Source organism: Aotus nancymaae, unplaced genomic scaffold (assembly GCF_030222135.1).
Source record: "Aotus nancymaae isolate 86718 unplaced genomic scaffold, 86718_ANA_hifiasm-v0.15.2.pri h1tg000155l, whole genome shotgun sequence".
In the NCBI taxonomy this organism is placed as follows: Eukaryota; Metazoa; Chordata; class Mammalia; order Primates; family Aotidae; genus Aotus; species Aotus nancymaae.
In genome coordinates this window covers 1,260,495-1,404,673 of record NW_026988570.1, presented here as the reverse complement: position 1 = coordinate 1,404,673, position 144,179 = coordinate 1,260,495, and the positions used below count along the sequence as shown (strand labels likewise).

General features: G+C 44.6%; 1 long non-coding RNA gene across 1 annotated transcript; it reads right to left on the bottom strand.

Annotated features, from left to right (window-relative positions):
* Positions 1 to 71,749: 71,749 nt before the first annotated feature.
* Positions 71,750 to 138,492, bottom strand: LOC105727637 (uncharacterized). Its single transcript, XR_001109837.2, has 2 exons — positions 138,173 to 138,492; positions 71,750 to 72,057 (listed from the first exon to the last, which is right to left on the bottom strand). It is a non-coding gene; the product is annotated as an uncharacterized LOC105727637 (long non-coding RNA).
* Between the last annotated feature and the right edge of the window lie 5,687 nt (positions 138,493 to 144,179).

Here is a 144,179-nt window from a genome sequence, read left to right as displayed (position 1 = left end):
CCAGACTGTGGCTGCCGGGAGCACAAGTGCATGGTGGCTGCGTGCTCTGTCACAGCACCACCACACTTGAATTTCCAGCCTCAGAGCCTGTCTTTTGAATCAGCGAGTGGTTGTGGGTGAGAGTCTTGTGCCAAGCTCCTGGTGGGCTCTGCTTGGCTCTCTGCTTCTTGGCTTTTACAGCAGAACCCCAGAGTGGAGAAAAGACTCATTCTGGTTTCATAGAGCATGTTCCCTGCTGTTACTGTGAAAGAGGTGACATCTTGCTTCTCAGGGGCCTGGCCGACTGCCCACAGACATTACCAGTGAGTTCCCTCGTCCCTGCGTGCAGGCACTGGAGCCTGCCCTGGTCGCTCAGGAAGGGCTTTCATCTTTCCTCTTGGCCCTCCCTCTGGACCCTAACATGAGGCAGGAGGTCAGGCCATTCTAGCAGAGGGCTGGCCCTGTCCTCCCTGCGGGGGCTGGGTTGTGACACAGGCAGCGGTGGTTATTCTTGCAAATGGCTAATCAAGCTTTTTTAGAAAAGTGAGCTATTAATAGCAAAGTGCTGAGTGAGAGGCTTGGAGCTACTCTCATGCATGAACCTGTGTGAGTGTGTGTGCATGAGTGTGTGTAAGTCTGGGGGAGCATGTGCACAGGTGTGCACATGAACACATGGACACCAGGCAGACAGAAGCATCCCCTTGCAGCGGCCCACATGCACTCCTAGTCTCCTGGTCTGCCTGGAATCCCATTCTGGAAGTGGCCACCCCCTCTGACTTTTTGGACAAGAAAAGTCCAGGAGAAAGTGGCTGCCTGCCGTGCAAGACCAGGCATCTGGGTGCCCAGCATGGCAAGCAGCGCTGCTTTCTGGGTCAGAGATGCTGCCCGGCAAGATGTGTGTGGATTCATCGGTAGACATGGAGACAGAGGTGCTTCCTGAGCCTGTGATGCTGTGGACCCTGAGAGGCCCAGCCTGAACATTGGTTTTTGTGCTTTCTTCCCTGGCTTGGGAGGAAAGGACCCTGTTGGCTAATGCATGGCAGGAGGTACAGCTTCTAGATTTTCTAGTTATGCCCAAGATGAGAGAGGACTTTCTGAAAAGAAGAAGGCAAAAGATGGAGAGAGAGAAAGAGAGAGGTTAAGGGTTGGGGGAACTGGAAAGAGCCCTGAGTAATATATGGAAAGTAAAAGCACAGAACACTTAGCTCAAGCAATTGTTTTTCTCCTGGAGGCTAAAATTAATGGCAGGTAGCCAACAGCCACATTAGAGTAAGAAATGTAATCTGTTTAAAGTTTGCAAAATACCGCTGTTGGTGCAGTGAATGTGCAGGACACCCTAACCTGCTGTGACACTGGCCTTGGCCTGCTGTCCGTGGCAAGTGCACCAGAGCTAGTGGTCACTGTTGGTAAAGCCTAAGTCTCCTGCTTGCCTCCTTTCTCAACCATCTATTTCCCTATGGGGCAGATAAGCACATTCCCAAAAAACGACAGCTGGAGTCTCCAAGAGCCAATGGAAGCCATGTCTCCCTCCCTGCTAGAGCCACCATCGCTACTGTTGCAGAGACTTAAAATGACCTCTCCACGTTGGAAGGCACTCCAGAGGTCACTCAGACCCACTGATGCAGGAAGCTGGGTGTCTGCAAATATCCTCCTGCAAGGCCCTGGGCTCTGCTAGATCACTCCCACTTCTGGGCAAGATGCCAGCCTGGGCAGCTCCGTGCTGCCTGGCCCTAAAACACATTGTGTCTTTCCACTGTCTGCACTTTCTGTGTCTGTAGTGTCTGCCACTTTTCAGAACAATAGTGAATAAAAACAACAGCCAGCATTTATTAGGCATTTACTGTGAGCCTGGTATTGTCTAAGTACTTTATTTGCATGGTACCTACCCAGCAACCCTCTAGGGAGATACCATTATTATCCCGTTTTACAGATGTGAAAATGGAAGCTTAGAGGGTTTCGACAATTTGTCCAAATGTTTTCCATTTATGGGATTTGTGGTGGAGTGTGGATTTGAACACAGGATTCTTTAATTCCAGAACCCATGCTCTTCCCGTCATGCCCTGCCATGCTCTCCTCCCACGTGGTGGTCCACAGAGGGCTTCTCTCCCAGCTACACATCCCAGAACTGGCACAGGCATATCACCACGTCCATTTCTCTTCTGTAAACTAGAGAACAGCTTTATTCTAGAACCTCCCTCTGATGTCTGCAAATTCTGTCCATCTGTTCAGAATTGAACAGATGCTAAAACATGTGGCTAAAAGCAAGAGCATCAGAATCAAATGGATCTGGTTCAGAATTCTGCTTTAGCCTCTTGCCAACCTTGGGCAAATTACTCAACCTCACTCAGTCTCCAGGTTTCCATCTGTAAAAACAGAGAGTGCACTGTGCTACCTACCAACCCCACAGGATTGTTATAAGAATTAAATTAGATAAAACACAAACAGCTCCCAGGCTGTGTTTGCAGATGAAAGGCAGCTGTGCTAAGTGCATGGTGACAAATGTGCTAAGATTCAAAGGACATGTGAGTGGAAGTCACACCATCAAGATTTTACTTCTTCCTCAACTTCAGGGGTAAGAATCCTCCAACATTGGAGAGGACTTTCTTAAAGACACACAAACCAGAAATCCTCAAGAGGCCATAGTATGGATGTGGCTTTCTAACACTATGCTACCATTTCCCATGGGGAAGCACCTGCAGGGGTAGACAGGTGATTGGGGAAGTGCAGGGCCATGAAAGGACTGAAGCCCCCCTTTAAGAAGCGAAGGAGGTCTTTCCACCAATAGCTGGATGTTGAATATAGACCTCTAATCTCAACCTTGCACTGAGGACTCATCATGCAACTCTAGGGCCAACTGCTCCCTCTCTGGGCCTTGGGTCTTCACTACCATCAATGGATAACTTGGAAGTTGCCTCTAAAGTATGCTGAATTATCAGGAATGAGGATGATTTAAAGACATAAACTTTTTTCCTTGTACCTTCTTCCAACTTTACCTTCTCCAAGAACCCTCCTCTGACCTCCTCCTAAAAGGTCTCTGTATTAGTACATTATCACATTGCTGTAAAGAAATGCCTGAGACTGTATAAAGAAAAGAGGTTTAATTGGCTCTCAGTTCTACAGGCTGTACAAGAAACATGTCTTGGGAGGCCTCAGGAAACTTACTCATCACAGAAGACAAAGTCAGAACAGGTATCTTCACATGGCCAGAGCAGGAGGAAGAGAGATAGGGAGAAGGTGCTACACACTTATGAACAACCAGATCTTGTGATAACTTACTCTTACTATGGCAATACCAAAGGGGATGATGTTAAACCATAAGAAACCATCCCCATGATCCAGTTACCTCCCACTAGGCCCCACCTCCAACACTGGGGATTACAGTTCAACATGAGATTTGGGTGGGGACACATATCCAAACCATATCATTCTGCCACTAGCTTTTCCCAAATCTCATGTTCTTCTCACGTGGCATAATATAATCATGCCTTCCCAATGGTCCCTCAAAGTCTTTTAACTCATTTCACCATTAACTCAAAAGTTTAAAGTCAAAAGTCTCATCTGACACAAAGCAAGTCCTTTCCACCTATGAGCCTGTAAAATCAAAAAGAAGTTAGTTACTTCTAAGATATAATGGAGGTATAAGCATTGGGTAAATATACCCTTTTCAAAAGGGAGAAATCAGCCAAAAGAAAGGGGCTACAGGCCCCAGGCAAGTCCAAAATCCTGCAGGGTATTCATTAAACCTTAAAGCTCCAAAATATTATCCTTTGGTTCTATGTCCCACAGCCAGGATATGCTGGTGCAAGGAGTGGGCTCCCAAAGCCTTGGGCAGTTTGGCCACTGTGACTTTGCAAGGTTCAACCCCCACAGCTGCTCTCATGGGCTGGCATTGAGTGCCTATGGCTCTTCCAGGCACAGGGTGCAAGCTGCTTGTGGCTCTACCATTCTGGGATCTGGAGAATGGTGGCCCTATTCTCACAGCACTATTAGGTAGTGCCCTAAAGAGGACTCTGGGTCGGGGGATCCAACCCTACATTTCCCTTCTGCACTGCTCTAGTAGAAGTTCTCCATGAGGGCTCCAACCTTGTATCAGGCTTATGCCTGGACATACAGGCTTTTGCATACAGTCTCTGAAATCTAGGTGGAGGTTCCCAAGCCTCAACTTTTATGCTCTGTGCACCCACATGCTTAACACCACATGGAAGTCATCAAGGCCTATAGTTTGTACCCATTGAAGCTGTACCTTGGCCCCTCTTAACCACAGCTAGAGCGAGAGCAGCTGGGATACAGGGAACAGTGTCACAAGGCTGCACAGTCGAGTTGAGGCCCTGGTCCTGGTCCCTGAAACTATTCTTCCCTCTTGGGCTTCTAGGCCTGTGATGGGACAGGCTGACATGAAGCTCTCTGAAATGCCTTCAGGGCCTTTTCCGCATTGTCTTGGCTATTAGTCCTTGCCTTCTTTTTAGTTATGCAAATTTATGCAGCCTGCTTGAATTCCTCCCCCTGAAAATGAGTTTTTCTTTTCTACCGCATGACCAGGCTTCAAGTTTTCTAAACTTTTGTGCTCTGCTTCCCTTTTAAATATAAGTTCCAATTTCAGATCATTTCTTCATTCATGCAAATAAGCATAGGTTGTTAGAAACAGCCAGACCACATCTCAAATGCTTTGCTGCTTAGAAATTTCTTCTTCTAAATCATCACTCTCAACTTCAAAGTTCCACAGATCCATAAAGCAGGGGCCACAATGCAGCCAACCTCTTTGCTAATGCATAACAAAAGTGACCTTGCTCCAGTTTTCAGTAAGTTCCTCATTTCCAGCTGAGACCTTGTCAGCCTGGACTTTACTGTTCATATCACTACTAGCATTTTGGTCATAACAATTTAACAAGTCTCTAGAAAGTTCCAAATTTTCCTTCATCTTCCTGTCTTCTTCTGAGTCCTCCATATTCCTCCAACCTCTGCCCATTACCCAGTTCTAAAGCTGCTTTCACATTTTCTATATCTTTATGGCAATACCCCACTCTTGGTACCAATTTTCTGTATTAGTTCATTCTCACATTGCTATAAGGAAATACCTGAGACTGGGTAATTTTTAAGGAAAAGAAGTTTAATTAGCTCACAGTTCTGCAGGCTGTACAGGTAGCATGGCTGGGGAGTGCTCAGAAAACTTTTACTCATGGCAGAAGGTAAAGCCACAGGCATCTTCACATGGCCAGAGCAGGAGGGAAAGACACAGGAGGACATGCTACACACTTTTAAACAAACTGATCTTGTGATAACTTACTCTCACCATGACAACACCAAGGGGGATGTTGTTAAACCATAAGAAACTGCCCCTATGATCCAATCAGGGGATCCTACCAGGCCCTACCTCCAGCATTGGAGATTACCATTCAACATGAGATTTGAGTGGGGACACAGATCCAAACCATATAAGTCTCTCCCCTAACCACCTCCCCTAAGTTTAGAGCTAAAATGACACCCTGTCTACCCCTGGACCAACTGTAATGCCCTACCCACTTACCTGGCTTCTTTTCCTTCATAACACGTATTTGCTAACTGATGTTTTTGTCTTTTCCCTCACTAGCATGTCAACGGCACCAGGCAGAATTACATGTGTTCTTTTCCATACTGAGCCTTGAATGATTCCTGGTACAGAGAATAGGCCCACTAATAATGGCTGAGTGAACAAATGAATGGATGAAGAAATGACTTTTTATATCACTTACGAAATTTACAAACTCAGCATGTCAGAGCCGGAAGTGACATTTTCAAACATTATTACCACAGAACCCTGCGATCAGATGAAAGTTGATTCACACCATTTGTTAAATGCTCCAAATTAAAATGGCTCTCCTTGACTTTATTCATACTAGTTAAAACCTGGAAACAGCTCGGACATCCATCAGTAAAGAATGGATCAACAAGCTGTGGTATATGCATGCAATGAAATACTACTCAGCAACAGAAAGGAATGAATTATAAAGCTGGGTAAATATGAAAAACATTATGCTGAAACAAAGAAGCCCAGCAGAAAAGAGTGCATGATGTCCCTTCTATTCATACTGCATTCTAGAACAGATGAAACTAATCTAGGAGGTGTAAAAAACAAAACAAAACAATGCTTGTCCATGCGAGGTGGCTGGGGAAGGGATTTGACTGGGAAAGAGGACAAGAGAACTGTGGGGTGATGAATGACTTCTGTATCTTGAATCTTTACAGAGGGGTGAGTTGTACTCATCAAGTGGTGCATGTAAGAATTGTATATTTCAATATATGCATAACTTTCTTTTTTTTGAAATTTGTTTTCTTTCATTTTACTTTTAGTTCTGGGGTACATGTGTAGGATTTACAGGTTTGTTACACTGGTAAATGTGTGTCATGGCAGTTTGCTGCACCTATCAACCAATCACCTACACATTAAGTCTGACTTGTATTAGCTATTTTTCTGATGCTCTCCCTTCCCTGAAGCCCTCACCTGCAGTGGCAAGCCCCAGTGTGTGGTGTTCCTCTCCCTGGGTGCATGTGTTCTCATTGTTCAGCTCCCACTTATGAGTGAGAACATGTGGTGTTTGGTTTCTGTTCCTGTGTTAGTTTGCTGAGGATAATGGCTTCCAGCTCCCTTCATGCCCCTACCATGGGCACAATTTCGTTCCTTTCTATGGCTGCATAGGATTCCATGGTATATATGTACTACATTTTCTTTATCCAGTCTATCACTGATGGCCATTTTGGTTGACTCTACGTCTTTGAACATTTGATTTTTTAAAACGCCTTATCACATCCATTACAATTATAAGGTTGCTCTCTACTGTGAATATTCTGATGTTTTCATTTTGATGCTCAGGTAAAAGCCTTAGCAGGCACATTACATTTGTGGTTCTTCTCAAAGATGTATATTCTGATGTCTAGTGAGTTCTGATGCCTGAGGAAAGCCTCTGACAGCAATGTATGTATAGTTTTCATCTCACAAAAGAAAAATATAAACAAATATTGAGTTGTAGTTAATGATATGCATGCTGAAATGTTTACGGTCATATGTCTGCAACTTCTTTTGAAACGTATCCAAAGAAAGAAATGAGGAGCTTCTCTTTCAGAAAGCTGCAGTGGACATACTTGTCCCACTGCTTCCACCAAGCACCGCTAAAAAGTCTGGATGTTATATAAAAAACATACACAAGAAGACTCTGAAAAGTGGAGAGAAGACAGGCTGACTAGAGATCTTGAGACTGGAGGAACAACATGGTGGTGAATGCCCTGGTTTCTTTCTGTCTTGTATATTCCAGATGTAGAACTGAAGAAGCTGAACTCAGAAATTCCAAATGAGACCAAGAAGGCCCCAAGAAAAGCCTGCTCTCTTCAGTCCAAGGAGCTGGAGAGTGGCAGCCCCGCAAGACAGGAAAGTTTTAGGCAATAACCGCTCCACTCCATCCAAACACCACAAAAAATACCGCAGCCCCACCCCAATCACACAGACCAAGTGAAAAGCCTTGACTTCCACCCTCATCCGCCTGTGTCAAGGCACCCCAACCACCCTGCCCACCCCAACCCCACCAGGGTGGTGTCTGAGAAGGCTGAGGAGGAAGCTGAGACTTTCATCCCTGCCTGCTGGTAACAAGATCCCCCACAGTTGAAGTGGAAAACATCAAGGGAGCCTGAACTTCCCTCCCCACCCAGCAGAAACGAGGCATTCCTCCCCTTCTGCCATGGCGGTATCAGGGAAGGCCTAGTGGAGAGCCAGAACTTCTACCCCACCCAGCAGTAAGAGAGAGAAGCCTTCTTTGGGGGTCAACAGAGGCCAAGAGGGGGACCTGGGCTTCCACCTCCGGCAAACACTTGGCAATAATGGGACAGTGCCCTCTCTCCCCTTGTCACTCCCACTTCACTCCCCCCACCACCCCACCATCTTCTCCTACTGAGGCACTGTCAGAGAAAGCCACTTAAAACAGAAGATTAAAGTAAGATCCAGTCTCTTAATATAAAATCCCAAATGTCAAGGCTTCAGTGGAAAATTGCTCATCATACCAAAAGCCAGGAAGACCACAAACAGAATGGAAAAAAGACAATACATTCTAACACTGAGGTGACAGACATGTTGTAATTATCTGCCAAATGCTTTAAAGTAACAATCACAAAAATGCTTCAAAGAGCAATGACAGCATTCTTGAAATAAATGAAAAAATCAGAAATCGCAGAAAAGAAAGATAAAATATAGGCGGGGCATGCTGGCTCATACCTGTAATGCCAGCATCTTGGGAGGCCGAGACAGGTGGATCACAAGGTCAGGAGATCGAGACCATCCTGGCCAACATGGTGAAACCCCACCTCTACTAAAAATACAAAAATTAGCCAGGCTTGGTGGTGTGTGCCTGTAATCCCAGCTATTCAGGAGGTGGAGACAGGAGAATTGCTTTAACCAGGGAGGCAGAGGTTGCCGTGAGCTGAGCTCACGACACTGCACTCCAGTCTGGGTGACAGAGAGAGACTCCATCTCAAAAAAAGAGATAAAATATAAAGAAGCAGCAGCAAATGGAAATTTCAAAACTGAAAAATAAAGTAACCAAAAAATGTTTAAAGCCAGAGAAGGTGCTCAACATCAAAATAATGAGAACACAGGGGAGAAGCAGTGAACAGGAAGACAGGACAATAGAAAACACCTAATCTGAACAGCAGAGAGAAGGCAGGCAGAAGATCAAAATGAACAGAGTCTCAGGGGCCAGTAGGGCTACAACAGAAGACCTAGCTTCGGCAGCACTGGAATCTGGAAGGGGAGGAAAAGAGGACAGAACTAAAAAAAAAAAAATTACTCAAAGGAATAATGGCTCAAAATTTCCCAAATTTGGCAAAAAACATTAACCTAGAGATTTAAGAAGCTGAGCAAATCTCAAACATAACAAACCTCAAGAAATTCACACGAAGTCACATCACAGTCAAACTCTTGAAAGCCAAAGACAAACAGATGGTGTATTATTCAGGGTTCTGTAGAGGGACAAAACTACTAGGATAGAAGTATGTATGAAGGAGAGTTTATTAAGGATTATTGACTCACATGATCACAAGGTGAAGTCCTATAACAGGCCAGCTGCAAGCTGAAGAGCAAGGAAGCCAGTCTGAGTCCCAAAACTTCAAAAGCAGGGACGTCAAGAGTGCAGCCATCAGTCTGTGGCTGAAGGCTCATGAGACCCTGGCAGACCAGTGGTGTAAGTCCAAGAGTCCAAAAGTTGAAGAACTTGGGAGTCAAGGGCAGGAAGCATCCAGCATGGGAGAAGGATAAAGGCTGAAGACTCAGCAAGTCAAATTTTTCCACATTCTTCTGCCTGCTTTTATTCTAGCAGCACTAATAGCTGATTAGATGGTGCCCACCCAGATTGAGAGTGGGTCTGCTTCTCCCAGTTCACTGACTCAAATGCTAATCTCCTTTGGCAACACCTTCAGACACACCCAGGAACAATACTTTTCATCCTTCAATCCAATCAAGTTGACACTCAATATTAACCATCCATCATAGATAGATAGATAGATAGATAGACAGATAGATAGATAGATAGACATATGTCTATATGACATAATTCAATATAGATGTATATATTGAAAGAAGAGAGAAATAACACCTATAGGGAAAAAAATCAGCAAATTTTTATTAGAAACCATGAAGACTAGAGTACTTTCAGGTGCTGATAGAACTGCCAATCCAGAATTCTATATCCAGCTGAAAGATTCTTTCCAGTGAAAAAGTCCTTCAGGAATAAAATGGAAATCAAGGCATTCTCAGGAGAGGGAAAAGCAAAAGTATCTTTTACCAGCAGACATACTATAAATGAATAGCTAAAAGAAGTTTTCTAAACAAAAAGCAAACAATAAAGAAAGGAATATTGGAACATCAGTAAAGAAGAAAGAACATATTAACATATTAGCATAATAGTAAGCAAAAATATTGGCAAGTACAATAGACTTTCCTTCTTCTCTGGAGTTTTCTAAATTATGTTGACAGTTGAAGTGAAAATTATAACTATCTAATGTGATTCTAAATGTAGGCAGAGAAAATATTTAAGCAATTATAAACAGAGAGGGCAATGGGACGTAAAGAGAGGTAAGTACCCTACACTTCACTTGAGCTTGTAAAATGATGGCACTGGTAGACGGTACGTCTCAACAGATATAGAAAAAATTTTGATAAAACCCAATAAACATTCCTGATTAAAAGTCTAGCAAACTAAGAATAGATGGAAACTTCTTCAACCTGCTAAGGGAATATCTATGAAAAGCTTATAGACAACATCATTCTTAATGGTGAAAGACTGAGTATTTTCATCTTAAGATCAGAAATTCTCACAAATTCTATTCAACATTGTACTGAAGGTGCTATCCAATGCAACAGCAAGAAATAGAAATAAAAGAGATTGAGATTAGAAATAAAGAAGAAAAGCCATCCTTATTTGTAGAGGACATGAGAGTGTATGCAGAAAATCCTATGGAATAAAAAGACTACTAGAACAAAAATGTGACTTTCATAAAATGTGACTTTCAAAATATAGAATATAAGGCTAATGTACAAAATCTATTATGTTTCTATATACTTGCAATGAACAACTGGAAATTGAAATTTTAAAAATACCATTTAAAATGCGTTAAAACATAAAACAGGGCAAATGTGACAAGAGATAGAAATATCTGTACATGGAAAATTATAATGTAATTGCTGAAAGAAATTAAAGAAAACCTAAGTAGACAGAGATATATTTTGTTCATAGGTCAGAAAACTCAATATTTTTAAGGTGTAAATTTTCACCAAATTGATCTTCAAATAATTTGAATTGTAAGTTTTCATGAAATTGATCTATAAATACAATGCAATCTTGATCAAAATCTCATAAGGATTTTTTTCTTTGGTAGAAATTGATAAACTGATTCTAAAATTTGTATGCAAATAGAAGGCACCTAGCATAGTCAAAACAACTTCGCAAAAGAAGAACAAAGTTTGTAACAAATTGAGACTTGTTATAAAGCTACATTAATTAGGACAGTGGAACCTTCTATTACTGGCACTGCTTATACAGAAGCAACCAACAATTCCTTCTCTCTCCATAATGATGCTTCTATAATCGAGAGGTAGAGTCTCATACTCTTCTCTCTGAATCTGGTCTGGCCTTCAACTTGCTTTCCTTACAGAATATGCAAAAGAAACTTTATAGGATGTGTAAGCTAGGTCATAAGAAGCTTTGCAGCTTCTGCCTGGGTCTCTTGAAACATTCGCTTTTGCAAAAGTCATTCGAAGGTAAGCCACTACTAAGAAGTCTGACTTTTCTGAGAATGCCATACTGTGAAGAAGTGAAAACTAGACACGTAGAGAGGCTGCAGGGAGAGTTAGAAGCTCAATCATCCCCCAGCTGTTCTAGCCAACTCCACTGAGGTGCTAGATATGGAAATGAAGGAGTCATATGGGGTCTTCAGCCTCCTTAAACCTCCAGATTCCTGCTCCAGCCATCATCCAGCTGCAAATGTATGAGAGACCCCAAGTAAGAATTGCCCAGCTGAGCCTGGCCAACCACCAATGTCAGGAGAGATGATAATAAATGGTTGTTTCAAGGCCAAAAAATAAATCAAGACAAATATCAATGGAACTTTAGAATCAAGAATCCATAAATAGACTGATTTTTGACAAAGATGTAAAGCAATGCAGTGGAGAAATGTCTTTTCAACAAATGTTGAGGGAACAATTGGCTACACACATGCAAAAAAGCAAACTTTCCTCCATACCTCACACCATATTTAAAAATAGGTTCAAAATGGATCATTATGGATTGAAATGTCTACTGCTTCCAGAAGAAAATAGGAGAAAATTGTTGTGACCTTAGGCTAGACAGAGATCTCTTACATCAAAAGCATAATCTGTAAAAGAATATATTGACAAATTGGATTTCTTTGAAATTAAAAACAAAAGACATTGTTAAGAAAATGAAAAACAAGCTACAGGCTTGAAGAAAATATTTGCAAATCACATACTTAATAAGGAACTTGTATCCAGAATACATAAAGAACTCCCAAATCCAATAATAAGTAATCAATCCAAATAACAAATGGGCAAAATATCTAAACAGATGTTTCACCAGAGAAGAGTTATGAATGACAAACAAATGTATGAAAAGTTTCCCATCATTGTTAGTCACTAGGGAGATGCCCATTAAAATCACAATGAGATACCACTATGCACCCATTAAAATGAGTACCATAGAAAAGACTGACCTTAGGAAGCACTGTCCAGATGCAGCGCAAAGGAACCTCTCACATACTGATAGTGGGTTTTAGAAATGACAAGACTGTCATTAGCCAAATCTTTTCCAATCCCAGGGAATTACTGTCTCAATTTCTTCCCAGCTCAGTCTTCCTCTTCATAGGGCCATGGTAAAACCAGCTTTCCAGTGTCTCACAAGGGCACCCCCAGCAGTAGTGAGTTTTGCACTTTAAGCAATCCGGGGTAACTCTAGCTTAGGAACAATTTTTCTGGTGTTTTCTTTGAGGCACCAGGCAACGAAGGCCATGAGACACAGCCTATTATGTGTTCAGTGGTCTGTCCAGCGCTCTTGGATTTGCTTGTTGGTTCTTTTGAGGTGTCTTGAAAGGCAGCACGGTGCCCAATTAAGTGAAAGCCAGGAAGGCATAATGCACCACGACTGTCAGCAATCAACTCTAGACAGTTTGTTGAGGATTGAACAAGACTCTGTGTGTTTCAGCAAGTGCTTTTCTGTCTGCATCTCTGCCTACAGTTAGAAGAAGGGGCCAGGTTGAGGCCAGGAAAGATTCTGCTTTAGCTGATAAAAGGAAAGCTCTGTGCCAGGAACCCTGTGGTTTTCTGTCTTTGGAAATTCTCCCCTCCAGGGCTCGGGAGGAGAGATAGATACCTTCCCCGCTAAAGAATCACATCGCCTATTGCCCAGGGGAAGCAATTCTCACACATCCGGTCTGGGAGACCCTGATCCCCCCGGGCTGTGTACTTGATTTCAGGCCAACAAGACACCAAGTTTTATCTTTTAAATGTTTTAACTGTCGAGTTCCATGCCCCGCCTCCTCGGGCTTCTTGCCCTGCAGGGATAGGCGGAGGGAGGCAGTTTCTAGGCTGGGGTGGGAAAAGGACCCGCGGTGCGCGGGGTGCGCGGTGCGCGGGGTGCGCGGTGCGCGGGGTGCGCGGTGCGCGGGGTGCGCGGTGCGCGGGGTGCGCGGTGCGCGCGGGTACTGGAGCGCAGCGCAGCCCAGGCAGCGCGCGGCCTCGCTGTGAACTTGATCGCAGACGGGGCTGGGCGTGTAGCGCGCTGGAGCTCCAGATCCTGACAAAGCCAGGCTGCCGGCTCAGCTTTGTGTTGTAACAAAAAACATTGCCTTTTACCTTTCCTAAAAACAATTCCGGGGATCTGTTGGGGAGTTTCAGTCACTCCGAAATGACCAGAGAAATCTCTTAGAGCCAAAATCAGTCAACGCGGAAAAGACAAGCCAATTTTAAAAACCAATAGGTAGTTGATAAATGGAGCTGTCGGTCTAGAAGCCCCCCGGGGGCCCAGCGTGCTTCTACAGAGCCGGGTATTTTAGAGTCAGCGCTCTCTGAGATTCCAGGTGGTCGACCCGGCGGGGCTCCTGTTGGCCTCACAGCGCACGTGGCTTTGCGGGATATGATGCAACCTCAGCCTGGGCTTAACTGATGCTAGGCACCAGGCTGTAGATCCAGAAACCCCGGGACAAACAGAGGGCCAGCTCTCATCCCTCATCCAATTTCACTTTTTTTTTTTTTAAACCCTCGAAAGATCCAGATGCCGCTTTGGGGAGAAAGGATGTATTGAAGATTTATAAATGGAGCAATCTCCTAATCAAAATAAACATCATCCAATCATGCTCACAGGGTGGCAAATTAGTGGCAGGATATTTTGTTTTCTTTAGCAGTGATCCATGATTGATTTATGGATTAAAATGTGTCCTATGAAGTACATACATTTCTGTGAACTGTCTCCCTAAGCATTTCCTGTTTGCCTCTGTGCCACATGCCTGGCTGAAGGAGAGAATTGTTTCTCCCCCAGGCAGGCGCTCTCATGGTTCCTTGGGCTGGGATGGTGTCTGCTTAGGGCTGCCTTGAGCTCTGTCTTCTGCTCGGTCCCCTGAGCCCAGAAAAGGCCCATAACAAGGAAGGCAGACTCTCCTACACATCCACTGGGGCTCCCGGCTCTTCATCTGTGAAGTGGGACAATAATGCTTGTCTTACCAGTCTGATAGTGTCCTTTTGAGGATACAGTTAATTAAGGATGGGAAAGACGCTGGTGACTGCAGCTTTTGTCGATCCATTTTGCTTGTCTGTGAGATAAAGGAGAGGATACAACTTTATCAGTAATGCTTCAGTTATTTTATTTTTTAAAAAAAGTTGCAGTAAGCATTATAAAATATTACAGTTGTTACTTTGGAAAGTGGCTACACGGGTGTTTATGTTATTCTCTATGTTTTTCTGTATCTTTCAAAGTCTTCTGATCCAATAAAAAGAAAAGAAGAGGCAAGAAGAAAGAGGAGTTATATGAAATCTGGTACCCTTCACTTAGACTTTCTCTGGTTCTATGGACAGGAAAATGCTCACAAAACCTGAGTCCTGTAGGAATGAGAGGTATGACAGTTATTCATGATATTTCTGTTCCTTCCATTGCTCTGGGAATTCACTAAGATTCTGCAGTAGGCTTCAGCCTCATTTGGCTAAGGCAGCAGTATGCTCACCAGGCTGGTTTGCTGGTGGGATAAGAATTTTCTAGCTGAAGAACGGTAAGCCCAGGATGATGTCATTTATAATGTTTTGCTTCAATCTCATCCTCCCTGCCCAACAATCCCGATCTGTACCAAATAGGAACATACAACTGTAGGAAGAGAAACTACCATCTCTAGTCATTAAAAATGTGCTTTGTATGATGCAATCCCAAATGCTCTTGGGCTTAACAAAAGCACATTACAAGAGACTCACATTGACATTGACATTTCCACTCCTCTAACTTAAAAACAGCCAAACTAAATTAAGTAACAACAACAACAAAAGTTGTTTCCCACACAGTTTGACCAGATCTTACCACCAGTCTTCAGCCTAAAACAATTTTCATGCTTGAGTTATTAACTTATGAAAATAGGCACAAAAGGGGGAAAATGTGCACAGATCCTCACTACATTATTAGTCATTGCTACAGCTGAATGCGTTCTGGTACAAAGGCGTGTTATTCTGCCTGCCAGTATCTCAGCTTTGAACAAAATGCAGCTCACTAATGGGTTCTGCCTCATATACCTTTCTGTAATCATTACGTTGCCATTCTCTGTAATTTATCCTGTTTTTCATGAGGAGTGTGTCCATTAGTCAGGTGTGCACACACACATGCACACACACATACACACACATCTTTCAAGTCCCCTTTCATTTGTGGCTGAAAAGAAAGGTCAGAGAGCTGCCAGTCATTCGGGGGAAGCACCACTGTGCTGATCGTGCTAATATTTGGAAAACAGAGTGGCGGATGGATATAAATAGTTTCTGAAAATTCAGTGAATTGAGAGCAGCAACATGAGTATATGAAGGGGATCTAGAAGCAGGTTGACAAAGGTGGAGACAGAATGGGAGGATCTGATCTGTCCCGTGTTGATCTCTTTATCTGGGAGGGGCAGTGAGGGGCTGACATCTTCCTGGACCGGACAGAGGCATCTTACTCACTTGCTAAGTGGTCTCAAGTTTGGGGGATGAGCTCCAAGATTCCAGGAAGGAACCCCCTTTTGGCAGGTTCTGGCTTGGGCTCAGAGGTGCTGCCCCAAGCCAATTTGAGCCAAGTGAATAAAGGAATGGAGTTTTGAGCCTATTGATTTTCGCTTCTGTAAACTCCAGAATTAGTTACAGAAATCAAGGCCTTTGAGTGTTTACTTTTGAAAAAAAAAATAGCAGGCAGGAAAATAATTGGGAAAAAATACAGATGAGATATTTTTAAAAAGCTTGATCAAGATCAAGGTTTTCACAAACAAGTATGAATCACTAGAACCGGCTCCTCACAGTTGAGAGGTCTACATGGGGCTGGGGATCCAGTAAGGAGGCCCTCCATGGGCAGGGAGCTCCCCAATAATTCTCAGCCAGCAAGAGAAGCCTTTGGCATAGTCCTCTTGAATTAGGATAACAGGATTCTCCATCACACACTTGCATGGTCAGGGAGGCAGTAATTGTGATCCGAACACGTTCTTTTATCCTCTTTAAAGTGTTAACGAATGCTTTGATTTTGCTCTTTTCTCCTCATTAAGACAAATATGGCTCCTTTTTGCCCCAGGAAGCTAATCTCACCTCCCAAGCCAACCAGGCATCCTCCTGCTCAACTGAGTCCAATCCTAAAGAGGTCCTCTCCTGTCAGATGGCAGAAATGACTGCCTTGCCAAAGACCCCTCTAGCAGGGTTCTGACCCAGGCCCAGGTGCAGGGAATCTCAGTGCCTCACATTGTTCTGGGAGCCCAGGGTGCATCACCATGGGGCCCCAGCTCACGTGACAACACAAAGGTGTTTGCTGTGTAATTCTCAACCCTGGATGTCCTGTTCACTACAAAACACAGGCATGTTAAGTTTCCCTGATACTGTCCTGCAGAGGCTAGCAGGCTGGACAGAATTTAGGAAGACAGAGTCCCCAAAGATCTGGAATCTTTAGCAATTACAAGGCCCAGTCCTGCCCACAGCCTTCTTTTACCAGAGACAAAGCAAAGTGGTTTGCCCAGAGCCTCACTGTCAGGGAGTGGCAGAACTGAGATGGGAAATGGCCGCTGACATTGAACCCCTGAGGCTCATCTGCCATCAAACCCCCACCTGAAGCCCTCACTGCCCTCCCCATCCCCCGCTGCCCCAATGCCAGGGCAAAGTCAGTGAAATGGAAATCTGCAGACTGGCGTGTGTGGTTTACTCAGAGGCTACTGGAGATGGAAGAGGGCCCTTTCACTCTGTGCTCCAGCCAGAAGGGAAACATAGGCCAGTGGGACAGAGTTCTGTGCCCCAGAGTCACAGACACAGGGCATGGCCCATGGTGCCCAGTGAGAACATTCCTGCAGATGGCTGCACGCTGGGAGAGACCTGGGAGGCCAGGTGAACTCTGTCAGGTGGGAAATGGGAAGGTGGACAGAGGAGTGTTCTTGAGAAAGAAATTCAAAGCTGAGAAAACCTAACCCCTCCTACCTCTTTCCTCTTAGGCATAACTTCCACGGGCAGCAGCCTCAGTGTCTGGCTAAATGTGCACCTCTGTTTTGAATCCCTCACCCATCGATGAGGTTGGTGTCACAATTAGACCCTCTCCCCTATTTTCTTCTTTTAAACAATCTTAATCATTTTAAGTGTATAGTTCAGTAGTGTTATGTACATTCACATTGTTATGTGACCAATCTCCAAAACTCATTTCATCCCCCAAGACTGAAATTCTGTACTCATTAAACAACTCTCCACTCCCCAACCCCTGGCAGCCACCATTGTTTTTTGAAACAGCGTCTCCATTACCCAGGCTGGAGTGTAGTGGTGTGATCTCAGCTCACTACAACTTCTGCCTCCTGGGTTCAAGCGATTCTCATACCTCAGTCTCCTGAATAGCTGGGATTACAGGTGTGCACCACCACAGCTGGCTAATTTTTATATTTTTAGTAGAGATGGGGTTTCACCATGTTGGCCAGGCTGGTCTCGAACTTCTGACCCCAAGTGATCTGCCTGCCTTGGACTCCCAAAGTGCTGGGATTATAGGTGTGAGCCACCGTGCCCAGCCCACCATTCTGCTTTCCATCTCTATGCACTGGACTACTCTAAGTACCTCATATAAGTGGAACTATACTGTATTTGTCCTTTTTTGTCTGGCTTCATTCACTTAGCATAACTCCTTCCAGGTTCTTCCATGCTGTAGCATATAGCAGTGTTACCTTCCGTTTTAAGGCTGAATAATATTCCACTGTATGTAAGACCACATTTTGTTTATTCATTCATCTGTAAACCTTGGGTCGTTTCTATCTTTTGGATATTGTAAACAATGCTGCAATATTTGAATAAGTGTGTGCAAATATTTATTCGAGATCTTGCTTTCACTCTTTTTGATATACACCTAGAAGTGGAACTTCTAGATCATATGGTAGTTCTATTTTTAATTTTTTGAGGAACTGCCATCCTGATTTCCACAGTGGCTGTAGCATTTCATATTCCTACCAACAGTGTACAAGGGTTCCAGTTTCTCCATGACCTTGCTAGCACTTGATATTTTCCATCTTATTGCTATTAGCCATTCTAATGGTGTGGGGTGGTGTCTCATTTTAGCTTTTATTTGCTTTTCTCTAATCATTAGTGATGCCAGTCATCTTTTCACAAGCTTGTTGGCCATTTATTAATATATATTGTCTTGGTAGAAACATCTGTTTAAGTCCTTTGCCCATTTTCTTTTTTTTTTTTTTGAGACGGAGTCTCGCTCTTGTTACCCAGGCTGGAGTGCAATGGCGCGATCTCGGCTCACCGCAACCTCCGCCTCCTGGGTTCAGGCAATTCTCCTGCCTCAGCCTCCTGAGTAGCTGGGATTACAGGCACGCGCCACCGTGCCCAGCTAATTTTTTTTTTTTGTATCAGTAGAGATGGGGTTTCACAATGTTGACCAGGATGGTCTCGATCTCTCGACCTCGTGATCCACCCGCCTCGGCCTCCCAAAGTGCTGGGATTACAGGCTTGAGCCACCGCGCCCGGCCCCTTTGCCCATTTTCTAATCAGGTTGTTGTTGGTGAGTTGTAGGAGTTCTTTATCTTCCCAATCCCTGGACCTTTTTTTTTTTTATTTTTTGGCAACTGAAAAAACTAAAGCCTCAAAGAAGCGAACGGCTTGCTGAAGCCTTTGCCCAGGGGCTGCTTGGCAGCAGCAGTGGGGAAACACTGACTCTGGTTGACCCTGGCTTAGGTGGCAGCTACAGAGCTCTCAGCCCATTCTCCCAGCCACACAGTCTCAGAGCAAATACTGTCCGTCAAATGCATACTCTGTGTTCATAGCCTCATGTGCCAGATTGCTATTTGAAAACCAATGCCAAACACTGGTTGCAGAGAACCCAGAAGCATGTAATATCCACTTTAATGGCGGTTCCACTTTCATATTTTTTCTCCCCTCTAAGGAAAGGGAGAGAGAAAAAGCTGTTCATGGAAAAAATATATTTAAATGGATCAATGCCAAGGAACCATTTGCACATCTGTTCTTAACAGGTTTCAGCTGAAACTACTGAAAATATACATAGATCTGTTTATGTGGAACCAGTTAAATATGATAAGATTACAACTTGGAGGGTAACTATGGATTTGGTGGTGGGAAAAAAAAGCCTCTCTACACTTGATCTCTGTACTGGTAACATCTTACCACAGATGTGTTGAGGGAATCAGATTTGCTGCAAATGGAAAAGACCTGAATGATTTGAGATTAGCTACAAACAAACTCAAGATGTCCCCACAGCCTTTCTGCAGCACATTATTCCCACCTCGTCTCTAATCTAGGCCCAGTCCTCTTGTTATCAGAGGGGAGACTGTGGCCAGGAAATTACCCGTTTCTGAGTGAGTCTGTCTTCACTCCCCCAGCTAGCCATTTAGGAGGAAGATAGTGTGCACACTGCTCGCACAGAGAATGCACAGTTGTCTTCCCTGCAGTTTCCAGCCAGCCCAAAGGACACCATGGTCTCCTGAGTTTGTGCAGGCAGCAAGGAGGGAGTGCTGGCTGAGGGGCTCCCAATGGAGGCCTTGTGCTCCTTCCAGAATCTTTTCTATGTAGTATTCGCAACCACCCTACGAGGTTGCATTGTCACCCCCTTACAGAGATGAGCAAATTGAGGCTCCAGGCTTTAGGATAATTTGTCCAGGGCCATGCTGATAATTAGATGCTCTAAAGGAAGAAAGATGTTTCCTCCCATCTAAATATGCCTTAATGGGAGCATCGCTTGAGCCCAGGAGTTCAAGGCTACAGTGAACTGTGATTGTGCCACTGCACTCCAGCCTGGGCAACAGAGCAAGACCCTGCCTCTATTAAAAATAAATAAACAGGCCGGGTGCAGTGACTCGTGCCTGTAATCCCAGCACTTTGGAAGGCCGAGGCGGGTGGATCACGAGGTCAAGAGGTCGGTACCATCCTGGCCAACATGATGAAACCCCGTCTCTACTAAAAAGTACAAAAAATTAGCCAGGCGTGGTGCTGCATGCCTGTAGTCCCAGCTACTCGGGAGGCTGAGGCAGGAGAATTGCTTGAAACCAGAAAACGGAAGTTGCAGTGAGTGGGGATCGCGCCACTGCACTCCAGCCTGGCAATAAGGAAGACTCTGTCTCAAAAAGATAAAATAAGTAAATAAACAAATAATAAGTGACTAAGCATTGAGGCAAGGTCATGCCTCACATATCCACGGGGTCCAGCAGGAGCAGGAGTGAGGGGGGCCCTAGACAGCTAATATGGGACTGTAGCAGACTGATACTGAGGAAAATGCAGACATTGTGGCCCAGATCCTCTGGCTTTTGTATGGAGAATGAAAAATCACTATATTTTTACATGATGGCTCAGATATTGAAAACAACCCAAAACACAGCCCCTGCTGTAGTTTGCAATCCCCACTGTGGGTCTTTTGGTGTCCCCAGAGGTGGGAGGAAGGGGCTGCACGGGCTTTGAACCCCTCTGGTTGGGGACTGGGCATCTGCCTATCAGGATTCTTGCCTCCTGGTTCAGGAGGTCTCTGTCATAGGCCACAGGCACCGCAGCTCCACAGCCTCATCCCTACCTACCTTCTAAACTTCACTAGACTCTGCAACTCTGGCACATTGTGAAATGTATATTCACATATAAACATTTCTCCAATAATTTATCTCAAAAAAGTGACATCGTCTATAAAATGCACCACAGGACACAGAAATAGTAGTCCCATGGCCTCAGAAACCAGCAGCCCAAATTGACATCTGACAACACCTCCTCCCACACCCCCAGGGGCCAGGCTGTGATTGTAAGGTTTTCATTCCTGCTGGACCCCACGCTGTGAGAATGCACCTATATTTATTCATTAAAATCATTTTTTAAAAAATAAGCAGCCCAGCAGAAAACAATTGTGAATGGCAGCTTCTTTACATCTGGAGTTTTAGAACAAAGAGAATATTGCTCACACTGTATGACCTGTTCAATGATACTGAAGTTTAATTAAAAAAAATGTTAACGTGTAAAACTGATGGCAAGGAAGGGGCAACACTAGGGCTTTAAAAAAAAAAAAAAATCAGGAAAGCAAAATATGCTTGACAGATTGTCTCAATTATCAATTCAATGTGACCTAACATTTGTTTTTGGTTTTTATTTGAAACTTTCAGTTTTGGACTAGTAGGGCAATAATCCAAGCTGCATGGAACCAAAGTGGGGAGGTTGGTGGGACTCGGAGGGGAGTGAATAGAGGGACTCCTATTTGCCCTTTAGGGGCCTCAAATATTGTCCTGGGCAAAAGACCAGTTGTTGTCTTAAAGGTCCCACTAGAATTGGCTACTGTTCCAGGCTTCCCTAGGAAAGCCCTTGAAAGGGTATTTTTCTGGGCAAGAAACATGGTGATGCTTCCACCATGTGACAGGTTTAAGACAGTCATCCTAGTAGACCTCATAAGTGAGAGCAAATTATTTTGAAGCAATAGATTAAGTGGTGTGTGGGCAGCCACTGAATGTTTAACCCAGCCTGAGATTCATTAATTATGAAAGACTTTTCTTCTGAGATGATGTGTAATAGAATAGGACAATTTAAGTGCTGAAAGCATGTCAATGCGTCAATTTTAAGAAAGGTCACCTAAGGCAGGAAAAAGTGATCCACATCCTCTCTGGGTGGTCTCTAGGACATGTTGTGCCAGTCCATGTCCTAAAGCTCCATACAAGAGAGCCATTTCCCCAACCACAGAACCCTGAGATCTGGCCAGAGGGCCCATGGTGGAAAGCTCACTCCCACCGGAGCCTGTGAAAGAGAAAAGCCCCCAGCCCTCACCTTGGGGACCCGTGATGACCCACCTCCCACTTGGAGGAGCAAGGGGAAATGCAGAGTGTTGGGCGAGGCCTGCCATGCTTCCTACAGGCTTCGGGTCTTGGACGTAATGGTGCCAGCCTCACAGTGTAGGGGTTGCAGCATCTGCTTCCACTCTGAGAAAATAGGTGTGGGAGCAGGCCACAAGCTAGGACAGTGCCTTGACCTCCCTGAGGAAAAGACCAGAATGTATTCAGAGTCCAGGGTCCAAACCAGGGGTCTGAAGTGGCAAATTTAAGGCCTTGAGGCTGGACTGGGCCAGTGCAGAGTCAGGGAGCCACAGCTGTGACCTCGAGGAGGTGCTTGTCATTGCACAGGGAGGAGGCTGCATTCTGTTCTGAGAGTGACAGAAAGCCACTGTTGAATTCCGATGGGGAGAAGGACATGGCTTGGTGTGCCTTTCCCAAAGATCATGCCGGCTCTGTCTGGAGTAGGAGTCTGGACAGGTAAGAATCTGGGCCGTGGGTTGAGTGGGAGACACGAGACGGGAGACAACAGGATGGCCTCTTGAAACATTTCACAGATAGAGCCAGCAAGGCACAGGGAGGTGCTGGCTGAGGAAGGTGAGGGCAGGGTCCAGGGATAAGGCACGTAAAAGTCCTGGTTTCCCATCTGGAGAAAGAATCCAATAATTCCTACCCATCTGAGCTGTTGTGAGGACTGGGAATGGTGCATGCCACGAGTGTCTCACAACAGGCCCCCAGGGCTGAGGGTCTGACTGTGCTCCCGTTACCTCCTTGTGTCATCACGAGCACAGATGATGGACATCTGTCTCTAGCCATGTTTCTTCTGACCCCCTAGTCCCAGCAAAGCAGGATGTGGGACCTGGGCCGAGAGGGGTGACAAGGCTGGTTTGAATTGATCTTTCTGAGAAATCATGTGCAACTTCACAAGCAAAACAGTTACGCAATAAACTTCCAGGTTCTTAAAACCACGCTGAGGGTTACAAAAAGAAAGTTAACGGGATGCTGATGAGGACTGTGCAAACCGTTACTATACTGAAACCCCTCTGTGCCCATGATGATGTATGTACAGGTGAGCCGGACGCGTGACTGACCCCTCAGGCCAGGATCACTGTGTCCACTCTCTGCTGTGCCTGTCCCCAGCATCACTCCTGGAGAAGCAGGGATGGTAGCAGAGTTCCCACTGGAGGACCAACGTGCACCCAGCCCTGGAAAACAGTGCCACACTGGGTGCACTGGGCCCTCCCAGCCCTGGGCAGTGGGGAGTGCAAGAGAAACTGGCTAACAGGGGAAACTGGGCCCTATCTGTGGGGTCTTCCCACTGGCTGGGAAGGCTTCCTGGAAGAGGAGTGTCAGGGCTCTGTGAGGATGGGTAGGAGGGCCTATGGGGCAAGGTTCATCGCTTCTCAGCCTTTTGGCTAAGATCAAGTGCAAGGTTCACAGCACCCTGCTTGGAGAAGGGCACATGCCCTATTTCCTCACAGCCAATACATTTTCCATTCTAAATATAGCCCAAGATGACCCAAGACATCTTGAGTTCCTTGCAGGGAGACCACGGTTCTGTAATTTTCAGCATTTCTATGATTCTGATGAAATGACAGTAAAGCCCGAAGGCCTTCACTTGCATTTCTTGAACCCAGGGACTCTAGGTCCGGCAGGCAACACTCGACCCTTTGAAAGGAGAGCGCAGGCAAGCTGGCCCTGGTGAGGAGCTCCCTTTGGCAGCCAACCTTTAGGAGATTCCAGAATATTTTGTTGGCCTACTCTCTCCCTCCGGCACAGTGAAGTGAGGCTTCTGTTCACCCAGGGTGATCACTGTCACCCCAAGCCCACAATGAGTAGCTCTTTCCACGACCCTTGGGTTGGTTCACTTCCAACATCTCCTGAGAGAGGCCCAGCCCTGAAAAGCTTTCAGTTGGACAATAAATTTCGGTCTCCCCTGGAATCCTTGCTGCATCACCAGCTTTTGCAGCATTTCTAGAAAGTTTAAGATACAAGACTTTTGAAGAGGGAGCGGCCGCCACAGGCCTGGGGCACAGTGGTGACTTCTGGCTCCCGAGGCCCTTCCCTGCTTGTTCATAAGCCAGGGGATATTTTTACTATCCGAGCGGGGCCCTGCTAATTGCTTCACAAGCACTTCTGGGGAAGTTCACTTTCCAGGGGCCAGCCGTTAACTCCAACAGCACCAGCGCTTCCCAGCCGGGACACTCGGGGCCTGTGTGAAGAAGCGCGTTGGTTCCCTAAAGGGTTAATGAATGGAGATGTGAGGACGGTCGTGTTGAGTTATATATAGCAAACAGTGAGCAAAGCAGGCAAGCACAAAAAAAAAGGAAGACAGGAAAGAAACCGCATGGATGCACTCCCCTCCCCCACCTTCCCTGGTCTACCCCCACCCTCCCGCAACACTATATATACAGACCACAGTTAAATTTGGCACACAGAGACTATAGCCAAGAAGGAAAACAGATCAAGTTACACAGAGTCCTATTCAGATTTGGGCCTGGGCCTCACGGGGACAATGCTCTGCTGAGGAGAACAAGGCCATGGTGTGTTGTCGAAAAACGCACACCCGTGAGCTTTGCTTTCCTTCCAAGCATTAGCTGGCCTGGCCCTGGGCAGCAGGTTAATTCCCTGCTCCGCAGGTGGAGACAGATAAACCAAACTGAAACGGTGTAATGGGCTACAGGAAACCTTTCTTTCAGAACTTGATTCATCTCCAGAAAGGAAACACACGAGGGCTTTGCTCTGGATGGTAATCTGTTTTCTTAGGGCAGCTGAGAGAGGACTGGCAGCCAGGGTAAATACAGCAACTGGTAGAGGGGCTTTTGGCAGACGGAGCTGCAAGGGAAGTTTGAAAAGATCACTTCCTACACTCTGTTCCTTACCAAGAGTGAGTTGTCAATCTTGCAGGATAGAGGTGCTCTGGAAAACAGCAGTGGGGAGAGAGCGGGCCGCCAGGGAGAAACCTGAGCCACAGGTGCGTGCCTGGGATCTCCCCCTCTCCTCCTGTGGGCCGGCTCACCTGGCCAGAACCCAGCAGAAAGGCTGCCCCAAGCTCACTGCTCAAAGCTAACCAAGTGAAGAAAGCAGGCCAGGACTTCTGGAATGTAACTCGGGAGTGTGTCAGCCTCTGCTTTGAGCAGCCGGGCAGGCCCGCAGGGGGCAGGCTGCCATCAAGGGTCGCCTGAGCCTCTACTGCATGTAAAGCTGGGCACCAGGAAGGCCAGATACATTTTAGTCATTGGAATCATCCCCACCAACAGGCATGCAGGACACCTTGAGGAGATAAGACAGCCAGCTAGCACATAACAGTCAGGGCTACATAGAGCATGGATAGTCATAGGACAATCCAGCATGCCACCATCGTGTGTGTCTTTTAAAAGGCATCCTATTTTGTTATCCCATTTGATCTTCATCTGACCCTAAGTAGGCCGGGCAGGGCAGGGCATCACCCTCATTTTACAGTGGAGGAAGCAGGGGCCCAGTAAAGCTACCTTTTGCCTGAGTGGGGACAGCTGGTTCAAAGATAGCCCTTTGTCCAGCCTTCTGGACAGACACACCTCCAGGCCAGTCTCTAGTGAATGCATTGGTTTGCACATTTGAGTGTGCATCCAAATCGTGGGGGCCATTCTCGACCTGGTGTAGCCTGCTCCCCTCAGGTTGGGCCTGGGACTCCTGCACGGATCATGGTCCCCAGCAGCAAGGTGGACGTCCAGTGATCTCAGTTCCCACAGGGCTTTTCCATGGACACAAGTGTAGTCTGCCTTGGCAAAGTGGGGACAATAGCTCAGTGTGTGTCTAGGGCTGCCTCAGTGATGGACCCAGGGCATTTCATCTCCTTTCCCTGCGTGATTTGATGGGCTAACTCGGACTCCCTGTATAGAAAGAATGTGGTTATGGGCTGAGTCGTGTCCCTTCCCCCAAATTCATATGTTTAAGTCTGAACCCTCAGTGCCTCGGAATGTGACTTTACCTGGAAATAGGACCATGGCAGGTGTAATTAGTGAAGAGGATATTATGCTAGAGTAGGGTGGGCCCCTAATGCAACATGTCTGGTATCCTTATAACAGGGCCAAATTCGAGCCAGGCTCGGTGGCTCATGCCTGTAATCCCAGCACTTTGGGAGGCCAAGGCAGGCGGATCACCTAAGATCGGGAGTTTGAGACCAGCCTGATCAACATGGAGAAACCCTGTCTCTAATTAAGATATAAAATTAGCTGGGTGTGGTGGCACATGCCTGAATTCCCAGCTACTTGGGAGGCTGAGGCAGAAGAATTGCTTGAACCTGAGACGCAGAGGTTGCGGTGAGCCAAGATCCACCATTGCACTCCAGCCTGGGCAACAAGAGTGAAACTCCGTCTCAATAAATAGATAAATGCCAAAATTCGGACATAGACACACACAGACAGGGAGAATGCCCTGTGAAGATGCCAGCCAAAGAACATCAGCAGCTGCCAGCAAACACCAGAATCATGAACGATTCTCCTTCATGGTGCTCAGAAAAAACCAAAGCTGCCCAAGCTGACCCTGGACTTTCAGCCTCCAGAACTTCCAGGCAATCAGTTTCAGTTAAGACCCCCAGATTGTGGAGCTTTGTTATGACCTTCCTGGAAGATGAACCCAGATACTAAAAAGGCTGAGGGGTGGAAAACTGATGTCTATGGTTAGTTTACATTGAAAACCAACCATGAAGCCCCTTCCAGCTCTGTTCCATAGACATCGATTCTGTTTTATTGTTTGAACCAAGAGTAGTACTCCACAATTGTAAACACAGTCCACAAGCTCTCTACTCCAGACCGGCTCCTTATCAGAGAGAAGAAAATATCTGTCTTCCTTCTCCAAATCCTAACCCTACTTTGTTCTCAATAGAAATTATATTGTGTCTAAGTTTCCTAAAATGTCTCAAAAGCATTTTCCTCTTTTGGAAATTGATGGAATCCTCCGCAAATTACATGTGGAGACATCACTCTTTCCCAACCAACATAGAGACTCAAACTCTTGTCAACTTTCCCGGTATCCCAACTTGCTTTCGAGAGAAGACCTAAAAACTCATTCACATGACTAAAGTACAATTGACGGTCAAGAGGTTAAAGTGTTAGCTCTCCTATGTAGGGAAAAATGTCGCAAAGAAATTTGGTAAAGAGGCACACACCGGGGGTGGGTGCCCACTTTGCCTTATATGCCCTGACCAAGTATGTAGTCCTCAATGTAAAACTCTCCCACTGGGTGGGAATTCCTCCGGGAATTCCTCCATCAATGCCAGTCTCCCCGTGGCTTTGCATCAGGCTCCACCTCCTCATAGCAGTGTGGAACTCCATTCCTGTCTCTCCAGTGTCCTCACAGCCCAGTGACTCCAACATCCTCTCGGACCAGGGAAGTCCGCACAGAACCTGCTGCCATCCCTGGCACCCTGACAGTCCCTTCTTAAAGTGGAGCTTAAAGGAGAAGTTTTGGACCTGGTGGTACCTATGGCTAAATTCTGCGGTACTTGGGTGGACCGTAAAATAAGGCCATATTATCAGACCTGATGCATGAATGCCACTCTCCTTTGCTTTGGTTGTCCTGTATCTGAAATCTACCTGCTCTGAAATTGCCTCCCAGATAACCTCTCTCTTAGCCTTACTCTTCCCCCAGAGTTTCCTATTGTTTATACAAGTCCTGGGTTTTTGTTCCTCCACTGAGCATTACTTAATACATCAATTAGGATAGAGGCTTTTCAGAGAGAGAATCATACTTTTATCCATTTCCCCTTCCCAGACTTTAGTGACTTACAGGTAATAAATGTAAATACCTGTTGAAGGTCAATTCAACCTGAATTTCTTGTGTTCATCTACTCTTGTTACCTGTTTGGTCCCCAAATCCTTCCCACTTGGGACATTGGTCAGCCCACCAACAGAGGTTGTCACCTAGCGTACACCAAATCTGGAGTGTTAAACAGAGCTGATTTCCTATTAATTCAGTGACTAAAGATGTCACAGACCTTCAGAGTTGGAAGATTCTTTAGAAAGTATTCCATCCATTTCTTTAGTAAGAGGCCATGTTATCCATCCAAGGCCACACAGTCCCCCAGCAGCAGGGCCTCGCAGGAAGCTGTTCTGGTGGAAGTGAGCCCGTTCATCATTCCATGAAGATGTCGTCTGGGTGGCCAGCGTAGGGCGAGGGGCCAACTCAGACACTCGTTGGAAGGTTCCCTCCATTGGCCCCTGGGTATTTCTATTTAACCCAAACATGCCTCTGCGTAAGTCCAGGTACCTTCATCTGATCTTCTCTGCAGGTTATCCTCATAGGCAGCTGGACAAGGGGCTTGCCCCCAGTACAACCAGGCTGCACAGACCCTGCTTCCACTGCTGGGTGGCAGAGACACAGCCTCCTGCCCTATCTCACAAATCCACAGATATGACCCATGGGAGTGACTTCCATTTAAGTTTTGTGCAAATCTCAGAGATTGCTGTTTTCAACCACTGGGGAAGCTTAAAGCCAAACAGTCCTACTGGCATAGAAGTAAGCCTCATTGTTTTCTATCTGAACACGTTTTACATCAAGAGAAGGGCTGTGGTTGGGGTAGGGAGAGCTGAAGGGAGATTCAAAGGTTCTTCAGCTCTCACAGATCTCAACCTCTTCAAAGTTTCAGCCCTCAGAGCACTTAAGATGTTTCATCCCACTCAGCAGAAGTGCCTCTGCCCACACTCTCAGGTGCCACAGTGCACGCGTGGGAACTCAGCTGTGATCCCGAGCTAGTAAGGGATACAAGACAGTCACCTCACTGTACTTTCCCTAGAGGATGTAATTTCTCCTTTGGGATTTGATAAGCTTCTTAAGGCACATTCACGTGCACAGGGCAGGTGAGACCTGCTTATTGGTGAGGCCACATCAAGCCACACATGGTGATGGATATGAATGAGCTCATACTTGAAAGAATGGGTAGCTCCTACTGGGACCTTGAGCAGGTGCGTGTGAGTCAGAGCCCAAAGTCAGGGTGGATAGGCAATGGGAAAGAGAGAAAGGGTTTGCTTTTAGTGGTAACCACTTTGTAGCCTCAGCGTTCTTGACTGCAGACTGGAGATAATAATAATGTTCTTCTGTGATATTTGGGAGGTTGACCGAATGAGATTTCCTGTAAAAGTGCTGGGCACAGGGCAGATGAACAGCAATTCTGTGCCCAGGGAGGGATTCCGGTGCCACTGCCAGCTCCTGGTTGCCTTCCTTTGAGATGATGTATTTTCTTCAAGGGAAAGAAGCAACAAGAGGGTACTTGCAGCCTGGAGGACAGTACAAGTCAAATTCTGGCATAAAAGTGTGGCACTTACACTGCATGCCGAGTCATTCGTGATCAGATGGAAACTGGAAGGTGGTGTGACAAGGTGATGGGTGGGCCCAGGAGAATTCACTATGAGTCCTGGAGATGCTGCTAGCACCTATGCTACCTCCTAGGCAGCCCATTCCACCTCTCTGGCCCATCTGTGAATTCTAGAATACCACACCCAGCACTGCATTGTGGCCAGGGCTCCTGCAGAATAATGCAAGGGAAGAGAGCCGGAAACGACGGCGTACTGGTCACGTGTGTGACGCTATTTGATGTGGTCTGTCTCTGTGTCCCCCCTCAAAGCTCTCATGTTGAATTACAATTCCCAGCGTTGGAGGAGGGGCCTGGTGGGAGGTGAGCGGACCTCGGGGGTGGACTTCCCCCTTGCTGTTCTTGTGATAGAGTTGTCATGAGATCTGGCTGTTGGAAAGTGTGTAGCACTTCCCCCTTATCTCTCTCTCTCTCTGGCTCTGCCACGTGAAGATGTGTTAGCTTCCCCTTCGCCTTCTGCCATGACTGCAAGTTTCCTGAGGCCTCCCAGCCATGTGTCCTGTGCACCCTGTGCAACTGCGAGTCAAACCTCTTTTCTTCATAAATTATGCAGTCACAGGTAGTTCTTTATCACAGTGTGAGAATGCACTAATACATTATCATTATTGTTAAAGGAAAAGAGGAGGGGGCAGGAGGAAGTGGAGGGAGGAAAAGAGGGGAGAAATGAAGGAAAGTGGGAAAGGAGAAAGAGGGAGGGGAGAGAAGAGGGATTGCCTTTTTTTAAAATAAACTTTTTATTTTATAATAGTTTCAAATTTCCAGAAAAGTTGAGAATAGTTCAGAACATTTTCCTAGATAGTCCAGAGAGTTTCCCTGGATATCACACCCAGTTTCTCTCGTTGTTACTATCTCACATTAATATGATAAATTTGTTACAATTAATGGCCAATGTTGATACATTATTATTAACTAAAGTCTGTCTTTCATTCAGATTTCCTTAGTTGACCCAGGGTCCTTCTACCATAGAACACCACGGTACACTGAGTTGCTGTGTCTCCTTAGGCTGCTCTTGGCTGTGACAATTTCTTAGACTTGCCTTGTTTTTGATGACCTTGACAGTTTTGAGGACTACTAGTCAGGTATTTTGTAGAATATCCCAACATTAGGATTTGCCTGGTGTTTTCTTTTATGTTTCTGGGAGAAGGCCACAGAGATAAAGGGCCACTTTCATCACATTCTGTCAGGAACACATACTGTCTACATGACATCACTCTTGATGTTGACCATGATTATCTGGCTGAGGCAGTGTTTGTTGGACGTCTTCATTGTGAAGTTTCTCCCCTTGCCCCCTTTCCACACACTGTACGCTTTGAAAGGAAGTCACTGTGTGCAGCCCATACTTAAGGAGTGGGGAGTTATGCTCCACCTCCTTGGGGGTGGAGTATTACGTAAATTACCTGAACTTCCACCGCACTCTGGAGATTTGCCTATTCTATTCTCTGCCATTTACTTATTCATATGTATATGGTTAAATAAATATATAAATACAAATCAGTATGGAGTCATGCATATTTATTTTATACTTGGGTTATTTATAAGCCAATACTATTTTATTGCTCAAATTTTTCCCGCTTTGGCCATTGAAAGCTTTTTCACATGGTCACTGTGCCCCTTGACCTATGTGTTATTGTTTGTTCTTCTGAGCACGTTCTTGCTTCCTGGCACTGTAAAATGCTCCTCAGTCTCATCTTGTACATTCCCTGCCTGTCCTAGAATCAGCCATTTCTCCAGGAAGGCTTAGTTCCTTTTATTAAATCGTATTAAGAATGGCATTAAAAACTAGGACCTAAACACTAAGTGTGCTCGTTGCTACTGGGATGACACTTCTTCAGGCCCTCTCAGCTGAGAGAACAGGGAAACGTATACCAACCCATATCTGTAAGTATTTTGTACATCTCCATCTGCACCTATTTTGAGCTGAACTCGATTCCACGTTGGTGTCCCCACACTAACCACTGCCATATGAATCACTGCAACCTTCCCTCCCTGCTTGTTTGTAGCCTTCACTCCAACAAGGAGAACCCTAGCTCCCACCATCCTCCATGCAGTGACTTCACATTTCAGAGTGCGTGACTAGTGGCTTGGGGATTTATATCCTTTTGGGAAAAAACTTTATCCACTAGAATACAGTGTTGTGAAGAGTTCCTTATGTTTTTAGTCTTACAATCTCCACTCACTCCCAGTGCCACTTGGTCAGCACATTTTACTCCCACCCCTTCGTGGAATTATTCCATACAATTGGAATACAGATAGTCTTCTGTCATATTCAGCATCCCATCTTGGAATCCCCCAACATCTTTAATAATTTTTTAAAATTTGTTAAGGTTCACTGTTTGTGATGTAAAATTCCATGGGTTTTGAAAAATGCAGTGTCATGTATTCACCACCACAGTATTATACACAACAGTTTTACCATTCTGAAAAAAAATCTCCTGTGCTTTCCCCACTCTACTCTTCCATCTCTCCAGGGCCCTGGAAGCCACTAATCTGTTTACCATGTCTTTAGTTCTAACTTTTCTAAAACATGATATAAATGGAAAAGCTTTTTTTAGTAAACAATATGGATTTAAGTGTTTTCTATGTTTTTACATAGGCTGATAGTTCACTTATTTGTATCTATGAATGGTATTCCTTTGTATGCATGTACTACAGTTTGTTAATCTATCCACCTACTGAAAGACCTCCTGGTTTTCCAGATTTTGGCAATTACGAATAAAGTTGCTACACACATTTGCATGCAGGTTTTTTGTGGATGTAGTTTTCAATCAGTTGGGTAAACATCTAGGAGTATGTTTGCTGGTTCATACAGTAAAATAATGTTTAACTTCTTAAGCAACTTCCAAACATCTTTGGAACATAAAAGCTGTACTATTTTGCCTTTCCACCAGAAATGAATGTGGGTTCTTATCGTTCTAAAGCCTCATAGCAATTGGTATTTTGTATACTAGCCATTCTGATAGGTGTGCGGTGAAAGCTCATTGTTGTATTCATTTGCATTTCTTTAATGACAGATGATGTTTCATATGCTTATTTACCATTCGTAAGATATGTATATACACACACACACATATATGTACAGATGTATATGTCTTATGTACACACACACACACACACACACACACAAATACCACTTCGGTGAGGTGTCTGTTCAGATTTATCCATTTTTTTTTCAGTTGGATTACTTATTCTCTTTTTGTTGACTTTTAAGATTTCTTAAAATATTTTGGATAGAAGTTTCTTATCAGGTTTATGTTTTGCAAATATTTCTTCTCAGTCTGCAGCTTGTGTTTTCATTATGTTAACAGATTCTTTCATAGAGCAGAAGTTTAATTTTAATAAAGTCCAACTTCTCTATTTTTTTTTTCTTTCATGGATCATGCTTTTGGTGGTGTATCTAAAACTTCCTCACCAAACCCAATGTCACACAGATTTTTTTCTTATGTTTTCTTCTAGAAGCTTTATAAATTTGCATTTTAAATTTAGGTCTATGATCCATTTGGAATTAATTTTTATGTAAGTTGCAAGTTCTGTCTTCAGATTCATTTAGCCTATGAACATCCTATTGTTCCAGCACCACTTGGTGAAAAGACTTCACTTGCTCTGTTGAGTTGCCTTTGCACCTCTGCCAAAAGTCAGTTTATTATATTGTGTACCTGGGTCTATTTCTGCCCTCTCCATTTGTTGATTTATGTGTCCATTCTTTTGCTACTATCACGCTGTCTTGATTACTATAACTTTATAATAATTCTTGAAATGGAGGACTCTGAGTCCTCCAACTTTGATCTTCTTCAGTATTGTGTTAGCTGTTCTAGGTCTTTTGCCTTTTTATATTAATTTTAGAATCAGTTTATCAATATCTAAAAAATAATCTGCTGGGATTTTGAATTGAATTGCTCTGAACAAGTTAGAAATACTTCGTGTCTTAACAATACCAAGTCTTCCAATAGATAAACAATTATCCCTCCATTTATTTAGATTATTTTATTTCACCAGTATTTTCTAGCTTTTTGCATACAGTCCATACAGATTGTGTCAAATTTATAACTAAGTACTGATTTGGGGGGATGCTATTGTAAATGGTAAGGTAATTTTCATTTTAAATTCTGATTGTTCATTGTATAAGGAAAGCAATTACCTTTGGTATATTTACTTTGCATGCTGCGTCCTTGTTATACTCACCTTTTCCCATGAGGTTTTCACGTTTTTTTGTGTGTGTGTAAATTAATTGTCACTTTCTACATAGACAATGTATCTACTAATAAAGATCATTTTTATTTCTTTTTTCCAGTCTGTACATCTGTCTTTGAATTCTTTTTCTTATTGCTGTATGATGTTCAGTAGGAGTGGTGACAGAGGACATCCTTGCTTATTCCTGATTTTTGGAGGAAAGCGCCCAGCCTCTCACCAATAAGTATGATGTTAGTGCAGGCTTTTTGTACATGTTCTTCATCAAGCTGAAGCAGTCCACTCTGTTTCTAGTTTGCTGAAATATTTTTATGTGCATAGGTATTGAATTTTTTCAAAACTTTCTCTGCATCAGTTGATATAGTCATGTGATTTATCTTCTCTAGCATATTGATATGGTAAATTACATTGATTTTTGAATGTCGAACCAGCTTTGTATACATGAAATAAATCCCACTTGGTTATGGTATATAATTCATCTTATACATTACTGAATATGATTCACTAATATTTTTTCAACATTTTTTGCCTCTGTGATTATAAGAGATATTGGTCTATAGTTTTTCCTTTCTTAAAATGGCTTTATCAGGTTTTAGTGTTAGGGTAATATACTGTGCTATGGTCTGAATGTTTCTGTTCCCCTAAATTCATGTGTTGGAATTCTAACTTCCAAGGTGATTGTATTAAGAGGTGGGGCCTTTGGGAATTAATTGCATCATGAGGGTGGAGCCTTCGTGAATGGGTGATCCCTTATAGAAGAGACCTAAGTGCCCTTATAGAAGAGGCCTAAGACAGACCCCTCATTCCCTCCACCATGTCAGGACACAGCTAGAAGGCATCATTTATCAAGCAGAGAGTAGGCCCTCAGTGGACACCAAATCTGCCAGTGCCTTGCTCATGGACTTCCCAGCCTTCAGAATTGTGAAAAATAAATTCCTATTGTTTATGAGCCACACAGTTTGTGTGGTGTTTCGTTACAGCAGCCTGAATGGACTAAGATAACTGGCCTCCTAGAATGAGTTTGGAAGCATTGCCTCTGCCTCTGTTTTTTGAAAGATACTGTGGAGAATTGTTATTATTTCCTCTTTGAGTGTTCTGTTGGATGTACCAGTGAAACTTCCTGGGCCTAGGGCTCTCTTTTCCAGGAGGTTTTAAATTATTCAGTCTCTTCGAATATAAGACTACTCTCCTCTGGGGGGTTTTGATAGTTTGTGTCTTTCAAGGAATTGTTTCATTTCACCTTAGTTATATTTACGAGGATGAAGTTGTTTGTAGTATTACTTAGTTATCCTTTTAATGTCTATGGGATCAGTTGTGATGCCCTCTCTTTTGTTTCTAATGTTAATACTTTGTGTCTTTTCTTTCTTGATTGGCCTGACTAGATTTTTATCAATTTTATTGATCTTTTCCATGAACCAGCTTTTGTTTCATTGATTTTCTCTACTGTTTTCCTGTTTATAATTTCATTCATTTCTGTTCTAATTTTTATTGTTTCTCTTATTTTTCTTGCTTTGGACTTAAAGTAAATTAGGCTTCTTTCTTTAGTTTCCTAAGATAGAAACTTGAACAATTGACTGTAGATCTTTTTTTTCCTAATAAATATGTGTGTTTAACACTATAAATTCCCATTGTTCTGCTTTTTGTCACTATAGGTTAGTTTGCATTTTTTTAAAAATTTGTGTAAATGAAATCATGCTGCTTGTATGTTTTTTTCCTCTGCTTTCTTTCACTTAGCAAAATTGTTTTCGGATTCATTCAAATTCTTGCATGTATCAATAGTCTTTCTTTTCTTTCTTTCTTTTTTAGATAGGGTCTCACTCTGTCACTTAAGCTGGAGTACAGTGATGTAATCACAGCTCACTGCAGCCTCGACCTCCTGCGCTCAAGCAAGCAATCCTCCCACCCCAGCCTCCTGAGTAGCTGGGACTACAGGTGTGCATCACCACCCCTGTTAATTTTTTTTTTTCCTTGAGACAGAGTCTTGCTCTGTTGCCCAGACCGGAGTGCACTGGTGCTATCTCAGCTCACTGCAACCTTTGCCTACAGGGTTCAAGCAATTCTCCTGCCTCAGCCTTCCCAGTATCTGGGATTACAGGCTTGCACCACTACACTCAGCTCATTTTTTTCCATTTTTTGTAGAGATGGGGTTTCACCATGTTGCCCATACTCTTTGTCAAATTTATGCTAAGTATTTTATATTTCTGATATTATTATAAGTGGCACTCTCTATTTCACTTTCTGATTATTCATTGTTAAACCATATAAATGCAACTGCCTTTTTAAATATTGATATTATAGCTTGTACCCTTTCTAAATTCACTTATTCCATTATATTTTTGTCAGTTCACATATTTTTGTTATTTTTTGTTTTTTTCATGAAAGAGGATATATTTGGTCTCTCTTACTCCTTTTAGCCTTAATTGGAAATTGGGAGGATCTGCTTTTTTAAAGTATATCTTTCTAAGGTCAGTTAGCTCATGGGTGGAGTGGTTATTTGAAATCAAGACATGGTGGCAGCAAGAGCCAGCAGGCATGGGAACAATGAGTTTACTCTGCTCTGGCGGTGGCCCATGAGAGGATAATTGTTAGAACACTCTGCCCTAGTAAATGAGAGCAAGATATGTGAGGACTGGCTTGGAAGTCCCTTCTGTGGATAGGAGTATTAAACCCATGATGATTTAGTGTTCATCCTTAAGGGATGCTTGCCAAAATATGAGACAACCACATGATGGCATACTCTGCAGTCACTAAACCAGATGTCAGAAAGGTCACTGGCATGGAAAACGCTTGTAGGTTATGACTATATTAATTTTCTAATGTTGCATTAATGTAATGATGAATATGATTACTCTTCATAAGCATAGCTTCTGAGACTTAGGCACAGAATGTTGGGGGCAATATTTAAAATTCTGCCTTTAGACAATTGCCAAATAAAAATAGACATGATTCAAAACACTATGTGCAATAGAATAACATTTTTATAAGAAAAAAAGTGTATACAGTAAAAAATTACAGGCAATGTTTGTTCTTTACCCTTCAATAATTTTTTTTTTTACAATAAACATGTATCACTAGGATACTGTGAACAGCTTACATGAAATCTAAACTTATACACATCCATTTGTAAGATGGAACTCAAGGTGCATTTTCCCACAGACACAATGTTTTTGGGGTGATTGGAGGCCTATGAGTTTCCACAGATTTTAATAATAAAACTCTGTGCCCCAGGCCTTATTCCTAGTGGGCAGTAATTTCAAGTTTAATTCAGGATGCTAGGAATAGGTGGCTGTGTCCTCCTCATTCACCAACCCATGAAGGGGCATCAGTGGGCAAGTGGGCTGGTGACCATGAGCTGTTCACATTACATCTACATAAGAAAATGTCACTCCCTATGTTCACAGGAACATATGTTCCACTCTAGGAGAGGACGGGCAGAGCCCCATCACAGCTGCTGCACACTGAGGCTGGCCTCTTCACAGGCGTGTGTGTGTGTGTGTGTGTGTGTGTATGCATGTGCAAAAACATGTATGCATGAGTGCATAAATGGGCCATGTCAATATGCACATGTGTATGTGGCAGGTGATCTGAGTCTGTTCATATTGTCTTTTTTCTCAGAAGAAGAAAGGACTTCTCCAAGAAAGTTTTTGTTTGAGAGTATAGGTTTCATTGCAGAAATCTCGAGGCATCTTTGAGAGGGTGATCGTAGACCTTTAACCTTCGCCCTTTGTAGTTCTCTCCATTCCCCACCTCTTCCCTCTCTCACCTGCCGTTCTCTCCAGCCTCACTCTGTACAGTCGGTGACTGATTAAATAAACTGTGGAGCAGCCACTCCACAGGGTCCTACTCAGCAAGAAAATGGAGTATTGGATAATGATATGCCCAACAGTGTGGATAAATCTCCAGAGAATTGTGCTGAGCAAAAAAAGGCATACACACCATGAGTCTATGATTCTGAAATGACATTATACAAATGAAGAACAGATGATTGGTTGCCAGGGGTTAAGGAGAAGAGGATGGAAGGAGGTATGGCTATAAAAAGGCAATAAGAGGAACCCCATGGTGATAGATACACAGACATACACATGGGATAAGATGGCATGAAACTAAACATACACGCATGCGTGCACACACACACACAATGAGGACAAGTAAAAGCCTGGAAGGCTCTGCTCCTGATCTGAGTGTGCCAGCTGCTCATCATCCTGTCCCAGCTCCAGGATCACCCCAGCAGGCAGCCTTCCCTGAACATTGTTGAAATCAGAGCCCCTCCCTCCCCCTCCCTCAGCAGCCCTCTTAATTTCTCCATTTGCCCCATGGCATTCACCACAATCTAAAACCACCTCATTCATTTACATGTTTACTTGAGTTTTCTCTGTTTCCTCCTTCAGGAGCATCAGCTCCATGGGACAAGGGACTATGACTGAGAAATCCCTGGTGCCCTGATCTGGGCCCAGCACTCAATGTAGGTAAGTGCCAATACCTATTTGTAAATGAATGATTGTTCCCTCCCTCCCTGGCATGGGGACTCACACCCTGCAACAGAAACTCTGGTCCCTGACCCCCGTGGAGAGCTATTTGTGGATCCTAAGCCATTCCCAGACCATACAGCTGGCAGCTGGCACAGGGGAAGCAGGCCAGGGTCCAGTGACCCCAGACAGTCACTTAGGATGTGATATGGTTTATCTGTGTCCCCATCCAAATCTCAACTTGAATTGTATCTCCCAGAATTCCCATGTGTTGTGGGAGGGACTCAGGTGAGGTAATTGAATCATGGGGGCTGGTCTTTCCTGTGTTATTCTCGTGATAGTGAATAAGTCTCATGAGATATGATTGGTTTATCAGGGATTTCTGCTTTTGCTTTTCCTTCATTTTTCTCTTGCCACCACCATGTAAGAAGTGCCTTTCATCTCCTGCCATGATTCTGAGACCTCCCCAGCCATGTGGAACTGTAAGTCCAATTAAAGCTTTTTTTGTTTCCAGTTTCAGATATATTTCTTTATCAGAAGCATGAAAATAAACTAATATAGTATGTTAGGTCCAAGGATAACATTTTTGCAAGCTCAGCTGGCAGAACTGGGCAGATTATTTTTTCTCCTCCTCCTCCTCCTTGTTCTTCTTCTTCTTCTCCTCCCCCTCCTCCCCCTCCTCCCCACCTCCTCCTCTTCCTCCTCCTCCTTCTCCTTCTCCTTCTCCTTCTCCTTCTCCTTCTCCTTCTCCTTCTATAAAGACAGGTCTCATTATGTTGCCAGGGCTGGTCTCCAGCTTCTGGGCTCAAGTGATCTTCCACTTGGCCTCCAATTACAGGCATGAGCCACTGTGCCTGGCCATTAGGGTTCTGAATAAGGAGTAACAGAGCATGTCTCTACACATGTGCAGCCATGTAGCCTGATTGTTTGCGATTAGGGAGCAGTACTAATTAAGCAGATACCAAGACAAAGAAACTGCACCTAGGGAAGATTTACTTCTCATCCTCTGTATCCCACATCACCCCAACCCCCTCTTAGCTGAGCTGCACCCCACACCCCCAGCAGCCCTCACACTGAGGAATAAGCAGCTCAGCTGCCTGCTCTGCATCTTGACAAGGAGCTGCAGCCAAGACCAGAGGGACTTTCCCTGCCCCCACCACACATGCATGTCTATCCACAGAGGAGCATCTATCAGGGGGCTCCTGGAAAGAAATGACTATTCCATAAAGATTTCATTTTTGTTGGAGTCTATCCATAGCTCTATGTAGTCATAAAAATTCAATAGGAAACTTCCATAAAAAAAGAGGCATAATTAAAAAGAAATAGGAACAGCTCCAACAGAGGTTGAAGATTAAAGACCAAGAGGCCCAGCACAGATAGGGGGATTTTATGAGCTACCAAAGAAAGAAAAACACACCACACAGAAAATGCATGCAGCAGAGACAGTTCTGCCACTTTGAGTGAGGTGAGCCGACCAGACCGGGGAGCCAGTCTCTGAAGATGGGGGCAGGCACTCAGGCCCTGTGCCACACAGTAGCCCTCAAGAAATGCTGCAGCGCCAAGTACTGGGAGCCAGCGGGATGTCAAATCTCCACTGCCAAACAGCCCTGCCCATGTTGGATTCACAGAGGTCTGGGGCTCAGGACAAAGATAACCCTCTGAAATTTCATGACCAGAGGGGGTTGGGTTGTTACCCCAGCAGTCATAGGGCTGGAGAAAGAGATTTTAACTAACCTCCGGGAGACTGGATCCTTAGCCAATATTCAACCAAAACACTCAACGTGAAGGTCCCAATTTGCTTTTCATTAGACTATTTTTCTGATTACAAATGCAATAGATGTTCATTGTAGAAATTTTGGAAATACAGAAAAGCAAAATAGAGATTAAAACTGACCGTCATCTTTCTACCTATCTATATTCATCTATCATCTTGACATGTTTTTCTTCCCAATCTTTGGAAAAATACAGGTAATAAAGAAGAAAATAAGAGAACGGGCTTGGATACTGGAAATCTGGGCAGGATGAGGGGAAAACTGCCATCCAAAGCAAATCAGAGACACCAAATGGCTGAGTTGTGGACAGATCTTAGAGGTTACAGAGCAATCCTGCCCATCAGAATCCCAGGCAACTCAAAGGAGAAACTGAGGCTTAAACAATGGGGGTGGAATGGGAAGATATGCAGGGGGATCCTCGGGGTTTTACAACCAAAAAGAAGCAGTAAGATTTGATCACCTCTCTGCAAAGCCCATGAGTGTGTGAACATTTCTGTCCCCATTTCAACAAAGTTGGTATTGATGTCTGCTTCTGGAGTCAGCACGCTTTGCCCCATCTAAGCTATGACTGTGCTGGTGGGACCCATGTTTCTGGAGTTGGGGTCACTGCTTTACCTGCAGTACTGGGGACTGGGAGCCATGGGCCCCCATGGGTCGTTCCTCAAGAGAACAGTGAGTCCCAGATATCCACAAATGTAAATTCACAATTGGGAGGAGGCAGCTCTTGTTACTGCTACTATTTTGTTATATCATCATCATCATCACTATGACGCTGAAGACTGCATATCAGAGTCAATGAGCCGTGCCTTAGACCAGGGCTGAACCACCTCTTTGGGCATAACAGAGATTTAGTAAACAATAAAACCTGCTTTTCAGTGACTTTTTTTCCAGTAAAACTGAATATAACTATGTTGAGTCCTAAGGGGGAAGATTTGACTCATCTTATGACTTAAGAGTTCCTAGTTTTTGGATACAGGATCATCTATGACGAATCTGACATGGCTTTTATAATGTGACCCTCGGCTCAAGCCTGAGAAGTAGCCCCAGGTGGCCTTCTGGTCCCTCCTGCAAGCAGGCACAGCTCACCACTGAGTAGGTCACCCACAGGGTTCCTGAGGCACTTGCCACTGGGGGTAAGGGAAACAAGACCAGGTGCAAAGCAGGTGAGGGACAGGCCAGAGGTGCCTTTCCCAAGGCTGCTATGTGTTCCACTCCTGCGGGACGTGAGCTCCATGGGGCAGGGTGGATTCTTGCTTACCTATGTCCCCACTTCCACCATGGCCATGGCTCACCAGTGCAAATAGATATTTTTAAAAACATGTTTAGCTAGATGGACTCTGAGTAAAAGAAAGAACCCTGGAGAAGAGCCAGGTGAGCCCGGTCTTTCCCTGCTTTTCAAATGAAAAGACCAAAGACCAGGTGGATGGGGAAGCCCAAGGACACGTGGCGGCCACCTGCAGAGGCCACAGACGACCCAGCTCATGCTGCCTCATGGCTCACATCAAAGGAGCCTGTCCAGGATGAAGAGGACTCTGTGCATTTTCTTACTCCATAAAAAGCTAAGAACTTGCTAGGAAGAAGCGGGGAAAAAGCCTTCCTAGGTTTGTAGAAAGGAAATTTTAGGGAAAGTAGCTCTGACATGCTCCTGAATTAGTCCTCATGGAGTTTTTCAGATTCCAAGCATGTGGACTCTGGAACCAACTACCCTTTGGAACAGATAGAAGTCCCCTATTTGTTAGTTAAGCCTTAGAAGGACACTTCTGTTCTGAGGGCCTCCACCTGTGCATCTCCCTCCCAGGTTGCAGCAGTAGCCACCTCGGTAGCTCATCACAATGATCACGAGATCCCTCAGGTAAAGCTCCTGGTGGGGTGCCTGGCCAACAATTCCTGCTCAATAAAGGTTGACCACCATTGTCATTATGTCAATGCCATCCACCCTTCAAAAAACAATCTTCTCCTGGAACTGTTTGGGATTGCCAAGACAATCTAGGAGGAATCAAAGCTAACCCAGTCACTTGACACTCATTGGCTTCAAGCTTTATGTCAAAATTGGCCAGCAGTGGTGTCGGCCCTGAAGGGAGGGAGACTGGCCATCAGACGAGGGATGGCGGGTGGGGGGGATTGCACTTGAAATTGTTTACAATATGCATATATTCATTTTCAAAATAGCAGTTATAACAAGGGAATGTTATTGCTAGTAATGAAAAATAATTATACAGATACTTTATAAGTTAAAAGACAACACAGGGGCCCAAACCACTGTCCAGTAAATACATCTGCCCTGAATCCCAACACCCTTTCCCAGGCACAGGGACAAGAATTGTGTGTCCTTGGCTCTAGCAAGCAAAGCAAAGGTTTGGGGATGTGAGGGGCAAGGCTGGGAAGAGGGGGGAGGTTGATTCAGGCTTTTCTCTCATCTTAATAATAAAGACATTGGAATCTCTTTTAGAAATTTGAATGTGTAATGAACAAAAAGAAAAAAAGCAAAATACTCATTACAAAAGCAAAGATGGCTGTCACACAGTACTTTCTACACGCCAGGGACTATTTAAGAATTATATAATGGCTAATATAATTCCAAGAGCGGCACTCTGAGATGGGTACTATCACTGTCTTTTTTTAACTTTTATTTTAAGTTCAGGGGTACATGTGCAGGTTTGTTACACAGGTAAACTTCCATCATGGGGGGGTTGTTGTACAGATTATTTTATCACCCAGGAAGTAAGCCTAGTACCCATTAGATCTTTCCTGATCGTCTCCTGCCTTCCACCCCACCACCCACCCAACAGACCCCAGTGTGTGCTGTTCCCCCTCATGTGTCCATATGTTCTCATCATTTTGCTCCGACTTATAAGTGAGAACATGTGATATTTGGTTTTCTGTTCCTGCATTAGTTTGCGAAGGACAATGGCCTCCAGTTCCATCCATGTCCCTGCAAAGGAAATGATCTCATTCTTTTTTATAGTTGCATAGTATTCCATGGTGTTTATGTACCACATTTTCTTTATCCAGTCTATCATTGATGGGCATTTAAGTTGATTCCATATCTTTGCTATTATATCACTGTCTTTCTTAACAGATGAGAAAACTGAGACCCAGAGAATTTAAGTAACTTGTCCAAGTCACACTTCTAATATGTGTTGGAGTTAGGACTAAACCAGAAAGTTTGGCTTCAGAATCCATGCATGTTTCTGTATACCTCTAGAATACATGACCAGTGCATTCAGATTCTCAAATCTTTTGATTTGAAGAGCTCAAAGAAAAGTAGAGAAAATACAGCCCATATCCACAGAGCCAAATGGACAGGTCTGAAGTCTAAGGGGCTCCATGGTGCTGTCCTCACCACACATAGAATTTCTTCATTTGTCACAAATGGCAATGAGGACAAAGCAGAGGCCAAAATCAAGCATCTTGCAGTTCAAGCTTCAGAAGAAGGGAGAAGGGGTAAGACAGAGTGGTGAGATCTCAAGCCCTGTGAGGCCTGAATGCATCCCCTCAAAATTTACATGTTGAGACATATAAATAGTATTAAGAGACGGGCCTTTAGGAGGTGATTAAGTCATAAGGGTGGCGGCCTCCTAGATGGGATTAGTGCCCTTATAAAATAGCTGCAGCAGAGCTTGCTTGCCCATTCCACCTTGTGAGGTCACAGCAAGGGGCACCATCTATGAAGCACAGAGCGGGCCCTCACCAGACACCAAATCTCCCTGCACCTTGATCTTGGACTTCCAGCCTCCAAAACTGAGAAATAAATGTCTATTACCTCCAAATTACCCAGTCTCAGGTGTTTTGTTATAGCATCTCTAATAAACGAAGGTAAATCCCCAGCTGGAAATATCCATCTCTGCTAAAAGTGCCACAGGACCTGGAATGAGGAACAGACTCTTTTCACATCTTATTTGCAAGAAGCTGGGCTCTGTGTTTATTTCAGCCTGGCCCTGCTCTCAAGGTCAGCATTGCACAACTGGAGGAGTGTTTGGTGACATCTGCTGCCCACCTTGATCTCCCAATAGAAGAGAAGAACACCTGCTGAGGCTGCCCTAGGCCTTTGATCAAAGCTGGCTGAACCCCACCCCTACCCCACCCTGTCCTCTGGGAAGCCCCTCCTGACTCCTCCCTCTGCAGCCAGGCTGTTTCCACTCACTTAGTGCAGTCACAGCACCATTCCCAGTATCTTTCTCGGATATTAATCCTGCCTGCATTGCCAGGATATGAGGACCTTGGGTTTTCCCTCTGCTACAGTGCTGGCCTGGCTGGATGAAAAAACAGGTAGTCAAGGGTTTGCCCCTGAGAATAAGAGGGATAAAAGCCTGTGGCCATCCTGGGGATTATAAGCCTCTCCACTCCTCTCTTTTTATGTAGCATATAACAGAGTACTTGAAAGTGGGTATTTATGTTTTCTGTTATGGAGACGGAGAAGTCCAAGGTGGAGGGGCCACATCTGGTGAGGCCACCTTGCTGGTGGGGACTCTCTCTAGAGTCCTGAGGCAGCACAGGGCATCAAATGACCAGGGGGATAAGCATGAACACGTGCTAGCTCAGGCCTCTCTTCCTCTTTTACAAAGCCACCAGTCCCACTCCCATGATAACCCTATGATTCATAAGGAAAGAGCCTTCATGACCCGATTACCTGTTAAAGGCCCCACCTTTCAATACTGCCACATTGAAGATTAAATGTCAACACACGTTTTGGAGGGGACAAATATTCAAACTCTAGCAACTTCCCAGAAATGGACTCACTTCTGTTTCCTATGCAGCAGCTTCTTTACCTTTCAAAGGATCTGGTCCTCATAACTCCAGGCTTCTGAGATGGGTCTGAGCAGATCTAAACTGTGTCCTGGGTTCTTGGAGACAAGCATCATGCAAACCCCAGGCATGAGTGTCTCAGACTCGCCAGTCCCTGCTTAGCTGGCTGGTTGTCTGAGAGCACAATTAGAAAAGAAATGGCTCTGAAGAGACAAAAGAGATGCGTGGCTTACTCTCACACACAATCTCACATACAACCAACCTCACACACACACACATCTCAGACACTCACACACACTCAATCTCAGACACACACACACACACACACACACATTCTGTCTCACACACACAGCATACTGCACCAAGCATCTCCAGGTGGAGGTAATTAGAACTTGATTTATGTCCTTCTGAGGCACTAAGACTGTGATGAATTTCTCCATGTTTCTATGATTGCTTCTTCAAATGGGGACGCTGACTTTTCTGGGAAAAAATATGGTGAAATAAATCTAAATTTTGCTACAGAAAATATATATTAAAGAATATGTAACATTGGCCTGGACATTACAGGAGTTATAAAGGAAATGCAGTCTACGTGCTTGCCCTATACCATACATTTCCTGCATGATTATAGAGCGTGGGGAAGCATTTGCATTTGTAAGTGTAGCGGATGGAGTTGATGTGAAGCCACATGCATCAGGATTGTAGACAAATAAAGGAAAACCTGGCAAGATATGATGAATATGTGCTCCATCAAAATTTGTTCACCTGAATTCCAATTGGTTCATTCTTGCCTGAGTAATAATGGAACAGGAATCACAGGCATTTCAAAAAGCCATGTCCATCCAATCATCAACATTCTCTCTGGATGCCTCTCTAAAATGCTCTTTTTAAAGCTTACCCTTTTACATTTTGTCTCTGGAACATGGTAGGTATCAGACTTGGTCCTTCACAGTTATAAATGCTGCTATGTTCAGAACGAAGTCTGATCTTAGTTTCTGATCTCTGAACCCACAAGGGGTGTTAGACTGTGTCACTCCAGGCAAGTGCTTTCATCTCCTGGGGCCTCAGCAAATAACAACACTAATGATTAAATATAAATTTGTCAACCAGAAACACTCATCACAACTCAAAGTGCCCAGGGCCACCAAGCATTCTAATAAGCTTTCTTTCTGAGGTTCCCAAGTCCTAAAAGCCACATGCCACTTATCAATAACAATACATCTCACCATTCTGGGTTGACCAAAATTGTATGTAACTGTAAAACTGCTTCTGATGAGCAAGAGGAAACCAATGTCTCCAGTAAAACTATGATGTAATTCCAACCAAAAGTAATGGCATTTAAGATTTGTGTTAGGAATAACTGTATATTTTTTATTTGGAAATACATAGTGCTTATAACTTATAGAAGGTGCCCTTCGACCCTGTGCTACCCTCATGAACCCTTCTGGGATTCAGGAGCCTTGAGCTGGGAAGTACTGGGTCTGGTATTTGCTAAGGTTCTGGCATTCTATGCAATTTGGTCTAAGAAATTCTGGCTGTCAAGAGGAAAAGATATCAGAGCCTCTCATTTATTGCCAGTGAGAATGTCTAATCTTTGTGGAGGTCAGTTTTGCAATACATTTTAAGAACTGTAAAGTGGGTATAGAAGAAGTTCTAGTTTTAATGATGATGGAGTATCTCCTACTGGCCCAATCCTCCTGCAGGTAAGATTTATAAACTCTGAACAAACTATTTTTTTTTTTTTTAAATTGAAAGCACTGGAGAGCAACCAGAAGCAGAGAGAAACTGGAGTTTGACCTTTGAAAGAAGGAACTGCACCAGTGATACCTATGCTTACACTGTTTTTCTCTAAGGGCTCTCTCCAGTCGGCCAGGCAGAAAGCTGTGATCTTATTGCTTGAGGTGTCAGAGGACAGAGTTCAGGCTGCCAGAGTGGCTAGAAACAGGGGGGTAAATCCTGGAAAGAGTTAAAGTTTCTAAAGCTGAATAATGATTTCAACCAATTGCCCATTGCTCAATGATTGGGAGACAGATTTTATAGTTTAAATCCTACAAATTTTTCCAAAAGAGCTGTTTGGACACATCTTGGGCATTTCACTAAAATCCTAGGAAGGGTTCATACCTAAGAGTAATGACTATGCCCCCAGGATTAAAGATCCTCCCTAAGACTAAGGAAAAAAATCTAAAAAAGCCTACCCTGAAATGTATAAAACCAAGCTTCTACAATTTTATGGTGATATTCCATAATTGATTGATTGATGTTGTCAAAGGAAAGCAATAGAATCCAGAATCTCTAAATCTATTATCCACAAAACACAGTATGTAATAAAAACTTATAGACATGCAAAGAAACAGAAAAAGGTGACTCATACTCGAAGGAAAAAAAGTTAATCAGTAGCAACAAACTCCAAGGTACTCTAGGTGTTGGAATTAGTAGACAAGAATTTTCAAGTAGTTATTATAAATATGTTCAAGGACATAAAGGAAAACATTTCCATAATGGGGGAACAGATTGAAAATCAGAGAAGAACAATAGAAACAATTTTGGGAAAAAAAGCAAATAGAACTTCTAGAACTGATAAGACTCAGAAATGAATTTCAGTGGATAGGCCTAACATCAGATGGGAGGCAATAAAAGAAAAGGTCAGTGAACTGGCAGACAGGTCAATATACACTATCCAATCTTAAGAACATATAGAAAATATTTTTTAATGAAAAGAGTATCAGTGATATCTGGTATAATATCAAACAGTTTAATACATGTGTAATTGTAATTTCAGAAGAGGCAGAGAGAGAGAATATAATTGAAAATGTCTTATATTTGATGAAAAGCACTAACTTATAAACCCAAGGATCTCAAAACACACCAAGGAAGATGAACACACACATACATACACACACACACAGGCACAACACAGTCAAACTGTTGAAAAATTAAGAGAAAGAGAAAAATCTTGACCAGCCAGAGGCATGTTTCATACATGAGGACAATGATATAAATCACATCTGTTTTTTCACTAGAAGCAATGAGATCAGAGAGGACAAAATTTTATGACAATGAAATAATAAAGGCTGAAATTCTATGTCTAGTAAAATATATCATTCAAAAAAAATGAAGGTAATGTCAACATTTCAGTTAAGTGAAGCTGAGAGCATTCATCACCAGGAAATATAAAAGAAAGTTCTTTAGGTTGAAGAGAAGTGACATCAGATGGAAACTTGGGTATTGAGAATGGAAAGAAGATACGAAGACGTTGACAACCATGGAGGCAAAATACGTGCATAAACATACAAGACTACTCTCTATGTCTTTCTATAATTTCTTTAAAAGATAATTGCCTATTATTTAAAAGATAATTGCTTTTCTCTGTTGTGTATGTCATATTATACAAAGAGTATTCTCTAACCAACTGAGTATTAGAAATCAACAACCATAAAATATCTTAAAAATCTTCATGCAAAAATTAAGTAGCACACTTTTAGGCTTATCAATATAGACTTAAAAATAAAAGCCTAAAACTATAAAATGTGGAAGAAAGCATAAAAGATCTTTACTATCTTGGGTTAGGCAAAGATTTCTTAGGATACAAAAAGCACTTCCAATTTATTTTAGTGATAAATTGATTTTCATCAGTTCTTCTCTTTGAAAGAAAGAAACTGAAAAAGAGATACGCCAAAGACTAGGAGAAAATATTCACAATATATTTATTTGGCAAAGGACTTGTATCTAGTACACATAAAGAATTTCTATAAATCCATAATAAAAAATACATGGCCAAATATAAAAATAGGCCTAGAACAGGCCTAGAAAAAGGTCTTTAAAAAGGTCTAGAACAGACACTTTACAAATGGCCAATAAGCACTTGCCAAGGTAGTCAGCATAATGAGTAAATTGGAGAACTGCAAATTAAAACCAGAACTAAACACCATTTCCCATATACTAAAATAGCTCAAATTATAAAGACTAAAGACACAAAATGTTGGTGAGGACATGAAGCAATTCTCATATATTGTTAGTGAGAACATACACCACTTTGGAAAACTTTTTTAGTAGTTACTTATTCATTAAACACCCACTTATATATGATCTAGCAATACTTCTCCCACTTTCCCAAGAGAAATAAAAACACTTGCCCATGAAATGACCTCTGCTTGTTCTTACCAGCTTTATTCATAATACAGTAGTCCCCATTTTTCCACAGTTTCATTTTCCATGGTTTTCACTACCTGTGGTTAATCATGGTCCAAAAATATTAAATGGAAAATTCCAGAAATAAGCAATTCATAAGTTTTAAATTGTGCCTTCTTCTAAGTATCATGATGAAATCTCATGCTGTCCTATTTTATTCCACCAGGGACAGGAATCCTCCCTCTATCCGGCGTCTCCATGCCATGTACACTTCCCACCCACTAGTCATTTAGTAGCCCTCTCTGTTGTCAAATCCACGGATAGCGTCAGTACTATCCACCGTCAGTGTATATAGAGGTCACAACTATCTACACGTTTAGGTATCCAGGAGTCTTGGAACCTATCCTGTGGATAAGGGGACTACTGTACTACAAAATCGGAAATAGCCCAAATGGCCATCAGCAGGTGAATGACTAAACAAACTATATAACCTTACAATTAATTACTTCTCGGCCAATCTGGGGACGCACATAAGTCTCAGCGGACCTTAGTGTTGTACCTGTGGTGAGAACAGGCCATGAGGAACCCCAGGCATAGACACCTAGGCAGGGACCCGATGAGTGTGGCACCTGAAGACCAGGAGGGAGGAGCTCTGCTTCCTTGTGAGGCCAGCCCCTTCTCCCCAAATGCCACAGGGCACACATTCCCACTTCTCTTGGCACCTGGACTGCATTTTGGGAAAGGAGGGAAGTGGGGAATCCCTGAGCGGCATCAGAAACTTGGAACCTTAATGATTCTAAGTTTTAATACAGTAGACATTAAAAGTCTTCAGTTAATAAAATGAAATACTTTGTTGCCACCAATAGAAGGGGCTGACATGGTTTAGTTCTTGTCCCCACCCAAATCTCACTGAATTGTAACAATCCCCACATGTCGTAGGAGGGACCAGGTGGAGGTAATTGAATCTTAGGGGTAGGTTTTCCCCATGCCGTTCTCATGGTAGTGAATAAGTCTCATGACATCTGATGGTTTTATGAAGGGGAGTTCCCTTGCACATGCCCTCTTGCCTGCCTCCATGTAAGAAGCTCCTTTGCTCTTCCTTTGTCTTCTGCCATGATCGTGAGGCCTCCCTAGCCATGTGGAACTGTGAGTCCATTAAACCTCTTTCCTTTATGAATCACCCCGTCTCAAGTATGTCTTTGTTAGCAGCGTGAAAACAGACTAATACAGGGGCCTTGAATGTAAGTTGAGTTTAGACATATACATAAAAAATGAAAGTTAAATATTTTTGCACTTCTGACATGCAGCTGAGCTACATGCAAGTTTCTAGAAGATCTAAATATCAGCGATGGTCTCTGAGAGGAGGTGAAGAGAAGGAGAGACCCAAGTGGCTGGAGACTGCAAGCACTCCACTTCTAGATTTTCAGGTTCCTTTGCACCAGGTGTATCCTGGTAATAAAAAATGCTACAGCAGGCCTCATTGAGCTGTCTTAGCTTAAGGTAAGCAGTGTTCCCTTTGTAATTCAAGTTACTCAGTGCAATTTTGCCTCTAGAGAAAATCTGTTTTCCACACTGACTCAGTATGGGCTCTGAGAAACAATATGTTTACATTTTCTCAAATATTAAAATTTATTATTAAAATAAAATCTTGTTATTCTCAGAAAATCCTGAAGGTCTTTAAGTGTTCTCCTTCCATGTCAGAGTCTAAAGTCCTAGAAGGGCCCTTGTCTCTTCTCCAAGAAGGAATGGCAGGGGAATCCTCTCCTTCAACCTCCCCTAAACCTCCCCACCTCACCCTCCTACCACCAAGAATAATCAGTGGATGAGAGGGGCATGCCAATGACCTTAGATTCAAGATAAAAGCACGTGACATTCTTTCAAAGCCAGAAAATTCTATAGACAAGTTGGAACTTGGGTGAGCAACCATCCCAGCTTCCCTAGGGCTATTTGGGTTTTAGCACCAAAAGTCCCACATCTCCGGAAATGTCTCAGTCCCACACAAGCAAACCAGGAATGGTCCTCCTGCCAGTAGGTCAGGACTTGTGGGTCAGAGGTCCTCCCTGCCCCCAGGGCAGTTGCCTCCTCTCCTGACCGTTGGAAAGGGCTCTGATGCACTGATCTGCACCCTGGTTCTCTGGCTGTGTGTTATCTCTGATGACAGCCCCTGTGCCGCCAGCCTACCCACCCCCACACTGTGTTAAATTTCAACCACAATCTGCTGCCTTGGCTCTTCTTGGTATCTCTAGCCCAACGACAGCAGGCTACTTCCCAAGAAGACTGAGAGTTTAGAAAGTTTTTTTGTTTTTTTGTTTTGTTTTGTTTTAACATCTTTATCTGTAAATTTACTAACCTATCAATTCTGCGGATGGAGTCTCTTTTCTTTGTTGTTGCTGTTGTCTGAATTAGAGCTATCTAATTCCAAAATGCTTGAACATGATATGTCACCAACATTCACTTCACTACTCCAAGCTCTTACCCTCAAATAAAAAGTGAATTCGGAAACATGAGTTTTTTGTTTCGTTTCTGGGTCTCCGGTCAGTGGGCATTCTTGTGGGGTAAAACATAGTAACGAGAAAAGAAAGAACATGTAGATGATCATTGCTCTTCAGCTGCATTGCAGAGGCTTCTCTCTGAAGGGTGACTACAGTTCTATATGGCCATGTCAGCCCACCAGCATTCATTCACTCATTCATTCAACACATATGCATTGCTTGGCAAGATGCTTCTGAGATGCAACCAAAACAAAAACCCTGCCAGGTTCATCATGGCTGTGGTCTACCACTGTTCAACCTCTCATCCATTTTTGTGTCTGATATGTCCTGCACACAGCTGTGTAAATGGCAGTTTTATGAGGAAATAGAAGGATCTGGCAATAATGCTCCCATCTGAAGGAATAGAAGAACCTGTTATTGCACAATAGAGAGCCAGGGGCAGAAATCGGTGAAACCAGCTCCAACATTGCCCCTCCCCCAATGCACCCCAGGCACACTATTGCTTGACAGATGACCAGCCCTTGATGCCAGGACTGGGTTTCCAAGACACCACCCCATTTGTAAGGTGGCATTACAAGGATTCCTCGAGTCCTGGATAATTCCACATAGCAGACAATCCTGTGTCACAGATTTGGAGTGCAAGCAACAGAATCTGCATCTGTGAACTCCAGCAGAAGGCCTAGGTGCTAAGAGTGCCGGCAGTTCTCTGAACCATGAGGAAGACTGGGTCATCGAGTTTAGGAATAGGATTGCCTAGATGGCTGAGAATAGGAATGGCAAAATGTGGTCGAGAGTCATCGCTGAGATGAATAAGTAAGCTCCCAAGTCTCAGAGAGCAGCATCCCAGACACAGAGCATACTGGCATGTACCACAAAAGGCGAGGAAGCACCAGCCCTCTGCCTCACATGTAGGCTGGCATGTGGATCCACCCCTCCCCAAGGTATCACACAAGTGTAGGAGCCAGAGTAAACTGGGGGCTGTAGAGGTAAAGGTCAATATGGGGTGGCTCCCAACACACTCAGCTCTCCTGGCTGAGGTTTTGAGGTTTTTTGGTTTTTTGGCTTTTTTTGTTGCTAGGCTGCTTCAAGTACCACTCAGGGATGCAGGAGGCTGTCTCATAGGTCTTCAGTGTAACTATTTGAGTCTGAATAATAGCCCCCAAAGACATTCACAAATCCTTGGGGGAATGTTACCTTACATGGCAAAAGGAATTTTGCAGCTGTGATTAAGTTGAAGATCTTGAGTTGTGGAGACGGTCCTGGCTTATCTGAGTGGGCCCTTAATGTAACCACTGAGGTCCTTATATGAAGGAGGTAAGAAGGTTAAAGAAGGGATAGCCATGTGACAACAGGGCAGACACTGGAGTGATGGACTTTAAGTGGAGGAAGGGTCCACAAGCCAAGGAATGTTGGCCACCTACAAACGCTGGAACAGAGAAGAAAACTGATCTTCCCAAAACCCTGCCGACACCTTGACTTTAGCCCTTGAAACTGATTTCAGGCTTCTGGCCTCCGGAACTGTGAGAGAATACATTTGTGTTGTTTTTTAAGCTACCAAGTATGTTAGAGCAGCCATGAGTAAGGGGTACTGTTTGCATGAGGAAAGCAGGAAGACAGAGAGAGAAACGGTGTCAGCCTCGTGGTCTGTGGGGAGTCACATCCTGGGAACTCCAACCTCTGCCTCCTGCTGGGAAACATTCTCCTGGTCTCCCAGTCTGGAACACCTTCCTCATATCCCAAAAAGACAATGGTGGGAATCCTCCGAGGTCCAGCAGAGCCCTGGGATCAGCTGCGATCCTTCACTAGCCCCAAGTGGGTGGGTTCACCCACCCTCAGCTCCAACAGGTAGAGTGTTCTATGGACCTTCTGAATCTCAGGCTGGCTGAGTAGGTTTCAGACGCAGGTCGTCCCCTGCGCCCTGCACCCGCCCACACTAGCAGCCGGAGTGTGTGCTGGAGATCTGGGCTCGGGCTTGCCCAGGCAAAGAGTGGAGATTTTACAAGAAAGCTGTAAAAGAAAGCAGGGTTGACCTGGGCACTCCCCCAGTTCCCATGAGTCTGAGGCCCATGACTGGTTCATCAATTGCTTGAACAAGCACACATCAGAGACACCCAGATCAGAGTGGGAGCCGCTCAAAGCTCAGATGGTCCCAGAGCCCTGGAGGTTCTTATCACAGAGAATGGAAAACGCCATACTGGGCTGTGGGTTGCAGAAATCCTCCAAAAGATGCAGAAACAAGTCCAGGTGAAAATGGAACGCTTCCTGATGGCTCATTTCGTTCCAGCCTCAACCCAAAGGTATCTCTCACTGTATTTCTTGTACAATGGGGTGTGCAGTGGGGGAGGGGAATGCTTTAGAGGCGCACTGTGGGGTGAGGTACATTTCGTAACAGCTCCTGTTTACTGAAATGGCTTTCTACTGACAAAGAAAAAAGTCCCGAAAAAAAGGGGGCCTGTTAATTGTTTGCTTCCTTTTGCCTTTTTGGTTACAACAGTAAAAACTGTCCTTCAAATTTAGTCCCAAAAGACATCAGAGTTTGACAGTGACAAATGGGGAACAGATGTTCCTGGGCTATCAGCTTCGCAGCTTCCTCCTCTACATGTGGGCTCAGGAACACAGAGCTGGTCCCTGCCCAGCCTGGGAGGCCAGACAGACAACTTCAGGGTGTGTGAGGCTGAGAGGACAGGCTTCCCCTGACCGAGTTGGGCAACTTGGGGCTTTTAACTGCCTTGGGAATGAGGGTGGGTGCCTTAAATGAGGAACTAAGACAGGCCCTCATTTCCCAGCAGGGATGCCGCTCAGCCTGCAGAGTTCCCTGTTCCCAAGGCCTGTCAAGCAGGGGACAGAAGAGGGGCCTTTCTCAGGACCTGGAAGCACTGTTGTGGGGTGGGGTGCCCACTCGCTCTCCTGTGTCCACAAACTCCTCTCCTCCTCTACTTCCCTCTCTTTGGGAAGCCCCTTGGGGCAAGTACAGAGAGATGGAAAGAAGCGTGGGGGATGGATCTGGGCTAATGACAAGGGTGGCCTCCTCCTCCCTCTGGCCTGCTCCAGCCTCTTCAGTCTCTAGTCTCTGCTGGGACCTGGCTTCTTAATGGGTAACCCCTACGGCTCTCCTAGACCAGTATCTGTGCACCGTGCCCAGGGGCTACTGATGCCACTGCCCTCTTAATATGCAGTCAGAGACTCTGGGAAGCTAGAGGTCCAGGTGGGTGTGGAGACCATACATCTCCTCCCAGGGCAGACAGGACATCTCACGGGGAGGCAAACAGGGCCCTGTCCCGGAATTCCTCCATGCTCAGGCCACTTCCTCACCTGCCTGCCAAGCAGCAGCGTGCGAGGTTGGTAGAAGTTGGCATCTCTTCCATCCATGTGAGGAACCACCAAGACCTATTATCTAGGTCTACGATCCATGTTCTAGATACCAGGGGTTAGGAGGGAAGGCCCAGGAGTGCCACTCCCCCGGTTCAAATCCCAGCTCCAAGACTCACCCTCCATGTGCCCTGGCATAGCTCAGGGTGCCCTCAACTTCCCCATACTTAAATGGCAAGAAGTTTCGTTCTTGCCTTTAGAGCTACTTGTGAGGATTAAATGATACCTGGTTGCCAAGGACTTTGCACCAACCCCAGCATGCGGTAGTGCCAGCTATGGAGGAGGGAACACAAGCTCAGGGCGGTGGAACACCTGAGGAGTGGAATTTGAGTCCATGAGGTCAGGCTGTCTGTCCGAGAACTGACACCCACCAGCCTTCAGTGGGCTCGAGGACACTGGGGCCTGCCATCTAGGCTGCTGGCATGCATCAGGTGGTGTCAGGTGGGAGCGGCCTGGGGCGTCGTCCTCACACAGTGAATCCTGAGCAGAGGGCAGGGGGACGAGGGGGCGGCTGGAGCCCAGTTTGCTTTTGCGAAGCACTTCCTGAACTGCACATTTGGTTACCACAAAATGAGTCAAGGTCCCTTTTAAGTGGCTTGCTGAGCTTCCCTCTGATCTGGCACTGTCTCCCCAGGATGGCCGGCAGCAAGCTTCCCTGACGAGCTGTCAGGCCTGGCACCCTAGCCCCTTCCCTGGGCACCAGCCCTGCATGGGCACCACCACTTCAATTCTCCCATGACAATTCCATCAGGCAGGGGCTTGCCTTGTTTCCATTTTAAATGGAGAAACTGAGGCTCAGAGAGGTTGGGTGAGTTGCCCTGGGTCACACAGCTAGTCAGGGTCAGAGCTGCGACCTGAACTCTGTCCCGTTTGGCTCTTACCTGTTTCTCTTACTCTTCCGCCTGGCTCACAGTGGTGGGGCAGGGGGCACGCTCACCTTCACTGCCTGGGACCTCTCTCTGGGCCCATTTGCAAACCAGGGCTGGGGAAGTGAGGTTGTGTAGATGAAGCATTAGAAGCAACTTCTCATGTCCCAGAAGGAAACAAAGGGCTGTGCTCTCTAGGCTGAAAATACAAAGGCGCCCTAATGGACTAGTGTCCTCTCTATGGACTGAGTCCCTCTAAGAAATGGGTTGTCCTCCCCACAAACAGGCCCAGCCTAGAAACCTTGTGTTTCCCAGGCAAGGGAGACACCCACAAAAGGCCTTCATTAAAAACCGGCTTCAGGCCCAGGCCCCTGGCCTGGATAGAGAGGAAGCCTCAGCTGGGAAGGGTCACTCCTCCTGGGGCTTGAGGGGTGGGGCTCACACTCTCCTGGAAATGGGCACCCCAAGACCCATACGAGTCTCACCCCAGTGTCTCCTTCAGGGTCCTAGAGCAAGAAGGAGGGATTCCCAGTAATACCTGGTGAGTAGAGAAAAGGAAGCAGGGACATCCAGAAACACCAGCACAGACTGTGAACACCATCAGCCAAGAGGGCCTGGATGCCGGTGCTGATTGGGTCTTTTCATTTGCTTTTGTTTTTGTCGTTGTTTTGAGTCAGTTTAGGAGTTTTCTTGGCAATGACTACTGGAAAACTCAGAGGAAAATACACACACACACACACACACACACACACACACACACACAGAACAACAATGCGGGGTGATGACCATGGCTCAACTAAGTGACGTTTTCATCACCCTCACACATCTTGTTGAAACAGGAACAGATCTGGGCCTAAAGGGCTCACATCATTTTTCCTGATTCTCTTTGTCGGTTTTAAAAAGTAATTTTCAATTAGAGAAATAATGCATAGCCTCCTTGTAAAATATTACAACGTGATAAATAAGGCTCAAGGACTCCTTGGCCGCTGCCTGGACGGAGGCGCCTCCCCAGGCCAGCCACTGCACTCTATTTGCTGTAGGTCTTTGCAGTCTTGGTAGAAATTTTTCAGTGTTTCATTGCTACTACTTACCTTTTGAGAGTGAGTTCAGTGCTGGTGACAGAAGCATATGCTAAGAGAATGGTGTCCCTGAAGTCAAATCTCAAACTTTGCCTCAATGCCTCTCTCCTCAGAAGGGTCCAGAAAGGTCTGAATTGCCCTGAGAGTTTTGATCCAGACAATAGCTCAGCCTTCTGTGCCCAGTCAAGTTTGCAAAACGTTCTCCCACACCCCTCAGCTGGCCGTTCACACTCTGAGCCTAGGCTGCTGGAATAGACATTTCTATTTTGCAGATAATAAACAGAAGTCTTCGCAGAGTTAAGAGTCTTATACAAAACTACCTCCCCTGGCAGGTTTTTCCACTATAGCAGGGACTCCTTTCCTCCAAGTCCCACCTCCTCATCGAGGTCTCAGGTGGTGAGGGCCTTCCACCCGTGAATGTTCCACATCCATGCTCCCATCAGTGTCCTCACACTCCCTGACCAGGCTGCTCCTGCCTCAGTTCCAGGAAGCTCTGGGCCTGAGTTCTCCAAGGAGGGGGGCTTCCATCTAGCCTCTCAAACCAGTAGACTGGGGGTATTTGTGAGGTTCTGGGAGATTCTAGGAGACCATAAATACCAGACCTGTAAGCAATCATGGTCAGCAGCTGGTGATAAAAATGAAGGAAAGAGACACACCAACCTGCACTCCAACCCACCCTCTCCATACCCTCCCAACTGAGTACATGGGGTTGCAGGGAGGTAGGGCCATCAAAGTCCCCAGTGGACCACAGTGTGGCTCTGAGGATGAAGCTGGATATTGTATGGATGACAGCAACTCAGGCCAGTACCCTCAAGTGGGAACAGTTGGGAAAAAAAGGTAGAAGAAAAAGATAGCATGAAAATCTTTAGAACGGGAGCCAGAGCAGTCTTCCCGAAGAATATTGTACAGATATGTTCTGCACACAAACCTTCCCTTCCTAGAGATCCAGAATATCTAGGAAGATTCTTTTTTTTTTTTCTATGTCTACTGGGAAATGATGAAAATACCAAGGAAAATCAAGCTGATATTTCTGGGATTTTGTGTACGTGGTGTGTTTGTGTGTGTGTGTCACGTGCATAGAAAACTAGAGATATTTGCTTAACTTGATTGCGTTATAAATGCCTTCCTAGAAACAAAAATCTGACATTGAATTTAACTAACATTCTTCCCTTCTTTTAAAAAACATTTTCATGAGGAAAGTGTAAACTTTTTCTTTCTTTGGCAATAGAAATCTATTCCAGAGCTTCCTATTATAAAATACTTGAAATAGAAAGTAGCAATAAACAGGTTTTCTTTTTTTCTAAAGAGAGAGAAACAAATGTCAGGCTTCAGTTTTTTTTTTTTTTTTTTTCGAAAGAAAGAAAGAGAAAGAGAAAGGGAGAGAGAGAACAGGAGTCTTGCTCTATTGCCCAGGCTGGAATGCAATCTAAATATAGGTATTAAAAACCTCTTTTATGCCGATAATTGTGCTTAACAGTGGAGACAGGAAGGAATAAGGGAAGAAAGTAACAAACAAACAGCCAACCAATATTTCATTTTAGTCTGTGAAATGCTATGCAAATGCTGAAGAGTGATTTACTTCCAATTATGTGGTTACTTTCAAAATAGGTGTGATGTGATACTGAGAAAAATGTATGTTCTATGGACCTGGGGTGAAGAATTCTATAAATATTCACTGAGTTTACTTGTTCCAGGTCTGAGTTCTAATCATAGATGTCCCGGTTAATTTTCTATCTCGTTGATCCGTAGAATATTAACAATGTGGTGTCAAAGTCTCCTGCTATTATTGTGCGGGAGTCCAGGTCTCTTTATAAGTCATTAAGAACTTGTCTTATGTATCTGGGTGTTCCTATATTGGGTGCATATATATTTATGATCATTGCATCCTGTTGTTGCATTGATCCTTTTACCATTATGTAATGTCCTTCTTTGTCTCTTTTAGTCTTTGTTACTATTAAAGTCTATTTTGTCAGAGACGAAAGTTACAACTCCTGTTTTTTTTTTCTCTCCATTTGACTGGTAAGTCTTCCACCAACCCTTTGTTTTGAGTCTTTGTGTGTCCTTGTGTGTTCTGCACACAAACCTTCCCTTCCTAAAGATCCAGAATATCTAGGAAGATTCATATTCATCAGCATATCGAAAGCCCTGAGAAGTCCTGTAATTATAGAATAATTAAATTACTAATTTGGGTCATCTCCTGAATGTGACCTTCAGCTAGCCGTTGGTCACCTTACGTGCAAGCAGGGCATGAGTGGCGTTCCATGTATAAACCACATGACCGCTCGGAAAGCAGACGGTCCGGTAAGTATAACCCACAGACTGAAAATGACCCATGGCAAATAGCAATGCATGCATGACTTTTATGCTGGAATTCATGATGGAACATTCTGGATTCCTCCCGGCAAACCTGAGCTAGCCTGCTCTGTTAGCCAGTGAGGGCTGCCCAGAGAGACGCTGGTGTTTATCTGCTACATCCTTTAGTTTTTATTGCATTCAGCCGCCTTGTATATTTAATGGGGAAATTTGCTGAAATGGTTACTAAGCCACAGGGAGAAAAAAAAAGGAAGGGGGTGGGGAGCCGCTCTCCGACCCTGAAGTTGGCAAAGTTGCCTCATTAATCAGACCTGTGCTGGGATACGACGTTATTCATGTTTAGGGCTTTAAAATTTGAAGCTAAAATTGTAGCAGGAGGTAATTTGAGTACAGGCAGCCTGTCTCTCTGAGATAGATTTATGATGTTTATTCAACAATAGATGGGAACTTTCAGGGAACAACTGACACCGCCCCCCCCTGCCTTTTCAAAACACATTGTCAGGCCACAGTGATCAAGTTCCCGATTTTTGTGTGAGTATGCAGAGCCTTTTTCAAAGTCTTCAGGGTGATAAGAGCAGACTGTATTTGATCTTCCCCATTCTGAGCTCAGCGGAAGTAGGAAAATGTGCAAGGCGGATGGAATGAGCTGTCTACGAGGCGAATGGTGGTTGCCACGGTCTCTGACTACACTGCTCTTCCTGACGTGATCGGTGCCACCCCCACCAGCCTTGATGTTGTATCTGGAACATCTGGTCACTGTGCCACCTCATCAGGACCTTAGAGAATTCCCGGCAAAAGCCTCTACGTTCCCGGCTAAGGGTCTTGTTTTCCCGTGCTTCATGGTTACAGTTCTTGGAACTGATTACTGGGAATTTTAGGAAAGTGAGGTTTCCATTTTCCAAGTTTTCCCACCTCCTTTCTGTCATGACACACAGATAGACAGGGGCCACACCCGTCTCTGTCAGTCCAGGCAGACATTGCCTTCAGGTCTCACATAGTGAAGGAAGAGTCATCATCCTGGCCTTGGGTCTTGCCATTCAGATGGGAAACCCTTTCTGTAAGAGGATCTCTCTAAGATGTGGCACAAAGAACATTTATACTGCATGTGGACAGGGAGGCCCCCCAGTGCATGAAAGCACTTCAGAGTGTTCATCTTCTCTCCCTGGCACAGGTGTAGCAGGAGTCAGGCAGGGATGAGACCCAGTTCTGGTCACTCTGGCTGTTAGCTTTGCTTCAGCTTTGCCCTGGGCCTGGTGTGTTGGTGATGATTTGCAGATAATACCGCTAACCACATAGGGCTGTTTCGCAAACTAAGTTGACATTTTAAGCAGTTTGGTTAAACAAACCGACTTTGAATATGGGCTCTGCCACCTCCTAAGGGGGTCATTTTGGGTAAGTTACTGGCTCCCTCTGATCTTCATTTCATCTTGGTGAGATGGGATGAAGCTATTCTCTGCCTCACTGGGCCATTGCTGAGAATGTGGAAGTGCTTTTTTTTTTAAGACAAAATATGCTCATAGATTTTTAATAAATGTTAGCTTCTATTCTCAATATTATGGAAAGATGCACTTCTTCTTGAATTTGGGGGAGAAACAAAGGAGACTCTATTTTATGTCAAAGTCATAAGCGCTGACATATCAAACCACAAATATCTCTATTCTGCAGGCTCTGGGTGCATCGACATGCCACCCCATCATGTGACACTCAGATAAAGGATATGAGATTCCCGCCTACAGTGGACACCATAATTTTCTAAGCTTTTCTTTAAGAGGGTCTCTGACTTTCCAGTCTCGTGTGTTTGTTTTATCATTTAAGTCAGTGTGCTGCAACAGATTTAAAGTAGACACTACTTCCCTCTGAGAATTTTTCAGTTTCAACTAAATACAAGAAATATTAAGTTAGACTTAAAGAAATAGCCCCCCAAGTTGCAACAAGGAGGGCAGTCAATAAAGGGAGCCCTGTTCTACAGGGTCTGAATGGGAGAGGAGAAAGGAGTCTTTGAAGGTGAAAGCAATTGTAATGATTTATCATCAGGGAAGACTTATTTACCCATAGACGGACTACTTTAAAATCTACCTTTCTGATAATGAGGCATGTTCACATGCACAGCACAACTTACGTACAAGTATTTGTGTAGTTTTGTAAGGAGCTTGCAAGGTTAGAAACACACATCCGTGCACACACGCATATGCACTATGTTCAGTAACACTGCCCATGCAATCTTTGAAAAACTCCTACAGATCATCTGGCTAGGAAACTGTGAATCTCCTCTGTACCCACATGACCCCAAAGAGGAGGGAGCCTCGTAGAAACAAGAGCCAACCAACAAAAAGCAGTGACGACAAGCACTATCACAACAAAATGAGTTTTAAAGTGCATCTTGAAATAGTGCACAATTTTCCAATTTAAATAGCTTGGAATGAATCAAAGGGAAAAAAAGCATTAATTAGATACAACTGAATTTCTCAAAAGTTTATTAACACAGTGTACAAATAAATCCTCAAATGTACCACTGTCAACAAATCTTGTATTAACTGATATTCTCTGTCAACTAGAGAGGATGCAGGTAGGAAAATGAATGAAATTTCCATTCTTCAGTGTTTACCTAATGTCTCAGGTTGTTTTATTTGAGGGAGTGGCTGTTTGTGAGGCTATGGGAATGCGTGAAACACTTCGCTAGTAAAGCCAGCTGAGGCCTTTGGGACCAAATTGCCAAAGGAATGACAGCAGACCCCCCAGTAGCTATGTTTGTTGCAGAGCGGACTCCTGTGAGTATTCATAACATTTAAAGAAGTAACATGCCAGAAGAACGGGAAGGGGTGCTAATGATTTACAAGTGCAGATAAGATATTATTAGGAGTATGAGGTCAATCAGATAAAGATACCACACACACAAGTTGGATTGGGGCCCATTCTTTAATTTATTCTAAAAGGAAGAGGAGGGGGAAAGGATAGGGCCTGAGAGTGTTTGCAATTGACTTCCCACGAGCTGCCTGTTTTAACACTCTTTGTGATTTATTTCCATTTCATCTTTTAGAAAGGTACGGCAATGTTTTCCATCTTTCCTGCTTCCTTCTCCTCTCACTCCTTCTTCTAAGATGGAAGGGAGAAACTTTCTTAGAGGTCCCATCAAAACTGCCATATAGCGTAGAAGACTGGATACATTTATTCTCAATGTCCTCAGTCTCCTTTCCAACCGGAGCATTACTTGAAAGACGGACTGCCAGCATTCAACTGAACAGACACAAATGCAGGTATAAAAAGTGAGGGGAGAGTGTGCTTCGAAGGCTGGGGTTGCTGTCAGGTCTGATGAAGCCTCCAGCACTTGCCATCATCTGCTACAATGCTGATGAGACTCCATCACAACTTTGGATCAAGAGGGTTTCTTTATTCCTCCAAACCTTACAAAGCACTTTATGGAGCTTGTGTTTGGACAACACCTCCATGGAGCTTGGAAGCCAAGAAGTCACATCTTCATTTAACAGCTTAGGAAACTAGAGGGCAGAGGTGAAATGACACCTTTGAGAGAAAAGCTGGCAGTGGAGCCCAGGTCTTCCTTTTGCTGGGATAGTTCCTGCTGTTATTCTCCTTTCTCACGAAAGGATCCTGCACAGTCATATTATGGCATTTGTGAATAAAGGCGGCTGTGTCAGCCTCCTGCTTGGAGAAAAGAAGGCAGCACCTTGAATGATGAGTGTATCTCAAGCTTACTCTTTACTTGCATTACAGTATACCAGAAGTTATAACAGATGAAAATGGAGCAAGGTAGTCAAGGTAGGACTGTGATTAGCAGGGAAATGGTGTGTGAGGAGTTTGGCCTGGTGCAGTGGCTCTCGCCTGTAATCCCAGCACTTTGGGAGGCTGAGGCAGATGGATCACGAGGTCAGGAGATCGAGACCAGCCTGGCCAACATGGTGAAACCCCATCTCTACTAAAAATGCAAAAATTAGCTGGGTATGATGGCGGGTGACTGTAGTTTTAGCTATTCAGGAGGCTGAAGCAGGAGAATTGCTTGAACCCAGGAGGTAGAGGTTGCAGTGAGCTGAGATTGTGCCGCTGCACTCCAGCCTGGCAATAGAGCAAGACTCCATCTCAAGAAAGAAAAGAAAACACAAAGGAGAATTTGGATTGGTTGTTTTTCTTGTCTCGGAAGCCTTCTTCAGGATGACTTTCCCACCCCCGCTTTTGTCTTTGAAAGTTTGGCTGTATTTGAATTGGCATACTCACATATTGTAATGATTTTTCATTCATCAATTAAAAACAAAGCTATTTTTTGGTCAAGTGTCTCCTGAAGCAAAGTTAAGAAACAGAATAATAAGGTTTAGTCATGCACAAGGCTGACAATTAGCTAATAAAAACTACTTTTCCCCCTATTTCCTCAGTCGGTTCTCAGAAAAACAATTCTGGATGCACCCTGCTTACCAGCAAGGTTAAAAGTTCAAGAAAAGAAAGACATCACAATATTTACATTCAGGCAATCACTACAGGTTCGTCTGCCCTGCAGATTCGGGAGTGGGCCGCTATCCTGCCTGTCACAAGCAGAGGAAGTAGTGTCTGACAGCTGGCCCTACATTTGCTCCTGTTGCTCACTCTCCGCCACTAGTTTTGTTTTGTTGTTTTGGGTTTTTTTTGTTTTTTTCTAAGACGGCCGGCATCCCTTCTTTCTAGATCGTCTTGTCTTTCTTTTGATATTTTATTTTCATAGCTAAGATCATTAGGACCCTATCAGAGTATTTTTCTGATGCCATGATGCTACTATTCCTGATATATTTATTTCATTCTTAATACTTGAAGCTATGAATTAAAATAATAGTGATAATAGTCACCATTTATTGGCTTTGTGGTTTGTGCCAGGCATCGCACTGAGTGCATTCGCACATTATTGCAAAGATCCCCCTGCACTGCTGGGGTAGGTGTCATTCTCCCTAGTTTATAAGTTTGGAAACCAAGGCTCAGAGAGCTCCAACAACTAGCAGGAGGCCAGGCAGACCAGACCTGGGCACTCCACTTCCTCAGCCCTCCAAGAGGGGCCCCAGCACTGATGTTTAGTCTTCAGACATACTTTCCTGGGTCGTTCTTGCCTCAGGGAGAGACAGATCAAGGTCCTTAGCTAACAAGAGCAACGTTCTTCCAGAGGGGCAACAGGTGAGGGCCAGGGCTGGGGGCCAGGCAGGCAGTGGGCAGGGTGCTCCTGCTCCTGGAGGCCAGGTGGGCCACCCTCCACCCATCAGCATCTTGCAGCCAGAGAGATCCCTGCGGAGGCCCGACAGTGACAGTGAAATGTCCCAGCATCCTGGAATTGGCCTCATTGAGAGTGTCCCCAAGGGAAAGCATATTGAGGATGCCAGCAGCCCAGAAGGCTGGAGGAAGGAGCTCATCACTTCTCCATCACAGCCACTAGACCCAAAAGTTGGAGCCAGAAGCATCCACAAGTGCCCCTAACTGAGCAGGGCAAGAGGAAGGAATTCCCTTCAGTGATTCCTCCCGGGAACATCCCTCCCGAGGCCTGACAGTGCAGCAGGAGCTAGCTGGGCTAGGGAGATGCAGCCAGGGCCTATTCTCAACAGTCAGGGTGCTGGGTGGATCAGGTCTATGCTCACTGCCTGTAGGCCTGAGGCCCTGTCCCACACAGCAACACCATTGCACCCAGTGGCTTCCCAGAGAGTGGATGCCTATGGACAGGCAAGGGTGAGATCCTCCCCTCAACCAGCTCCCAGGGCACAGAGGCTTCTCCTATAGTGGTGCCACATGGAGCCATGCTTGAGTCTGCAGTGGGTCAGGGGACAACCCCACACAAGCTCAGGAAGCACACATGGTACTGTGTGTCACCTACAGCCACTCCACACACATACACACATGCACACAGGTACCAGAATATACCCACCACACACACCCACACACATCCCAAACACCTCACCCCATATGCAACACAGACATCCACACCCAGCCACACAAAATGCACATGTACCACAAACATACATACTGCATACACACAAGCTACAGAAACCTATACTCACTGCCCATGTGTCATACCCACATCCAGCCACATCATGTACCACATCCATGCACACATCCACCGAGACACCCATGCACTCCCTCACACCATACCACACCACACATGCAAAACACACAGGCATGTATGCACAAACATATGCACATACATATGTGCCACAGATGTGCACTCACACACAACACAGAAAACCACCCCTGTACACATGGGCACCCATGCACCAGACACTTAACCCGTGTCCTCTTCTTCACCCACACCTGTGTCACACGTGCAGGTACACAGAACCCACGTGACCATGTTACACACCCATACCCACACGCCAGAACACACACATGCTTGATTGCACACTTACATTCTCACCCCCTATGGCTGACTCTGCTTCTACTAAGACAGCCTTACTGCCAAACACCCTTCCTCTTAGAGATGACCCTGTGTTGAGGAGTCAGTGTTCGTAAAGCAACTTCCTGGGGAAATATAAGAGCAGATATAAGGTAATCTAAAGCGAGGGTATCCAAGCCAGATAGGCATTGTCAAGTGAGGTCACACTCAAGAGTGAAAGGCAGAGCTGAAAGGAATTATGAACTCATTTCTAATAGGCATGGAAGGACTACCCTGATCAAATTCATATACATGGTCACCTCACCTGCAGGGACCAGGGACAATGCTTACCTATCAGTGTGTCTGCTGCCTATCAGGCCACTCAGATAAAAAAATAATGGGGTAGAAACTGGTGGCAAGGGCCGGAGGTGGAAGAGTAGTAGTTTTTGATGGTATATTTTCCTGATTTGTGCATTCCCTCCCCAGATTCCCTTCTGGCAGGTGGAACTCATTTCTCACTACTTTCCTTGCTGCATGTTGGTGATTCTCAAACGTGCACACCTCTGCCTCCATCCCCATCAGCTGAGTGGGGGAGGTCTGCCGGGGGCCTCAGGAGTCCCTGTCTGGTGTCTCCACCCTCTGACCAGTGCCTCTGAAGAATAAAGACCGAATGCACTCCTCCAACAGGTACTCAGCACCTAGCTGAGGTGAGTGTAAAGAGCAGAGCTAGCAACTGTGACAGCCCCCTGAGATCTTGCTGAAATGCAGACTCCAGTGCCAGGGGACCAGGGTGGGGTCTCTCTCTGTTTGACCCGGCAACATCACTTTTGGGTAGTGGGCAGTTTTCAGAGAACAGCATCCACCCTCACCTCAGCCCTTGTGAATCCTCACACAGCCCTGGAAGGAGACAGGGCCAATGGGGGCCACCAGTGTCCCCTGCTGAAGAGACTCCAGTGGGGTCTGCAGCAGGAAGGGGTGCCGAGCACTCAGCACCTATCAGTCAACTTCCAGTTGCCCTGTTTTCAGCCACTGTCTGGTGTCACCCTTGCCAACTGTTGCTTATTCTACACAGTCCTTTTTAAGGAAGAATGGCTTTTGCTTTTACACATCTACAAAATACAAAATGGCAGCATGACGGAGGGATGGGGAAAAGCTCACTGCTCTGGACTTAAATCCAGGATGCAGCATCATATGACCAGTTTTGTGATATGGGAAAAATTGATTATCCTCACTAAAATTCTATTTTCTTAACTAAAACAAAGGGGTGATCACCTTGCCTCTGGGGCCTGCTGTGAAGACTGGAAAATAACATTGTAAACCACTAAAAATGTCTCCAGAGCAAGCTAGAGCCTTAGGTGGTAGCTGGGATGATTATAAATGTGCACATTTATTAAAACATCTATGCAGACAATCATCACTGAACACACAAAATACCCTAGACCTGCGTAGAGTGAGGCTAAGGTTCACATGTTACTGAAGGAAAGGTAACTGGAATCTACCCCATTAAAGCATGGGCACTCAGGACAGCTTTCAAGGTTCTGCTAAGTCATGTAAAGCATGAAACAGACCATGATTCCCACAATAATACATGGGTAGGTGGATCTCCAAAAGGCAATTCAGGTCTCGCATTGGAGACAGCAGTCCTCACTAAACACCTGTGAGGCAAGGCCAACTATTCCTTCCCATGAACTCTCTTCTGCTGCATAAAAGCAAATATGACTCAAAAGTACTTTAGTATTAGCAAAACAGACATGTAAATCTGGAAATTTCAAGTAGAACCATTTGTCAGAAAACCTCAGCAAAAATAAGCATGATGCAGCTTGTCTAGATCTGAAACCCTCGCTGCTTTGATAACTGAGTTAAAGAACTCAACATGGGGGTTGGCTTAGGTGAAGCCAGGCTGGGCTGTCTCAGCCGCGGTGTGTTTCTGAGCCAAGTGCTCACACACGGAGCAGGGGAGGAAAGCAGAGTGTTCCCACTTAGTTTCATCTCCACCGGGTTAGTTTTCTCTTCCTGGCATTTTTGATAAAGTGGGAACGTGTGGATCCAACAGATTCTTATGGGAAGGAGCTGCCTAATACCCATGCCAGGGGGCCCACATGTGGCCCTGTCACCCTGGGCATGGGCACAGAGCACGTGGCTCAATCCCATTCTTGCTGTAGTTAAGAGTATGTGCAGATCTCACTTCAGACAAACTGGCAAACATTTTAGAGATAAGGAGAAAAAAGGGAGAGCATCTGGAAGGCTGGGAATTAGCAAATACCACCACCATTTTCCAGAGGAATATATTCTAAAAACTACAGAAGATCAGACTTCCTCCAAGTAGTTCCAAGAAAACCCAGAAGAGGCATGAAACAAAGCTCACTAGCTTTTGGGAAGAAAGTGGTGGTCTCTAGGAGGCAACATAAGTTCTCTAAGAGAAAGTCATTCCATGCTAACCTCATTTCCTGTTTTGACGAGCTTCACCAGAACAGTCGATTAGGGGATTGCCCCAGAAAGTGTGTCTTGATTTCAGTGAAACATTTGAAAACTTCTCACCCTATCCTATCTCAGATATAACAGATGGGCCAGATGATGGTGTGACCAGGAGGACTTATAATTGGCAGGACATCCATCTCCAAAGAAGGCCACCTCCAGGCTCATGGAAGTCCCGCCTGCCTTTGCTCCCTTTGCAGCTGCTGCAGACAGCCAGGCTGTCCCTGAGTCCCCAGTTGGACAGACAATTCTGTGCTTTCTGCCCACAAGCAAGTGTGGTTTGACATAACTCTCTGCAGCTCTACCCATAAGAAGGTTGGGGACCCAAAAGTGAGGGTGTCAGCCTGGCGTGGGTGGTTCTGCACCAGGGATGTCCTTTGGAGTGACACAGGACCTTCTTTATGGAGAGCCATGGGGCTGTGTCCTGTGTTCTGTCCCACTCACCATGTAGAAAACACCTTGGAAGGAGTCACGGCAAATGAAGGCATATTTACCAAATTTGCAGATCACACAAAGCTCTGAGGAAGAAATGGCTCCCCAACATTTAGGCACAAGAGTTAGGAACCTGGGATGAAATAAAAGAGAGCAAATGCAAAGCCTTAGTGTCCATTAAAAACACAATCCACTGTAGGATTAAAAATCTATGTCCATTTGCCTCAGGTAATGCCACTAAGTACTTGAGTGTAGCCAGGGTTGAGAAAACAAAACCTATACTTTTACATTCTTTCAGCAATATTGAGCTCTGCCTTAGGGTGTTAGATAGGCTCTCAAAAGCCGTCCCCTGCTTATCTTATGGCCTTGCTGGGAGGACAAAGTAAGTCAGAGATGGTAAAGTGCTTTGAAAAAGGGAAAGCTCTGAAATTCAAAATAGTATTATTATTTGTTGTAAGGTGATTTCCCTCCATCAAAAAAAGAAAATCTGGCAGTCTATGAGTGATAAGCAGAAAGTGATTCAGCTTTCGTTCAAATTCTTCATCTCTCACCCCAATGAGCTGAGTTTGCTGGGCTACCTGACTGAGCCTGTGACCTCCGAAATGTGGTATTTCTAGTTCTCTGCTTTTCCAAAAGTCTCCTAAATTTTTGGATTACACTAATTAAAGAATAATTTAGAAAGCTCCTTTCCAGAGCTGGGTCTTCAAAGATGCAAACTGAGGAAACCAACAGAACGAACACCAAAGGACTTAGGTGTGGGCCTTAGGTTTTACAGATACAGTCATGCATTGCTAATGAGAGGGCTACATTCTGAGAAATGCATTGTTAGGCAATTTCATTGTGGCGGGAACATCACAGAGTATATTTACACAGTCCTAGATGGCGTAGCCTACTACATGCCTAGGCTATATGGTATGGCCTAGTGCTCCTGGGCTACAAATCTGTACAGCATTTCAGTGTACTGAATACTGCAGGCAATTGTAACACATTGGCAGGAATATGTGCATCTAAGCATGTCTACACATGGAAAAGATAATGCATTGTGCTACATTATGACCGTTGCAACATCACTAGATGAGAGGAATTTTTCAGCTCCATTATATCTTATGGGATCACTATTGTCTATGCAGTCCATTGTTGACTGACACATCATTATGAGTGCATAACTGTATTTTCAATGCTTTTCAGTCCTACAGTGCAGTGCTTTGAAAGTGTGTCACCCTTGCAGCTGCACAAGCCCTGGCTTGAAACATAGGTGAAAAATATGCAGCAAGCCCAAGACAAGAGGGCTTGTTATAAAGTTAACAGAACTACCTCCAAGTCCCTTCAGGTTCAGCAGGATTTTACTTGGCAGTTACAGGCCTCCAGGTTCCCCTGGATCACACTAGCCAGTAGAACTTCCTGTGATCATAGACATGTTCTGTATCTGCACAGTCCAACATGGCAGCCACAAGTCACATGTGGATATTTAAATTTAAATTTACAAATTCAGTGCCTTGGTTGCACACGTCACATTTTAAATGTTCCACATATACCTGTGGCTAACAGCTACCATATTGGATGGTACATTGAGAGACCAGTGTTTCTCAGTCCTGGCTATGCATTGAAATTACCTGCAGAGTTGTAAAAAATACCGATGTATACATCCCCGACTCCCCAGATTCTGATGTGATTGGTCCCAGTGGGTCCTGGGTGTCTGGACTTTTCATAACCCCTGGGTAATTCTAATGTCTGGCCAGGGCCAGAACTATTGCCTTAACCATCTAGAATTGTGCAGTCACATCTCCTTTGCTCTTTCTGTTATTATGCTTGTAAACTAACTATCCTGCAGGCACCATATGGGTTATGTCGGGTTCTCCCTGCTCCTGTAACTTCCATCTTTTTGAGGTCATGAATAACCCTGTGGGTAAGACTGGGAAATGGGTAGAGAATGAAGTTTCATCCTGCTCAAGAGCACAAAGGAAGAATGATCACTTGGGTGGAGATGTTCTTCCGAATGGAGCCCATTGCACCTGGGCAAGGGTGTGTCCAGAGGGGGTGGAGTTAGGTGTGTGTGAGCGACCCCTGGGGCAGATCTGCCAACCCACAGCTGGGCCTGGCTCCTCACATCCTCAGGAGGCCTGTCCCTGATGCCCATGTTGCCGTTGGACACTGCCCTTGCACACATTACCCTTGTATACTTCCTTCTCTTCTGCCAGAACCTAGCCAGACAGAACCAGCAGAATCTCAGGGCAGGGTGGAATCTTTGTATTCATCTCATCTGGTGTTCTTAGTGTTCTTCTGGGGAAAATAGCATCCAGAGACACCCAGCTGAGGCTATTTCCCTCCACAGCACAGTGGTCTTTACCTTCCAGGACGGGGGCAAATAACATAAACTTTAGGAAGTTTATCAGCAAGGCAAAGCTTGGTTTCTGATGAGAACCTGACTATCCAGACAGTAGAGAGTTCATGATCACCCTTTTCTGCTGGATGATGTCCCAGAGGAAAGCCTGGGTCCTCACCCTAGTGAGGCCTTTCACCAGACTCAAAAACAGATCAGTTTCCTTATCCACCAAACAGGGTCAGAGCACTGGGTTGCTCAGCATTGCAGTGTGCCTGAGAAATAATAAGAGGATGATCCCAGTTAGCTCATAGTTGTTGATGAGGCTCAGATCTCAGACGCCAGTGACAGACTGGGAAATAAGATAGACCTTATTCTGCTTTTAGAGCAGAATTTTGGGAGTGGAGTGAGAAACAGACAGATAATAATTGAACATTCAGGATAAGTGCTGACAATGGTAAGTCTATGAATAAAATGAAATCAAATCACACGCTAGAAATGGTGGGGAGGAAGGAGGGTTCTCTCAGGACATGGTGCTCAGGGAGTTCTCCCTGCGTAGGGGATATTTGGGCTGAGACCTGGATATGCATTGCAATCAACACTGTGCCATGCACATAGGGGGTTTGTGATCATCCTCATGGCCTATTGGTAAACTAATTCCAACAAGTACAAAGCAGTAAACGTGGTCACTTAAAATTATTCTTGGATGTTGCTAAGCTTGAAAGTGAAGACTGCCAGAAAGTTCTAGAAGGCTCCTCCTAATGGTCTCTCTGGCCATGTCCTCAGGAGGGGGTCAAATTGTCCTGCTTGAGGTTGGGGAAGACAGTGGGATTCCACAGAAGGAATTCTTTGACATTTAGCCATTGTATAGCCCATACAGGTGCCAGTCCCAGAGAGTCAGAGTTCAAGAGTGCATTTAGAAAATTGGGGCATCTAAGTGAAATGGGACGGAGCCTCCTACCACAATGAACTGTGCAGTGCTCCCATGGGGACCGGGGCTGAGTTGGTCCCACCCACTGTTTTGTCACCAGAACCCAGCACACAGCAGACCCCCAAGAAATCTTTATGGAATGAATAAGTCAAGCAGTAACAGATGTGTGAGGGGAAGGAGGCAGCAGAGCTGGCGGATGTCTCCTGTGGAAAGCCCAAGGTTAATGGAGATCTTGGAGTCACGGTTTACAGGCCACGATAAGGGTGGGTGTGGAAAGAGGCTTCCAGATGAAGCCCGACGTTTCTCTCAAATGTCAATCTGCCCACACTGACTCTACAGCAATCTGGAGAGGTATAAGAAGCAGCAAGGCAAGCATGGCTGAGTTATGAGAGAGTCAAGCCCAACACACATTTAAAGACGTCAGATGATCCGTGTGGTAATGCCAGGGTTCCCTCAAACACTATTCGCTATCCTTTCAATCAGTGTTTAAAGATAGCTAATAAGCAAACAAGTCTGTTTTCTTTAGTTTTGCTTTTAATGAAGGACAAAGGATTAAGACACATAGAGACTGTCCAGACAAATGGGAAATGGACCAGACTAGACCGAATATCACAGGCAGACCACCCGCAAATGCAGAGGCCTCAGAGTCCACAGCGGGTGGTCGGAACCAGGCCCCAGGGAAAACCTTTCAGCTGCATTCCGGCTGTGATCGGCGGGCAACAGGTAGAGGTGTTGGAGGGGGCTGAGTCCTGATTTTCGGTGTCTGTGTCATTTTCGATCAAGTGTGTCATAGAGCTTCCTGTTTCATCTCCCAGTTATTCTGAAACAAAAACATGCATGAAAAACACAGGTCACTGCCAACCACACTGACAGTCACTCTAGTACATGGAAACTGAAAAGGGAAAGACACATCACGAATGCCACATAAGCCAGAGAATCAGATTTATCAGCATCCGTTCAAATATTGACAAGCGACAAACATTGCTGGCAGAAATGGTGGTGCGGGACATGGGATGTCCACATAAACAGAACTCAGAAGAGACTGAAAACACATCCTGTGTGTTTATTGAAAAGTTGACTCAGTTCTGACTTCCTGGTTGGGGTCTGACTCCTGATGGGCCCTGAGGCACTCCCCCAACGTGCCTCTGTTGACTTGGATGGAGAGTCACACACAAGGACTTACAGGACGGCACAGGTATTTGCCCAGGTGGTGCCCTGAGCTCCCCTCTCCAAGGGCCCAAAGAGACCTGATGAGAGATCTCCATGGAATTCCAACCCAATGAGGTCCTGAGCCTCCCCAGGAGACATGGCCTCCCTGGTACATCGAATAATCACGATAAGTCTGGGCCAAGCAGCCTTGGTGAGGTAGAGGGAAGGGCAGATAAGAAGTGGGGCCCCTGACCAAGCAGAGGCCCTGAGGACAGCACAGGGCTGACAGCAGCTCCAGAAAGACTGTGATTCTGTTAATAACTGCTCTGCTGCTTGAGATCAGCATGGTCTGGCCCATTGTTTGCAGAAAATCATTCTCAGTGTACCAAACCAGTGAAAGGATACTTCCAAAGACAGACAGAGGGATGGTAGAATCGGAAATAAAGATGGTGCCATCTTCCCAAAGTCCATACTGTAGCCCCACAAAACCATCTTCATGCTTAAATCTGCTTCTCAGACACACTCGGGGGAGAAAGCAGTTTTTCCAGGAGAGAGCCAGGGACAGCACTCCCATGAGAGGGACGTCAAATCCAAGATGGCCTGCTGTTCCCAGCAATATTCACTATGGATGAAGAAGGGATGGTGCTACCCATGACCATGCAAAGTGTCAAGAATCTTGCTGTCCCTTCCACATACAACCTGTCCAAGATGCAACCCTCAGTTCACCATGAAAACCCACTCCCCATTTCCTCTGGTTAATATTAGGCACAAATTTTTCTGTAAAATGAGATGAGGGGATGTAATTTTGGAAAAACTTCATCTTTACTCTTGAGATTCATTCACAATGTACCCAGAGAAGTTAAAAAATAAGAAAGCTGTTTAAATTATTGTATGTTTCCCGTACATAGGGCAGAACATTTTTTTTGCACACTGGCCTTTGCCAGCAGGGTTCTGCTGAGTGGCGTTAGGAAATGTGCTGAGGGCAGGCTGCCCAGCTTGCAGGGCCTGGTGGCGCTCTCCCCCTCCTAGGGTCTCTTGCAGCACCGCAGGTCAGGGAGCAAAGCTTCTCCTGAGCCTGTAGCCCTGGCTGCCGGGCCATGTGACGATTGTGACAGTCTTTATTTATCTTTTGAAACTCTGTATTGTTCCCCCACCCAGTATCTTTCCCAATGTCTTATACAAGTGAGTTGATGGATCCATACAAATTCCTACAGTCTTATTTCTTTTTTCCTTGAAGGCCTCATTGGCTAGTGACAGTGAAAAACCCAAGCTTCCTGAGCCTTGATGAATGTGGCCTTGTGATCCCTACACATTCTGGGAGGAGCATTGCCCAGATGAATCTGTTGGGAAAGCCAGCTTCCCGTTTTGAGTCCTATGAGCTAGCATTTTCTAATGTGGCATCTGGGCCCAGGATTTCATACGCAGTGCCTTCCTGGGTGGGCAAAGAGAAACAGGAACTAAGTAATGCATCAGTGGCCAGCAGGGGTGGAAGGGGAAACCTGGTTTCTTTAGTTTCATCACTGAAATAGAGAGGTGGTTTACCAACCCGTGCCCCTCACCAGTTACCTCCACTTCTAAGGGTGATGAAAAACCAAAATGTAATAGCCCAGGAGGGCTACAGTATGGAACACCCAACCAAGTGGACCTTTGGGCCAAAGTCACAGAGTGAGACGTGGCCAGCCCTTAAGGATCATCCAACCAACCCTTCACTTTACAGGTGAAGAAAGCGAGGCTCACGGAAAAAGGAAGTTGGTAACCTTCCCAAGGTCACTCTGGAAGGGACACAGCTGGGACAGGGACCTGGGTCTCTCCTACCTAGTCTTTAGGGGCTTCTGGCCAAAGCGGAGAAGACTCTGAATTCCAGCTCTCCACTGCAAGGCCTGAGCTGGCTTGTCTGGGAGGTTTTGCATGGGTGAATCAACTCCATGTTGGCCTGCCTCTCTAGTTATCACTGAAGAAACACACGGCACTTCATCTAAAAACTAAAAGTTTTGCTCCTAATTCCAAGCCGATCACACACATGGCTTCCTAGATGCCAATGTACACTGGGAGTGGGCGGAGACCATCAGTGCCTCCCCAGTGTTGGGAGAGCCCTGAAGAAGCTTCTTGTCACAGACAGGGCCACTCTTACTCTTGGTCTGGCTGACCTGCTGTTTCTGCAGGTGTCTAATATTGAGGAGGCCCCAGGTAGGTCTCAACCTCACTTCTTCCCAGATCTGAGAGATGGCCTCAGGGTCACACGTACCACCCTGAATAGAAGCCCTCATCGGGGGCCCAAAATGCAGCCCAGGCAACCTTTGAGAGCTAGCTCCCAAATCATGCTCTTTCTGTTCTGGACGACAATCAGAGGAAAAGCTACTGGCATGGGAAACTGACAAGGGGAGAGAAACAGTGGCACAGATGCCCACTCCCAGCCCCACCCCCAAGGCAGGCTGTTTTGCTTCTGAAGTCGATTCATCCAAGCCTCCACTTTCTGGGCAGTAAGTCCCAAGGCAGGAGGAAGTGAAGACCACAAGCTTTGATTTGCTGTGATATCCAAGGAACTGCCAGTACCTCACTGCTGAGAGCCCAAGCCAGAGCTTCCAGCCAGTCACATACAAAGACACGCTTGAGCTTGCTCTGCCCCGTTGGCAGCACCAAGGTCTTCATCAATGCATAGAAAAGGGACAAGTGAGGAACTCACACCCTGTCCATGCTGACTCACATCAGATTCTAACAGTATAGGAAAACAGCTTTTTGAGACTTCAAAAGAATTGCCAAGGAGGATGGAGCCTGCTCAGTAATCACCAAACTGTTCACTCTCAGGAGTCCACTGTTTTTATTTTTCAGGATATTAAAACCTAGATCACACACTCAGAAATAAGTCAGGACACACAGACTTATTTTAGGGCGATGTAAGATGGGTTCTTTGTATAAATCAGACTTGTGTGCTGCTAGAGCTGTCAGGGCAGGGGAGCCAGGCAGCAGCACTTGAGTCCCCCTGCCCTTGTCTCTGACAGAGGCTCCCATGTCGAGAGCTCTGGCCATGTATCTCTGAGAGAACTTAGCACCTTTTCAAAGGAGCCTCCCCTGAGAAGCAGTTTCTGCAAAGTACTCCATGCATCATTACAGACCTACACATGGTCAGAAAGATTCTATGTCTTTGAGTGGGGACTATTCAATACCCTCATCAGCAGAGCATGTCAGGACACACACTGGCTCCTCCTGGCCACCATTTACCAAGCATGTCCCACAGGCCAGCTGCTGCTCCCCAGGCAAGCTTTCCTTCAAACATCACCCCAGTCCTCTCAGGTTGGGGCTATTGGGATCATCTCTCTCACCCAGGAAGGACATGAGCTCAAGGGAGTTCAACAACTAACAGGTAATTAGAGGCACGCAGCCTTCCACATAGCAAACTGATGGTGAGGCTCTACTGTCTGTCAGGACACTCAGAGCCCTTTCAAACATCTGACCCCCTGAGGTCTTCCAGGCTCACACACCTTTGGGTAGCTCATCAGACATAGCGACGTCCACGCATGTTAGTGTCTTTCCACAGGGTCAGACTTTTACTGATGTTATTTCAATCCCAAAAGACACAAGCTACATGGAGTTCCCAAGGAGGTGATTCTCCTTAGTATATCCTATTCAATTCGTAGCCAGAGCTGTGAGCACTCAGGCTCAAGCCACTCTGCAAGGCACTCAATATTGCAAACCATACATAGTAGTGTACTTAATCAATATATAAATGCTATATTAAACATTCCACATCAAACAGTAACATTTAACACTGAGTTAAAAGGGGATTTTAAAAAGCACAAATGTGGCTTTGGAAAAAAAAAAAGAGGAAGAAGGGAATAGAATAAAAGGTTAATGAGCCAATCCAACGAGAGCAACGTGGACGAGAGTGTCCTGGCTTGTTCCGGACAGACGTCAAGAAAGAGTCTTTGATGTGGGCAGAATCTTTGGCAGCAGATGCCGGGTGCTGATCACAAGCAACAACAGAGCAAGGCTCTGTTACCACGACCATCTCAAGCTGGAGAAGTCCTGCTCTTCTTATAGCCCCGAGTCCTCTGGCAAGGACTGATAGTAAAAGAGGACTGGTGATATCCCTATCTGGTTAGGTGTGGTCATTATTGATTAGGTGGCCATCTGGGGTCCCCGTTGGCAAGATGCCTTTTTTTTTTTTTTTTTTTTGAGACAGTGTTTTGCTCTTGTTGTCCAGGCTGGAGTGCAATGGCACAATCTCAGCTCACTACAACCTCTACCTCCCAGGTTCAAGCGATTCTCCAGCCTCAGCCTCCCGAGTAGCTGGGATTACAGACATGTGCCACCATGCCAGGCTAATTTTTTGTATTTTTAGTAAAGACGGGGTTTCTCCATGTTGGTCAGGCTGGTCTCGAACTCCCGACCTCAGGTGATCCACCCGCCTTGGCCTTGCAAAGTGCTGGGAATACAGGCATGAGCCACTGCTCCCGGCCGGCATGATGCCTTTTGACACGTAAGATGAAGTCTTTTTCTAAGATGGCATCACTTATGTCAAGTGTGTTCTATGTAGGGAATAACCTATGACAGCTCCCTCAGTTTATAGCAAAGGTGGAAATAGTCAAGGGGCAGCAACCCAAGGGTCAGCCCTTGGTATACTGTTGCTTTTTTTTTCTTTTCTTTTCTTTTTTTTTTACATTTCCTTTTTATTTATTCCTTGGAACTGCTCGTATTGCAGGTTTTTCATGGATGAAATATGGAACTGAGCAGATTCTTTTTTTCTACAAAATTATGGTATAAACTTGTTCAATTTTCTATCTTATTGCTAATAAACCTTATAGGCACACAGTTTGTAAAATAAAACTGTGTATATTGTTTCTTAGTCTAGCCACACCATACACCACACCTTGACCCTTTCACTATCTGTAAAATAAAGCCCATTTTTTAAGAATCAAACCTCAAAAACATTTTAGCCCCTTTGTAGTCTGATGGACATGGTAAAAGGCCAAGGTGACAGGTAACCTTGCTGTGCAGTTACTGAGAAATGCAAAGGGCCTTCTGAAAGGCTGGTGTGGACTCTAAGTTGGCGGTAGGGCACACCAAGTGACATTAGTAAAAACGTGGAGACAACCTGCAGAATGTAGTAGACACGGTTTTAGACATTTCCACCACCCTGGCTCTAGGCGGTGGTTCTCAATGGGAGTCTCAGCACTGGCAGCATCTCATTACCTGAGAATTGTTAGAAATGCAAATTCTCCAGCCTCACCCCAGATATTCTAAGTGGGAAATGCTAGGGCTGGGGCCTAGGGATGTGTGTTTCACAGCCTCCCCAGGTGATTCAGATGCAGGCAACAACTGCTGGTGGCAAGTGATATCTGCTCCTAGTGACTCTTGTATGCAGGGCCACGGGTGACTGCAGGTTGGCCATGCAACTGGTTACTGATGTTCGCACTTAGTCAACTGTACCCAAGCCACTCACCAGACGCTCTCTCCTGAGATCCTCACTGCGGGAGGAAAGGGCAAGCAGTCCAGGATTTTCAACACTTTCTTGGGGTGACCTGGGGAGAAATGTCAGCATGCTTCATCTCTTAATCTCCTTTTCCAGATTTTGCTCATCTTCACAGTGTGGGACTGAGCACTGTGGGGTAGTCAGTCTGCACCAGTGATCTCTCCCTAGACATCAAATGTCTCTGATAGCCATGCTCTACCCCTGCTCCTATCCCCCTTGCCTTCCACCTTTCAGCTCACTTTGCCTGCACAGAACACTTGAGCCATGATTTCTACTGGCATCTCTCTCAAATAGAATAGAAATGTTTTCATCAGCTCAATCCCCCTCACTGCAACCCTGGGGAGGAGAGGTGGGTGCAAAACAACACATCCCTCACTCCCACTTTCAGGCTCTGCTCACATCGACATCTGTCCCCAGGTAGAGAGCACCAGCAGAAGGCTCACAGCAGCACAGGTAGGAGGCACTAGACAACCAGGCCTTCCAAAAAAGTTGAAAAAAGTTTGTTTATAATTTTTAAAAACTAACCTCATACAGGAAGTATGAGAAGCAGAAGAAGAAGAAGAAGAAGAAAAAAAAAAACCCAGGCTACGATACTGGAAATGTCCACATTTGTTACAGATAAAATATGTGTTTCTCAGTTTCTGTATTCAACTTTGCAGGGATGGTGGGAACAGGTAGGGTAGGGCACTGTGGGAGGGTGGGGACTTACAATCAACGGGATAAAACAAAAAAGGTGACTGTGAGTACATGAGGCACAGGCTTGCCAGATGCAGGGCAGGACCACGACCCCAATCAGGTCCCTCCCTGCAGATGTGGCTGTCCCAGCCAGACTTGGAGAAGGGGACGCCTAAAACAGAAACTGTTATCCGAGATCTTCCCACTCACCTGCCTCTTTGGCCCCAGGTTCTGCCCTCATGTGTGTTTCAGGTGAAGAAGCAAGAGTTACAAGATCATGACCACCTCCCTCCCATAGCCCTTCCAGACCTGCAGCCCCAGCAGCAGTCAACTATGGAGACAATGCCACCCAGGCCTTCCATGGAAGCCTGAGGCTGTACAGACCTTTAGGACAGCAAGCCCAAACAGGCAAACTTGTTTTGGTGTGACAGACACCGACAGGAGGCCACTGGAGGCAGACAGAAGTCAGATCTGACGCCTGACATGGAGTCATATGCCCCCAGGGAAATGTGGCTCAACTGGATTTTTTAAATGGGGGTGGAAGACTCACAACCTCCACAGGAGGATTAGAGTGGAGAAAAACAGTGAGAATGAAGAACATGTCCTCTTTCCTAGAACCAATCAGTCAGAGAGTGGGAAATAGGAATTCTCCCTTCTCATAATAAAAAATGAATGCAAACACTGTATAATGTGCACACATTGAAAAGATATCAACTGAAGGATTTGAAGTCATTGCGATTGCTGTCAAAGAAAGCAATTGGTATGAGAGAACGAACGGACGAAAGAAAGAGAGAAAAAAGAGAAAAACTGTACACCCAAATCTCAAAATAGAACCAAAACCTGCAAATCATACTCAGGAGTCTATTGTAAACCCATATTTTAGCATGCTGTTGAAAAGGTTAATAATTTTCCTACCGAAACTGAATGTGGGTTGTGAAAGAACATTAGAATGAAGAAAATTTCCCCGTGGCTGCTATTATATTATCACCAAAGCCATCAAGTTTCAGTTTGAGTTATTTGTATTTATTTGTGAAAACAAAGATTAGATAAGTAGAAACATAAACCTCATCCTAATTATTGTCCTGGAGTATCTGATTTTTCAGACCAAAAAAATAAGACCATCACACACACAGAGACAACACAAGGTATGAGAAGTTACCACAGCAGAGGCAAGGGAGAGAAGGCTGTTATCTCGTTCTATGGTATGAAAAAGAATTGTATTGTTTCATGTAAAGCATTAATAGTTGCTTACAGTCTGTGAAGATAATATGAGAGTCAATATTTACTTTCGGTTGCTAAAATTTTTGTTCAACTATATATGCCCAGGTAGAGAACTTTTCTTTTAAACTGCAAACTAGAATTTTTGTTTCACACTAGAAAAAGTGTAGTAACAGTCATACAATTCAATGTTGAAGATTCGGGTGGGGGGGTGGATAGAATTTAAATGCTGCTTTAAAAGATCAAAATCTGAGCTTTGGGACATTTACAACCAAGTGGAGTGGAGAGAGAACACAAGGTTTAGGTGCAGAGCTGGCTCTTATTTCAAATTTGTCTCAGATGCCCGGTGAGCAGCTTATTTTCTGAAGTTTTAAAAGAAATCCAAAGATGAAATGGTTAATCAGAAACTATGGGTGAGCAGAAACTTCATGTATTTCCATCACAACATAAGCATCAGAATGAAAAAAAAAACATGCAAAAAAGAGCTTCAGTGGTCTCACATCACCGAACAAACTGTTTTTCTACCTATTTTGTGTTGCTGGCTTTTGTTATCAGCCCAATCGGCAAATTGTGGCCAATTTTGTCATGGTTTGAGCAGACATTTTGTTCCCAAACTGCTTTCAACATTTTAGCTACCAAATACAGTTTATGAGAAAATGAACAAGCCACAATACAAACAGAAAAGGTACCTTTTCTTACCAAATTAACCCCCTTTAAGGTTAAAATGCAACAATTTTTTTAAATGCAAAAAAAAAAAAAAAAAGAATTCTAGTAAATTCAAATTCTGATACAACCTCGTCAGGTTTTTCCTGGAAAAAGAATAATTAATGATTAACGTACTGATGGATTTTGAAACCAATTACACGACATTCCCCGATTCCGACCACCATGACACCATGAAACCTGCTTTCAATGACACAATATGTAACTGCTGTTTTGCAAAAACACGCACCAAATATTGTTTGAAGATGCAGATCCCAAGGCTCAAGAAGACAACAGAACTATGTTAAAGTAATCGGTTAAGCAGTTATTTACTACTGAAAATAAGTGACACCCACGTAGTTCATGTTATATATTAATATTGAAACCAAATGACAGTCTAATACCGCAAAACATTTCATAAAAAAAATGAAACTAGTTAAAATTGAAACACAGTGTTTTATTTTATAAAGCATTAAATATTAAGATCAAAATGGCAGAAAATTCACTTGACTTTTTAAAAATTTGTTTTGCTGAATTACAACAACAAATCGAAAATAAAGAAAAAGGAATGAAAGATTCCTTCGTAAAAATTCAAGAATTACTACTCAGAAGAAAAGCAGAATTTCAGACAGAGGACTGAAGAAGACTTCTGTTTGTAATCTTCCCTCATATTTGAAGACACAGCAATATGTACAACATTTTTAGCCTTTTAAAATACCAGCATGCCCACACACTGTCTCAGATTAAAACAAGGAGAAAATGACACATTCTGAAACCATTTTCTAAAGCTTCTTTTCCTGATAACACTGAGGCGCTTACAATCAAATTAATGAGTTTCTAAAAAGCCCAAACAACTCTCCATAAAGAGACAGAACTGTTCCTAGCAGCATGCAGATATTTCTAGATTTTTCAGACAATACTTTGAGCACTAGTCCTTGCTATTTACATTTAGAAGATGTTTGTAAACATCTATATTAGAAAGAAATACTACTCAGTGCTTTGCTTTGTTAAATTGAGGAACACTTTGAAAAACACAAGTAGAGTCAGCCCAGTTATTTCCCTCATTTCAATTTAAAAATTAGTTAACTCTTCCCCACTCTCCCTATATAAATATGTATTCTCACAATTTATTTATACTTGAAAATTCTTAAAGTAGTAAAGAAAGGAAACACCCACAGAAAATAAGTCATCATTTCTTCTGAAAGTGGATTTCTTCATAAAACATAAACCAGCAAATAAACAGTAACGAGAACTAAAAGCAAGTAACAAAACTCAGGAAGAACCCTGAAAAATACATATTGGCTGACAGAAAAATTAGCACAAAACATTTTAAATCATTGAGAAGAATAGGGACATTTGTGGTCAGTTTAAAAGATTCTCAGTGAAAGGTGGGATTGCTTCTGGTCAAGTTGACTGATGACAGCATCAAGGTAATAACATCTTCCATTCTAGATCATGTGTTATGTTGTTTAACACTGTATCTAAAACATGTGACTCAGAATTCATACTTCATTTTTTTATATTTCAATTTTTTTTCAATAGTATAGGACTCTTCTGGTATTTTAAAGCAAGTTGCCTGACTTACGTAAGACAACAGTATTTAAAAACAGACAAAACAGCCTTGAGAAAAAAACACGGCGATTAGAGATTACAGTAAATAAGGAGGCTGTGGTAATCACCTAATTTGTTACTTTCAGACATTTTCTGTATGAGAATTTCACTCTACAATACCTGCCCCTATCTTCATGCAGCAAGACTGAATGTTCACATTCAGAAAAAGCCTGACCTTAACTAGTACTTGCCACTCTTTTAAACCACACATATCCTCTTCCCCCGATGTAAGACTTGGGAAATGAGGGTGATTTTAGTCATCTGGAAAGAGTGAAACAGGACATGGTCTTGAAGCACTTTCTTCAGAACCGTTGTCATTTTAACTTTGTTTTACCACAACAGAAAAGGCCGTGCCCACGGAACAAATTCAAGTTCACCCTCAAGTGTGTCTGTAACTCTGGAATTTCTTAAAAGCAGAGTGGCACCGCACACAAGCTTTCCTTAAATAGTCAAAGCATTAAGCAAAAAATTCCCACTTTTCTTTTGCAAGTATATGAATCAAAATGTGAACTCTCATGTATTAAAAATAAATGTTTTTAGCACAATTACTTCACAGGCAATCTAGCTAATTTATTCTTCCTCTTTTTCACAATATGCATTTGTTAAAACACCAAGATGTTTTTAAAACTCTGTTATGTTTAGAGGCATTCCTAAGTGTATGCAAAATATAATTTTCCTCCCATTTACCATTTTATTTGAAGCCAATCTGTCATGTAAAAAATGATGACAATTTTGTTAAAGCAATCTGGCTTTAGAGGTTAGGGCTAGCTCAACTGTGGAGTTAGAAAATCAAGTTTTTTCTCTTTTTAAAGCAATGAATAATTTACCAAAATCTATAAATAACTGCAACTGGGGGGGGGGGGGAATCAGCAGACAAGAAGGAAAGAAATCCAGAAACTCAGAATTCTTGCCCCAGAAATGAGGGTCTCTTGCACTTCATTTTCTGTTTTCCACAAAACAAATAAACAAATAAAATTGATTTCTAGTTATAAAATTAAATGTGTAACAAGTTGAAGAAATTTACAATATATTAGATACAAATATATATATAAGTGAGCTTAGAAAGGTGAATTGCATTTCTTAGAACATGAATCCAGCCCCCTGTGCTGATGCTATTGCGAGTTGACAAGACAGCTGTAGATACTGGATCTACAACACTGAAAACAAGATGATTTTGGTCTTAAACTCAGATTAGTGCAAAATCATTCTCTTCTGACAGGGTCTGTTAGTACAATTAATTAAAGGCATGGTGGATACCCTAGGACCATGAAGAGTGGAGTATATTTCTGAGAGTCACCTAAAACCTTTCATTGATGTTGGCTTGAAAGCTGCTTAATTAGCTGTAGGCTGCCAACCAATCTCCTTATCAAAGCCAGCTGAAAACAAAACTGAGAGAAACAGCTTGTGGTTTCGCAAAAATGTATTTACATGAAGTATATTTTAAAGGGAGTTTGATCATCAGGTACGATGTCATCTGTGATGTGCGGTGGGTTTGACATTTAAAGATGTCACAGGTTGTCAGATTCATCTCCAGTCTATACTTAGTTGAGATATAACCACTTCTGCAAGGAGATCTTGTTCTGTTGATTTCCAGCCTAGAAATCTGAAAAGATTTAACTTTTTTTTTTTTTTTTTTTTTTTAAGATGAAGTCTCACTCTGTTGCCCAGGTTGGAGAGCAATGGCGCAATCTCGGCTCACCACAACCTCCACCTTCTGGGTTCAAGCAATTCTCCTGTCTCGGCTTCCCGAGTGGCTGGGATTACAGGAGTCCACCACCAGGCCCAGCTAATTTTTGTATTTTTTAGTAGAAACGGGTTTTCACCATGTTGGCTAGGCTGTTCTCGAACTCCTGACCTCAGGTGATTCACTCGCCTCAGCCTCCCAAAGTGCTGGGATTACAGGCGTGAGTCACCACCCCCGGCCTAAAAGATTTAACTCCTATTTACTTCATACCAATCCTTCCCATGTCCTCTCACCTCCTTACCTATGATCTATTAAAAAGAAAGTGGAGCTGCAGGTGACATGTGGAACATAAGCCTATTTTTGCACCTAGTCCCAAGGATGGTGACAGAGGCAAAAATACTGCAGTGAACAGAACACGAGCAGAAAGAATTGCCGATAGGCATGTGCTTCCCAAAATCAAAAAGGATCCACATCTTTCTAGCCCATTACTTCACTGCAACTTGTATTGAAAAGAACATTCTGACAAGATGGGATTTCCTTCAGTTAACACTTAAAAATTATCGACACCAAGGAAAACCCAGAGTGACAGCAAACGTTCTACCTCGTTGAAAGCTATTGTGGTAGAAGTCATATCAAAGCAGCAGCAAAAGATCCCAGATAAACATCGATCTTCAGGTATCTTCAACCAGGAACATGGTTCAGTAGTATTGTCAGTGTGTTTAGTGATCAAGATTTAATGCTTTATATTTTATCAAGAGATGGAGACACGAATCACTACCATCTAACTGTTACAAGAATAACGTCTGGTGAATGTTTAGTTATTAAAAGAGAAATTAAGACAAACCAGAACAGACCCAAGTGAAATCGGCACTCTGTAGCCAATAACACCTCTGAATCACAGAACCTCATGCACAGGACTGCACAGATCTCTCGAACAGAAAGGGAAATGGTCAGTAAAGTTCCAGGAAAAAAAAGGTTCATTCAACATTGAAACTTTGTTCCTTATGAACCTTCTTCTACCTTAACTCATATGGCAGAGGTCAAGGGGTACCAGTACCAGGATATGAATGCAGTGTTATGTGCAGTTAGCAACATAGTTTTTAAAGTGTAATGGAAAAAAAGAGTTTTATAAAACTACACTGTTCATCAATTATTTTCCATAGTTTGCTTTAAAAAGGCCTTCTTCTCAGACCCAATTATTTCCTTATTAACCATCTTGTTTGAAACAGAACTGTGGCATGAAATCTGTCCATACAGGTTGCCATTCAAGCCCAGGAGACCCAGGCCAGGTGAAATCCCCTACCAGGGTTCTGACAGCAGCTAGAAAAGGGAGAAGGCCAGCGGCCCAGGGAGCAAGCAGGGGACACAATGACTGTGGCCTATTACCTGTTCTGCATCTGTCTTCTTAGCAGGAAAGAGCAACTTTGATTATTTTATAAATTCAAAGGCAACCAGACTTCATTTATTAAGAGCTGTGGCCTTCATTTGAGACGTTATCAAAACCAGTGCATGAATACCAGGAAAGCTAATCTGCAAGGAGGAGTGGAATGAAGGGGTTTCACTCTCCCCCAAAGCACCAGGGTGCTCTGCCTCTAGGTCCTCCACTCTGAGACACCCCTTTCTGCCGACTCCTTTGAACACTAGACTGAAGTTCTGAGCCAGCACACTGAAGTCCCAGGGACAGCTACTCAGCAAATTAGCGTTATGGATCGATTTCGAGGAGGACAAATAAAGAAAGAGTTATAGTAAATCACAAAAGCACTTCTGATGGAACTAATCCAGAATGGCAATGCTAGCCTGCACAATAAAATGTGAAATCCTCCATTTCAGCAAATCAAAGGGACTTCCCACATTGTCAAGCTCTCCTTCCCACCTGCCTCTGCCCCCAGGTGCAGACGAGAAGCCAGAGAGGCAATGTGGTATGCCCCACATGCCCCTCCCTTCATCACTGGGTTTGTTGTTGATACCGTTCCCACTGCGTTTGGTGTCTCTGCCTGCAAAGCTTCCTTTCTGCTGCTGCCTGTTGCTAGGGAATGAGTCCTAATCACTTTGAGAGAACAACAGCAGCAGCAATCTTTACTTGGCACAAGCAAGCGCAAATGTCTCAGTTTAGTGACAACGCAGATAACCCCTAAGGGCATCCTCATTTACATTTTCCTTCAGAAGGATGGCAACATTTGACCTGTCATGAAATACATATTTTCTTCATCAGAATCTTGGGGATGGAGCATTTGGATCGGATCCTATTTCTGTATTGAATTTCTGCCCTTTGTCACCAACCTGGGTGTCCAGGGTGACTTCGGGCTATTAGAAGAGCTTGGCTGTGGATCTCACCTAGTTGTCAGCCTTTATTTACTTGTTTTTTGTTTCTTGGAGTAAAAAAGCAAACCGCATCGTCAAAGCATTTAAAAACACAAACCAAAGGAAACTGGGTTTCCAAGCTTTAAGCAGATGTTATTTACCCACAATTTATTTCTCAAGAAGTAACTGAGAAACCATTGCCATTTTTCACTAGTGTTCAATCAGAAGCATAAAATCGCCGTTGTACCAATGATCTATAACATGGCTCTTGCCGGAGATAAGTGAAAAGCAACCTATGTCCTCAAACTCCAGCTCACCTCAATTCTGGGGTTGTGGCTTCCTCAACCCTTTTATGTGCTTTCATGGGGGTGGCCAGAGGATGGCCACTGTTAGTTGCAGGGACTGGGAAGCTGGCGCAGATGAGCAAGTGGGGCTCTCTCCAGCTGCCACCACCCCAGCTAAAGAGGAGTCCAAGTATTACTTTGTGGTTTGAGGGGCACATCCTTTTCCCTGGCACTGGGAGGATGGACCTTGTCACTGAGCAACACACAGGCTACATGCCTCAGGCTACCCTCGGGTAGTGGAGTCCCAAGAGTGGAGACTGGCTCTGTTGGGCTCTCAAGGTGGGGAGGGCAGGGCCAAGGTCTATGCTTCTCACCTTAGCCCCTGCCCAGAATGATGTTTGGTTCAGAGCTGATGCTGGGTGAGCATCTACTGAATCTGATTGCAGTGGTAGGATGAATGGCGTGAACCAACTCCCTAGCTTGGGACTCAGCCACAGTTCTGAGGTTGGCACAGATTGGTACAGGGATTGGGCAAGGCCGGAACTGCCACTCACTGAGCTATCTTGGCCCTCTGTATCTGTGGGTTCCACATTATCGGATTCAACCCACTACGGATTGAAGTATTTAAAAATAATAATAAAACAATCAAAAAGTCAATAAAAATATTATAACTATTTACATGTTGTTTACGCTGTATTAGATATTATAATTAATCTAGAGATGATTTAAAGTACACCGGAGGATCTGCATAGGTTGCGGGCAAATATTGTGCCATTTTATATCAGAGACTTGAGCATTCTTTGAGTTTGATATTCATAGATCTCAGAACCAATTCTCCATGGATCCCAAGGGACAACTACACATTGTGTAAATTATCAAGTTTGCTCAACCTTCTGAGGCAACTACTCTTAGTATCCTCATTAGAGAGACAGACGTTAACAGAGGGGTGGTTAACCCGCTGCAGATAACAGTAAGTCAAGAGTTAGAGAAGGACTGCAGATGTCCTTGCCGTCTTACCACGCCTTCTCTGCCATTAGAGTCAGTGGCTACCACCTCACAGCTTATGGACACCCTTCCCCAGAGGCTGCAGGTCTGGTCCCCATTCCTGCCTTCCTGATTGGAGTGTGACTTCTCCGGGACAGATGCCACGGCCAACTTAGCTCACCCTGTCTCTCTAAGCACGAAGCACACTGCCTGGAGCACAGTGGATCTTGGCATGCTTTAACAGGACTCTCAGTTTTTAAGATGTAGTTTGCCATCTCCTGCACACAAAGCCTTCTAAAGCAAAAAACTATCTTCAGCATTGGGTGTTTGGATCTCTGCTAAGCGTAAGACCTTAGTAGACCTAGAGCAAACTCACCACTGTCATCGTATTTATCCCGGGAGGTGTGCCTTTCTGGAATCACCCTGTATATTAGTTTGTCAATGCATTCCTTCATTTATTCATACCACTGTCTGAGAGATTAGTTTGTGCCAAGCTGAAGCCTTTCACACAGATGTAGACACAAATAAAAATCTATTCACAGGTTGCCCTGTGAGCCATGTCAGCAGTACCTTGGGATAAAACAGAAAAGCAAAACTACACAAAGGCTGTTTATCCAATTTAATAACATTTATCTCAGAAGGTGAGAGTGTGTATAATCTTCACAATCAAGGGTAGAACATGTCTGGCACACCTAATCCAAGGTTCTGCTGAAAATTCTCATGGGCAGAACAAGGAAAATGGGAGGGCACCCTTGCTGAAAGATGGATGGCCGTTGGTAACTCAGAACCACTTGTCTGTCACGCTGGGCCAGGTCTATGATGCAATAACCCTGCAAAGGGAGTCCACCTGTGTTGCGGGAAGCGGGGCTTTCATGCCAAGGAAAGAATCCAATGGTTCTTTCATAGAAAAAAAGTATATTAGATTGATCTTTCGAATAGCACTATCATTAATTATAATTTTATAAAATTATTACTAATAACTTTGGGTTTGCAAAGTATCTCCCAGTTCACAAGAGCTTTTATACATACAGTTTCACCTAAACTTCAAAACTGTCCAGAGAGGTAGGAGAGGCAGATTCATTCATTCATTGGTTGAGTTGCTTATTTAACACACACATACCTGTTATCAGGTCCCTGGGCCCCCTCCACTAGTGGAAACAGCCCAGAGAGAGCACGAGACTATATGTGGCAGGAAAAGAAAAGAAAAAAGGACACGCAGAAAGCTTTTTTTCTCTTTCCTGAGTCTAGACTACTTTAGACTTTCTTTCCCTGTTCCTCTGGCTCTCACCAGGCCAGGTTGGGGCCGTAGTGACCCTGGACTGCCCCCAACCCCATGCCCACCCCATCTCCTGAACTAGTCAGCACTTCCTTTCCTTTCTGCCCCCAGCACTCTGCCCTGCAAAGACTGGGGAGGCCATCTGTGCCGTCTCTTCTCCCAGATCAGTGGTTAACAGAACTCCCAGAGGAAGCTCCTGTGTGCATGCAACTCTAATAGCAGGATTTCAGGCCTCATTTCTGGCCAAGGGAGTGGGGAGGTGACTTTTGGTGACAGGCCTATCTCATCAGCATGTAGCCTACAAGATTCTCCCAGAGGAGCTCCTGGCTGGACTGTTTCTCCTCGTCTGAGATCTTCTCCTGTTGGCCTGAAGCCTCACTTTGAGGGAGTGGGCAGCTGCGGTCATGGGGAAGGCTGAGTGGGTGGGCTCCCTGCAGCAGCCCCTCTTGGACCCCCCAGGTCATTGTGGCTTTTCATTCCTTTACGCGCCACCAACAGGATGCCTGCCACCCAAATCCTCTTGGAGTCACTTCACAATTAGAAAAGTAAAAGTTGTACTTCTGGAGCTATTTGCTTCTTACATTGTTTTTTTTTTCTTTCTGTATACTAATATAGTATGGGTGGTTTTATTGTTCAATTTCTTTTTTCTTTCTTTTTTTTTTTTTTTGAGATGAAGTCTCTCTCTGTCACCCAAGCTGGAGTGCAGTGGTGTGATCTTGGCTCACTGCAACCTCCACCTCCCAGGTTCAAGCGATTCTCCTGCCTCAGCCTCTGAGTAGCTGGGACTACAGGCATGCACCACCATGCCCAGCTAATTTTTGTATTTTTAGTAGAGACGGGGTTTCACTATGTTGGCCAGGCTGGTCTCGAACTCCTGACCTCAGGTGATTTGCCTGCCTTGGCCTCCCAAAATGCTGGGATTACAGGCGTGAGCCACTGCGCCTGGCCCTTCATATTGTTTCTTAAGAAAAAAAATATTAAAATCCCATCTTTGATCTTTTTTAAAAAAGCAATTTTATGTATATTGGCAAAAAATAAAAAGACAAAAAAAAAAAAGTCAAGAGGAGGAATACGAAGGAAAAGGAGGAGAAAAAAGAGGATGACAGGAGAAGTGGTTTGGGATGAGAGGAAAAAGGAAGGGTAAAAATTAACATAGAAACTGACCTCATTCAGAGAGACCCTGGAGGAAGCCACAGCCTCCCTTTGGACTCAGATGCTTATTACATAGAATATTTTTAAAGCGATTGAAGAAATTAAAGAGAAAAGGTGCTTTGGTCCTAGACTCTCACTATTCCATGGAGCACCATCCTTTCACTCTGGGAAAAGTTGCCCTTACCTTGTTATAGTAGTTTCACTTTGGGCCCAGAACAGTGGCTCATGCCTGTAATCCCAGTACTTTGGGAGGCCGAGGTGGGGAGATCACCTAAGGTCAGGAGTTTGCGACCAGCCTGGCCAACATGGCGAAATCCCGTCTCTACTAAAAATACAGAAAAATTAGCCAGGAATTGTGGTGCATACCTGTAGTCCCAGCTACTCAGGAGACTGAGGCATGAGAATTGTTTGAACCAGGGGAGGCAGAAGTTGCAGTGAGCTGAGCTCGCGTCACTGTACTCCAGCCTGGGCGACAGAGCAAGACTCTGTCTCAAAAAAAAAAAAAAAGTATCACTTTGCCTACCTAGCACAGTGGAGGACTGTCTTAAAAGCAGGTCAGGACATGAAGCCAGTAAGACTTATTGCAGGACTGTAAGCACAACACTGGAAACCCCTGCTACGGAAATAAATCTTTGCCTCTGAAGAAAGAACAAATTTAAAGTGATGACTCAGGGAGGCAGCAGGGGGCATCCTTCCAGGCACCTTTAATAAACTCCAGTTTTTTTGTTTGTTTTTTTTTTTTAGTTTTACTATTTTTCACTTTATTACACATTTATGACTTATAGTAAGGGAGTTTTATTTTTTTAACTTTTTTTTATTGCATTTTAGGTTTTGGGGTACATGTGAAGAACATGCAAGATTGTTGCATTGGACCCAGTTTTAATGGAAAATATTTCTACAAGCGTGAGAATTCTGCAATTTATTTGTAAAGTCAAAAAATGTTTAATAAAAAAAAGATACACCTATTATGATTTTCTCTGGAATTCTTAGCTGCGGCTCCATTAAACACTACCTCACAGTAATAGAGAGGCTTCTGCCTGGACACTGACTGCCAAGTTTGGGAAGCCATAGTCCTAAGGTGATATAAAACCCAACTTCAGGAACATAAATGCAGGGGAGCTTCCAGGCATCCAGCAGTCCCTGATTCAGGGCTGGTCTTGCTAGTGTCAAACCAGCTTCCAGGGCTCTCCTGCTGCTCAGAAGATGCTCTGTAAAATAAACTCCACCACCATTCCTCAGGCCAGCAGCCCCAGCCTGGACAAATACACCACCCGTCATATTTCACCACTCTCAACACACACCCCATTTGCCTCTTTCTTCTTCCTGTTCATTAGCTTTTTATTCAAACCTTCTTTGCAATGTCAGTGGAACTGGCCGGCAGCTTGTTTCTGATAAACCCATTTCACACTCGGATGGACACTTCCCTGTTTGGAAGTTCATTTCTAATATTACATTGCAGGACGTCCTCCCTTGGTTTTGCCCCATTACTCTGGTTACCCTTCTTTATAGCATGCTAAATACTTCTTTTACCTTCTGGGTATAAGTAACCTTCACATATGTGACAGTTACGGTCTTTTCCCTGCCCAAGCTCCATTCAAGAAACTCACCATTCTTAATGCTTGAGAGCCTTTTTTTTTTCTTTTTTTAGCCACTAAACTGTTCTTGGTGACTTTTCCCTCACTTTGGGTTCTTCTCTTTCTTTTTCTTCCATCTAGGTGTCCCCAACTGAATGTGTGTGTTCAATTTCAGAAGGAGCCTAGAATCAGGAAAATGCTTATCAGCTTAGGGGAAATATAATTTAGCCTAAAACACCCCACTGGTTGAATTACAAAAGTAACCACAGCAATAGCCTGGAATAAGCCTGATGTTGAATGTAATACTTCAGACTTCACGTTAGGATGGTGTGCAATCTACAGTTATAAACCCATCAGAAGTATGGCCATTCATGCCATGCTTTTCTGAATCGTATTTATTTTACACAGACAATGGATGGGATTTGATATCCGTTTTCTCCAGCAAGATGTATTTTAGAAAGCAAAAGGCGAACTGGCTTTTTTAGTTGTGGCACTGCCTCATTCGGAAAGAAAAAGTATGTCATGCTTTTGTTTCACCGAGATGCCCGTCACACGCTAAGGCATCTGTGGTCCCATGCTTAGGCAATGTCTTCATGTTGCTGCCACCTCCACACACGATTACTAATGCTGAAAATGGGCACAGCTGTGTTACAAAACCTCACACCAGTGTGGTGTTTGCTATCAGGAAGTAGGTAAACTGTCTACAACTGGGACAACAGTTTGTGTGGAATTAAATACAACTGCTGTTAATTCCACTGGGGTAGAAGTTTTAAAATATATCAAATATGGCTCAAGAAGCTTCCTGTACGATAAGGGAGACATATTAGAGTCAAAAATAAAGACAGACCATAGAAAAGGTGTGGGAAATGATACTCCAAGGCCATAGAATGGCTACTGATACTTGTTTTGTGAGGGTTTTTTTTTAGCTCCTGAGCTAATATAAGCCACCTACAAAAATCATGTAGATAATTGTCACATGTATACTTCGTTTAGAAAAATGCACTTACAAATAGTAGATGCAAATGAAATCTAAACTAAGGTTGCAAAAGCACAAGGAGACCCTCCCGAGCTCAAAGCTCTCGTAAAGCCACGGCGTCTACATGCTGTGTGAAGCCTGGCGCTGTCTTTTTGAGCAGCCAGTGTTGCTGCAAACTGCCAGGGACCCACTTTGTTTCAAACATGATTTTCCCCTGAAATAAAGGCCTCCCATCTAATGGCACTCTGAGGTCACAGGGCACGGTGGAACCAGTCTGCGATCTAGGAGCCTGCCCCCAGAGACACACCAGTGGAACTCGTGAACCGTCTAGATTAAAGGATTAAAACGTCCTAACTGCAGGTCTTTATCATGAAGCCCATCTAATCAGTGGCACGTTTACTCAGAATAAGGAATGGCCCCTCTGGGGGAAGGGGGAAGGCAGCACAGGGTCAGCAAAGAGCCCCGTGTGGGGGTCCTGTCGTCTGGGTGCTTGTCATTAAGAAAGCACGTGTTCTCTGGGCCGCCACTCCTGAATCTGTAAAATGAGAGTTCTGAACTCCAGGGTGGCTCTTGAGATGCTGTTTCTCCCTATAATTTCTATAATTCCTTGCAAATCACAACTAACTTCTCACTTTATTATACATAATGATTTAAATGCCCTGTTTCCATGAATGTGTATTTTTTATTGTGCTAAAATAGGCCTAGCATATAAGTTACCATTTTCACCATTTTTAAGTATACTCTTCAGTGGTATTAAGTACACTCACTGTTGGTAGCTATCACCACCATCCATCTCCAGAACTTTTTCATCTTCCCAAACAGAAACGCTGTTCCCATTAAACAATAACTCCTCATTCCGCCTTGCCCCCAGCCACTAGTAACCACTACTCTAATTTCTTTCCCTATGAATCTGACAACTCCAGTTATGTAAGTGAAATCATACAATTTTTTTTTTATATTTACAAACGTCCTCAGCATGACAAGACTTGAACAAGATTACAGTTTTAGTTTGTTTTTAATACACTGTCCCTTTTCTGTCCTGTACTGATACATGTAAATTGCACTAAAACAGAGTGGCCCTCTCCAGGGCCATTGGCATGATCAATGCTTTCACAGATTTAAAAAATGGAAGTTGAGCCCCAAAATCCAATTGCATAGAAAGCATTCATGCAGGGATTGCATCCAGTGAGAAGCATCAGGAGCATACTATTTTGGTATACTAAAAGACACACTTTTAAAATTCATATTTTAAAAGTCATATCAGAAGTAAGATAAACCAGGCTGCTATCTCAACCCTCTGTGTGTACTCTGTACACGATCTCTCTCTCACCACTGAGAAAAGCTATGTGTAACAACAGGAAACTGATCACAGATCCCAACATCAGCCCCGGTGACTGTAAGTAGAAAATATAGTGAGTAATTCCCCTGAAAACAAGATGACTAAAGTTGATTATTTATTTGTTATTTAAAAATAAAAAAGACTCAACAAGAATGGGAGTGGGGTGGGTGTTTTCCATGTTAATAGAAAAGAGATAAGTTTTATTTTTTAAATTTATCTGTAAATAGAAAACAATTGTTGATCAAGACACCATGTGTCATTTGTTTTTGTACAATAAAGAACTACATGCAGCTTGCTAATTTTCTCAACTTGTATGCTACAAGGTGAACTGCAGCATCACAAAAATTAATTTCATAGCCAAGCAAATATGAAATATGAATTTCATAGGTAAGCTTATATAAAATATTAACTTAATAGGCAAGCCAACATAAAATACTGATGTCATGCAGTATGAGCAAATATGGAGATAAAAATCACTGACCCAGAATATGAATTATTAATTAAAGAGCATTGTTTACCATTTTGTAAATATATCAGCAAAATGGTGCATGTGGGCATATGACGGTTCTAATTTGAAATATAATTCTAAATCATATTTACCTTTGATCTGAAAAGACCTGATAGTGGGAAAAACTAAGGCTTCCCAGCCAAAACAGTATGAAAGTCAAATGCTGCATTTTAATTCAGAAGTGGGCAAATGTCAACTTGTTTTAATTTCTGAAGCCTCTCCTTTTGGGGTTATTATTACATATTTGATATTGAAAAGAAATTGAAGTTAATCAACCAATATTATTTCTCTTTTTTAAAAGCCTCAGAAAGTTTGCATATATACATATATATGCTATAAAATATACAGTATATAAGTGTATATAAAATATAAAATATTATAATAAACAAGAAAATTCATTACAGACTTCCTAGGGAAAAGGGAAAAAATCATGTAGTAAAGTAAATCTTGATGTGGATTTCTTAATTGTGTGGAGAGAAAGGTTAGAGGAGTAAATATGTGTATATATTTATAGAAGAGAGTGGATCTTTCGTGAACCCAACACTGAAGTTATAAATTCTAAAGTTCCAAATTACACCACCCAAGTCCTCTACTGTTTCCTTCTTTTGGACAAAAGCAAACATTGACCGGCTGCCAGCCTCGAGCCATTTGAGGCAAAGGCAGCCGCTGTGATGGGCAGAGCCACAGCCCAGCCACACCGGGCCAGGCTCCACGCCCAAACCCGCTTGCATCGTAGAATTTTGAAATTAACAAGTCACCAGACCACACACCAAGCAAGGAGTGATCACTTCACAGAGAGAAAATAACTATGTTTAAAATGAAGCATGATCAATGTTGGTCTAAAAGCTGGTAAAATGACCTTGAGGGACGTTCCACATTGAAACAGATCAAATTAGTTTTCAATCCAATCGAAAACATGAAATGTCAAAAATTAAAATATGCTGATGAGGGTCAGCGTGCTGCAGTTTTAAAATGACTGAAATGGCATCTGTCATGGAAAGCCCTACAATTTCACAAAGGAATAAGAAAAGCTATTTTAAATGGTGCTTAGTCACATTGCATTTTTTGGTAGTAATGTCCAAACTTTCAGGTCCTGATGGCAGAACCCATGAGCGTGACCTCCACAGGACTCTAGGGGGTGGGGGGAGCAAGTTCCAAAAAAACCACTCACAGCTCACAAATGACTGCTGGTCAACTCGCATTTGACTGTGAAAGCCACAGTGGAGGAGTGAGGACGGACTGAAATGTCTACAGAGAAGGTAGGGTGTTGTGTGGCAGCTGTGGGTGAGCACAGCATTTTCTAATGAGTAAGACTGAAATCAGTGAAAATGCCTCAGCATTAAAGGGAAAAATAACTTATCTGCTCTCTAACCACGGAGCTCAGGCATCTAAGAAAAGCCTAAATAATTCACGAAAACCGTGCCCAAATAGACAAAAGGAATTCACTGCTTCTTGCAGAATATTTAAACCTGACTTGACTTTGGGGTTTTAATCCAAGTATCTTAAGTTCACATTTCAGTGCTGGAACATTCCATGTAGTGATAGGAGCTGACTTAGGTGGGTGAAGTTCTTGACCCTGAACAGAAAATAAAATGTTAAAAATAGTAATGAGAGTGTTGATACCTCCGGTAGACAACGCTAAAATGTGTAACGTGTTCACGAAACACACTGCTCACAGTCCAAAGGAAAGGTGGGTTAATCCTGTGCAATTCAGGTTGCTTGCAGCGATACCATGGAAGGTCCCTTAAACACAAGAATCAGCATGGAAACTTCTTTCCTTCTGGAATCTTTCTCCAGAACTTGGGTGAAGGTTCATACAATTACATCTACCCCCATTCTTCCCCAAAAGGGCTAAACCCAGAAAAGCCCTCCCAGGATGTCTAATTGGTGAGAGCCCATTATGCCCAAGGGGTTTGCTTTTCTCCAGGTGCAGAGTAACAGGGAGAGATTTGTTTACTCTCCCAGTTTTGTTTTGTTTTTTTTTTGACATTAACAACTTTGTTGAATGGCCTGGGAGCTCAAGCTGTTCAGATCCCTGGAGCAGGGTCCACACACTGAGCCCTGGAGTTTCTCCCACTTATTCCAACCCAGGTTCACATTCCCATGACCGCATCTCTTCTCTTTTCTTCCCGTTTTTAACATTGTGCTTCACTTAGCAATCAACACAAAAATAAGGTAGATAGGACAGGCCTAGGACAGGCAACTTTCTGGGGTAATACAGGTGTCAGCCACAGGCCAGGCTTGACTGGCACAGGTCTGAGGAGCCTGGAGGCACAGGGGTGGGTGTGAATTAACAGCCTGGAGATGGTGGGAGGGGGCATTCTGTGTGCCTCCAGGAGCGGTGGAGGTGAAGTGTTTTCTTTGTCAGGGACCCTTGGATCTGCTGGGGACGGAGCCTGCCCAACTCCCTCCTAAGCAGCTTCTGTTTCCTCTGCTCTCCCTTCCTGCAACCTGCACTCCTGCTTCCTACCTGGCACCACCAACTGTGGGAAACCCAAGGAGGTGGCACCATAGTAGGTGGCAAAAGGCAAAGCCTTGGGTGGGGCATAACTCCAGGCCTAGTTCTGCAAGCCCTGACACAGAGGCGGGATGCTTACAGAGGAGACGAAAAAGCAGCGCAGTGCCTTGAATAACAACTGGGGTGGCCCCACACTGCCACTGACAACAGCCCCTCAATAATTAGAACACCCTAGTCTTTCTAGCTTTTGGGCACTTCTGGAGACCAGAGCTTCCAAACCCTTCAGTTCAGGATTTGCTGGGGGGAGGCGACTGGTGGGGAGGCGAGGGCCCCTGTCAGGAGTATCTCTTCTTGCTCTCATAATCTTGGAGTGGATCACGAAACTGAGAAAGTGTTGCTATGGTTATTAAAGTAATTCCTTTTAAAAAAGAGCAAAAATGGCAGATTTTCTTAACAACTTGTTCAAATGGCAACAGTCCCGGATTGTAGCTAATTAAGTGTCCTAAAGATAAACACAAGATCGCACATTCCTGTGAAAATTGTTTGCTCCTGGTTCTTTTATACACACACACATACCACTATGAACATTCGGGGGAAATAATAAATTCTTATCCACTCAGCATGAGGAGTAAAGAAGAAAATTATATTTTCCATGGAAATCGCCTTACTTCACCTCCTTAAAATTCTACAACTTGGTTCAGGACAAATAACGAGGAAACTACTGGAATGTGTAAGCGGCCCCCACTAGCTCTGGAGGCAGAGGCCTCAGCGGGAGGTGAGCAGCTGCAGAGAGGCTCAGGCAGGCAGCCCCGGCAGCCTCATTTCTTTATTAACACCACCACCTACAGGGACTGCTTTGAATAGGATGGTGTGGTGCGGCCCATAGAGCCTTGCAAGAAAAACAACATTCAGAACAATTGTACCACATTTTTTTTCAACTTCCTGTTTATTAGTATTTTATCTAAGAGCAGAACAAAAGTCTGTATAAATGGGAGAAAAGAAAACAAATGAATGCACTGTTAAGTCCTGTTCACAATGCACGCATACAACATCTTGTCAAGTGCATTATGTTTTTTAATTGAACCCACCTCAGACCTTCAATTGACTCTGATGACAGAGGTCAAGAGGAAATAAATGGAATGTATTATTTTATAAGAATTATATGTAATTAATTTTTAAAAAAAGCAAGTGGGCTTGCTTTCTGCACAGCTGTATGACAGCATTCCTTGCTACACTGTACAAGTCAACGTTTTATCAGTAAGAATTTGTATTTTGCTAGAAATACGCACGAATACAATGAAAATGCAAATGTTCCCTTAATGTTTGGTGCAGAGCTTGGTTGTGTAAGAAAAGAAAGTGTGTGGTCAAGATGTGGGTGGCCTTGGAGGTTCCTAGGCTAAGGGTGGACCAATAGCTGGCGACGCCTCTGCTAGAATCCTTCCAGTGAAGTCATGAGGTCATTACGGAATTGTCAGTGATGTCTAGGAACTCTGCTTCTCTTCCTTAACCTTAACTGCCTGCCATGTTGTTCTTTGGGCTCCTTCTCTGCCTACTTTGCAAAATGCTCAGGGCTAATGAGATTGAGGAAACAAAGAATGAATGGCCATAGGGCTTCCGCTGTTGACCTTCATGGCCACGTTTTCTCTTGAAAACAGCCTGTACGGTCTGTTTTTGTGGATACTTGTGACTCAAAGGCCTGGGCCTTGGCACAGTTCCCTAGGACCCTTGCTCGTTTTTATCTATGATTATAAATACCACTGAGTCTCATTTATTTTGAGTAGTTTTAACATCATGTTTTCCCTACTTGAGAAGGACGCCTAGACATTTGGGATTATCAACTCGGGGAATTGCCTAATATTTTTTTTCTACGCCCTAGTAATCAAGAGTTTTGTTATTATTTACCCTCCATTTCTCAGTATCCTATGACATTAGCGTGGATGGCCTTGCCTAATTATTCCTGATACCTATGACCTCTTTCACATGAAAATAAGAAGTCAATAAGAAGAGGCCTCGTCTTGCATGGGGTAACAAGAAACATATCTGCAGATAGAGAAGGCATAAATCAAAGCTGAAATGTGAACTTAGCACTGGTCAAGACCAGTTTAGCTAATCAGAAACAGATTGCAAATGCTCTAGCAGAACAAATGGTGTCTTTCTAAATGGCCGAAAGTGCTGTGAGGGACTAAAAGTGAACGGAACAATCATCACAAACAACAAAGTTCACCAAATAATAAAGCAGCCATCATTTGTGTGTGGGTAGTAATCTCTGAGAACTCACTGCATGTGTCTTGGACATGGGAGACAAAGAAATGGGGGCTTGCTTTTGTTTTGCCAAGGGGCCTTGATCAACCCTAATTAGCAGTCAAATCTAGGAAAGGGACCCTTCCTGGAGAGAAAGTCTCTGTGGAATTTATTTTTTTTATTTTTTGGTAATTTTTTTAATTGACAAAAACTGTATTATATTTACTGTGTGTTACATGATGTTTTGAAGTATGCATTATGAACTGGCTCAATTGAGCTAATTCACATATACTTAACGTCTTTTATGGTAAAGACAATTAAAATTTACTCTCATCAATTTCAGAATATAATCCATTGCTATTAACTAAAGTCATATGTTGTACAGTAGATCTCTTAAGCTTATTTCGCCTATCTAACTGAACTTTTGTATCCTTTGACCAATATCTCCCCTTTACCCCAACCCCACCAACCCCTTGGGCCATAACTCCAGGCCTAGTTGTGCAGGCCCTGACACAGAGGTGGGATGCTTACAGAGGAGACAAGAAAGCAGCGCAGTACCTTGAATAACAACGGGGTGGCCCCACACCAACCCCTGGTAACCACCATTCTACTCTCTGCTTCTGTAAGTTCAACTTTTTTCTTTTCCACATATAAGTGAGGTCATGCGGTATTTATCTTTCTGTGCCTAATTTATTGCACTTAACATAATGTCCTCCAGGTTCATCCATGTTGTTGCAATGTCAGGATTTTCTCATTTTAAAAAGCTGAATAGTATCCATTGTGTATATATGTGTGTGTGCTGCATTTATTTGTCCCCTCATTCACTGATGAACAGTTAGGCTGGCCCTGTGGCATTCTTGACTGGCAAACATAGAGGAACCTTTAACCACTAACTTTTGCTAAGGTAGGAATTGTTCCTTGGCCTTAAGAGTAGACAAAACATTTTATCAGCATCAGAAAGTATTTTTGGGCCAGGAGCAGTGGTTCATGCCTGTAATCCCAACACTCTGGGAGGCCAAGGTGGGTGGATCACCTGAGGTCAGGAGTTCAAGACCAACCTGACCAACATGGTGAAACGCCATCTCTACTAAAAACACCAAAAATTAGCCAGGCATAGTGGCAGGCACCTGTAATCCTAGCTACTCAGGAGACTGAGACAGGAGAATCGCTTGAACCCAGGAGGCAGAGGTTGCAGTGAGCCAAGATCATGCCACTGCACTCCAGCCTGGGCAACAAGAGCAAAACTCGGTCTCCAAAAAAAGAAAGTATTTTTGATGCTCATTATCACTGGTCATTAGAGAAATGCAAATCAAAACCACATTGAGATACCATCTCACACCAGTTAGAATGGCGATCATTAAAAAATCTGGAGACAGCAGATGCTGGAGAGGATGTGGAGAAATAGGAACACTTTTACACTATTGGTGGGAGTGTAAATTAGTTCAACCATTATGGAAAACAGTGTGGCGATTCCTCAAGGACCTAGAAATAGAAATTCCATTTGACCCAGCAATCCCATTACTGGGTATATACCCAAAGGATTATAAATCATTCTATTATAAAGACACATGCACACGTATGTTCATTGCAGCACTGTTTACAATAGCAAAGACCTGGAACCAGCCCAAATGCCCACCAATGGTAGACTGGACAAAGAAAATGTGGCACATATGCACCATGGAATACTATGCAGCCATAAAACACGACAAGTTTGTGTCCTTTGTAGAGACATGGATGAATCTAGAAACCATCATTCTCAGCAAACTGACACAAGAACAGAAAACCAAACACTGCATGTTTTCACTCATAGGTGGGTGATGAACAATGAGAACACTTGGGCACAGGGAAGGGAACAACACTCACAGGGCTAGGTGGGGGGGTGGAGGGGAGGGGAGGGGAGACACGACGGGGAGGGAGGATGGGGAGGGATAACACCTGGCAAAATGCCTGATGTAGGCGACGTGGGGGTGGGGGTTGGGGATGGAGACAGCAAACCACGATGGCATGTATGTACCTATGCAACAATCCTGCTGAATGCAGGATGTGCACATGTACCCCAGAGCCCAAAGTACAATTAAAAAAATAATAATAATAAAAGGAAAGTATTTTTGAAGCCACTCACCGACCTCACTCACTTCACTGATAAGTCAGAAAGGCAAAGCTCCCGAGTCTGCTTCACAGAAAGAAAATGTGCATGCACAAAACAAGGTCTTTCACAAACACAAACACACAAAAAGCAACTCCCTGTGCTGAGAAGGAGGGAGCTAGATGCTGGGAACCAGGAGCTGGAGTTGCTGGGAGGACGGAGGAAGAGGCATGAGGGCAGGTGTCTGAATAGGAACTGTGCTGCCACCATATCACACGGGGGATGGACTGATAGGCATGATGCCTGATTTGCAAGGGGTGATTTTGAAAGCCGCTGAGATCCCTCTCCCAGGCAGCCTACAAAAGTAAGAGCTAGTGAGACAAGTAAGTGAGCGGTGGTTACTTGCAAGTCAACAAATGGCTCCTTTGCACATCAGTATGCTTAAATTTAGTGGGTCACCTATGTCACTGAGTAAACTCTAGTGGACACCTGTGGGACACTTCCCTAGTGTCCCGTTAGCAAGCTTCATAACTCCACCCTCAGGACAGGAGTGGAGATAATGGCGGGTAAATTAATGAGTACATCACAGTCCTCTATCCACTGTGATTGGCTCATGGATAGGCATGTGACCTCGTCTGGTCCAATCAGGGTGAACCTCAGCACTTTTCCAGGAATGCTGTGACAAAAGTTTTTTTCCTGCTGGATTCTGACCTGAAAGGACAAATGGCAGCCATCTCGGGACCAAGAGGGTTGAGTGTATTTGAGAATGGGGTCAATGCAATAGAAACTAAACCAGGAGGAGAAGAGAGAGCTGAAACATCTTGACTTCATTTGAGCTGTATCTATGCCAGCCTTTTCCTAGATTGTTCACTTACATGAGATGGTAAAACTCTGGATTTTGCTTAAACCACTTTGAATTGGGTTTTCTGTCACTTTTAACCAAAAAACTATTAATTAAATCAGAAATGCCACTGCAATTATATACTACCCACCCCTAAAGGAGAAGGTTATTCCAAATGTAGACTCCTCCTCAGTGTTACGCAACAGTCCATGCCATTTAACTAAAGTCACAGAAATGTATACACCAAAAGATCCAATAAAATGGAGTGAAATCCAGTTCTCTTAGAGACTTTGCTTCTTAGCATAGTGAGAGATTCTACTCCCAGTGATATTACCCCAGGCTGGCAAGGCAGGTCCCTCTGATTCCCGTTTATATTGTATAACAATTATAAAGAAAATTAAAGTGGAAGTTAAAGCATCCGGAAAAAAAAAAAAAAGAAACCCAGATTAAATGGTTGAAACACAGAAGACTAAGTAATGACAAGAGACTACATAATGTCATCATTAGGCCTCCTTCCATTTTTAACATTATTTCTCATTCAGCTTTTTTATATGACACAAATTTCCTCAACTCCAGGAATTTATTTTGTTTTGGGCATAGTGCTCTTTCCTGCAGAATCTGACCAACCAGGAAAGAATGGTGCTTGAAGAGCTCTAGATTTTTATATTATAACAAATAATTTTGTAAAAGTTTCTTGACATCACTGATTTCTCACCGAGGTTCAGAGCAGCTCAGCATACATAAGGGTCTTTAGGAGGTGTTCACCCTGACTACACTTAGAAATAACGTCCAACTTTGATTGAAGTGTACTTTTTTAAAAAGTTCTTGATACTATAAGCTTTGATTTGCTTCACAGAAACACCTCTAACTAGAAGGGCATTTGCTGAGGTTTGACATTTCATCTGCCCTGATCTTTCATTCATTCATTCAATCATCACTGTGTAGCACTGAGTTCAAATAAAAAGAGCCACATCATTGGGCTTAGAATTTAATGTGAAACCATGATCCATGCAAGCTAAGGGCCAGGGAAGGGATGCCAGCTAGTTTCCCATGGGCAGCGGCTAAAGAAAGCTGGTGGCCGTGTCAGGCCAGGGAGACCATTAAACCTCGGCTGCCCACAGGCTTCCCTCTTCCTGGCCTCTTGGGTCAAGGGATGGATTCTGACTGTGGAGACCCCAGTTCAACCTCTTTTCATCCCCCTGGGGGTTATCTGGAGTGCTCCAGCCCCTTGGTGAAAGCCTTTTTCTTGCACTGGGGACACCTTGGTCCCTCTAAAATCCCACCTGTCCTGTGGACCTCCATGGGTGTGGATTCTGAATTCCTTAGACACCAGCTCATTCACTCTCATTTTACAGGTGAAGGGAGCTGTTCTCTGTCCAAGCAGATAAAGGCCTCTGTGGGCTTGCCTACCAGGCAGAATTCCAATTTCCTGGTTCATCAGAGTCCTCATCTGCTCCTCTAGGAGACAATTCTGACATAAAAGGGAGGAAAGAATCCCCCTCCATGTTTCCAGTGCCACGGGTTATCACTAGCCCCAGTCAAGCCTTATGGCTCCCAGGCCCATCTCACTTACTCAGAGCTCCGGATCCTAACATCCCAGACTCTCTAAAACATTGCTTGAGTCATGGAATTCCCCTGTTCAAGGACCCGCAGAGCTCCCTACTGGCTCCAACACAGAATCAACATTCTTTGCCCAGGCTGAGAAAGACCTCTGTGGTTTGCTCCAACCCTAAGTATGCAACCTTTCCCTCCTCTCATGAATCTCTTTGTGCTTTTATTCAACAAAAATACATTGAACACTGGATTATTAGTTTGCTTGAGCTACTATAACAAAGTATTAGAGACTGACAACAGAAATGCATTGCCTCACAGTTCAGATAACTGGAAGTCTGAGGCCAAGTTGTTGGCAGGGTGGTTTTTTCTGAGGCCTCCCTCTCTCCTTGGCTTGTAGATGACTACCTACTTGCTGTGTTGTCACATGGGTCTTCCCTCTGTGTGTGTGTCTGTATCCTAATCTCCTTTTATAAGGACACTAGTCATACTGAATTAGGGGCCACCCATATGACCTCATTTTACCTTAATTACCTCTTCAGAGATTCTTTCTCCAAATACGGTCACATTCCAAGGTACTGGAGTTGGGGTGGCACCAGCTGAATTTGGGATGGGACACAATTCAGCCCTTAACAAGCTCTAATATGATGCCAGGGAATGGGGAAGGAAGGAGAAAAAGGGACACAGAAGGGGACAGAGATGGATAAAACATGGCCTCTGCCCCGGGCAGACGAAACCCACTATTCACACAGGAGGATGGCGTGACTTTCTCCTTGCCCTCAGCACCAGCTCCTGCCTCTGCTAAGCGGCCTCTGATGCTTCCTCCACTTCCCTATCTAGTCAGTCTTTCAAGGCACAGTCTCATCTTCTTTCTGTGGCTTACCCTCCCCTAGTCCTCAAGCAGACCACGTCCTCCCCGTGCTATCCTGACCACCCCGTAAACTTCTCTCCAGGGAGCACCTGCCTGGACGGTCTAGTGTGCAAGGCTGGGCATGGTAGGCGCCAAGCCAATACTTCCTTCTCACGGAATAAAACACCTTTCTCCTTTTCTGCTCTCTCTCTGGTAAAAGCCACCAAAAGACATTGGGGGTGTCTGGTTCCTCCACCACCTGTGTCTTTCAGATAAATATCACCAATTTCATCATGTTCTGGAATGCAAAGCCTTTCTTGTATCAGTAAGTAAAATCCCCAATCAACATACCATAATGAAATACTCTTCTAAGCCTTATATTTTTACTTGCTTTCTGCCCCAAATTATAAGTGTGAAAAGTGATATTTTACTGTCACTTTACATTTTATTTCTGTATGGGACAGGAATGCCATCCTCACTGATGTTAACCATGTCACACTGTAATGAGATCTCAGAAGGTGAAAAATAACCAGGGGCCTTTAAAACTTGATGCATCTCGAGGCCAGGTGCAGTGGCTCACACCTGTAATCTCATCACTTTGGGAGGCTGAGGCACTAAAGGTCAGGAGTTCAAGACCAGCCTGGCTGATATGGGGTGAAACCCCATGTCTACTAAAAATACAAATATTAGCTGGGCAAAAAATTGTTGGCACACACCTGTAGTCCCAGCTCTGGGAGGTTGAGGCGCAAGTATCGCTCGAACCCGAGAGGCGGAGGTTGCAGTGAGCCAAAATCATGCTACTGCACTCCAGCCTGGGTGACTGAGTGACGCACTGCCTCAAAAAAAAGAACCCAGAAAACTTAATGCATCCTGAAATGTGAACAAATTGTCCTGCTTTTTCTCCTGTCATCAGCAATAAGTGCCGCCTGATATGTGTATCCAACGCTGTGCCCCTGCCTTCCCTGCTGGCTAAACATCAGCTTTTCTTTGAATATGCCCTAGACTCACACAGACAGACCCTCAGAGGTCTTCTCTGTGCTCCCAGAGTGCTTTGTTCAGAGTGTGGTTTAGTGGCATGGTAATTAAGAGTGTGCACTTTGGGATCTAACTGGCTTTAAATCTACCTGCTGTGTGACTTTAGAAAAGTTACATAACCCTCTCTGTGCCTCGTTTTTCCTCAAAGCCACCAAAAAAGCCACTGAAGGGCATTGGGGGCATCTGGCTCCCAATGTGAGGATGAAATTAGATAATTCAGGTAATTAACCTGGCCCAGAAGCTGGAACGTTTTTGGCCCCAGGGAAACGTGAGTGTTAATATCCACATTATCTTTCCCAACTATCTGCCCTTCCAAACTGTGAACTTCCCAAAGGCAAGGGCACTATTCCTAGGATAGGGCAGTGCCTGGGACATAACAATCCCACAGCTAATGTTTGTGGAAATAAACACGTGCAATGACTCAATTCTACTTTTAAAACTGGTTTTTCCTCCTTAATTTAAAATGTAACTTGCTCACCTTAAGGCCTTAAAAAATATGTAACAACAAGAGTAACACAGACCAATTAAAACTTTTAAGTTAACTAAATGAAACCCCAGTTCCTGTCTTTGGGCTTCATCCATAGGTTTTCAGGGCAAACACCCACAAATGCCAAATAGATCTGCACATGCACCAATTATCTACTTCTGACTGTTTCCCATAAAATAAATACTTTCAAATGCAAAGTTGACTGTGAAAAGTATGCTAATTATAGAGAAGGAAAAGCAGTATCATGATGTTAATCCTGAGGCCAAATGAACAATGATCAAAACTTCTAACTGAAAATTCCTGGAGGACACATCCATTGGCAGCATATGCCATGTCTTTGCGGCTCTCCCAGCCAGCACCAAAGCCAGCCTCCAGGCTGCGAGGCTCACCTTAGCCCGAGTCACCACCCCCCACCCCTCACATTCCCTGAGAGTAGTTATGTTTTTATTATCTGGTAATTAAAGATAAAGCGCAGTGTAAATTGAATTATGCATGTAAAAGAATTTGTATTGTTTTTACCACAAGAGCCCCACCAATATCATAGAATATATAAATGCTAGAGCCATTTGTGATTTTTGTTATTTACAAAGGCTGACAGGCTGGTGAATTTCAGCATCCCTGCCAACATGGTGGGATCTGAGGCAGCCGGTGGGAACAACTCCTCAAGGAGAACATTCTCCTCTGTCTACCAGCAAAGATCCAGGCAACTGCTGGCTGAAGAGGGAGCAAAAAGAAACATGGTTACGGAGGGCTTCTGCTCTTACAACCCTATAAGGAGTATTCATTTGACAGTGGAAAATCTGATCCTTAGAGCAAGTGAGTCCTATATCAGCATGTACTCCTGGTATTGCCCCCAAAAAATAAATAGCTACTTAGAGACATTAGCTAGCCAAACACGGTAGAATATACAAGATCACATAGTATTCAAATTATTGCTAACCAAAAATGCCTTGTACTTTAGGGGTACAGAACAGAGAAAAGGTGGTAGTCCATGGAGTGCCCTTTGTGACACCCAGAGCTGAGCCATCCCCTGTAACAGGGCACCATCCCACCAGCACTGCCCGTCGGGTGTTAGGCTCTGAAACACTCCAGCTGACTCAGAAAATGATTCTCGGTGGGGGATGGAAATCAGAAGCTCTTTATTTTTTTATTTTTCATTCATTTATTTTTTTGAGACAAGATCACACTGTGTCACCCAGACTGGAGTGCAGCGGTAAGATCGTAGCTCACTGTACTCTCAAACTCCTGAGCTCAAATCCTCTTCCCACTTCAGCCCCCAGAGTAGCTGGAATTACCACCAGATCTAGCTGTGTGTGTGTGTGTGTGTGTGTGTGTGTGTGTGTGTCTGTGTGTGTGTGTGTGTGTAGATGAGGTCTCACTATGTGGCCCAGGCTGGTCTTGAACTCTTGGGCTCAAGCAATCATCCCACTTCAGCCTTCCAAAGTGCTAGCATTACTGGCTAGGATTAGTGGGGTGAGTCATTGTGCCTGGCTAAGCTCTTTAGAAATAATTTACTCCCATTTTTTGAGGTTTACCATGTCACAGAAGATGAGACCCCACTGAGAGATTCAAATGTGCTTCAGAAAGAAAGGACAATGTGTGCTTCTCCACAGGGCAGAGCAGGGAGCCTGCCGTCCGCCTGAAATGCAGGTGCTTCAGCTGGTTTCACACTTGCTGCCCCCAACCCCTGCCCCTGGCCAGACGCCGGCCTCTGTGGGCGGCTGGAGGGCACCGTGCGTTGGTGCAGGCCGTCGTGGGCAGCAGCGCTGACGTTAGGAAACAAGGCCCCACCCACACAGGCTGGGTTTCAGTTTCACCAGGCAGCAAACACCATTATGCAAATTATTTTCCTTGCTCAACTCCCATCCCCCACCACTGTCTTACATATTCATTCTTCACTCTGAAGTTAACGTACACAAGAGGCCAACTAAGGATTTGCATCCTATTTACTTTAAAATGCCCAGGTGCAATTCTGAAACAAGATTCTCCTTTCAGAAGGGCAATCACGAATATAAAGTAGAGAATTAGTAGCAGTGTCAAGAGTAAAGCCCCGAGGCTAATACCAAACTTCTAACATAAATGGAGCGTTGAAAGGCACATGCCAAGAATTATATAAAACAGGAGAAAGACAACTGGGGGGTGTGTTCCCAGGCATTCGATTTGGTCCAAGGGGAGCCAGGCCCACGGAGAGTGGACAGACAGCCTCGGGCCCCTTCAATCCTCGCTACACACATCAAGAATCCTCGGGTCTCATGGGGTTTAAGAAAACGAATGTGTAGTTCACATTCAGGTCACGTTCTAGAAATTAGGGCATGCAGTCATTTTATCTGCATTACGTGTGATTCATTTGCAGTTTAACTTAAGTGATTTGAGGTACCGACTCAGACAAAAAAATTCCCAACCCAGAAACAGTGTTAGTACAATTTGCAAGGGGTGGGGCATGTGGGGCGGGGTGCACAAAGCTATGCTTTCCTTTACTGTCATGGTAAATAAATTAGTTAGGGATATGTTTATATGAATTTAGACCTGAATAATTTCATTCAGCTGTAATCATTATTTTATTTATGAGATTCAGATCATCATGATGAATAATTTTGTGGTTGTTTCTAAAGATGTCAAGGGTTTCTATAAGCAGACACACAGAAGGAACCATTTTTAGGATAGTAATTTCTATTTCCCTCAAAAACATTCTTCCTTGGTCCCCACTTATACTCAGTTTCATTTTTCAAGAGGAATTATAAGGTTCGTGTAAAGCTCACAGCTGCAATGAAGTCACTGACAGCTCTGTGAATTACCCCGAGTGCAAAGACAAGCTAGTTCATTTATAAACAGCCCTTAAAATAATAGTAAACTAAACTGCAGGTGGGAAACCTTCATATGATAAAAACTACAGACACACTGTCCCTTCTCGGAAAGCCCTGAATGATAAGAAACAATGACAACTCCCTTAGTGACTTGTCACCCCACTTAAAACTGCCCTTATTAAGAGTGATGGCCTCCGTCTTAACTGTAAGACCAAGCAACTCAAATGTAAGACAAGAACAAGAATATCCTTGTACTCCCTTGCAGGGATTCTGTGCAAACCCATAGGCGATTTGTATCTCTGTGAAAGGTCACGACTAGAAGGCCAGGTTGAGGAAACTTGAACAGCTAAAGTACACCCGGGCTGTCTGCTAATTACCTGCCAGGCAGTCGCCTGAGCACCATGGCTGCATGATGTGCAGAGTCATGAGATAGGATCTGTCTCCATTACAGATCATAAAACCAAAGCTTTAGAGAGCTTCAGTAACGTGCCTCAGGAAAGCAATTGCTTCTGACCTTTGTGCACCATTATGTCTATAGGAGAACACCATATACACATGTTGCCCAACCTCTGAACACCACTTACTCAGAAATGGTTTTCCTTTCCCTGCCATGCACACACAGGCTTGTGGTTACCCAGTCCTTTTTGGTGGATGTGGATACATCCGCTGGGTTCAAGGGTGTGGGGTTAGAGATCTCATTGTTTCTGTACACCAAAACCATGTTCTCCAGCAGCTCAGTTAATAAAAACAGCTGATATCAGCGCAGGGGTGGGCTCTTACTTTAGGACTCTCTCTAATGTCTCAGACTGCAGAATAACCCCTACCCTTACCCTGGATAAATATCTGAGAATGCGTGTGTCCTTCCCTCTGCAGGCACTCTTGTCCTCTCTGTTCCCTTCCTTGTCTCCTGAGGAGCTTCCAGATTGCCGTTCTGTAGCCCTGGGCTGACGTGGGGAAGGGAGTAGGGTCCCCTGCATTCCTGGTTGGAACGTGAATGGGTCTGCCCACCAACTCCTATGAAATATTGCATACCTGTGCTTTAAGTTATGCGACCATCAGTTCTGCTAGTCTCAGAGCCCCCCCCAGGGAGGGCGACCCAGCTTTCACTGGACACCCAGGGACTTTCCCTGGAACCTGCTGCCGTGAGTGTTTCTGAGGTGTACGCAAACAGCTCCCCGCCCCTGACACCTAGCCTCCAACCTACTCTCAAAGTGGGAAACAGCTTTCTAAGGACTCGCATTAACCCATCTGGATAACCCAGGGTAATCTGGAGCAGAGGTCGAACCACTGAATGGCTCAGGCACGGTGGGAAATGCCTCTGATGGTTTTGGACATTGCTGCTGTTGCAACAGAGAAAGATCGAGACCCATCACCTAGACAAGATTTCATTCTTTATGACAGAAAAGATAGTTTAGAATCCAACACCAATTATTCCTGGAAAAAAAATTACCATTTGAAACATTACAAATTAAATTGAGTTCTATAAAATCCCCTTCCTCATCCCTTCCAAGGAGGGTGGATTCTTTAGATGTCAAGGGTGATTGTGGTAGGTTTGAAGGGTGGGGAAGAGATCAGAGAAAACCAAGGAAAGAGCAACTGCCAGTCACCTAGGAAGAAAGAGAGAGGCCTAGGTGGCAGGACCCCGAGTTGGGGAGAAAGAGACACAGAAGGCTGAGTCAGAGGGAGGCTACAGAGGGCTATGCTGGGGAGAGATGGCAAGAGGTGAGGCTGCCTCAGGGAGAGGAAGCGCTGGAGGAGAGAAGGCTTAAGAGAGTTTCAGAGGCTCTGCCTGGCAGTGAGCAATAGTACCTCCTCCTCCTAGAAGTCAGGACTGTGCAGGAAACTCTCTCCTACTTCTCAGTGGGCACTGGGGAGCTATGAACCCAGTCCACGGTCAAGTGCCTGCACTGTCATGCAGTTCCTCTAACTCCATAGCACGTTCTAATCGCAGTCACTGTGCGTAGACTAGGCAATTTTGTCCCCTGCCCCAAATTCCTAATTGTAATAGGAAGTTAAACTGGAGCATTTTTTTAATTCCTAAAACAAGTCTTTAGGAATTTAAATATATTTCTAGAAATGTATGTAAGCATATTTACATACATTCTATAAAAATATTCTTATAAATAAATGTTATTTATACATACTGCAGATCTAATGATGCAATTGGCTTCATGATTTTAGATATTAGAGACTGGGGATTTTATGGGCCAGGACAGTCAGGAAGAAGAGAGAGTGCTTAAAAAATACCGCCAGAGCTACATGGTAGAGGTCTGACAGAAAAAGCTTGAATGAAACCCGGAAAGACAGTCCATTAGGGAAAAGGTGCCCGCTGCCTGTTGGGAGCCAGTGCCCAGCACATAGCAGGTGCTCAATGCGCTGTGGAACTCAACAGAGCCCCACAGAGCACTCGCTCAGGCCCACCAATCTGAATGGTTAAAGGAGAAATAGAAGAGTTTGGTTGTGAGAGAAAGCAGAACTTCTAGACTTCTATTTTATCTATATTTTCTGTCCAAGAAAAAAACATTAATACTGAGAAGGAGATTGCGTTAGCAGGGTTCTCCAGAGAAACAGAACCAATTGTGTGTGTGTGTGTGTGTGTGTGTGTGTGTGTGAGAGAGAGAGAGAGAGAGAGAGAGAGAGAGACAGAGAGAGAGAGAGAGAGAAGCTGGGTAGCGGAGATTGAGTTGTTTAAGGATTCGGTTCCACAATGGTAAGGGCTGGCAAGTCCAAAATCCACAGGGCAGCCTGGCAGGCTGAGACCCCAGGAGTCCCTGTTGCAGTTCGGGTCAACTGGCAGAATCCGCTCTTCTTTGGGGAGGTTCATCAAGTTCTATTAAGGCCTTCAACTGATTGGATGAGGCCCACCCACACTATGGAGTGACTCTGCTTTGCCCAAAATCCACTGATTTAAATGTTAATCTTTTAAAAAATGCCTTCACAGAAACATCCAAGAAAATGCTTGACCAAATATCTGGGTACCATGGCCTAGCAAAGTTGGCATATAAAACTAACCATCACAAAGAGACCGACATTATATGGGGCAACTGAAGCCCAGGAGAGGGTGGAGAGTAGGAAGGAGCAGCTGGGTGATGAGAACTGAGTTCTGTTTCTGCCCAGTGACCCGCGGCCCAGCAGCCAGATGCTGAGCTCTAAGAATCATCGCCACAAGCTTCTCAGGAGTCCATAAGACACCAGCAATTCTGGTGGCCTTAAAGGGCCAGAAGGTGACTCTGTAAACCCTGAACCACCTTTGACAAGGTTTTAAGATAGATTGCCAAAAACATTCTTCAGAAAACCTTAGGAAAGGAAGTGGTGAGTTCCAGGAGCCAGCTGGGTTAGCAAGGCAGGTCACATCTAGCTAATCTAATTTTCTTGTGGCAGAGTCTCAAGATTGGTAAATCAAAGAAATATGGCAAGCAGCGTATACCAACTTTGGCAAGGCATCCAACAAGGAAATTCTAGAAACAAGATGGAGAACTATGTTCAGTAACAAGTTTAGTGAGTTTGGTTTGTTGGCTCATCCAAGAACTCTGACTGGTGGCACGTGGTGGGCCTCCTCTCCAGCTAGCCATGTTCCATGCCTCCGCTCTGCCCTGTCCATACTTTTTCAGAGACTTGATAATAACATAGACATAATAATACCATGTATAGATCTATTGATGACCCAGCCCCTGGAGGGATGTTAATTCACTGATCACAAACAGGATACCAGAAGACTGATGGGATAGGATAATGGCTAAAATATTCCAACATCGGATTTAATAAAGGTAGGTAGGTAGATAGTAGTAGATTATGTAATAAAGGTAAGTAATAAAGGTAGGTAGTAGGCCGGGCGTGGTGGCTGATGCCTGTAATCCCAGCACTTTGGGAGGCTGAGGTGGGTGGATCACCTGAGGTCAGGAGTTCGAAACCAGCCTGGCTAACATGGTGAAATCCCGTCTCTACTAAAAATACAAAACTAGCCAGGTGTGGTGACAGGTGCCTGTAATCCCAGCTACTTGGGAGGCTAAGTCAGGAGAATCACTTGAACTTGGGAGGCAGAGGTTGTAGTGAGCTGAGATCATGCCCCTGCGCTCCAGCCTGGGTCACAGAGCAAGACTCCATCTCAAAGACAAAAAAAGGTAGGTTATGTATTTTTGGGTCCAAAAATACCCTAACTCTATAAGTTAAAATATGAGACTTTTTTTTTTTTAGACAAGGTCTCACTCTGTCACTCAGGTTGAAGTAAAACAGCACCATCTCGGCTCACTGCAACCTCTGCCCCCCAGGCTCAAGCAATCCTCTCACCTCAGCATCCTGAGTAGGCGGGACCACAGGTGCACACCACCACATTTGGCTAAGACTTTTATGTTTTGTAGCGAAAATTAAAGAGGAAAAATGTTATGGAATTCCATCATTAGCAGAAGTGTAATGTAGCTACCAGCCAAGCAAAGGGCTCCAAGGTGAACTCATAGGGTCTTATCGGGTGGGAGGTGGTGGCCCCTTTCTACTATGGGCTGATCAAGCCTCACCTGAAGCATCTTACTTCATTCTCAGGTCTACAGTTTTAGAAGGACAGAGGTAGTTTAGGATATTCAGGAGAGAGTGAGAACTTGTGAGGAACTTCCTCACTAACCGTGAGGGAACTTGTTAGGTGTAAAGTGGCCAAAGGAATCCTGGGTCTTGGAATATCTTGGTGGAGCATGAAAGGAGGCAGACAGATCGAATCATTTTGTAGCAAGGGAAGTGGATGGAGGTTGGAATGTGGATGTTGGCAAGTTTCCAATATACAGACTGGTTCAATGAAGACCAGAATGTTCAAGCCATCAGAAGATGGCCAGGACGGCTGGTTCACTGGGGACATTACAGAAGAGTCAAGAGGTTTCCAGGGGCTGCAGGAGATGGTTGCTGGGTCCTCTATAAGTTTGGATGTGAGTGTAGGAAAGGAATAATAGCTTTGCAGAATGCTACAGCAAGTGCAGAAGAGTAAAAAACCACAAGGCTGATGTTTCCTGCACACCTCGTCTGCGCCTCACTCTGTGTTAAGTGTCCCACAGTTACCACTAGCAGAAGCCTCTCAGACAGGCATTGTGTTACCTCCATCCTACAGATGAAGATACTGAGGCTTAGGGATCCAAACTGAATTGCCCAAAGTTACATGATCAGTAAGTGCTCGGCTAGTTCAAACCTGGATCTTCGGGACTCCAGTAACAAAAGAATCAGTGGTCTCAGGGGAAAGGCTGAGTGGGTTGTATTTAAGAGCATAAAACCGAACAAGTCTGAAAGAGAGACCTAAGCTGTCCGTTTAGACAGTTTGTATCTCTACTTGGTCTTACCTTAGCAAATTTCACATGAATAGAACATGTGGGTGGGATTACACTCAAAAATCACAAAATACGGCTGGGTGTAGTGGCTCATGCCTATAATGCCAACACTCTGGGAGGTGGAGGCAAGTGGATCACATGAGGTCAGGAGTTCAAGACCAACCTGGCCAATATGGTGAAACCCTGTCTCTACTGAAAATACAAAAATTAGCTGGGCATGTTGGTGCATGTCTGTAATCCCAGCTACTTGGGAGGCTGAGACAAGAGAATTGCTTGAACCCAGGAGGCAGAGGTTGCAGTGAGTTGAGATCACACCACTGCACTCCAGCCTGGGCAACAGAATAAGACTCTGTCTCAAAAAAATATATATATAGATAGATAGATAGATAGATAGATAGATAGATAGATAGATAGATAGATAATGATACATATATTAAACAAAAAAACATAAATCCAAGGCAGAAATCAGGCCAAAATACCACCAAAGACAGCCAACCCTTTGGAAGATGATCGTATACAATTTGGTCTGAAAGGTGCATGTAAAAAAACCACAGAAGGTGGGCCAGATGGAAATCTTCTGGTGATACTGACAGAGCTGCAGGTTGAACCAGAAGCTCAAGCCTCGGAGAATGAAGTGTGTCTACAGAATGACTCGGTCTCAATGAGGAGAGTGGAAATTGGCCTAGCCGACCCCAGGGCCTCTGACTGAGGTGTCAGAGGAACAGACAGGTGAGGCAGCTTTTATGATGGCAGTGTTGGATCCTGCCAAGAAACTGGGAGCTCCCTTGTCCCCAAAAGGAGGAGAATCACATTTCACGGACTTGCAATTGTTGACTATGGGTCAGAATCGCTGGAAACAAAAAGTGCATTGCTCGAAACCAGAAATAGATTTGATGCACCTGCTTTTTGTAGCTGCCAGATGTAAAGCACAGAATCAGCAATGAAGAACACAAAGGGGAGCATACTGTGTCTCTATAATTGAGCATGATGACAATAATTGGCCAGACATTTCACATTTCACCTAACCACTTGCTGCACAATTTATCCATAAGTGAAATAAGTAAAAGTGGGTCTTTTTATTTTATTTTATTTAAGTAACATAGTCTTGCTCTGTTGCCCAGGCTAGAAGGCAGTGGCATGATCAGAGCTCACTGTAACCTCAAACTTCTGGGCTCAAGCAACCCTCCCACTTCAGCTCCCCAAGTAACTAGGACTATAGGTGTACACCACCATATCTAGCTAAGTTTCTGTGTGTGTGCATTTTTTTTATATATAGATAGGGACTTGCTACATTGCCCAGGCTCGTTTCAAACCCCTGGGCTCAAGTGATCCTCCCACCTCAGCCTCCCAAAGTGCTGGGATTACAGGTGTGAGCCACCGCCCCCAGCCATGTTGAAATCTTAACTTCTAGCATCCCAGAATGTGACTGTATTTGGACATACAGCCTTTAAAGAGATAAAGTAAAATGAGGTAATTAATGTAGGCCCTAATCCAATTTGACTGGTCCTACTAGGAAAAGGAAATCAGGACACAGACATTAGAAGATACAGAGGAAAAACTGTGAGAGGAGAAGGCGGTCATCTGCAAGCCAAGGAGAGAGCTCTCAGGAAAAAAACGATCTTGCCAACACCTTCCCCTTACACTTCCAGTCTCTGGAACCATAAGCAAAGAAATTTCTGTTGTTTAAGCCACCAAATCTATGGAGAGTCTGTAGTACTTCGTTATAGCAGTCCAAGCAAACTAATGCACAAATCAAAACTACTTTTCCCCTTGGTTACAAACAATTGCAAGGTGTCCAGATTTTCTGTCTTCCCCCAGCCTGCAAGCGCTCAGAGGACACTCAACCCCCGTGATCTCAGCCAACATATGAAGCTGAATTTCACAAAACTTAGTGATGTCCTCCCAGTGGAATCCTAAATGATAAGGAAAATCGTATAGAGCCAAACTTGAATGTTAACAACCCAGGAGCACAGAAGCAGCAGAGTTAGCTGAGAGGCATTATGGAGAGAAGCAACAGAATGCACAATGAGCGCTGTGACAAGCCCATGACAGTGCGGAACAGTGTCCACTGTCACAGAAAGAAGGACCCTCAGCAGGTAATTTAGAGTCATGTTCATGCTGCCATATGTGGGGAAGAAAGACTATTCTAAATGGATCTGGCTCTTTAAAACAAAGGAATTTTCCTTGCTCTTTGGAACCAGCAAAATCTATCTGCTCATTGAACTGCCTGTCTGGGATCTCACAAATCTGCACCCCAAAATTGTTAATAAAGTACCAAGTTGATAATTCGGACAAACCCTGTGGTTTAGAAGTCACTGTTTTTCTACGTAGTGTTTGACTTTCAAGCTTTTCTTTTGGAATAGCTCTTCAGGGCATTCTATGGGGGTGTAATAAACTGACAAATTCCTTGTGAGAAGTTTTAGAAACTGTCAGGTGAAATGAGCCAGGTGGGAGGGCCTGGATGGCTCAAAGCTGAAACAATGAGGGCTCTTTTCACTGTGGCTTCTAAATGGGCTCCCAGGGTACCCCTCCCAAAAATGTTCAGCCATGTTTTGAGCAACGTCAACCTTGGTAGAAGAGTGCGTCATCCTGTAGGTGCTACCACGAGGGATCACATCATTTACGTATTTATGTTACAGCAGGCCTGATCCACACCAACTCCTGTCTCCTGCCAAGTTGTGTGCCTCTACTTCCACGTGCTCACTGGCCAGCCAGAAGACACACAGCAAACCTCTCATGCACTCAGCCTTGGTTTGCCCACCTCCATGCCTTTGCACATGCTGAACCACACACACACCTGGACCACCACTGCACATCCAAATCCACCTGCCTCTCAGGGCCTTGTCCAAATGCTGCCTCCTTCATGAGCACCCATGGTGAGTCCAAGGTAAGTCCCTGTCCCTCCCTGAACTCCAGGTCATGTCACCCCAGGCCATCTTCATCAATTTCCCTTCCTCTTTTATACCCCCATTGATTAGATCTTACTTTTGTGGGGCTGTCAGTGGTTTCCATTGGGATGCCTTTCTAGTTCACCTCTGTGTCCTCATCAATTCAGTGTGGAATTATATACCTGTGATTTTTTTCACTTCATTTCAATGTCATTACTTTCTAATTGCAATGCAGAAACATTCCCAGAAGTATATTCCAAAGTACAGTCATTTGGTGTTCTTTATAATGTACAGTGACTATCATGTTTGCCCTTCTAAGCACTAAAAACTTTCCACTCATCTGTTCTGCTTATATGCCTTGATGCAAGAGGGGTTAAAGTTTCATGAACAAAATGTCTGCACTAGAGGGCACACTAGAGCATGTCCATGCATAAATGTGAACACAAAAATATGTGGATGGGATGAGGCGAGAAGACGGGGATAGTAGAGAGCACAGAGGCTGGCTCAGTCTCCTTGGGAGTTGATTTGGAGGAGCTACATTTAATCCAAATATAATGCCTTGGTCTAGGAAGCGATCTTCCTCAAAGGCTCTTAGTCTCATGCATGAACATGAAGCAGCAAACCTGTGACTTCCAAACCACAGGGCTTGTTTAAATTATCTCCTGTTCCTTTATTAATGTCAGTGTGCAAATTTGTGAGATTTCAGGACATACAATTCAGGGATCAGTGGAGTTGGTGGGTTCCAAATAGCAAGAAATTTCCTTGTTTTGAAAGAACCAGATCAACTAGAATATTCCTTATTAATTGTGTTACCTAACACTATCTGGAATTGCAGCTATTGACCAGCGATGGCAAGCTGACCACCCCGGCAGTGAAAGGACCTGGCTGGGCCACCTGTTTTTCCATGGCTGCCAGATACATTGGCCTGGTCACTTACACAACCTCCATGTAGACAGCCCAGCAGAGGAGCTGGCCACACTGCAGTGGCTGCAGGGGCATGCAGGTGTCCCCATTTGTGACTGGTGGCTACTTAGCCAACATACACTTGGGGGAAGGAGGGGGAGCCCCCCAGAAGTGCTTCATCAATTCTGTAATAACAATGCTACTCTGTAATACTCTTAACGCTTGAGCAAGAGAAACTGCTGCCACCCCATGCCCACCCTCACACGTGTCACGCTCTTCTGGCCCATCTGCACAGGCAGGGGCCCAGGTGTTGCCATCTGTTCTGAGTTCTCAAAATGTCAGTGTGATATGGGTGGCCTGGAGTTTCACAATCCAGCCAGTTCTTCACCTGCCACGTCTATCTTGATTGTGGCTCTCATGTGTCCATTCTGCCGCTGCCTCCCACAAGCCAGGTCCTTTCCTTCCGGGCCACATCAAGATCCATGCTGAGAGTAATTCTAGGAGGGCTACAAATCTCCAGCGTTCTTTCACTTCAATTCTTCTCACCAAGTCATTATTCTAAAGCTGCACATTCATCATGCCATCCTTTGCTCAACAACCTGTGAGTAGCGCGCGCACACGCACACACACACACACACACACACAACTGCAGGTGAAAGAAACCCAACACTGTGATCTAGCAGTTGGAATTCTCCACACACGACCCCAGCCTCCTGCTCCCCCGCAGCTTGCCTGATCCAGGCAGCCCAGTGTGCCACAGACACTTGCACTCTGCCTCTGCCCCTGCCACTCCTCCATTTGCAATTATTTTCCCATTTTAAAACTTTCTATCCAGTGTCACTATCTTCTGCCTATAGTCATTTATTGCTTCTAATCTTCTATAATATTCATATGTTGTGCCCTCAAAACATTTGTGTTTCTTGGCACTCTGGTCCTATGAAATTCTCTAAGAAAAAAATAGTAGAAAGTTCCACTATCATCGACATTTAACATATCCTGCAACTGTTATGCTAGTTCACATATTTTTGAAACACATATTTGGATATTTAAAACATATGACAAAAGGCTCTGAGAAGTCTTACAGATTTTTAGGCAAACATGTTTCTTTTGGGTCAACGTGGCTTTTCCCATGGTATATTTATTTGACTGTACACCCTTTGAGGATACAGTATTTACAATGGTCTCCACCACTCACTGGCACCCCCTGACCTCCAGTTCTCCCTTTACAGGCATCACCACATGCTGAACAACTGACCCACAGGTCACCTGAACATAAAAACAGTAGAGAAGAAGTGATAGCAAACTCTCTGCTCCTTATGGGGCAACTACAGCTGGACGTGCTGGGCATTTTATCCGTGAAGCCATCATGTTGGTTGAGCTCCCAGATTCTGCAAGCTCTGACCTCAGTGAGCTCACCTTGGCTGGAGCCTGATCTGTGCAACACAGAACTCATCTGGGAGCTGTGGGTTTAGGGGAATTTGGGTGGGAACAGGGGTGGGGTGGGCATCATGGCCCCTGGTGCTTTCTTTACAAGTGGACAGCAAGTTTCCCCCACGTAGGGTGCTTTTTTGCACTGCTGATCTGAGTCTAATGTTTTCATAGTGATAGAAATGCACCTCTGATTGTTCTCTCTGAGCTCCTGAATGCTGAGACCAGGCTGATACACAGTACAGGGAGGACCCTAGGTGGCAGGACATGGGCGGTGAGAGAAAAACCCTGGAGAAACTCAGTTTCTCAATCCCAAGGGATACCAGGGATGGGTGGATACATTGGAAAGGCTGACCAACAGCCCCACTCCACAGAGCATGCCTTAACTTAAGACAGACAGTTCTCCTACGACTACTCCATAGATCCTTCCAGCACAGAGAACACAGCCCAAGCACAGCAAGCCATGGGGCTGGAGGCTTCATGGGGTCAGAAACTCATCACATATTCTATCCTTGACCCTTCATGTCTTTAAGTTGCTTTTAAGCCACATTTCATAAATCAGGACCTGTTGTTACATAAAGCAGTGGTGGAGAGTCCCAGTCATCAAAGGCAACTACGTGTCATCTGGCATTGGCCCTGCCTTGTGGCAGGGGCTCCCTAGAGACCTATGCTAGGTGACTAGAAACATCTGGGCTCAGCAGGAAAGGGGCTAAGACCTATGGATACCCAGACCTAAATGTCCAGATACAGAGTCAAATTTGACCTAAAATATTAAGAGTTTAATGCCTTTTTGTTTTACAGTTTTAAAGGGGCAATTTCTGACATTCTTGTTTTTTTTAAACAAAGAAAAAAAAATCACAGTTTTTAATTATGTAATTATAAAATGGTGCAAAATGAACATGTGCGGGCCTTGTTCAAAAACGATTAAGAATTTTAAGATGGTAACAGCGGAGCATGAAACCCAGCCGGGCCCTTCCGCGCGGGGGAGGTACTAAGCAACTGCAGAGAGCACACACGCCTGTGAGGCCGGCGGAGCAGACGTCAGCATTGGCCACGGGCCCAGCAGGGAGAGTGCCAGGGTCGTCATGGTCTCACTGCAAGGCCCGCAAGGTGGCAAGACAGAAGTACAGCATCCTGGAAAGACTTCCTTGAAAAGAGGCTCTCAGCCCGGCCCTGGGTGCCACCCGGATTCTCACGCCCTCAGGGTTTGGGCCGACTTGACAGCCTCTAATCCATTTGGTTCGACTCAAGCTCCACACTTGCTGGGGTCAGTCTCCTTGCAGGTTGTGTCCATTTCCTACTCTTGAGATTATTTTCACCAATCTGTTTCATTTTTGGCCCCCATCAGACCTATTTTTTATTTGGGTTGCTTGTCTATACTTCACAGTCAAGGTCAAACTTTCTCAATACGCAGATACTAAAATGTGACTCTCCGGGGGACCTGCCTGGCCTGTGCTCAGCCCTGTTTCAGTCTTTCCCTGAGCTGACTGCACCCGGGATCGATTTCTGCCGAGGATCTCTGAAGCTCACCTCCTGACATCTCTCGGCTGCTCTGGCTCCGATGGCCATCCACTGTGTTCACTGTCTGTGATCCCCGTTATGAGGCCCCGACCCCTTCCTGTTGTTTCTGGCCCATATTCTCTAAAAGCTCTGAGCTCCATTCCTCTGCCTCTTTGCCCTGAAGTCACATGGTAGTCTGAAAGACACAGACGTCGTGTCCAGGCTCTACCCAATCCCACATTCCAAATGGAAATTGCCCATTTCACACCTCCAAAGCACATAAAACTTACCAACTTAAAATATCATAATTTCTGCAGGAAAACAACGTGGATGACTTAATAAATAGTCTGGGAAAATTTGCTGCACATTTAGGGAAAAATGAAACCCCCTTACTTCAAATTATAAACAAAAATAAGCTCTAGTGGATTTGACATTTTAAACTCCAAAAATAAAATTATAAATTATCAGAAGAAAAAAATGTGAGGATATTTTTGGAATCTAGGGGTAGGAACAGACTTTCTAAGCAAGACAAAATCTGGATGTTAAAAGGAAAATAACTACTTAAAAGTGAAATAGTTCCATAATATAAAGGACACAGTAAAGACAGTTAAAAGACAGGCTGAGAGAAATTATTTGCAGCATATATATCAAAGGCTTAAAATCCAGGATATTAGAAAATATCCCCCAGAACAACAATGAAAAAAAGGAAGAAAGGAAGAAGGAAGAAAGGAAGGAAGTGAGAGAAGGAAGGGAAAAGGAAGGGACAGAGGGAATAAAGGAAGGAGGGAGGGGAAAAGAGGGCAAAAAATATGAGGAGGCAATTTATAAAAGAGCAATTAACAGGCTATAGGTCTTCTTAAACCAATCTACCCCAGAGCAAATATATATAAAATCAGTATCTCTGGAGGCTGAGTTTAATCCTTCACTTTTTTTCAGTGCTTAGCTACAATTTTATTGGATTTTTACCGTAAAACCAATTCTTCAGCAGAGAGGGCACATTTTAAATACACCTTCTAAATGCAGTTCTTCTGAAAAGAGATCAGTTATGCATGACTGCAAAGTAACATGACTATAAAAAATATTCTAAATTATTCTAAATAACAATATTCTAAATTATTCTGCATGATTATTGTATTATTCTAACAACTATATTATCCCAAATTTTAAAGGAGATTAATTATGGGAGAGATGATTTACACAATTATCAAATATACACAGAGGACGGGACTGGAAGGAAATATACCTGACTGGGAACAGTGGGTAGCTCTAGTGGTAGGAACGTCAGTGAGTTTTATTTTCTTCTTTGTCTTTTCTTCTAAACCCCTGCACCTGGCATCAAGACAGGCACTGCCACCTGGGCACCAGCAGAGCCCTTCTCTGTCCTGGGGCAGTCAACCCTCAGGGGCATCTCTGCTCCCAGGTGTCCTTCACCTGATGCTTTTACATTTTCTTCAGATATTACCTTAAAGAAACATGCCATTCACATCCTACAGACATTTTTTTACTTGGTTTTTGCTTTGCTTCAGATAATGCCCTCAATTTTACAATGATTATTTAAATTTTTAGAAGCTGATGCTTGTAGCAAACTACTGCGACCTGTGGTGCCTGCATCCCCTGCCCAGCCACGAGGGTGTCCCGGCTGGAGTCCGAGCTGCTGCTCACGTTTCTGAGATGGGCAGGGATCTATGGGCCTCTCCTTAGCCCAGGCTGGAGTCCGAGCTGCTGCTCACGTTTCTGAGATGGGCAGGGATCTATGGGCCTCTCCTTAGCCCACTCCTGAGCACGTGGGATGTCCACAGCTGGGACACCTGTGCGTGGGCACCCCCCCTGCAGGTCGCCTCCAGATCTGAGTCCTCACTCCTCCGCCTCTTGACTTTGAAGTCAAGGTTTCACTCTCTTGACGAATACTCACTGCTTAAGGCTACCCTTGCTACTAAAATAACTTTCCATGAAATACTCTGAAAGAAGCTTCTTGACTGTAAATGCCATTATATTATCAGAAATGCCATGTTTGTGTGCGGTTATGTCTTGTGTAACTGACTCCACCGGATTTTCGAGGTGAAGATTGCTCGTTTTTGTCATTTCCAAAACCCAACATTCTTTCACTATAATGTGGCAACTTCTCAGTTCTTTAAACTATTTTTTTCTTTAAGTTCTTATGAATTGATGGTTCCTGTTTTTCTGAACTGTGTGTTGAACCCCTGCTTCTGCTAAGTTCAGTCGCCTTTGTTCAATAACTAGCAAATGAGGCAAAAAGGTCTCACATAAAATGTGACTTTGTGGCCATTTGGGAGCCTCCATGTCCTCTCCAAGAAAACTTTAACTTGGAGAGACGAGTGTGAACCTTGAAGGAGGGAAAGGGAGAGGGAAAATGGCAACATGGGTGAAAGTTCCATGGTCGGGCGAGGTTCTTGCTGTGAGGTTAGACTGTGCTGTCCTGCTCACGTGGGAACAGTGACTCGGACGCCGACCTCGCGCTGAGCACGGGGACTTGCACAGGGACACAGGGACACACTCTGTAGCCCACCAGAGCATGGATCACATCCCATATAAAGATAAAAAGAGTCTTCCTTTTTTTTTTCTTTTTAGCACATGTAAAGACCAAATTTTGCTTTTGGACCTCGATTTTCTGCGGCTTAGGAAAAGTTAAAACAAAATGAGAATATTATATTCACCCAAATAAATAAAAAATGATTTCCTGCATCCAGTTGATTGCTCATCAATTAGCAGCAGATGTCTCTTGAGTAGCTAAACCACACCGAGCTGGACCTGGGACTCGAAGACCTGCCCCGAGGGGCCGCCTTCAACCTCTGTCAGGACAGACACTGGATTAGTATCTGCTAGGGCTGCCATAAGAAAGTACCAAAAAATAAGTGGCTTAAACAATAAAATATTGTCTCACAGTTCTGAAGGCTGGACGTCTGAGATCACAGTGCCAGCCGGCCCAGGCTGCCCCCAAGGAGAAGGCTCTGTTCCAGCCTCTCTCCCGCCTTCTGGTGCTTCCGTGGCTTGTGGCTGTGTAAGTCTGGGCTTCACATGGTGCACTTTCTCCCTGTGTGTGTGTGTGCCTCGAAATTTCCCCTTCTTATAAAGACACCAGTTGTATGGGATAATGAGCCCACCTGACTCCAGAGTGACCTCATCCGAACAAATGACATCAGCAATGGCTCTATTTCCAAATAAGGTCACGTTCTGAGCTGCCAGGGGCTAGGGCGTCCACATGTGAATTTTGGGAGACACAAGTCAACCCGTCACACACATGGAGGCCCTAAATGATGAATGATACAGGTCTGGACTCCTGCTCACTTTCTTAGTTGTGTCTTCTACCAGTCCTCTTCCCCCAGCCTCGTTCCCCTGAAAGCAAGTTGCTTTCCCGCTAAGCACGGGCCATTTGCTTTCCTTCCCTTCAGTGCCAGTGTCTATGCTAAGGAAAAGTCAGAGGAAAGGTTGCTGCAAAAGCAGCTCAACATCCACTGGACTCCTCATGAAGCAGCTCTCAGGGAGACCTCCAGATAGGGCTGCTGTGCCTTAGCAAAGAACTCCAGCTGCCCTCGTTCTCCTGACTCCCGGGCTTTCTGATTCTAACCTCATGGGTGCTCTGAGGGTAAACCCCAGGAAATCCCGTAGGCCCTGGGGTTGCTCTGCATGCGCATGGGGTGCTGCGTGCTCCTGAGGAGCCGTCTGGGGCAGGCAGGGCCCAGTGACACCTGGGCTGGAACTGTAGCTCCCCCATTTGTTTGCTGGCTCTGCTTCCTCCCTAAGAAATGGCGCTGATCATGTAGGGTTACTAGGGATGTAAAGTGTGCTGCTTAGAGCTGCGCCTAGCCCAGAGGAGAAACTTGCAAGAAGTCAGCCTCGGCTCCTTGCGGTGCCTTCTGCTACAGACAGCATTTGCCTTCGCTAGGCTTGTTTTTAAAAAAATGCTTGACTTGGAAAGGGTCTTTGGAAAAAATTAAAAATTTTAAAATAAGTAAATAAAATCTAAGATTAATTCTTTTGAAGACCCAATCTCCATTTCCTCATCCATCTGTTTTGTAAATACAATCTGGTGTCCAGGTGACTCTGAGGGACTGGGACCCTCCTGAAGCACACAGCATCCAGTCACTGCTCTCATTTCTGGCTATCAGATTGTCCCCCCGGGGAATGAAGTCTCGGCCGGCCCCTGGGAGCTCAATTTGAAACTGAAACCATGGCTGACCCCGAGGATGGCGACTCCCCACTCGGGCCCCCTGAGGATGGCAACTCCCTGTTCTGGCCTCCTGGGGCTTTGCTGGGAATGGAAGACCACACACAGCACATTCCCTAAGGGCCAGGTCCTGCCCGTCCATCCACACTTCACCTGGGGATGCCTGGCTAAGCTCAGGGTCCCACCCATCCAACAGGGGAGGAGGAGAGGCCCAGCCAGCCCTCCTGGATCCCTGACATTTATGGCTGCAAAGGTAGGCAGCTGCGCTCAAACATGCAAGCCATGCCGCTCGACACAAAAAGAGGTTTGACATTAAAAAACCATTGTGAGACTGGATGCGGTGGCTCACGTCTGTAATCCCAGCACTTTGGGAGGCTGAGGCGAGTGGATCGTGAGGTCAGGAGTTTGAGACTAGCCTGGCCAACATGGCAAAACCCCATCTCTACTAAAAATACAAAACATTAGCCTGGCATGTTGGTGGGCACCTGTAATTCTAGCTACTCGGGAGGCTAAGGCAGAAGAATTGCTTGAACCCAGGAGGTGGAGGTTGCAGTGAGCCGAGATCATGCCACTGCACTCCAGCCTGGGCAACAGGGCTGACTCTGTCTAAAACAAAACAAAAACAAACAAACAAACAAACAAACAAAAAACAAAAAAACCATTGTGAGGCTGAGGCAGGAGATTGCTTATGTCCAGATGAGACCAGCCAGCCTGGACAACATAGCAAAACCCTGTCTCTACAAAGAACAGAAAGCTAGGCATGGTGGTGCATGCTTGTAATCTCAGCAACTCAGAAGGCTGAGATGGGAGGAGGATCACCTGAGTCTGGGGAGGTCAAGGCTGCAGTGAACCTGATCTTGCCTCTATACTCCAGCCTGGGCAACAGAGTGAGATCCTGTCTCCAAACAAAACAAAACAAAACAGATTTTTATAGCTTTTGTGGAAAATAAAGAAGAAAAAGAAAAAGGCCCCCCAACTTTTTTTTTTTTTTTTTGCTTTACTATATTTGCATAAAGAAACTCTGACAGGACATGTAAGAAACTAAGAAAAGTATGGAGGGAACTGGAAGGGAGAGGGAGATGGGTGTGTGCTTTTCACTGGATACCTTTTTATACAGTTTCATTTTGGGATCTTATTCAGAAAAATTAAAGCTGGAAATTCTATTCCCTCATTCATCACATTTACAGGGTGGAAGAGAAATTCTGTATGCTGATCTCAAGAGATGCTGAAAAGCATCCGTGGAAGGTTGGCACCACCTGTCATGAGCGCCTTTTTCCAGACAAGTACCTAGAGCACCTGCCTTGGCAGGAGAGCTCCCCAGGACTCATCACAGAGCTTCTGGCTAGACTCCCTGAGGCCACGGAGAATTGCCAGGGTAGGGGTTACAAAGAAAGATGTCCACCCTTGAATATAATTTGTTTGAAGGCTCCTGATCTGTATGTGGTCTTGGAAAGTAGGATTCAGCAAAGCTGGATGTGTGTAAGCCATTGGAGATTCATGTTGTCTTGGATGAAGCTGGGACTTCCAACTATACCTCAAGCTGTGCACCGTCAAACTCTCAAAAGCCTCAGTTTACTCATCTGCAACATGAGTTAATAGTCCTCAACCCCCATGGGGTGGATATGTGAATGACTGTGTTAAAAGACATACATTCTCCAATCCCTACTGCTTCCAGGAGGCCCTTCAGAATGACATGGATTCACTGCACACAGTGTAAGCAGCATGACTGATATCTCGCAAGTCCTGCATCAGGTAGCAATTAGAATCTCAAACATGAGGATCTAAGAATGCCACTTTTGCAGCAGCAGAAGACTAAGAGATTGTAAGAATCTTTTGAATCAGTTTGCTCAGATTACTCCCAGATTACTCTGGGACTATTTTCTGACATGTGAAGAACAATTTCTACTTCAGTAAGGTGTCCATTGCCTGCCACTAACTTTTCATTTTCACAGAGAATGGTAGAAATCAGAATTGGGAGATTCTGATAATTCTGGCAAGTGGAGGGCAGGTGGGAATGAGGACGTGCTGAGAGGGGCTGCGTTACTCTAAAGGGCATGTGAGGACTTGGGGGAAGTATTTGTTCCCCTCTCTAGTGGCCATTCCTGTTTTGTCCAAGTGTCCCTCTGATGAGTCCAGTGGGTGAACACAGAGCAGGTGACACACACTTTGGACAGGTGAGACAGTCGGCGGGTGAGTCATTTCCTTACCAGGAACCTCTGTGTGCAGTCACCTCTCCTGCGGCTGGGTGGCAGTCTGCATTCATTCTGTGTCTCACCTCTTCCCTCCAGAGAATGACTCTGAGCAGGCACTTCTGGGGACTTCAAAGAGACTGCCAAATGCAGATGAGATGAGCCATGTGCCTGTCAGGCCCGGCTCAGCAGGGCCAGCTTGAAAGGCATATCTGAATTGAATCAAATACATTGACCCTTAAACTGAGGATGTGACTATGTACAAACAATGAAAACAACAATCACTGACAGCCGAGCATGTAAATGCTCTGGGCGTTGGAGGTAACTTACAGCCAGTATCTAATTCACAGCCGCCCTGAAGTTAGCTAACCTCACTAAAAGCTCCCTGTGCTTGAGGATGGAGGAAAGAGAGAACAGCAGAGAAGGACGGGCATCCGTCAGGAGAAGGCTGGCTGAGTGTCTAAACCATCCCACCTGCTCCATTTGTCTGTGGGATCACTATCACATATTTGATCATATGATATGTTTCATAACCCCCTTTACCCCCATCGGTGAAACTTGTGCAGCAAGGGGAGCTATCTGTGTTCAGCGTGGTACCGAGAGCACTGGGATAGTGACAGCAGTGAAGACAATTGCTAGTGGATGTCACAGGTCTCTGCTCTTGGTCTTCACTGATCCAAGTGGTCTTCTGGTGAAGATGCAAAGGGGATACCACTCCAAGTTGTAGGTGACATGAAGCCTCATGTTTTATGTTAGAGAATACATGGGCTAAATCTAAAAGACAACACCAAGGGTAATGTAAAGTTCTACTTAGGTTTAAAAATAAAAACTTTTTTTTTTTTTTTTAAAGTCACCACCTCATATTCAGAATGATCCCAGCACTTTGAGAGGCAGAGGCAGGAGGATCACTGGAGGACAGGAGTTTGAGACCAGCCTGGACAACATAGTGAGACCCCTTCTCTACCAAAAAATATTTTAAAATTAGCCAGGCATGGTGGCACATGCCTGTAGTCCCAGCTCCTCAGGGGGCTAAGGTAAAGGATCACTTGAGCTCAGAAGTTCAAGGCTGCAGTGAGCTATGACTGCTTCACTGCACTCCAGCTTAAGTGACAGAGTGAGATCTTTTCTCTAAAAAACAACAACAAAAAAATGCAGAATTAGAGAGATGTGGTTTTGTAGCATGTTTCCACACAGAGAGGCAGGGAGGTCAGCCCGGTGCGAGTGCAGTGCCCGGGTCCAACAGATGGGTATGGATGCCAAAAACCAGACAAGGGAGGTCACTGTGACCACCTGGAGAGGGACTTTGGAAATGGCCAAGTAGATGCTGTGGAAGGCAGCACAAGGTCAAGGGTAGCTAAACACCTCAGCACGTAAAGAGTCTTTCCAGGAACCATGAGAAGAAGGAAGAGCTTGAACACAAGTGATGAGGTCCATGCAATTGGAAGGGCTTTGGTGGGGAAGGAGCTGGGGCTCACGCAAGAATTCAGCAGTTTCTGGGACAGAATATGTGCTCGATGAATATGTATGAGTATGTTGAATTATGACCATCCTTCCCATCATAGCTATGCTTATATGACATCGGGGCCAGAGCTAGGTCCAAAACATGGATGTGCCAGAGAATAGGGTCTGGAAAATGGATAGATCGTCTTCTTAGTTGGTGCTTTGCAGTGATGCGCTGGGCTGCGTCTGAGGGAGGGAAAGGGCTTATGGATTAGACAGCCCTCTAGGGACTCATAGAGAGGGGCTTCTATGGTGGGAAGTGCCCTTCACACTGAGAATGGTGATTCCAAGTGAAAAATGTCTAAGTAATGACGATGACTCCATGCTGGATGGTTGAGCATTCGCCACTGTGGGAAACCTCGCCCATGCATCACAGAGGATCAAAGAGGACCCTCGATCATGTCCACACAGCTAGCAAGAGGAAGGCAGGACTGGCCCAGGGATTCTGATTCCACATCAACAGAGTTTTTAACGTCCCCAAAGTGTCCCTGATTACCTCTTCATGTCCTTGCACTAGCTGCCATATTCATACAGGAAAGCACACCGGCACCTGGGTCTCCCCTACTAACAGCCCCCCTCACAACCACACTGCTTACCATCTGCCCTGACAGGCCTCAGTTAACATTCATTGAATAATGAATAAATAACTAAACACATGGACAACTGAACCTCTTCCCCTAGATGTCCAGTACACTACACCTAATGCTGCCCCTGTGTGTCATCAAATGAAACACGGAGGCAGGATTGTGGCACTCCTCCAATGCCAGAGCTGGAGGAGAGAGATCATTGCTGGAATGGAGATCTGGGGCCCAGAGAACAATTCCTTTGGTCAGGAGTAAATGACAAAAAGCCACTAATTCCAATCCAAATAGCTAATGCTATTGAATACCTACTATGTGCAGCACTTTCCTAAGAATTTTTCATGCAAGAACTTTTTGCATCCTCAGAACAACTTTCTGTGGTCATTGTTCCTCTATTCCTAGTCTACAGGTGAGGAAACTGAGGTCAGCAGGTGTTAAGTAACTTGCCATGTGTGCAGTAAGCAGCTGACTAAGCTGAGGCTCAGCCCTGGCGGTGGCTTCATCACTGTGCCTCATGAGCCCCTCCAAGATCACATGGACCAGCAAACTACAGCAAACTGGGGAGTAGTCAGGAGTAAAATCATGTGGGGAACTTGAGGGGTGACTTCAGGGAAGGGACAGCTCATGTCTCAGTCTGTGATCCCACACACAGAAGGACATCATTTGTGCTCAAGGTAAGTTGAGCAGGCAGGGCATGGGAGAGAAAAGAGGCTCAGGCCTGGGGCCCCGGGTCTTCTTATTTCACCCACAGCTTGTATGTTTCTTGTCAATCGTGCCTGAACATAGTGTAATGCTTTTCCCTAAAAAACCCAAAGAGTAAAGTTTGGGGAATTTGTAGGCTACTAACAAGAACCAAGCCTGAGGCTTCTATATGCCAATCTACCTATTTATAGTTGCTGGAATGGCTTTACACAAACAAGAATAAGGCTGTCTACCCCCATGCAGGAAAGTTCATGTGCAAGTGCCACCAGGCTGTACAGGCTGGCTGCATGTGCCCTGCATCTGAGGCCCCCAGCCCAAGGGAACCCTCAGGACAAACAGCAGAGATGCTCTGGGTGCCAGGGCATCCTCCTCAATAGGCTCCCTTACCCTGGCATGGGCATGTGAGGCCTGAGAACCCACTGGAGGTGGAAACATTGAGGCTTTCACTAATGGCCACTCGTGGCAGAGGCCAAGGACCCAAAGCTGACTAGCCACTGCTCCTGACCCAGGGACTGTGAATCTTAGAGGGGTCCCCAGCCCCTTTGAACACTTGCTGAGTGCCATCACAGGGCTCAATTCAGGCCCTCCACCTCATCAGAGTGATGGCTCATCTTTCAACGCTCCCAGATCAGGAGTCTGTGTTCCACATGTGTGCTGTCCAACCTGGTAACTTCTCACCACATGAGACTGTGGCATTTAAATGAAAATTAATTGAAAATAGATAAAACTTTCAATCTAGTTCCTAGTCACAGTAGCCACATTTCAACTGCTTAGTAGCCACATGTGGCTTGTGGCCACTGCCTCAACCAGCACAGATACAGAACTTTCCCATTCTTGCAGAAGGTTCTATCTGACAGTGCTGTGCTAGAGGGTTTGGGAAGCCACAAACCTTGTGACTTCCCCGGGTCCTCTGAGAGTTTTCTGTTTCTGCCTCTTCTACTGTCACTGCGTCTTTTGGCCTTTGGACTGAGATAGGAGGCCCAGGCTGGGAGAGGCCCAGCAGCAGCTAGCAGCAAGCAGAACAAGGCACACAGAGGGTGCCCCATCAGAGATTGCTTGGCACAGTTGCTAAGACTGGAAGCTCACACCGTGGCCAGGAGAGCAGTGACACATTTCCAGCAGCAGAGTCTATGGTTAGAGGACAGATCACGAGCAGTGTGGGGTTCACCCAGCTGGAGCAGGCCCTGAGCAGCTCCCAGAGCCCCCCATGCACTGAGGCTCCAGGGGTCAAAGTTGCAATGGTAGCAGTCACCACAGACAATGGACACTCCCTCCCAGGTTTCCTGGCATCACCTAAGCCCAAGATTGTTTGACGACACCTGGACCATTGCAACAAGCAAGGATCCCCAGTAATGACAGAATCTGAATCTCCCCATAACCAGGTGAAGGGGGTGAGGTAGGGCAGGGTGAGCTTGGAGCAGATTTAATATAATTTAGAGATTTCTAGATTAAAGACATGGCACATATTTGATACCTTAGCATTATAGACTGGAATTCATACCCACTAAACAAATACATTGAGCCAGAATAGCACATTATTACAGAAGGAATAAGGAGGATGAAATTAAAACAGGGACAGGACAGAGAATCCTGTTCTAAAATCCTGCTTGTCATTTCCAAAGCTTGAATGAGCCTTGAGGATGTCAGGCTCATCAACAGTACATGAAACCAAGCCTACTTGCCTTCCTCAGAGGCAAGAGTTAGGTCCACATTTCTCAGCACGCAGCTCTGGGTAATCCACAATTCCAAAGCCGCCCCTGGAGAGATCAGCCTATGTTGGCCAGGGCAAGCCCTTCTGTGGTTGCTCTCTGCCCTTCTGGGGCCTACATGTCCGCTTGGCACACTGGGTACAGTGCATGGGGCCTGTGATACTGTTAGGGGCCTGCAAAAGTATTTTAATTTTGATTTATTTTAAAATCAGAGGAAAACCACAAATAAATGAAAATGAATGTATAATAATGAATCAGCCTGAATGACATTTATTTTTCTGCAGGGCATTCACACTCTGCTTTTTCATAAGAAAGTGCTCTGCAAAGATCAAAGCACCTGGGGTCCCTGGGCATCACCACAACACCATGACCCTTACCCCGTATACCAGAGACCTGAAAGACAGCTCCACACAAAGGTGACCCTGACACCCTCACAAACACACCTGCAGATTGAATTTCAGCAGGAATATTTTTCCCTCCTTCCTCTGCATCCAGCTCCAAAAATAGTTAAATCTCCAGGCAAAGTATCTGGTCACCCAAAGGCCTGTGACCATCTGCCTGTTCTGCCATCCATAGCACTAGTTTCCTTCCTTTACATTGTCTTATGGCTTCACGAAGGCTGCTGGAGCTCCAGCCATCACCTCTGCATTCCAGACGGGGAAAGAAGGGAAGTTGGATGCAAAAGCCTTAGCCTGTTAGATGTCAGGCTCCTTTAGAGAGCTTTTCTAGAATCCCCAGCTAACCCTTTCAGCCTACATCTTTCATTGCCCTCCCTATCTGTAAAGGAGACTAGGAAATACCGTTTTTAAACTGGGCACACTGTTGTCCCTAACAACACGGGGTTGTGGTTGACAACAGAGGAAGCCAAAGAGAATGCATACTAGAAGTCTCTACCACAGAGCACTGAAGACGACCAGACAGATATTGTATCACAGGACTCTGTCCTGTGAGTGGACCTGGGGACAAATCACTTAGCACCTCTGCAACCAGGGTCTACTTTGTGAAATAACCACATTGCCCACACCAGAAGCATCAGGAAGGGTACCAGGGAGATGGTGGCTTCAAGGACTTTGGACAACTTGGAGGAGGATAACTTAAAGAGATAGAAGTCACCTGTTTGATTTTTGTATTAAAATCAAGTAGGATTTCTTTTCATTCATGCATTTAACCAATATTTATCATGTACTCAATAAAATAACAAAAACAATTCAAACACCATTCTGTTGACTGAGGGCTGACTTGGGGCCAGGCATGGTTCTGGCAGAGTCTATAATTATCAGCCCCATCATTCAGATGTGGAATTGGGACAAAGAGGTGTTAAGGATGAGCTGAGGGTCACACTGTTAATACACAGAGGAGCCCAGCTTTGAACCAACAGCCTGGCTCTTAGACCCCAAGGAGGTGGTGGTGAATTGGCAGACAAGGTCTCACCTATTTTTGTCTTTCTAGTGAAACATATATAAGCTCAATTATGTAAGGCCATCATAAATTCCCCCAGGAGACTGGCACAGGGAGATGGGGCTACTCTCACTTTCTGCAGCACATCCGGAATCTCTGCTGTGACTGGGTTCAAGACCCATCCCTTCCCTCAAAGCCAACTCTTCCTGAGTCAGGACCATGTCCACTGAGTCCCGAGGTGTAGCAAAGAAACTGTCCCAACTTGGCTTCAAAAGCCAGGGTACTTTCCAGCAATGAGCCAAATGGCTGGTTGCTTGGAATTTTTAGAACCGGTTCATCTCCGAGGACATGGAGTCTATTCACATAATTCAACCTTATCACAAGTCAGAGAAGCTGGAACTGTCACATACTAATTATCTATTGGCATAATCAGGGCTCATGCGGCGGCAGTGGATTTTGGAAGGATGGTGTTTGCTGCTATTTCATCTTGGACCTGGGTCCCCTCCTGTGTGTCCCTTGCTCTGCATCATCTCAGGGCCTTGCCTCACTCCTCCATCTTTCTCCTCCAGCTGCTTTACAGATAGGGTGGCAAGTGAAAAGCTAAGCTGAAAGGGTTAGCTGGGGATTCAAGGAAAGGAGTCTGACATCTAGGAGGCTTTGCCTTTTGTCCCCCACTTCCTTCCTCTCTTCTGTCTGGAATGCAGAGGTGATGGCAAGAGCTCCAGCAGCCTTCTTGAAGCCATAAGATAACTTGGAGGGAGCAAGCCAGTGCTAAGGATGGCAGAGTAGGCAGATGGATGAACTGGCTGCCTGTTGACCCTTGTCCCAAACAACCTGCTTCCTCTTTGAGGACAGGACAGAAAGGGCAACAGAACCCTTTTTCTGTGCAAGAGAAATTAAGCCTGACTCTTTTTGGAGCCCTTGCTATTTTACAAATTTTCCTTTGTATCTAGCTGAACTGATAGAAACTTATACATTCCTCTCACACTCTGTAAGTGATTTGTCCAGTGAGAACAATTAAGATAATACATTTTCTGCCATCATTGAAAATCCTGTGATTTTTTAGTCCAATATATTTTAAGAAGGATAGGATGAAGAGAAGAGCTAAAAGCCCCTGTAGCAGAAGCCATCACTTGCAGGGTAATCACTCCTAAAAGCAAAAGATAAGCAGGAAAACCACAATGGATAAGATCTGCCATCACCCTTAGCTTTTCTGATTACACAAAGTACAATAACATCTATTTTTTTTTCACCAGAAGGAATCCTCTGAGACCACCAAGCATCCTGCCCACTCCTCCTTCCTGACGGCCTAACTTCCTTCTGATCTATTATTGGCTTTTCCTCACCTGAGCTCTGTGATCTAGCCAGAACCCTCCAGAACCTATAGGGAGTCCAATCCTTGCCCAGTGGCTCTGAGGCAGGCCCACTGCTTCCTAGCCACAGCACTGGGGGCAGAGGGAGGTCCTCTGGATTATGGCAAAGGGAGAAGTTGCAGGAAAAAAACTCCCCACAAGTTAGCACCATCTACAATTGACCAACAAAGTGCCCATCGTTCTCAGCATTCAAAGCCTAAACAATCAGAATGGAGACGTATAAAGCATTCAATGCTTCACATTGACAGGCTGACAACAGAGAAGGCAGAGTGATCAAAAAAAAACAGCAGTACTTCGTCAGGACCCGCCAGGACCCTGGTGGAATGGAAGAGAGCATCTGGCTTCTGAGGCGCTGCACAAACTTCAATGATCTTCTTCAGAACTGATGAGGAAGGGTCATGTTATGTTCACCCTGGGTTCAGTTTTAAGTGTATCTTAGTTAATATTTTTCAATATGAGTCATCTCCAGATATTGTGATCATTTCCAAATAACCAGAATCTAGATGACTAGAAATTTACTCTAGCTGGCTTTATACAGGAAGTGTGAGGACAGAATCCAGCTGCTTCCACTCCAGGGTAGGTCTGAGGCCAACTGTCCTCGGTTTCCTGGCCTGTGGCGTCAGTCTGGTTGGATTACACACAAAGCCCTGCAGATCTCCTGCTTTTCCTGATTCTCCTGTCCTGAGTGAGTGCAAGGGGCTCCCCTGTCACCGGTGCATTCTTTGAAGCAGACGCTGTGCCTGATACCTGCTGGAGAGTCCCGTGGCCGTGAGTGAGTTAAGGAACCTGCCATCCTTCCTATCTTCCAGGGTGGATATTGGGGTGGGGGGAGGTTAAAGGGAATGTCCATAAAGTTGCCACCATACGGTTGGGGATGAATGCAATGAGAGTTCTTATTGTGATGATGTCAGTGAGGAGGATGATGATGATGAGGATGACATCTAGAACCCCAGGGTTTCCTGGAGAGAACGAAGGAGGACTTCCCATTTACCTAATAAATAAATGTCCTGTGAATGCAGAACATGCCATGTAATTGATGACACAAGAGGGATCTCACTTTCGGGGGATGAGAATCAGTTCTTTATGGATTTCCACAGGGCAGAGGGACCCAGGTAGAGATACTAAGCTATCTGTTATACTTCTGAATGAATATGTGTGCAACAATTATTGTGTCTCCTTGTAACTTGTGTGCTCATCATAAAATCTTCACAAGAACTCATAACATTCAGGCTATGACTATTCTCATTTTACATTGAGGAAGGCGGGACACCAAGAAATGAAGTAACTTGCCCAACATGGGGATGAGCTCTCCACACAACAACCAAGGTGGAACACCAGTCAGGTACTGCAGAAAACACTGGGCATGAGGTAGACCAGGTACACCAGGTCCAGGTGCTGAGACAGGTAGAGCGTGGGAGACAGGCCCAGTGAGCCACAGGCCAGTTTCTAGGCTGAGGACACCACAACGACAGGACGCTGGCCAACTTCCAGCTGTCATCACTGTCTGCATTTCATTTCTGCAGTTCGATGGCCTTCAAAAGACGTGCTCAGCTTCTACCCTAGGTTTCGCTCTGTACCCGCTGCCTGTACCCACACTGAACCATCAGCTCCTTCTGGTAGTTGGGGAAACATGACCAAGCAACAAATCATGTTAATAAATGCTCTATATTCAGGGGTGCCCAAGGCCTTATCTCTTGATGACAGAGTGATCGTATCATCCCCCCATAGGCTTGTTTCTAATGGGTAGGAGGTGACTCAACTCCTAGTGTCCACACAGCTGCCTGAATTCTGCATGAAAGAACATGATCAATGTTTAGGATAAAAATCAGCCACCTCAAAAGCCTTTAAAGGATTGAAGGACGTGGGACCCAGTGATAAGCACATGTCTGGGGCCCGGCGCCTTCTCTGAAACAAGCATGAGAGAGTGTTGGTGTCCACAGCACACTGAAGCGCTGTCTGAGGCAGTCTGCCTTTTACAGGCTCGCATCTTCGTGAAGGTGGTAGGTCTCCGAGGGCTTGTCTCACCCAGAGAGACAAGCGGGACTGTTCTCCCGGCTTAGAAATGCCTGGTGCCTGACTTGCAGAGGCTCCCAGTTGGTGCCGGGATTCTTAGGAGCCTTGGAAACAACCACTGCCCACGTTGGATCTTCAGGATCTTTCTTGAAAAAGCCATAGAGCAAACTCAAGAGCCAAAAACCCAAATGCCTTCAGAGGGCAGATTAATAAGACAGCCTAGCAGAGTTAGTGTTGATGGAGGTCTTTCTCCATGGGGTCCTCATGGCAGCCCCACAAGGCTGGCAGCCCAGCTTCTGAGCCTCCCTCTGAACACACTCTCCAAGCTTTGTGGCATCAGGGTGTGGCAGGGCCTGAGATCCGGAGAGCACAGACCCCACCCACAGTTATCTCAACACAGAAAAACAATCCTGAGCAGGCCAAACAGAACCTGGTGGGGGATGCCTTCGCCAGGGCTGCATCTGATCCTGGAGCTGGTGGTTTGCAGCCCAGCGATTTCATGTTATTTTTAAAATTTTCTCAATATTTGTCTTCCTTTATCTATGAAAGAGTAAGGTTCTGGGGAGGTTTTCTTCCTTGGAACCTTGCTCTCTCATTTTAAGCTGACTTAATCTTCCCACGCTATGCGTCACATGCAGAGCGCCAACTTTGAAGTTCACTCGGTGACCGAGTCTCCCGCCCAATCCCTCGGCGAGGGTGACGTGCAAGCAGAACACCTCAAGGCTCCAGATGCAGCCTGAGCCCTCCGCGGCCCTAGCCTTAAACACTACATTTTTCATTTCAAAAACTGTTCCACCTGTTCCCTCAAGACAACCTAAAAATCGTCAACATCAGCCAAAGTTTGGAAGCCAAATGTGTGTGCTCCTGCCTTAGATACAGATCCCTTAGCAGAAGGGGCCTCTCAGCCGCAGCCCAGAGGAGCTGGGACCCAAGCTGGGAGCTGGTCACTTACACAAGGGAGGCATCCAAAGTCGATTTTAACCAAAGAGCCACCAGCCAAGCCTTCCTGCAGGGACCGGCCAGCCACCGTGCTGCACTAAGGGGCAGACTGAACATTCTCTTAGCTGCTCCAATTTTAGAAATTGGGTGCTGACTCATTATTAACCCAGGAAGCCCACACACTCAAATGACTGTACTGAAAAAGCTCCCTGTCATGCCCTGCCTACTGATGTGCTGCTTTTTAAGCAAATTTGAAAAATGTTTATCATAAGGTATTTATGACATTTTAACCGTTTCCTTTACAGTAACTAGAACAACATTTTTAAAAAGTGTTTCCTGTATTTTACTTGACAGTAAAGCTAAGCTTCATCGGAATACTAACAGCCTGAGAAATACCTATCAAGATCAAGTCAGTCTCAAAGACTGAGCAGCCCCCTCCCCAGTCCTCCCCAGTCCCCCGCCCCCAGCGCTGGCCCCCAGCATTTTTACATTCTTCCTGATTTTACCACAGTTTGTGACTTTCAATGTTAAGAAAAAGGAAGGGACGTAAACTAACTCCTGCAATCATTCATATGCTTTTAGAGAAGGCAGCCAAAGTTCTGCCTCTCTGGTATTTCTTGCACTGAAATTGGGCAGTTCAGACCACGGGGCCAGAAATGGCTCAGGAGCTGCCTCTCCTCACCTCTGCGAAGCGGAAGCTCAGCCAACCTCAGCACCCCTGGGTTAGCACAAGTATACCCACTTCCATCTCTAAGCTTCACTTCGGCTTCTCAGAGTCCCGAGCAGCTTATTCTCCAGCCAAGCACCGCAATCTCTTCCAAGACAACATTAAGTGCAACCGGCATCTGCATCTTCACAATGAAGGACTGAGAAACACCTCCTGACAGTCATGCTACAAGACAGTAACCGCGGGCCTGAGGGCACAGGCAGCCACTTTTCTAAAACGGCAGATCTTCAAAGTCTGAAAGAAATGCAGTGTGCCCCCCAGGACACAGCAGCCTTTCCCATAGCTCAGACTCCAAGGCAAACTGCAGAAGTGACCCTAAAAATGACAGACGCATACTCACCAGGGAGAGGCTGGTGGCTCCACCTTCTCAGGAACTGTGCTGTGAAGATCTGAAGACACGCAGGGGCTTGGGCACCGCTTGCCTAGAATGTCAGTTTGAAACTTAAAAAGCAGCAACCATACAGTCATTCATTTCCCTCCATTCCCAGTGATGTCCACACGACTAAGAAGGAAAAAAAAGGCGCACACCTCAGCCTTCATTCTCATTGGAACGAGATGACTCATGCTGACTCATAGCCACCACTTCCTCTCCCGACATTCTCTTCATACTTGTGAGCTGGGCTGGTCCGGTTCCCAGGGTCCCTGCAGCCCTTCCTGGAAGAGCAGCCTTCCTGATCCTCTCAGAGAGACCCAAACACTGACCCCACATGGGACCCAGGGATCGCCCACACAGGGGAAATGCTTTATTTAGGAGTCTTGAGAACAACTGGAAAATAAAATGCATGAACTTTGTGTGCATTTGAATTTCAAACACATACTAAGATTTTGTAATCTTATAATTTTCACTCATGTGTGAAATTATTGCTCTTTTCAAGGCATTTCAGAGTAGAAAGAAGGATGAGATATTTCTTATTGTTTTAAGTGTTCAGGTTTACTTTGCTCTGGTAAAACCTATTTCAGTGCCTATTTTCTTCTGCATATATTCCTCTGACATAACAAGTCACAGAGCTAAAGTCATCATCTCTTCAAAGCTGTCCATTAGGGAGTTTGGTGCCCTGTTTTTAAGTATACACGGCTTACATCTTTTCTATCCATCTCTTACACTTCAAGAACATGCTAGGTTCAAATAGTAAAGCACCAAGGAATTAAATGAAGGTAGAGCAATCTAACTCTTAACAGTTGTGGGAGAATGTTTGCCTGCAAGAATCAAGAGTTGTCGCTGCCTCCTGGTTTTCTTTTGAATGATGCAGAGGGCTGGGCAGCCTCCCACGGCTTCAAGCATTTTTAAATTATAAGAAGCACTGAGAGTGCGCAGAATCCATGTGATGCTTAGCAGCTGCTCAAGAAGCCACAAAAGGCTGCCGTGATTGCATTCGGCCAACTCAAGGTTTCTGGGGGCGGTGACAAAGGCAAGGTCATAGATGAAAAATGGTGCCCTTGAAGCCTTTTTTGGCTTAGTACCTGATGCTATGTAGGCTATATTCTGATACTCCTAAAGGTTTAGAGCAAATAAGGAAAACATATTTTGTTGGGGACGTGAGATCCAGTCTCCATTTACAGCTGGATTCATCTTAGAGAAAAAGTACTTATTCCTTTTCCGTATCTCAGATCTTTTATAGGGAAATTCAGGGCATTTTTTTCCATCTGGCAATACCAAGTGCTGTGAGTTCTCTATTAAAGTTGTAGCATATTGGCCATTTGGCCAAATAGTCTCATTCCTTGCAGTTTTGTTTTTTATGGTTTTTCCCCCTGGAGAGTTCAAAGCCTGCTAGTTTTTCAGTATTTAGGAATGTCTTTATTGTGCAATTCATCACAGTGCATTTCCTTTAGGAGGACAGTGGGGAACTGGGAGGAGGCACAGCCCCAGAGACTGTCTTCAGCCCAGCCCTGTCATCCACAAGGGGCTTGTCTAAGGCCCCAAGGGTGTGGCGGCCCTACTAGAAGAATGCATTAACCAGGAGTTCTGCAGAGTCTGTGGGTTGCTATGTTTGTTCTCTATGTGGAACGCCAACCTTTACCTTCTTTCTGAAGACTTTTATTAAATCAACTCATTAATTCCTGGGAGAACTGAAAATAAAAATTAATTTCAAAAAATTACACCAGGAATGAATGAAAGAAATTTGAAATAGTTAGAAAACATGGGCTCCAAGTAGGGCCACACTTTCCTGCCACATTAGCAGTGGTTTCTTCCACAGTGGCACTGTTACAGGAGCCTTCTGGAACATTCCGAGGCCTGAGACACAGCCAGGCCTGCTTCCAAAGGAGCAGTCTGAACTGCCACCATGAAGGGTGAGTGGAACTTTGTCCCCCCAGGGCAGTGTCGCATTTGAAGATAATCCCATAAATGCTAAATCTTAATTCCTAATTGTCTTCAGTCCTTCTCATTTGGCAATGGGCTGGAAAGTGGGGAAAAGTTGCCCGTGTGAGAAGGGGGAAGCCATTCCCAATACACTAATAAATAAGTCATTCATTAAGGCATATGAGCACCAGCCCCTACATAATTGCTAATACGGAATTTTCTGGAGTAGCTTCTCTTTAAGCTGGCTCTGAACATTCCACCAGAAAGGAAACAATGATGGCATTTTAAACATCACTACGTTGAAACACGGAATATCTGCATGCTCCTTCCCCAAAGAAAATAGCACTGGAAAAATGTAGGTTTCATGAAATTAGGAAAACCAAACAAATTTCATTTCTAAAGACAATGTACATTCCAGCATGTCATAGAATTATAAATACTGATGACTCACAGTAAACCTATCTAATATGTGCCAGTAACTCCAAAACACACACAAGTATTAAGTCTTCTGATCCTTCCAGTAGGCCTACACCAAAAATAGTGATATCCTGCTCACTCTTTAGCAAAGAAACAGAGGAGTTCAGGAGCCTGCCCAAGGTTGCAGAGCCTGGATGTGAGCCCAGGCCTCCTGGTTTCAGAGTCCACATTCCTAACCACCAAGCCAGGCAAATTCCCACAAGTGACTCTTTAAACATCTTCGCACACACATTCCCTGAACTCATGATTTATTCATCCGAATTCCTCAGACATACAAGTGGCAAAGGCACTTTCCCTTCATTTGAGAAGTGAATGAAAATCCTAATTTTCAAGTGACCTATTTCTTAAAATAATATCAATTCTATTTAATGAAAAGAGCCAATTAAAATTATACATTGGACACTTCCCAGAAAGTACCATGAAGCTGCCCACGCTACCAATATCTCCAGCTGCACTGCTCCTCCTACCTGGAGGTAACAAGGCCGTTAGAGGCGCTCACATCCCTGCCTTCACTAACACCTTCATAGCCAGTCTCTTCATCGTCCTCCATCCAGAAGAAGTTTCATGCCCTCATTTCAAATCTAGACCCTCCCCCAACACCTCATTTGTTCTCTAGGATTTTGCTCCTAACCATACTTAGGCTCTTTCCCTCCGATATCTTTAATTACTCCCTGTCTGTGAACTTAAGCACAGGCCCGAGTCTCTTTTATCCCAATAACTCCATCCCTGCCTTTGACCCTATGGAGTAGACCCAATGGGTGCCCCCAAATTCATTCCATTCCTCCCCCAGTGGTAGCAGCCTTGACATTTGGTTAAGATGGAGTCCACCCTCATAACCAGGGTAGTCTTGTGATTGGCTAAGCAAAACAAGTGCCACCCCTTGCCACTGTGAATGGCTCCTAGATGGGCTCCCAGGCCCATGTCAGTTAGGGCATGTTTTTTCTAGCCACAGAGGTAATCTCAGGGGTGCCCAACTGGAGCAAAAAGCCCAAGACTACAGTGGTTGCCTCTGGGAAGAAACAACAGAGAAGAATGCACAGAACTAAAGAGTCTTTTTCTTGCTTTCAAGTTTCAGAAGTCCAGGACAAGGCATTTGCTGTAGTTTAAATGTGTTCCTCAAAAGTTCATGTGTGGGAAACTTGGTTCCCAAGGCAGCAATATTGAGAGGTGGGACCTTTGGGAGATGATTGGGTCATGAGGGCTCTGATCTCATGAATGGACTTATTCATAAATTAATGAATTAATGGGTTGTCACAAAGGTGGGTCTCGTATGAAAGTCACTTTGGCCATCTCTGGTGAGCCCTCTCAGCATGTGTTGCCCTGAGCCATCTCAGGACTCTGCAGAGAGTCCCCACCAGCAAGAAGGCCCTCACCAGGTGCAGCCCCTGAACCTTGGACTTCCCACACTCCAGAACTGTAAAAAATAAATTTCTCTTTTTTATAAATTACTCAGCATCAGGTGCTCAATGGTAACAACAAAAAATCCACTAAGACCATATTATAAAGAGAAAAAAAAGCCTTGGAAGAAGGAATGAAGTCAGGCAACAATGTATAGTTGTACAGATTACATACTGCACAACCCAGTGGAATAAATTCATACAGGTTGTGATGTGCACAACTGTATGTGGCAAAGCTGGGTGTAGTAATAGGTGATACCATCCCAAGATCGTATAAGGATTCCACAGTCTGGGTGATGAAGAGAGTTAGAAGGAAAGGGATAGAAGGAAGAGTGTGAACCCTGCTTCCCAAGAGGGGTGCTGGGAAGGAGAAGCATCATCACTCATCCCAGAGCAGTTCGGGGACTCTGAGAACAAAGAGACACCTGAAATGGGATGATAAGATATAACAGTTTGATTGGCACCCAGGCGCAGTGGTTCACGCCTGTAATCCCAGCACTTTGAGAGGCCGAGGAGGGCGGATCATGAGGTCAGGAGTTCGAGAACAGCCTGGCCAACATGGTGAAACTCCATCTCTACTAAAAACACAAAAATTAGCCAGGTGTGGTCATGTGTACTTGTAATCCCAGCTAATGGGGAGGCTGAGGCAGGAGAATCACTTGAACCCGGGAGGTGGAGGTTGCAGTGAGCCAAGATTGTGTCACTGCACTCTAGCCTGGGTAACAGAACAAGACTCCATCTCAAAAAAAAAAAAAAAATTTGATTGGCAGTACTTTTTTCTTCCTTAGTGGAACTTTAACTTAATGGTGCATCTTATAATTGAGGGCATCTTAAATTAGAGGTAATGTAGTCTGTAAAGTTAGGAAATTGCATGAGTTCATCACTGAAATGAATGTAGAGAAAAAAGCAAGAACTGAACCCTGGGGCTCTGCAGTTTTAGGAGGTCAGGGGATGAGGAGGAGCCAGCAAAGATGGGGATGGGGAAGTAAGGGCTGGTGAGGTGGGAGGGAAGCCTGAAGAGTATGGCACCTTCAAGGGCCAGTGCAGAAGGCACTTTGAAAAGGAGAGACTGGTCACCTGCATATTCACTGCTAAAAGGCCATGCGAGGTAGAGACAGAAGAACATCTGTGGATTTGACAAAAAAGGATTTGTTGGATAAGAGGGGGTGAAAAGCTCTGAATTGAGTAAGGAGAGAAAGAAGGAATGAAATTGAAGACAGAACAAACACTGCTTTCTAGAAATAAGACTATAACTGGAGGGGGAAATGGGGTCAAGAGAGACTTCCTTATTTGTTAAGATGGGGAAAATAATAGCCCATCTGTGTACTTGCTGATAGATATAATTTAGTAGAAAGAGAAAAACTGATGATGCAAGAGAGAATGAGAAGGAATTTGGTGGAGTAGGAAGGAGGCTAGAACCTACTGCTCAAGGAGAGGGGTTGGCCTTGGTGAGGGCGAGTCTATCTACATGACAGGACATGGACCAGGCAGGGAGGTATGCTCTTTTAGTTTTCATACTTTGTAAAAGAAGAAACATCAATTTTAAAAATTCAACAACAAATAGAACATGAAAATAGTCTGTCCAAAACCCTTAAAACATTACAGATAAAACTAAAGCCCCCTTTGGTGGTGGTGTAGGATTTTATTTATTTTGATTTCTGAGAACTGTCCCATTGTATGTTTATACCACAGGTTGTTTAGCCAGTCACCTGTTGAGGGAAACTTGTTTTGTTTTCCACATTGGCTATGACAAACACAACTGCTGTAAACATTTATGTACACGTTTTTGTATGGATGTGCGTTTTTCTTTTGTCTAAAGTAAATAGGTAATTTCCTGCTGGGTGATGTGGTAAATCTATGTTTACCCTTATAAGAAACTATCAGACTTTCTCAAAAGTGACCATACGATCCATTTTGCATTTCAGCCAGCAATGTACGCATGAGAGACCAGTTGATCCTCATCTTTCCCTTGCTGGTATTGTCAGTATTTTTAGTTTAGCTGCTCTAATGTGCGTGTCATGGTATCTCCTCATAGTTTTAATTTGCATGTCCCTAATGACTAATGATGCTGAGCATCTTTTCATGTGCTCATTTACCATCTGTGTTTCTTTGGTAAAGTGTCTATCCCAATCTTTTCTCTATTTTTTAATTGGATTCTTTGTTTTCTTACTGTT